The sequence below is a fragment of the Mauremys mutica genome, chromosome 2 (genome assembly GCF_020497125.1).
Source record: "Mauremys mutica isolate MM-2020 ecotype Southern chromosome 2, ASM2049712v1, whole genome shotgun sequence".
In the NCBI taxonomy this organism is placed as follows: domain Eukaryota; kingdom Metazoa; phylum Chordata; order Testudines; family Geoemydidae; genus Mauremys; species Mauremys mutica.
In genome coordinates, this window is record NC_059073.1 from 1,610,604 (window position 1) to 1,744,455 (window position 133,852).

General features: G+C 46.1%; 1 long non-coding RNA gene across 1 annotated transcript; it reads left to right on the plus strand.

The window, feature by feature from the left end:
* The first annotated feature begins 14,201 nt into the window (after nt 1-14,201).
* On the plus strand, nt 14,202-116,824 carry LOC123362689. Its single transcript, XR_006576517.1, has 3 exons — nt 14,202-14,787; nt 104,511-104,645; nt 116,321-116,824. It is a non-coding gene; the product is annotated as an uncharacterized LOC123362689 (long non-coding RNA).
* Nucleotides 116,825-133,852: the final 17,028 nt, after the last annotated feature.

Genomic DNA, 133,852 nt, shown 5'->3' on the forward strand with positions numbered 1-133,852 from the left:
GTGAACTAATATTTTTTCCAGTGTTGTAATTACAAATAGATATAAATACTGGAGAATAAAAAGGATTTGTGGACTGGATGATGATGGTATGACAGAGCAAGCCCTAGTAAAAATTATTAATATTTTTTCCTCTGCTCCCTGACATACCAAGATTTAATACCCGGAGCTATTATTTTTTTTCTGTTTTAAAGGATATCCTAGTTAGGAGTTCCTGATCAGACCTGACCTTCTGCAAACCACTGACCCTCTACACCAGTTCTGTGTGTGTGATGACATGTGGGACTAATGCATGGGGGGGAAGTCACATATGAGGTGAACAAATCTCTAGAGTGTCAGGGCCAACCTCTGAGATTAGGAATCTTTTTTTCTCTCTCTCTCTTTTGTGTTCTCCAGCTGGAGCAGTTCAAAATAAAGATGCTCAGGAAAAAGGAATTTTCAGCTAAAGCAATCCCAGGATTTCTACTTCAGTAAGGCTTATGGCTAAGCGATATAGTCAGAAGGACCATAAAATCCCATTAGTTAAACAGGGAAATGGGGGATTTGATTAAGTGATTGGTGTGCTCCAACAATCCCAAAGAGCTGCACAGTAGCAGTTCATGTGGTAACAGTAGCAAGCCAGTTGATGGTCCAAGAGTCACAGCAGCAATAACATGAACAACTCCAGAGACTAGCTACTGGGGCAACTTTAGGTGGGGCCCACGGGTGCAACTGCACCCACAGAAATCAGGCTGGATCAGCTCAAACTTGAGTTGCTCTGTTTCAGTGGAGACAGTTTTCTAGAAACACACTCGACACAGCTGATCCCAGCACGGACTGCCTGATTTATGGCAATTCCTAATTGGTGGAGAAGAGGAGCTAGCTACTACTGTGAAACTCTGTGCCCCAGAGCAACACCCTGGCACTCCCATATTCAAATGTTTTGTACAACGTATGCTTCCTGAGGTATCATGCTAAAAGTCTTGATCTGTTGGACATTAATATCCCGTTGGATTGTATGTGCTGTCATTGTATGTGAAGTTATGGAGTTCTGTGTGTTACTGAAATATATTCTGAAGTTGGAAACACCCACAAGTGGCCTTTCAGCAATGAAGAAGTTAGACAGTACTAATGGCCCCATTAAAGGGAAGCCACATGCCCAATGACTATCACAGGGACTGTTTGCAATGCAGGCTTCCTAGAGGGAGGACGTAGGCAATGGAGGATGCTTGACCTAGGGGATTGACCCCTATGTCATAAGCAAAGATCTTTCCAGCAAGCTGGAAGAAGCTATAAAAGAAGGGAAGTGACATCATCACTCGGCCTCACTCCCCTTACAATTCAAGACCTGGAAACACCTTAGGAACAAAGACTGAACTGGGGAAAGAGGCACCAAGGGGGAAAGAAAGTGATCCTAACTGTGTATGGAAGATTGGAGGACTGTTTGTACCGTCAGAGTGAAACACTGCTTAATTCATATCCAGTCTAGTTTATAGAACTTAGATTGTGTTTTGTTTTATTTCTTAGGCCTGGTCTACACTAGGACTTTAATTCAAATTTAGCAGCGTTAATTCGAACTAACCGCTCAACCGTCCACACCAGGAAGCCATTTAATTCGAACTAGAGGGCTCTTTAGTTCGAATTTGGTACTCCACCTCGACAGGTGGAGTAGCGCTAAATTCGACATGGCTAGCTCGAATTAGGCTAGGTGTGGATGCTAATCGAACTTAGTAGCTCCGGGAGCTATCCCACAGTGCACCACTCTGTTGACGCTCTGGACAGCAGTCCGAGCTTGGATTCTCTGACCAGCCACACAGGAAATGACCCGGGAAAATTTGAATTCCTTTTCCTGTCTGGGCACTTTGAATCTGACGTCCTGGCTGGACATCGGGGCGAGCTCCGCAGCACCTGCAACGATGCAGAGCTCTCCAGTAGAGGAGTCTGGCCAATCCAAGAATAGAAAGAGGTCCCCAGCATGGACAGACCGGGAAGTCCTGGATCTGATCGGTGTGTGGGGCGAGGAGTCTGTGCTCTCGGAGCTGCGCTCCAACAAGCGGAATGCAAAGACCTTCGAGAAGGTCTCTAAAGCAATGATAGAGAAAGGATACAGCCGGGATGCGATGCAGTGCCGCGTGAAAGTCAAGGACCTGAGACAAGGTTACCAAAAAGTCAGAGCGGCAAACGGACGCTCCGGAGCACAGCCCCAGACATGCCGCTTCTACGAGGCACTGCATGCCATTCTCGGTGGGTCTGCCACCACTGCCCCACCAGTGACTGTGGACTCTGAGGATGGCATAGTGTACCTGGACAGTTCCTCGGCGATGTTCGCCGATGGGGAAGATGAGGAAGGGTTTGTGGAGGACGGCGCAGGCGACAGCGAACACAATACCGCTTGCCCTGACAGCCAGGATCTCTTCATCACCCTCACAGAGATCCCCTACCAACCCTCCCCGCCCGTTAACCCGGACTCAGAATCAGGGGAAGGATCAGGTGGTAAGTGCTATAAACATGGAAACTTTTATTTTTTTAAAAACGGGTATAGAAAAAATAGAAATACTATATACAAAATTTTACATGTCAAACTATATAAATAGTAGGTCCACACATATAGGGATTGAACAATAATCCTCCAGGGACAGTTCAAGAAAGCTCTCAGAGAGCAGCTCGAAAAGCCTCCGCAGGAGGTTCCTGGGGAGAGGTGCCTTATTCTGTGCTCCATGGAAGCACACTCTTCCGCGCCAGGAGATCCTAATGTAGAGAGGAATCATCGCCTCCACCAGCATTGCTGCATATGGTCCTGGTCTGTGCAAGGCTTCCAGTAGCATCCGCTCTCTCTGACTGCGAGTGACCCGCCTCAGGGTGATGTCGGTCTGGACAGGCTGCATCTATGTCGGGCAATTAGTGTATTGTTACTATTGTTAACGGTTTACAATTAGGTTGCATAACAACGACCCTCGCTTAACAGCCACGTGCTGGAGGCCACAGAGAACAAGCAGACATTGATCTTTCCCGTGCACTGGCGGGAGGGGCTGGAAAAGGCTCAGCCTTTCTGCTTTCCAGATTGCCTTTAGCAGGAGAGCACAGCTATCCATTAACTGATAAGCATGATCTACTTTAAGGCTTACCAGGACTGTCTGCAAGACGGATTATGCTGTCTCTCCCCGCTTGTCCGCTCTCCTGTGCAATGGCGCCGCCAATGAGAGCGTATTCCGAAATCTCGAACTTTTCCTGAGATCTCGTGAGACTTGGTGCCCTGTATGGTCTTGTTCAGAGAAACTGACTAGACTGTGTTCACTGTTCGCAAACATGTATCTGTTCAAGGAAATCATTTACTGTTTCCCATCACACAGCTTCTGCTCTTTCCCGGACTGCCCCGGCATCCCCCTCGCAGAGGCTGGCTCAGATTAGGCGGCGAAAGAAAAAGACTCAGGAAGAGATGTTCGCGGAACTGATGGCCTGTTCCAGAGCTGAGGCGGCAGAGCAGAGACAGTGGAGGGAGAGCCTATGTCAACAGCATCGCACACACATCGAACGGGAGGATAGGTGGCGGCAGGAAGACCATCAGGCGACTCAAACGCTGCTTGGGCTAATGAGGGAGCAAACAGACACGCTCCGGCGCCTTGTTGATGTTCTGCAGGACCGCAGGCAGGAGGTGAGAGCCCCCCTGCACTGTATCTGCAACCACCCTCCAACGCCAAGATGTCCTGTCCCCCCATCACCGAAAATTACAAGACGGAGGGGCGGTAGGGGCCGTGAGAACTGTCACTGCACCACAGCTGAGCGCTAATGTTCCACACACCTCTGACGCTATAACTGTTTAGAAGCGCTTCCCTTACAGGATCACCCAGTCCCAAATCCAAGTTTCATCACCCCACTATGTAGTAGATTAATAAAAGCTGTTTGCTGTTGTTCACTCTTTCCGTCACGTCTTTCGTGTCAGAAGACTGTGTATGTGGGGGGGGGCAGGGGATTTATAATTGCACGGGATAGCCTACATTAGCAGGGTACAGACTATCGGGGGCAGGATCAACTGCAGGGCACACACAGACTGCATTCAGTAGTCACCAGGGTCCCTCTGTGTGGTGTATGCTGCCCCGTGTCATTCTGTGATGTGTACGCTTGTCCACAGTCCTAGCGCCTGCCACCCCCTAATGTTAAGGCATGCTGCCCTTACCATGCACTTCCACCGTAGGCGCGATCCTCTCCGCTGCCCTGAGCCCCAACAAGAGCCCTCATCCACGGACAGATACTCACCCTTCCCCCACACCCCTCACCCCTTCCTACGCCCAAACCCACAGCCCAGAGCCTGCATCCAAATCCCTATCCAAAGACGGCACCACTCGCCCCTTCCTGCAAACCCACCCCTACATGCACAACCACTTGAAACCGTCCCCCACCCCTATGTAGGAGCAGGAGGCTGTCCGTACTGTATTGTACAAGCGGTCTGTACATCAGTGCACACCGTACCCAGCACAGTATGCGTCCATGTTTCAAACCCTGAACAGAAATGCAAAGTAAAGGAAAGATTTATTAAAAATAACTGTTCCATTTAATTTGTTTAAAAACATGTTTTGGAAGTGGGGGAAACTTGGAGAACGGGGTATGTAACCGCAGATCTCACTCAACACATAGAGACACAGGCCCAGGATCAGCTTCTCTTAAAATCAAGTGTAGAGTCATAGGTTACCCTGCTCTCCGAGGAAACTTGCTTTCAAAGCCTCCCGGATACACAGCGCTTCCCGCTGGGATAGTTTTTCGGCACGGGTGTCTGGCTGAGCGTAAACAGCAGCCAGGCGATTTGCCTCAACCTCCCATCCGGCCAAAAAGGTCTCGCCCTTGCTCTCACAGACATTGTGGAGCACACAGCAAGCAGCAATAACTACGGGGATATTCTTTTCGCTGATGTCCGAGCGAGTCAGTAAGCTCCACCACCTCCCCTTAAGACGTCTGAAAGCACACTCCACCACCATTCTGCACTTGCTCAGCCGGTAGTTGAAGAGTTCCTTCTCACTGTCCAAGGCGCCTGTATAGGGCTTCATGAGCCAGGGCATTAGCGGGTAGGCTGGGTCCCCGAGGATCACTGTAGGCATCTGCACATCCCCAAATGTTATTTTGTGGTCCGGGAAGAAAGTTCCTGCCTGGAGTCGTCTAAACAGACCAGAGTTCCTGAACACACGCGCATCATGAACCTTGCCCACCCACCCAACGAAGATGTTGGTAAAACGTCCCCTATGGTCCACCAGTGCTTGCAGCACCATTGAAAAGTAGCCCTTTCGGTTAATGTACTCGCTGGCCTGGTGGGCTGGTGCCAGGATAGGGATGTGAGTCCCATCTATAGCCCCACCGCAGTTTGGGAATCCCATCGCGGCGAAGCCATCTATGATGTCCTGGACGTTTCCGAAAGTCACTACCTTTGAGAGAAGTTGCTCAACGATTGGGTGGGCTACTTCAATCACAACAACCCCCACGGTAGATTTGCCCACGCCAAAGTGGTTCGCTACTGACCGGTAGCTGTCTGGCGTTGCAAGTTTCCAGAGGGCTATGGCCACTCGCTTCTGCACACTCAGGGCTGCTCGCATCCGGGTGTCCTGGCGCTTCAGGGCAGGGGACAGCAAGTCACAGAGTTCAAGGAAAGTGCCCTTACGCATCCTGAAGTTTCGCAGCCACTGTGATTCATCCCAGACCTGCAGCACTATGCGGTCCCACCAGTCCGTGCTGGTTTCCCGGGCCCAGAATCGCCGTTCCACACCATGAACTTGACCCATTGCCACCATGATCTCCACGGCGCGGCGTAACCTGCTTTGTGAGAGGTCTGCGCCACTCTGTGAATTCCTGTCCTCACCGTGCTGCCGGAGCCGCCTCCGCCCGATTTCTCAGCAGCTGACTGTGGAAGAGGTGGACGATAAGGTGCGAGGAGTTGACAACGGCCATAAGTGCAGCGATGATCGCAGCGGGCTCCATGCTCGCAGTGCTGTGGCGTACGCGCTGTAACTGACAAGAGAAGGGCGCGAACAGATTTCCCGCCGGCGCTTTCAGGGAGAGAGGGCGGGAGTGACGGTTCAATAATGACAGTTACCCAAAACCACCCTCGGTACATTTTTCCCCCCAGCAGGCATTGGGGGCTCTACCCAGCATTCCAATGGGCAGCGTGGAGTGCGGGAACTGTGGGATAGCTTCCCACAGTGCACCGCTTCCAAAGTCGACGCTGGCCCCGTGAATGTGGACTCAGAAATTCGAATTAGTGTATTTAGTATGGATACACAAATTCGACTTCATAAGGTCGAATCCACAAATTCGAACTAAGTTGATTCGAAATAGTCTTGTAATGTAGACAAGGCCTTAGGTAATCTGCTTTGATCTGTATGCTCATTATTTATAATCACTTAAAATCTGTCTTTCTGTAGTTAACAAATCTGTTTTATATTTTTCACCTAAAACAGTGAAATGCATGGGAAATCTACTCAGTGAACAAAAACCGGTGCATGTCCTCTCCACATTGAGGGAAGGGCCAACTAGGTATTGATTTTATACTGGTCAGGCTTTTGATCAGGGCAGGATGGTACAGTCCAGGGATGAAAGGCTAGGGAGCTGTGAGGAATTGGCTGGAGTCTCTTTATTGTTAGGTTTCAGAGTGGTAGCCATGTTAGTCTGTATCAGCAAAAACAATGAGAAGTCTTTGTGGCACCTTAGAGACTAACACATTTATTTGGGCATAAGCTTTCGTGGGCTAGAACCCACTTCATCAGATGCCATGGAGTGGAAAATACATGAGCAGGTATAAATACATGAAAAGATGTGAGTTGCCTTGCCAAGTGTGAGGTCAGTCTAACAAGACAATTCAATTGACAGCAGGATACCAAGGGAGGGAAAATAACTTTTGAAGTGGTAATCAGAGTGGCCCATTTCAGACAGTTGACAGGAAGATGAGAGTAACATTAGGGGGAAATTAGTATTGGGGAAATTACATTTAGGTTTTGTTAGTTCATGAATGGCTGAGGAGAAGCATTCATGTGACTGCAGCTGGGTGTGTCCCTGCCTGTGTAAATGTTTGTGTGAGTGCAGGACTGGGAGCAGTCTGCAGCTGTCACAGAATTAGAGGGGGCCCAGATTGGTTTACCAGAGGGCTTAGTGGCACCCCAGTTCCAGGTTGCACCCTGCTCATTGTGCTTGCTCCTGCCTCACCTGCTCTTGTGCCTGCTTCAACTCCTGCCTTTCTCCATCCTTGACACCCCTGGGTCTGCTTCTCAACCACGTCTGTGGCTCACTCATTGGCTTGGGCATTCGGCTTCTGATCCCTGGTTCTGATCCTTGGCTCTGCTCTCGACTATGCCCCTGGGTGTTCTGTGGTCCTGATCCTTAACTCAGCTCATTTGGCTTGAGGGGGTGACTCCTAGGCTCAAGGAGAAGAGCGAATTGTCCACATTTTAAGGAGCCAGGCAATCATATGGCATATTTCTAATGTTATAACTTCAAAGACAAATATAAAAAGAGGAAATTCAATGGCACTAGTAATTTTCTGCTGGAAAATGCTGTTTCAAAATCTTAATGTTTTGCAGGAAGGTGTTGATTTTGATGACATTTTCAATGGAAACATTTTTTAAACCGTTTGAATTAAAATAGAGTATTTTGTTTTGCCTTTCTCACTTTGATTTAGCTTAATTTATTTAACATGTAATTAATTTTAGTATAGCTTTATTATATTATTTTTATGGATTTATTTAATATTCAAATTTATTATTGTATAATGTTTAGACATTAAATGTTTCAGAAAGATTGTAGAATGTTTCTGAAATGAAATATTTTGGAATTTCTGTTCTGTGGTAAATGTCAACGTTTTGGCCTGATCGGGTATGAAAGGAAATTTCAGAGTGTTGAAATTTTGTCCCGCAGAACCGAAATTCCATTTTCCCCCCATGTGGCGGTGCGACGACTCACCGGCACGGCGCCTCCTGCTGGCTGTCTAGGGAATTAGCTCTTTTCCAGCTCTGGAGCGCCCTCTGCCAGCTGATGTCTCACCTGCCTCTGGCCCCGTGTCCTTCCCAGACCCCGGTGACCTTTTCCCAAGGGTTCTGCACACTGCAGTACCCCCTCACTCTGGGTCTCCCCTCCCAGGGGAAACCCCACCCTCTATCCCCACCTCATGTCAGTGGCTACTTCCAGTCATCATCTAGCCCAGCCCCTGCTCCCTGAGGCAGACTGCTCTGTAAACCACTCATCATCAGCAAGGGGGGTTGGACCAGATGCCTGTGCTTATTCCTGAGCTGCCCCTCTGCAGCCCCAGTACCCTTTTGTGGGCCCTTAGCTTGGCCTGCAGCTTTGCTAGGCTAGAGCTCCCCAGCTCCCTCTGCCCTTCCCCAGCACTGCTCCACTCTAGGTACCCTTCCCAGGTCCCAGGCAGCCAAGTCCTTCTCTCTCGGTAGCTAGCGTGAGAGAGTATCTCTCTTCAGCTTCTGGCCCCAGCCCTCTTATAAGGGCCAGCTGGGCCCTGATTAAGCTGGCCACAGCTGTGGCTGCTTTCCCAATCAGCCCAGCTTTCAGGGCTGCAGGCCTCTCCAGGGCTGCTTTATCCCCTTCAAGCAGGAGCGGGGTGACCACCCCGCTACACCCCAGCTCTAAAACATAATGATTCGGAGGAAGAGGAGAATCTGGGCAACAAAGCAGCCACCAGCAGAAATAATAAATTCTTTTATTTTCTGGTGCAATGATTTGATCTTCTACACATCTCCTGCATACATGGTGATGCTCAGTCTTAATCCAGAGCTGCAGTCCCAATGCAAATGAGGAATCAAGTACTGAAGACAGTGAGATTGGCAGAAGCGGGGTGTCATGAGGGAAAATACGGTGCTCTGTAACCTATCACCTTTTTCATGAATCCAGTGCTGGCGTTACAAATTTACATTTCACATTTCAGTACTTTGAGCATTTAATAACCCAAAAAGAAAAGTAGCATAAATAAAATAAAATAAAATAAAATGGGAGCGGAGGGAGGAGACAAGATGTGCTCTGAGAAAAAGCCTAAAACTTTAAAAATGAAAAATGCCAAGCAGTACACTGAAAGTGTTGAAATACATTGTGTGTATAATTGATATATCAAGACTCGACTTCAGGGGAAGAAAGTCTTGTGGAGCTTCTTCAAGTTCTCTGTGTCTGTTTTATCTGGGAGTTAAGTTATATAATTAGTGCCCACTTCAAAAACTAAACTTTCTGAATAATTTATATGACATGGCAACATGGGTCAAGGTTAGGGGAGCCTGCAGCTAATCTCTGCATATCAGAAAAAGACAGAGGAATCTATTAAATAAAAAGATGCCATTTTGGAAAAAAACTCCTGAGGGAGAATAAAATACAGAGCGGGAAAAGGATGAAACTACAAGCAACTGGCATCACTCACAAATCGCTATTCTCTCAAGGATTCGACGTTACAGTTACAGGGAAAAAACTAACAAGTACAATTATTTTCAACTGGTCGCACATAATTTTTAATTGGTTGATATGGCTAAATCCTTGACAGAATAATGAATTGAAGCCAAAGGCACTCTTTATCTGTCATTCTGATTGAACAGCTTTAACAGTGAAGTGAGCCTGTTGCCACGGTGTTGGCAATCCATAAAATCTTTGCTCCCAGGACAAGCCCAAACCTTTTTCAAAGTTAAAGCTTAACTGAATGTGAGGTGAATTCAGCTAGGCACATGTGGTGCTTATCCTACCAACATGTAGGCTGATAAGCTACATTTTCAGATAGAGTAGCCTGAGCACAGGTCTGGGAGCCAGGAAATCAATTCTCTTCTCTGCTTCCACACTGACTCACTCTGGCCTTAAACAAATCATTCAGAACCTGATCTTCACTTCAGTTGAAACCAACTATTAACTTCAATGGTGCAGAATCCAGCCCTTAACCGCTCCACATTAATTGTCCTCATCTGCAAAATGGAGATAAAAATATGACCTTACAGGGCTGTTGAGAGGATTCACTAATCAATGCTATATGTTACGTATTATGAAGTGATGATACTGATGCCATTATTAGATGCTGTCAGTCTTTTCTCTTTATCTTACTGTATCATGGTATTGTAAGAAAATTATTTTATCACAAAGTGGGGATATAGTGTAGTATAGCAGAGGTAGCAAAATGGTGATAGAAAATCAGTGAGTTTTGTCATTTCAAGCATATGGCCTCAGTTCAGTGTCATGCTGTATTTTGCTGTGCATGTAACCCTGTTACAACATAGACACACACTGCAGTCAGATAGCCTTAAAACAAAGGTGAACTGTTTTAGTCCCCTCGGAGGAATACAACTGGTCAGAAGAATGCAGTGCTTCCAGACCTGACCACAGTGATCCACATATATATGACATCCAGACATGGGTACTGAAGCTCCTTAGTTTTAGGAATGAAGTCACACACATACAACTTCACCATGTTTTAACTGGTGCAAAACCAGAGCAGCACATCTGGTTAGCAATGCAGGTCACTGTGAGGAGAGCAACTTGGTACTCTGCCCTCTGTGCTGGCTCCCTATGGAATACACAGTCCAGTTTGAGGTTGTCGTCTTGATATTCAAAGCCCTGCATTGCATTGGGCCTGACAGATCACCTCTCCCTCTTCAAAATATGACTTCTCATGACTGCTGTGTTCCAACAGAACCTTGAAATTGTTGACCAATAGCAGGAGACTTGTGCGTGCTGGAGACAGAACTGGGCCTGGACAATGGAACCTTGCAAGACGTAAGTCTCACCACATGCAGAGCTAAGTGAAAAACTAATTTCTTTGATTTGGCTTCCCCTCAATAATCTCTTCTAATAGACACACAACACACCCACTCATCCACTTTAAAAGAATAATCCTAATCAAGCTATATCTCCTACAGGCTGAGAAGGAAGAAAGAGTGATAAGAGATTGCCATTGTTATTTCTACTTTTAAAATCTTTCAAGACACTCAGATATTACATTGGTGGGCTATATAAGTACTTCTAGATTGATAGTTCTCCAGGAGACAGGCTGTTTTTCCATTATTTGTCTGTACAGTGCCTAGTACAATGGGACCCTGATTGGGGTCATTAGGAAGTAGTGTAATAGCTAATAATAATAGATAGATTCAGATTTAAAGATCTTTCACTATGACATTTTAAAAAGGAAGAGAAAGGGAGATATTAGAGATGAGCCTGAGCCCCAGAATTTGGATTGGATTTTGAATGCCTAGTATTTCAGGGATGGTTCAGGTATCATAAAGATAAAAGTTAGCTGTGAGGAGCAGCTCATGCAGATCTGGATTGAAATTCGGACCTTCTCCAGTAACATCTGGCCAGGGAGATTTCTTGGGGCTTTTTTTTTCCAGGGCAAGGCAATTATTTTATCAGCTGAAGAGTGCTGGAAGAAAGTTGATGGCTGTCAGAACCTAGTCATTAGAAAGTCTATTACAGAGTTTATCATTGATACTAATCCAAAATTTTACTTTCCTTCTCTACCATCAGAGAACAGGAGATTCATCTCATGACAGTTTGGAAGATGAAGAAAATGTTAACTATGTCTGGATTCCTAAGGCACTGACAGAACAACTTTGGTCAAGTTTTTAGTAAACATTCTGAAGTCTGAGTTGGTCATATACCAGTATAACAGCTGCATATTTAGAGGGGAAACCAAATCATTAAGACACATTCTTTACCAAGACTTCTCTTTAGCTTCATTTTCATGCTTTGTTGAAACAAGAACATGCAACCAACTGTATGCTGTCCTCATTGATTTTAATTATGTTTTAGCCATAGGAAACAGACAGCAATAGTGTGAGGAGTATGTACCACAGAAGTATATTTGATTGCTGTTGAAGGTCAGATGTAGCAGAGTGACTGTGTTCAATGTTAGGCCGGGGTGGTAGTCTCAGGCGCTAAAATTAAAATGTCCAAGGGAAAATAGTAGACCTGTCCTTTTAAGACTTTAGCCTGTCAATTCTGAGGGGGAAATCCAGGCTTCCCTCAGTTCTCTAAGCCAGGGCAGCAAGACTTCTGCCACAACCCTGGTGGGCTCTTTCAGTTCTTTCCAAAATAAAACAAGAAATAAAGCTGCAAAGAGTTCTGTGTGATTGCTTCTCCAGGCCTTTTTTGGCGGAGTTCAGAGTTTTAGGCAGATGAGCAGCATTGATGCTGCAGGCTCTATGCTAGATATGCTTCCCTTTCTGTTCTTCTTTACACTGAAAATAGATGAGAGAAGATTTGTTCTCCTTTGCTGCTGAGAAACCACTCTCTGCTTCCTATTTCTCCTGGATCCAGGTGAAAGCATCCTCCCCCTAACTGTCAGAGAATCAAGGTGTGGTGGGGCAGGACCACAGCCTGGCTTTTCCAGCTGGGAATTGATTCTTTTGTCTTTCTTATTCCTTGTGTGGTATGTACACTGTAGTGCAGGCTGGTTAGCAGGAAGAAGCTGACTGACACAGTCATTTAGCCATATCCTACTCTTGATCTTTGTATAAACCACCATTGATGTAATGGGAGTCCCATCCGTGGCACATGTTTCTTAAGAGTGACAATGGTATTGGGGTTATGAGGCCTGTCAAGTAATATGGTAAAGGAAGAGTTGCTTTCTCCTCTGCCAGTGAACAAGGAACTTGATTAGACTAAGGAAAGTAGTAGTATCCCCAAAGCTCCATCTCTCTTTGCTTCATGGAAGCACATATCTCTAGTACCTTCCCCAACTTCTCCTCCTGACTGGCTTCCTGTCATAGATATAAACAATTCACCATTTCAGAGAGCCACACAGCCTTATTTCTTCATGCCTTATGGATCTCTGTGCACCAGTGTGTCTCATTTCCAATGTCAGTTTGCCAGCTCACTAGATCTAGATGTTGCAGATCTATCTGTGGCTTCTAGATTTGTACTCCCCCATTCACATAGCTACTGTGATTAGATCATTGTATATCTGAGGTACCATTTTTAATATGGTCTTAGCTGAAGGTCTCTTGTACTGGTTGGTTCACACTGGGGCTAACTCCTTAGTTGATCTTCTAGTGAAGGTCCATATGTATTCCCCCTCTGGTGCAAGATCAGATTCTTCTGGCCAGCGATGTCTGTTGGAGCCAGACCTGTGCCCCAAATGCCTTTGTGCCTTCCCACCCAAAGGCATAAAATGTTGAGTGGGCCAAACCATCCCTTCATTCCTTCATACCTCTTGGGGCTGTGAGAGGGAACCCTTCTTGTGAGTGCTGTGTGATTTAAATTCTGTTTGTGTATAGTTAGTAGTAGTGTAAATAGTATCATTGTAGCTTGTTATTTTCAGTTATTACTACCCATCCACTATTCAAAACCGCCCCCCTCAGAGTTAGGTTCTTCCCTGGTAATAGGTTTTAGCCCCTATGTCTGAAGCGATGTCTCCAGGCTTCAAAACTTTATCCTCTACTGGCTATCCAGCTGACAGATGGGCACTTGAAGTAGGCACTCCCCAGTGAGTATTCAATGTATCATTCACTCTCCAAAAGAACTCAGAAGGCTAGAGAAACCCAACTAAGCGTTTTCTCCTGGAACTTTCAATGAGGGCATCTTCAGCTCCAGAGGAAAAAACCTGTAACAGACCCAAGCAGACTGCATCTCTGAGTGCTCCTATGAGCAGCAATTTATCCCTGAACTCCTGGCCTCATTCATCCAAGAAGGTGTCATCTTCTGAGAGAAGCTAAGTCCTCCTCCACCCAGTCTTCTGAAAGGGGTAGGAAGGAGCAGTGAGCACAGACTGAGGTCATCCTCTGAGGGCTCAAGTAGAGACAGGCATACATAAATGGTCTCAAACTGCTCAGTTAAAGACCTGTTCATGACACAAATCAGGGTTCCTCTGGCACCTTCACAGAAATGGGTAACCTACCACTGTTAGTCTTGAATGGAGATCAATCCATCACCCAGTACCAACTGTTTAGTACCATCATTGGTGCACAAGGTGCTGATGACCTCACTACCCATAACCCTGGTACCGGCTACTACAGAGCAATTGCTTTTGACATTGACCTTCTCAGCACTGTTTTTTCGCAGTCTGTGATTTACAGATGACTGCACAGCCTGAGTCACCACTACTATCCACTTTGAGAGTGCTGTGCACAGTGCTACCTTGGTACAAGAGGCTTTTAGCTGCATTATCCTGTGTAAGAAAAGCAGCAGCACAAAGGAGAGCAATCAGCCACGCAGCTGTAAGCATGAAAAGAGGGCGAAAACATCCTAACTTTCATCTGCCCCAATTAGCATAACAAAAGTTGTGACAGACTCATAATGCTTAACAATGCACAAAAAATGTAGTTAGTTGGCGATTTAAGGCTTTTTATTAATATTAAATAGTGGTAGTTTAAGGTAAGGTTAACTAGAAATCCAAAATGGTGGCTGCAATGATTTTACCTCAGAAAATCAAAATGGAGGACTTAGGCTGAACTGACCAATAGCATACAGGTTAGTGGAGTGAAGTAAAATTCAGCAGGGTGAGATTAAATTCACTCCAAAATATCTGAAGGGAGAGGTCAGTCAAGTGAGAAGGAGGTTCTCAGCGAGGTCTGGCTCAAATGACATGTGAAGCTGATTGGCCAAACAGGTATCACCCCACCAGGAGGGGGCTATGCTAATTGCTAGCATTGAGAGAGCAACCATTCAGAAAGGGTCAAAAATCTTATATAAGGCAGAGAGCTGACAGGCTTCAGTGTGGGTGTTTAGCAGTTGTAGCAGATTGGGTGGAGCAGATCAGAAAGTGGAGCTTGGAGAAGCAGGGAGAAGAATCGATCAAAGAGCTGAAAGCATTTTGACAGAGCAGAAGGACCTAGACAAATCAGAGAGATTTGAAGAAGAGTAGGTGTAAGTATAATTATCTTGAATATAAAAAATGCATGGGTATGGTTGTAAATAAAGCGGGATGTCTACATATGAATGGATTTTACCCCACCCATTCTATGATTGCCTGATCACCACTCATAGAATGCTATTTACTTAGTAATGTTATTTAATGTGTAATATTGTAATGTTGTCTTATACATATGTATAAGGGATTTGTATGTTACATTGTAATAGGTTTTGTATTATATTCCAACATTGCATTGAGGCTTTATTCATACGTATAAGGGGTTATGTGTACTGTATTGTATATGGGATGTGTAGTTCGGTGGTTCAGTGTAGTTCAGTAGTTCTCAACCAGGGGTACATGTACATGTACCCCTGAGGGTACTCAGCAGTCTTCCAACTCATCTACATATATACCTAGTTTTACAACAGGCTACATAAAAAGCACTAGCAAACTCAGTAAAATTTCATAGACTGATTTGTTTATACTGCTCTGAATACTAGACACTGAAATGTAAGTACAATGTTTATATGCAACTGATATATTTTATAATTATACGGTAAAATGAGAAAGTAAGCAATTTTTCAATAATAGTGTGCTGTGACACTTTTGTATTTTTATGTCTGATTTTGTAAGTTTTTAAGTGAGGTAAAACTTGGGGGTACACAAGACAAATCAGACTCTTGAACGGGGTACAGTGGTCTGGAAAGATTGATATCCACTGGTGTAGTTCATTGCATCACCTTACTGCAGCTTGCGTTATTGAATTATCCTGTTGAATATATTGTAATTGATTTATGTGTTTAAATAACCATTAATTTATTTTCAAAGAACTAGTGCTTGAGTGGCAATCCTTGAGCGGAGGGCTGTATCCGTATCCTCCCCAGGGTAAACAGAACTAATCTGTTCTGGGGAGTCCTCTAAGGGTCAGAGACAAACTCCCCGGTAAAGCCTGGGTAATTCCCCAAGGGCAGGCCACCTCCTGTTACCCATTGCAATGGGCCAAATTGACAATCGTCTTACAGTCATAGGCTGGCCATTACTGGGGTGGCTTGGGTCCAAATTTTGGGGTAACAAACTAACCACACTGTGACAGGGCCAAGCACGTCTTCAGTACTGACAATAAAAGAGGACTTTAGCTCACCCTCAAGCCCTTGTTAGAGTAGCCCTGCCACTAGAGGAATACTTTTTTGCACCTCTCCCTCAGAGCACAGCAGAGAGTCACCTCCTACCCACTCATCTCAGCCCCACTCTTTGACTCCTACTGGTCAGACAGACAATCTAGGGACGGACATTATAGACCAAGACCTAAGGGGATCTAGGGAAGAGAATTCACCTTAGTATGCACCCTGAGGCCCTCAACCCCTTACTGCTATAACATTCAGCCCTGGTCCTACTCGGCACCTTGGAGCATGCAATCTACAAGGAAACCAACCCCTACTGCCCCTGCAAGGCTAGAACTGCCTCCCCTACAAAGTTCTCCTCCCCAGGATGCACTTCCTCACACAGCAGCAAGATGAGCAATAAAATGAGGAAGACATTCAGACAGAGGAGCAATTATTTCCAGCAGCCATTTCCTTGTCATCCGTAGATGAGGCGGTAGTGCCCACCACTTCTTGTCACCTGATGAAGCCTTTCTGAGAATTGCTCCATCAAATGGTGTATTCCCATGAGATTCCAGTTGAAACTGCAGGAAAAATCACAGAAGCTACTTGATCTTTTGCATCAGATAATTTCAGGGAGAAATTGTTAATGAGCAGTTATTAGAGCTAGCAAAACATTTTTTGCAAACCTCAGCATCTGCAGAGCCCATCTTAAAAAAGGCAAGGAAGCAATATCAACTGGGTTCCAATACTGTTACACTCACCCAGCCCAAGGATTCGTAGAGATCGTGGCTGATCATGAGCAGTCCAGACAGCAAAGGCCTCTGAAAGCAACTCCAAGGGCTAAAGATCCTCCCAACAATTTTGTTTTGAAGTTTAGAAATGTATATTGCTAATTATCAGTCCCTATTAGCAAAATACAATTACCTACATTGGGACAAAGTATCTAACTTAATTGAAAAATTTCTCCAAGAGCACAGGGAAGCACTAAAATTCATTATCAATGAGGGTTAGTTTATAGCCAGTACTTCTTTTCAGGCAGCACTAGATGCATCAGACACAGCAGCAAGATCTATTGTCACATCCATTGTCATGCCCAGAGCTTCATGGTTACAGGGATACCAAAGGAAGTCCAGACAACTGTGATCTCTTTAACATCAAGACTGATGAAGTCCTGCACTTCTTGAAAGATGTGCATGCTACTCTTTTATCCTTGGGGGTTTATACAACAGCACATAAAAGAAAATAATCCAGACTGCAAGGTTATTGTAGACAGAGGTCCTCAACAAAGATCCTCTGAACAACCTAGGGAAAAGCAGAAATTTCACTGTAGGAATTCCCCAAGGAATTCTATGACTACTCATCTTGCACCCACCTGAAGACAGCAAATTTAATAATAATAATAAGAGATATGCTGATCTCTTAGAACTGGAAGGGACCTTGCAAGGTCATTGAGTCCAGCCCCCTGCCTTTGCTAGGAGGACCAATTTTTGACCCAGGTCCCTAAGTGGCCTCCTCAAGGATTGAACTTACAACCCTGGGTTTTGCAGGGCAATGCTCAAACCACTGAGCTATCCCTTTCCCCCCAATGCTTTGATCAAGAACTGCTTGGAAAATTTTGAGATTCTATTTATTCTCAACCTGCAGGATGCATACTTTAACTTATCAATCCACCCAGTTCACAGAGTATACATGGGATCCCAAATGGGATATTCTCACTACCAGTACATAGTCCTGCCCTTTGGTCTTTCAACAGTGATAAGAATATTCACCAAAAGCTTGGCAGTCATGGTGGCTTACCTGAGAAAGCAAGGGATCCAGATACATCTGTAGCTTGATGATTGGCTAATTTGAGGGAAATCACCACAACAAATGAATGACTCCATTCACATGTTCTTAAAACTTTTCACTATCCTGGGTCTCAGAATCGACAGAGAAAAGTCAATTCTAGTATGACTCTGATAATAGATTTCATAGGGGCCGTGCTAGATTCCACAATGGCAAGAGTTTATCTGCCACAAGACAGATTCAGTGCCACAGTAGGCCTCATCAGCCAGCTTCAAGGTTACCCTCAAATGTCCATATGAGCCTGCTTCAGACTTCTCAGTCACATGCCCTCCTACACTTATGTCACACAGCATGCCAGACTTCACCTACACTGCCTGCAAGGGTGGCTGAAATCTGTGTATCTACCAAAGAGACATCACATGGATGGGCATAAGTGTACAAGTTCCCCCAGAAGATCTCTCATCATTAAATTGGTGGAAAGACTCACTCTGGGTATGCATAGGAGGACTGTTTTCTCTACCTCTTCCCATAAAGACACTGTTGAAGGATGCTTCTGTGCTTGGGTGGGGAGCACATCTGGACTATCTTCAAACCAAAGGCCTATCAACTCGTGAACTGACTTGCCTTCGTGTAAATATACTAGAGCTCAGAGCTGTTTGGCTAGCGTGTATCACGTTTCTCTTCATGCTACATGAACTGACAGTCCAGGTCGTGACAGACAATGCAAAAGCAATGTTTTATGTCAACTGACAGGAAGGAGCATGATCGTCCCTCCCTTTGCCAAAAAACTATTCATCCCTGGAACTGGTGTCACAGTTCAGGGCAATAACACTTCTATTCCCCTTCTATGGTTGTGCAAGGGCACCCACTCTAGGCTTCAGGCTCTTTAGCCATCACCTCTCTTGGGTGAAGAGACACTTCTCTCTCCCTCCTGAATGGGGTATTTCCAGGTTGCACAGTTCCCTTACTATGCTGTGATATGACAAGCAAAAGGCAGATTGCCTAAGCAGGCCTGCTTTGCCTTCTCTTGAGAGACATACACAGTGTAACTGCCACGGTGCTTTTGAAACAAGCTTGTTTACTCTTAAGGTTAAAATCATTACCGAGAAAATGTTTAAAAAAAAAAAAAAAGAACCTTTAGCTCAGTTGATTCATTTGCCAGGTTTCTTTCCCGAATCCCACACCAGCCAGGGGAGAAGCAAAACCATACACCCTTGATGTAGCTGGTATTCTGTCAGTTTACCTGGATAGAACGAAGTCATTCCGTCATGGCTTTTCATAGTGTTTGCAGAGAGTATGAAGGGTCAGGCAATATCTACCCACAGACTGTCTATGTGGGTGTCTAATTTTATTAAATCACGTTATGAGTTATCTAGATTAGATCCACCCATGGTGTTTAGAACCCACTCTACTAGGGCTTGAGCAGCTTCTGCAGCTTCCCTGAGAAGCATACCAGTCTCTGCAATGTGCAAGGCGGCTCCATAGGGTGGGGGGTCAGTCTAAACTTTTACAGAGCATTATTCCCTTGTTGAGGCATCAAGATCTGATGCCTGTGTTGGCAGAGCTGTCCTACAATCATTATTCAAATAGACTCTGCACTTCTCCCTACAAAGTCACTGGTTGTGAGGCACCACATGCAAAATACGTATGGAACACCACTCGAGAAAGGAAAAAATCTTGTTTTACTCTACAGTTACAGTGGTTCTTCAAGATGTGGTGTTCTCCTTCCACACTACCGTGATATCCTGTAACACTTGGATTCTTTATTGGTGAAGTAATTGAGGAACTTTTGGGCCCACTCCTCCATTTAGGTTGGGAGCAGGAGTGTATTTCACAAGACTGGTCACCTACATTGACTGGAGCCCCAGTGTGCCAGGTAATCTTACTCTACCTCAGGGCAGAGGGGAAGCAGAGTTGAGACCTTGGGGCTGACGAGATCAAGACCTAAGAGACGATGACTTCAGAGGACCCAGGAAAATACAGCATTGGCCTGGTCTAACCTGATATCGGCTCCCACTGGTTACACAGTGCACCAGAGGGTCAATGTTATCCTTGAAGAGTACACCATGCACTCTACTTTATGACAGTGCCTCGGTGGATGATTGCAGAATCTGCAGCAACCTTTCTAGGGATTGCCAAGAGGTTGGTAGGCTATAGCAACCTCTGTCCTTCATCACTGAAGGTTGTTGAAAAAGCGTGTATCCTGACTTATGTAATTATATGCTAGGGCCCAACAGATTTCACAGATCAAAGAACTGATATTTTGATGTGTTTTATTTATTAGCAGCCATTTTTTCATCGGTGTGGAACTTGTACAAGGATGTGTCGAAGTGAGTTGGTCACCAAAGATTTGAAAAATGGAGAAATAAATACAGAGGAAAAAAAACACTAGCAGTATTTGGAAACTATGGAAGTTAGCATGGACATCACAAAAGGCAACCGAAGGCAAGATTTATGACTGGACTGTGGGGATATACCCAGCAATTATTTCATTATGGATCTCTCTGAAGGATCTCATGAGGCATTCAAGCAACAATAAAGCAAAGGAAAAAGAAATAAGCACTAAATTAGTTATCAAAAGTTCATTTTCAGAACCTATTTCATGATGTCTGAAAAATCCGAAGTGCCACACTCAGTCATTAGTTTTGCTGTATTGCTGCACTTCACCATGTTTAATACAGAAATACGCTATATGAAATCTTCCTATTTATGAAATCTGGTTTGCTTTGTTTTAGCAAATGGAAGAGGAATAATAAAATAGACTGAGCACAGGAGGCACTTTTTCATTTTCCTGTGGGGTCTCTGATACTCCTGCTAGGTTTCACTTGACACCCTGAACCATAGCCTCTGGCAACCCCTCCATGCATCCACCTGTCTATCTGTCCTTGGAGTCCTCCCAAAACTTTTATATTTTAAGTTGAAAATTACTAGACTTGAATGTTGCGTTCCTGAGCTTTGCATGCTTGTACTTGAAATTTAAACATGGTCTGCCTTGTGATGCCTTCAAGGACTACACCAAATACTCGAGTACAATTGAATTCAGAATAAGGGACTATCCATAGGATTCAGCAATGGAGTGGGTTGCCACATAAAGAGAGCTCCTCTCCGTGCCAAAGTGATAAACATTTTACCAGGAAGAAAACAGACATATATCCACCCTATAAGGAAATATAACAATGGTCATGGGCTGCCCTTCTTGGAAATCTGGGATAAATAAAACACTCCGATGTTTTCTTTCCCTGTAAACTGGCACCTACCAAACTAGGTAGATAAGCTTCTGGAAAAACTGTTAGAGGAGCTAAACACAGGGTTTCTTACAGAATCTAAGTGGTCTATTGGCTGCATTTCCATTTAAGAACCCTTCATGTTTTCACGTGGAAGCCTTGCAGGGTGTTATAAAAAGAACCTTTAAATATGGTTACATTTGCAATCATTATTGGTTCTATAAATCTTTCCCTGCTCTGGGTAACATCACCTTTCCTAAGAATACACCACCCCCTTACATAAGATAGGAGCAGTGAAGCATTGCAGTGAGCAGATGTCCCCATTTCTCTGAGTTACTGAGTATTTCTGTTTTCTCCTCTTAGGTTTTGCTGCCGTTCTGGTTTTGGAGTCATCAGTAAATTTGATCCCAATTACATTTACTTCCACTTTCCTCTTGGTCCATGAGAATAATGTAGATTTGCAAACTGACATCTGCTGTCTTCCGTTTGATACTAGTGCCCAATTGTGGGTCTTTACTCTCAGCATTACTCTATTTTCAATTCTGTTCATTTCTGGCTGGGTCTGAACCCTATTTATGTGGCATTTTATCAAATGAATGCTTTTACTGGTAACTAACTGTACATTCTCCACTGCATTCCATATATCTATTAAATCAGTTACTGCCTGTTTTTAGCAGTGTAACTCTTATTAGTGTTGCTTTTCTGTTATTCGATACCAGTCTCTCCAATATTAATATACCAGCTCCCTTTTTTTATCTCCAAATGTTTCCCAAAGGATTGTTACTTGGCAGATATTCTCTGGTTATTCTTGCCTACATTTTTCTAAAGAGATCTATCCCATTTGCCTTTTCGTGAGCATCAGATTCCTTCCTGACTCCCATCTCGGGGTACAAACAAGGTGCAGATGTCAGAGAGCATTTATTATTGTGCAATAGCCTTGTTACAGCGTGCACCAGAAAAGAATAATAGAATCATAGAATATTAGGGTTGGGAGAGACCTCAGGAGGTCATCTAGTCCAACCCCCTGCTCAAAGCAGGACCAACACCAACTAAATCATCCCAGCCAGGGCTTTGTCAAGACAGGCCTTAAAAACCTCTAAGGATAGAGATTCTACCACCTCCCTAGGTAACCCATTCCAGTGCTTTACCACCCTCTTAGGGAAATAGTGTTTCCTAATATCCAACTAGGGTAACCAGATGTCCCAATTGTATAGAGACAGTCCCGATTTTGGGTCTTTTTCTTATATAGGCTCCTATTACTCCTGCCCCCTGTCTGGTCAGCCTATATCCAACCTAGGCCACCCCCACTGCAACTTGAGACCACTGCTTCATCTTCTGTCATCTGCCACCACTGAGAACAGCCTAGCCCCATCCTCTTGGGAACCCCCCTTCAGATAGGTGAAGGCTGCTATCAAATCCCCCCTCAATCTTCTCTTCTGCAGACTAAATTACCCCAGTTCCCTCAGCCTCTCCCCGTAAGTCATGTGCCCCAGCCCCCTAATCATTTTCATTACCCTCCTCTGGACTCTCTCCAATTTGTCCACATCCCTTCTGTAGTGGGGGATCAAAACTGGACACAATACTCCAGGTGTGGCCTCACCAGTGCCGATTAGATCACTTCCCTTGATCTGTTGGCAATGCCCCTACAAATGCAGCCCAATAGGCCGTTGCCCTTCTTGGCAACAAGAACACACTGCTGACTCATATCCAGCTTCTCGTCCTCTGTAATCCCCAGGTCCTTTTCTGCAGAACTGCTGCTTAGCCAATTGGTCCCTAGCCTGCACTTGTCCTTGTTGAACCTCATTAGATTTATTTTGGGACAATCCTCCAGTTTGTGTAGGACATGCTGGACCCTATTCCTACCCTCCAGCATATCTACCTCTCCCCCAGCTTAGTGTCATCTGCAGACTTGCTGAGGGTGCAATTCATCCCATCATCCAGATCATTAATAAAGATGTTGAACAAAACCGGCCCCAGGACCAACCTCTGAGGCGCTCCGCTTGATAACGGCTGCCAACTAGATATCAAGCCAATGATCACTACCCGTTGAGCCCGACAATCTGGCCAGCTTTCTATCCACCTTATAGTCCATACATCCAATCCATACTTCTTTAACTTCCTGGCAAGAATACTGTGGGAGACCATATCAAAAGCTTTGCTAAAGTCAAGATATATCACATCCACTGCTTTCCCCATATCCACAGAGCTAGTTATCTCATCATAGAAGGCAATCAGGTTGGTCAGGCATGACATGCCCTTGGTGAATCCATGTTGACTGTTCCTGATCACCTTCCTCTCCTACAAGTGCTTCAAAACAGATTCCTTGAGGACCTGCTCCATGATTTTGCCAGGGACTGAAGTAAGGCTGTAGTTCCCCGGGTTCTCTTTCTTCCCTTTTTCAAATATGGGCACTATATTTGCCTTTTTCCAATCATACAGGACCTCCCACGATCACCACAAATTTTCAAAGATAATGGCCAATGGCTCTGCAATCACATTAGCCAAGGGTGCTAAAGGAGTTGGCTGCATTAGATCTGGCCCCATGGACTTGTGCATGTCCAGCTTTTCTAAATAGTCCTTAACCTGTTCTTTCACCACTGAGGGCTGCTCACCTCCTCCCCATACTGTGTTGCCCAGTGCAGCAGTCTAGGAGCTGATCTTGTCTGTGAAGACCAAGGCAAAAAAAGCATTGAGTACTTCAGCTTTTTCCATATCATCTGTCACTAGGTTGCCTTTTCCATTCAGTAAGGGTCCCACACTTTCCCTGTCCTTCTTGTTGCTAACATATCTGTGGAAACCCTTCTTGTTACCCTTCACTTCCCTTGCTAGCTGCAACTCCAGCTGTGCCTTGGCCTTCCTGATTACACCCCTGCATGCTCGAGCAATATTTTTATACTCCTCTCTAGTCATCTATCCAAATTTCCACTTCTTGTAAGCTTCCTTTTTGAGTTTAAGCTCACCAAAGATTTCACTATTAAGCCAAGCTGGTCGCCTGCCCTATTTGCTATTCTGGTACAAGTGCTGGAGGAACCAACTAGGGGCTGTACTTTTCTGTGCCTGAGCTACTTGTTTTGTGGGGCTCTCAGGCAGAGACATTTGGCCTTCTTGAGCCAGCAAGGAGTCCTATCTTTGGGAGCTCTGATGCCTATTACTTTGTCAGCAACTGACAGATTTGGGGGTTCTAAGAAAAAAATGTTACATGGACTCAAGGTACTACAGACCAAAAATGTGGTGATTCCCCCTGAGGTAAAACCTATACACCAAAACTGTATCACTGTAGGAAAAAATAGCATTGAGTGAATTAAAAATAAATAATAACTTTGAGAAACAAAACACCAACTGGAGGGAGAAACTCAGGTGGTAAAGGTACATTTTCACTTATAAAACAATCATAAAGTCCCCCCAAATAATTCATGTTCTCTAAAACATGTTCCCTAATGATATAAGCTAAAACTAAGGATGGGTAGCAAATATTTAGTGGGATCAACTCTGAATGGAAACTAGCAGAATAACTCTGCTCCCTATACCTCAAAAGCAGAGACACAGCCAAAGGAACCCAGCGCACACTTCCTGGTGCTTGGCAAAGTCATTCTCCCAAGAACTGAATTCCCCTTACAACCCCATTGTGTAATAATACCCCCACTCTGTGCTCAGACAACCTTGTGGTCATCCCAGCATTCAGCTATATACAGGCCCTCCCAGCATGAACATTTTATTGCTGTTTGATATCTAATCTCTTACATTCCTAAGTACAAATATGTCAAATCAAACAATGAACTCACAGGTACACCTGTCAGAGATGCCAGACTACTACACCACTAGCCTGATTCCTAATGGGAGTGTCAAGTGTCTGTGTGGGAAATCCATGTTGCTTGGTTTCATTCTAGGTCTCCTTTGAGGTGTTGCATAAACTCCTTTACATTTTTGTCGGTGATCTGGATTTTGATGGCTCTGTGACATGCTGTCTGGCAGAACCTCAGCTGGATTCCATTTCTCTGCGCTCTAATCATTCCCTGGGACTGGTCACTCCGTTTTGCAGATCTCCCCCAGGTTAATAGCAATCCCTGTCTCAGCGATTAGCTACAATATATATGAGAACTGATGCCCAAATAAACAATATTTAATAGGTTTTAGCTTTAATTTAGCAGTAAATAAGTGTTGAAAAACTCACCAGAGCCTATTTAGCACTGCCTGTACACTTTTCCCAAGAACAATAGCATCATCCAAGAATAGCCCTGCTTGGACTCTGTCCAAAAGGTGTTGGAATGTTACCAGGGCATTGCAAAGTCCAAATAGCCTGATATTCCATTCAAGAAAGTCCTTGTGACTATAGGATGTGGCTGCTTTAGATACTCTTGGGGTCCCTATGACCTATCAGTAACCAGATACCAAATTTGGGGTAGAAAACCAGTGACTGTTAATGTGTTGAAGGTATATTCCATTTGTGGTGATGGACAGACATCTTTAACTGTACCATCAATGAGAGCCTGGTTTTCGATATACAAGATGAAGATTTGGTCCTTTTTATCTACTGTTCTAGATAGATTCTTATGCCATCTTCAGCACGGTAGCATCTGAGCATCTTTAACTCCACACCATCACTAAGGCCCTTTGTTTTCAATTTTTATAGATTTTCCCCAAAAATTCCTGGGATTTTTTTAAAAAACACATTATTTTCACCAAATTTGGGATGCTCCAGAACTTCCTGGACTTAGCTCCCCATTCCAGAAGGAAAGATAACAGCTCAGTCTCCTCTCACAGTGTTTCTGCTCAGAGGAGTGTAACTGCTATGCTGCAGTGGGGGAGCGAGATGGCCAAGGTCACCTGACTGCTGCAGCAACAGACCCGCAAGGAGAAAAAGGTTTCTTCAACTGCTACATCACAGTGAATACCAGGCAACCCCTACCAGTCCCACCTGCCTCCCACCATGAGAACTGGGAATCCCTTCACTGGCCGGGCACCTGCCACCTGCTGCTTTCCTTGAGTGCTGATTGAAACTTTCAGCCATCATATGAAGTGCAGAAGAAACGGGAATCCTGTTCTTCAACAGACAGAACGTTCTCTAACAAAAATGTGTGGCATTTTGATCAACAATGTCTCTGTGGAACTTTAGCACAAAGCACATCTGGGGAAAGTCCAGGAAAAAAAACAAATCTTTTCATGTCCTTTTTGCCAGTCAGTGAGCAGGATACGCTCGGAAAGGCTTTCCAAGACCTTAACGCAGAGCTGTCAAGGAAATGGAAAGCTACTGTCACTCATAATATGTCCCCTGAAGCTCTTTAGAGCAAGCTATCATTCTGGAAAGTCATTGTGCTATTTGATCTCCCATTGCAAAAGGGTGTCCTCTACTGATAAATGTCATGATTATTTTTGTATTGGATTCCCCATGGCTCCTAATGAAAAAAGGGCTAAACTGGAAAGTGAATTCCATGTGCACATGGCGATGCTTCCCTCCAGACAACAGTGACATCACTCCATTTGAAATATGGAAAACCCACTGCACCAAATTCCCAAAGCTGAGCCATGCAGTTTCTCACATCCTCACTGTCCTGCCTGGCTCAGCTAACATGGAGAGAATATTTTTCTGAATTCGGCTACCTCCAGGACTGCAGGAGGACGGACCTTGGAAAAGACACTGAAACAACTTGTTGTGAGCCTACACCACACAGGTCTTTTGGAATTCACACTGAAGCCCCTTCTATCAAGAGTAAGAAACAAGAAAATTGTTTTAAAAGGAAGCTTAATTTCTGCAATGGGGATTAGAGAAATGGTTTCATAAACTCTTACTTTTCTCTTTTTGTTGCTTTTTTTCTGACCTTCTGTCCCCCAATATTTATCTATAAAACAGTGAAGTTAATTTTTTGCACTGAATATCACCCATTTTCTATTTGTTGTAATAAACACTGATCAACTCCTAGGAAATTTTAAACAAAATAAAAGCCAGTAACAAAGGGCCTTAACCATCACAAACAGCCCATATGCTGTTGCTTCTCTGATTCTAAACTAAACTCAGTCTGATCAGCTATATCGTTCTGTTTTTGCTTAGCCACAGTTTCACAGGGAGCTCTCCTAGTTTGTAGGCCGTGCTACACTAGTCAAATCTTTAGGTCCTGTGGAAAACACTTCAGCATATATTGTGGAGCACCTGAGTCAATCCCAACTGTTCCCTGCAGCAAAGTTCTGTGGAACGGCTTTCCATCATTGTATTCACCAGTGCTCTGGGATAGCAGAGAGATTATCCTTACCGTGTTGCTGAACAGTGCTGACAACTATTCCTTCATTGCACCTGTCAGTAAAAATACTTTCCACTTGTTCTATCTCCCTAGCCATAGCAACCTTCATTAAAGTTTATGGCATTGGTCACATCTTGTAGATTCTTATAGGAACATTTTTTGCAGTCTATTTGCCAGGGTTCTGGTTTTTAGTACCGTGAAACTCTACATAAAACCTTAAGTAGTGCTGAAAAGAGCCTCATCTTTTACTTGGCCCTGGTAGTAGACATTTCTAGATACTACCTATTCCTCCCACCCCCACCAATAAACCCCAAACTACAGTTCAGACTGTGCAGAGTTGTGGGCTTTTCCTTTGTAGCTAGTGTAAAATAAATATATTCTCTTCCCATAAAGATTTATTCTGTGATCTCCAAAATCTAACCATATTATGGACTATATTGTTCTCTGCAGTAACAGTCACAAGGAAATTTATATTGGCTGTTTGTGTGCCAGTTTGCACTGGCAATTTAATCTTGCCAGCCACCTGAACTGTAGCATGGCTAATACCCCTAAAGAGGTATCTCCAGAGATCTCTAGCTGACATTTTTGGTAAACAGCAGTAATTTTGGAGGGGAAGCACATTTCTCTCTACATCACTATCACCACAGAGCATATTTTTCTATCATGAAGGAAAATACGAACCCAACTGGCTAAGCACTGTCCTCTCCATGTCAGGGCAGCATTATTAATCCAGATTTAGGTTTTCATTCTATTTTATTTTATTTCATCTCACTGAAGTTTTACCATGAGGGTATTTGTCATAATGCCCTACCCCTGAGTTATGTGGCAAATATTCCTAGATCAGCCCTTATTTCAGCTAAGTGGTAATTAACATCCAAATATTTTGAGTTCTCTCTCTGACATTGTATTTACCTAGGAAAGGGTTTTGATTTTGGCCTACACTTAACCAATCTAAAATCAGTGGACACATGTTGAACCTTTGGCTAAAATCAGCAAGACAATTTGTCTCAAGTTTTCTTTCCCTTTGAGGGGATTTTCTGGGCCTCACCACGGGAACTTTATGTTCTGACACACCCTTCCCAGCCACGTGGATAAACCAGCTAATCCTTTTCTCATTTTGCCTAGTAGCTTGAAACTTGTGAAATACTTCACCGGCTTTGGCTAAAGTGCGTATCCTAGTGTGTGTGTTAACTTCTGATCACCTAAAGTTTCCTGCTAATGTTCAGGCATATCTCAATACATAATAGAGGCCTTCTGATAACTATCCCAGGGAAATCGAAGCACTCCATGCAACTGAGGAGCTCTCTAACACAATGCTATTGTTAGGGGCACAGCATGGTTAGAAAGCCAAAATTGGCTTCCCTCTCTGGAACCATCCATTGTAATCCCAAGCATCAGATTGAGAGGTGTAGGGCACACCAGACCCTGCAGCCCCTCACAGACAGTTTTAACTACGTGGCCGTTGTACCAGTAGCTGGTCTTTATGCAGCTTTCAAATCAATAAAGGTGTGATCCTGTGTCAGTGAGGATTCTTTCCTCAAAGGCTGAGTTCTCATCACTGCTATCTGGTGTGGTGTCACTATCATGATTAATCCCATGTCAGTGCTTGATTTGGAACTTTAGTTGGGGATGCTCACAGATCCAGATTAAAGAGGCATGTGCATATTTACAAAACAATTGTGAAGTCTCCCACCAAAAAATACCCATATGCTTCCAAAAATATTTTACTTCAGATCTTTTTACAACTAAAACTAAGGGTGTATGGTTAAGCAACATTTGTCAGGATTAAGTCTGGATTAACTCGACATGCCTCCTCCTTCTAGATCCCTAGCCCTCAACAAGAGAGGGAGAGAAGGGAACCCAGAGCCCACTTCCTGATGTTCAGCAAATACATTCCCTTCCCACCAAAAAGGTGAACTCCCTCTACAGGCCCAATCAGGTAATATGTTGCAGGGTCCAGTCATCATCAGTCTCTGTCCAGGGACCATGCACTCCCGTCTGCCTGGAGACATAGGTGCTGGAACTAAAGGTGCTGGGGGTGCAGCAGCACTCCCTGGTTTGAAGTGGTGTCCATCATATACAGGGTTTACAGTTTGGTTCAACAGTTTTCAGCACCCCCACCATACAAATTGTTCCAGCACCTATGCCTGGAGTAGGGTTGCCAACCCTCCAGGATTGTCCTAGAGTTTCCAGGAATTAAAGATTAATCTTTAATTAAAGATTAATTCATATGATGAAATCTCCAGGAATTTGTCCAACCAAAGTTGGCAACCCTAGTCCTGGAGACCTGCCTGAAGAAGCTCTACCTTGCAACTCTCCACAGCAGTCTTTCTATCTTCACTTGCAGCTGCCAAGCCACTCCAGAACTTAGATGTTTTTGGGTCTGAGGCTTCATTCAGAATTGTCCTCTCCTCTCTCAAGTAAGCTTACTCCCGCACTTGGCAGTTTCTCCCAGCTTCTCTGAAGCGTTCCATTTCCTGCTACTCCTCCATCCCCAGGAACTCCCAGCCATTCTGCAACAAACACCCATCTGTCCATTACTGGGGCTCTGCAGTGGCAGCCTCCCCACCTGTAGTAAAAGCACTGCCTGCTCCATTCCCTGCATCCTACAATTCCTGGGTGTGGTCTTCTTATAATGCTGGCCCTTCAAGCCCGCTCCCTTTTCCCTTCCAACCTCCCACCCCTTTTCTCCACAGCCAGTAGAAGCTTCTGTGAGTGATGTTTTGAGTATACTGTGGCACAGGTCCCTTCCACCCCTCTTCAGATTACAGGCCAACTACCCATCCTCCTCTCACCACCCACATCTCCTCCTTCCCTTTCCTGCCTGTCAACTTCCCTATGCACTATGGAGTTAGATTTAGTGGAGGGCAATCAGGATTAGGACTCATTCCCCCTTAATTTGTACCTTCTGCAGAATCAAGTGCTGAGATGTGCTACCAGTTAGCTCCTGACCTCCCTTGCCACCTAGGTCATTGAGGTCCCTAAGGGTGGATCCACAAAGGGACTTAGGCATTGCTGTGCAGAGTGCTACAGTGCCTAAAATATCACGGGAACATACGATAATCCGCAAAGCCTGAGTTAGGTGCTAGGCTTCTTGTAGCAGGGTGGACCCCTGCTCTGGCCCTGAAGGGGTTAAAAACAGCCCTGGGAAGGGGCTGTAGCAGGAGAAAACAGCCTTTAGGCTGGGCTGATGGGGGAAGTGGCTGCAGCTGGGGCCACACCCCAATCAGGCCACAGCTGGCCCTTATAAGAAGGCCAGGGAAGCCAGAAGCCAAGACAGTCTCTCTCTGCCTTCAGAGAGAGAAGGGCCTAGCTGCAGGGAGCTTGAGATTGGATACCTGAGTGAAGCAGGGCTGGGGAAAGGCTGAGGAGCTGGGGAGCTCCAGCCTGGAAAGCCCCAGGCTGCGGCCTAGCATTGGGCCAACAGGTACTAGGGGTTGCAGAGGGCAGCCCAGAGGTAGGCCAAGGCAGCAGGTCCAAACCCCTTTGCCTGTGATGAGTAGGCTGGGGTAGGCAGGGGGCAGCAACCCCATGTAAGAGGGCACCGGGTCCAGGGAGGGACACGGGGGCCTGAAGACAGGCGGATCACCAGCCTGCAGAGGGCGCTCCAGCACTGGAAAAGAGCTAATTCCCAGAGTCACCAGCAGGAGGTGCCACAGGGGTGAGTCCCAACCCTGTTACACTTCTATATAATGCATGGGGAGACATAAACACCATAGAATTAACTCTGCAAAAACCAGAATGCTGGGTGGGGAGCAGCTAAGATAACCAATGGGAGATACCAAGGAGAGGAACACGTGCTAAGCCTGCCTCTCTCTTGGAAATTGACATTAAATTCTGTTAGTGATCTGTGAATTGGAGGGGAAGAGAGGTGATGAGCTACCTTAAACTGTATGCAGGACCTGAAACAGGACAGCCAGGAAGGAGGTCCTCCCTTATAATCCTTAGCTTTGCAGTTAGGTAGTCACCCAGGATGTGGGAGACCCACCTTCGCCACTGATTCAAATCCCTTCCCTGCCAGAGAAGGAGGAACTTGAACAAGGATCAGCCACCTCTAAGGCACATGCCCTAGCCACTAGGCTATGGAACAGTCTGATGTGTGTCTTCCTCAATCTCTCCACTTGAAGTTCTTCCACTTTAATTAAACAGTGAAACATAGGTGCTGGAACTAGGGGTGCGGTGGGTGCTGCAGCACCCCCTGGCTTGAAGTGGTTTCCATTATATACAGGGTTTACAGTTTGGTCCAATGGCTCTCAGCACCCCCACTATACAAATTTTTCCAGCACCCCTGCAATGGAATACTTAAATATTAATTGGGTCAGAGAAAGAATTAGAATGACACTACTGCCTAGTACTGTCATCTCATGTTAGGGGGGCAGATTCTTATTCAAATCCCTTCTCCCCTTCAGTGGAAGACGGACTTAAACCAGGGGATTCAACTCTGACGGAGGACTTCAGTCCTGGGATCTGATTGGTGGAGCTCCAGGGGTCATGATTCTTTCCCTGTGTAACCCCTTTGGGGTTTAGAAAGCACGGCCCCTTTAAATCTTTGTCCTGAGGGGTGGAGGGAAGTGCTAATTGTTCCAGGAAGAGGAAGTGCTGGTTTTTGAGGGGGTGGGGCAGAAGTGGAGCGAGAGGGAGAGCAACAGGGTATGTGTGTCTGGAGCTCCACGCAGAAGGACTGCAGCAATAGGGTGTCCAGGTGCCCAGTTTTCGACCGGAAAGTCTGGTTGAAAAGTGGACCTGACGAAGTGTCCAGTCAGATTTATTGACTGGACACTTCAAGTCCAGTTACTGCGAGCGGGGGAGGCGGGGAGGAGCAGGGTCATCACCCACTCCAGCCCCTACTCAGCCGAGGCTGCCTCCTACCTTTTGTCGGAGAAAAACGTAGTTCTCACTTTTTGGTTGGGTGCAGCAGAGTCAGATACTTTATTTTCTCTTTACAATTGTATAGAGGGAGGGAGTGCTCTAGGACACAGGGTTGTCCCAGTCCCAGGCAGGTCTCTCTCCAGGTAAACAATTACAGCAAGCATTTATACTTTTTGTTACCTACAATAATGAGCAACAGCTGCAATTTGTTTATACGTAGGCTATTTTATTATCTTCTTTTTCTCACTTCTATTTAGACACCAATTTACATTCCTTATTATCGACACAAGGTCGCAGCGACTTCTCCCACAGTTCTTTCCCACTCGCTTCACACAAACCTCGCGTTATTAGGGTTACAGCTAGCCTGACTCTTGCTAACAGAGACTGTCATGCATTGAAATCCCTGTCAGTTCTTGCTCTACTTCCACACTTTGTTGGGCAGCTGCAGCTCCCATCCCCGGCTCCACAGGTGAGCCCCTCCTGACCCAGGCAGCCGGGGGTGGGAGGGGAAAAGCAATGAGCAACAGGGGGAGGAAGAGGAGTGGACCGGGGCAGGGTCTCAGGGGAAGAGGCAGGGCAGGGGCAAGAGGTTGGGAGAAGGGGTGGGGCAGGGACAGGACTTTGGGGCAATAGGCTGGGCAGGGGTGAGGCCTGGGGGGAAGAGACAAGGCAGGTGATGGTCCAGCACTCCTGCTGGAGTGTCCGGTTTTTAAATATTATTACCAAGTTGGCACCCCTATGCAGCAAGCAGGCCCTCACAACGTAAAGCATCCGAGAACCTGCCCGAAGCCTGGGAGGGACAGAGCGGCTGATTGGGGACACCCCAGGACGGGAGCCAAGAGGAGCTCTGTGCCAGGGAGGAAATTTCCCAAGAAGGACAAACTGGAGTTGGACCCAGTACCACTGCTGCCCAGAGCTGTGAGTACTGGGCCGTGACACCTTGCATTGGGAATAAAAAGGGAGGCTGTTAGCTAGTTAAGTGGGGAGGTTGCCGCTCTGTGCTGGTTTGCAGAAAGTGGCAGAAGATGGCACCAGAGGGGGTTGTTTGTTGGGGAAGGTTTACTGGTGCCCAAGATACCAGGAGCATCCAAGACTCACCACTGGATTGCAACTTTGCCCTGGACTCCTAAACTCAGAGTGCAGATGCATTGCTCAGTGTCTGCCCTTTCAGAGTCCACCACTGGACCTATGTGGGCCTCGTGTTGAATGCAACCCAGTTTTACTGTCTTTCCTCCTGTCTTTCCCCCTGATGTCTTTCTCCATTCATCCTTCTGTAAATACGTATTTCCCTTTCTTATATTCATTGTTCTATTCCGGTGTGTGTGTTCACTCCTGGGTATGCTGGGGGGAACAGGTGCCCTTGGGGTGGAAGCGACTTTCCCTGCTACATTCCTGCACATGCCTTTTCTTGGTCAGAGCTGCCTGCAGGACAGAGACTCTAGCTTGGTCATGCGGGCACTAAAGTTACACCTGCTTCTGTTTAAACCAAGGAGAGGAACAGGAAGTTGTCTGTGCAACTCCTTAGAAGTGCTTCTGTTGTGCTATCTGCTCTTGCTGTCTGCTCTAACCTACTGGTATCCTAGCCCAACCCCCCAGTCTCAGACTTTGATCTTCTGCTACCTGACATCTGAGTCTGCCCTCTGGCACTGCTGCAGACTCTGATCCCCTGGTATCTGACCCGGCCTGGCTCCTGACTACAGCTTCAGCCATTAGGTCAGACTGCCTGCATCCTGGTAGTGACATGACATTTCTGATGCAATTTTAATTACATTAGCTATTCTTGGTGTTCTATCATAAAACCTAACGCCTGACTTCTGTTGTATTGTGCACAAGGCTGGCTGTGTCTCAGTGATGGGAGAAGTGGTTCTCTATATATAATCTGTAGAGCAGTTTAAATTTGTCAAGTGCTTTGTAATCCTCCAGGATGGAAAAATACCATATAAATGTAAAATACTCTGTTATTGTTTATTATTCCATGCATGGTAAGCACCCCTGGGATGTTCTCTTTGCTGTGCATTAGATGTAGTGTGTTATGATGCTGATATGCTACCCAGCATTGCACCTTGCCACAGCAAAAAGAGCTTCACACATGAAGAAATTAGATAAATAAGCCAGCTCTCCACCAGCCAAGCATTTTGCATTTCTTATATCTTGTAGTTTATGCTTCTTAAGGTGTCTGGAACTGACACTCTCATATTCAGTGAATGAAATTCCTCTGCTTTGTCTGTCTTCCTTCAGTCACTGCTGCTCAGTTCGACATGGATGAAAGTAGCCTGTGGTTCTAAATATTTGGGGTGAGCTAGCCTTGAAGCTCTGCTCTGAGAGTGACACTGATGAATTTTTGTTTCTTGCCACAGAAACAATATACATTTCAGTTTTAAAATGAAGTTATATGATGTTTTGGAAAACATCTCTGGAACACTTTGTTCTGTTTTGCCATCCCTGGCCTGTGCACATAGGTGAAGCAGTCAGTCTCTACTTCATACAGGTATGTGTGTCAGATGTGGTCTTGGCACATGACGATCCAGGCTTTCATCACTACTAGCCAAGCCCAGCGAGGTCCACCCAGGGCTCAGAGTGAAGGTGGTATGAAAGCTTCAGCTTGTTCAGCAGGCAGATGGCTACCTTTTAGGTCAAACATCCCATGAGATTAGAGTCTATCACATGCTGTGCTTTACAATGACTCTTTACCTCATTTCTAATCAGTTTCAAGTTCCTCGTTCTTATCTTTAAAGTCCTCAATGAAATATTGTTGAGAGAATCTGAGAGAAACCTGTCCACGGGGTTAAAAGACCATGGGGCAGAGTGTTCTGGGTGGGGTACATAAAAACATAAGAAAGGCCATACTGGGTCAGACCAAAGGTCCATCTAGCCTAGTATCCTATCTTCAACAGTAGCCAATGCCAGGTGCCCCAGAGGGAATGAACAGAACAGGTAATCATCAAGTGATCCATCCCCTGTTGCTCATTCCCGCTTCTGGCAAACAGAGGTTAGGGACACCATCACTGTTCATCCTGGCTAATAGCCATTGATGAACTTATCCTCCATGAACTTATCTAGTTCTTGGTTGAATGTTGGAATGGGTAATGTTGACTATAGAATACCCTGCCAGCAGGGAGCATGATGCACCTAACTCGTGGCACTTTTAGGGAGCAATGTGATAGTCCTCTCTCCAGGCCTGATCCAAAGCCCATTGAAGTAATTGAAAAGATTCCCACTGACTCCAAATGGATCAGGCCTGCTGTGGGGCTCTTCAACCTGCTACTGTGAATGTAGCTGCTTGAAGCATTTATCTGGGAGACAAATAACAAGAGGGCTCCCACTTAATAAATGATTGTAAAACAGGGGAAGGGGTATGGTCCATTTGGATGGAAACTATAATTATGAGAGTGCCTAGGACTAAACGCAAAACTCACCTCTTTGATTCTGCTTTCCCTCAACAAGTTACTTACACACACACACACACACACACACACACACACTTATAAAGGAATACAAAACCCACTGCTATTCAAGTTCTTTCTCCTGAAGGCTGAAAAGGAACACAGCTTATTTCTACCATCAATAATATAATAACCCGTGTTGTATGCAGTGTTGTTGTAGCTGTGTTGGTTACAAGATATTAGAGAGACAAGGTGAGTGAGGTCATATCTTTTATTGGGCCAACTTCTGTTGGTGAGAGAAGTAAGTTTTCAAGCTTACATAGAGGTCTTCAGGTCTGGGAAATGTATTCAGAGTGTCACAGCTGAACACAAAGTGCAACAGATTGTTTAGCATAAGTAGCTAGGACATATTTCAAAGGAACAACAAGGTGAAGTGATCTGTTAACACCTCTCCAATCACAAGGGTGTGGGGAATATGCCAACCTCTTCATGAGCCACCTTGAAGAAGAATTTCTGGACAAATACACCACAAAACCAGTGATGTACTTGAGACACATCTATGATATTTCATCCTCTGGATGGATGACCTAAATTCTGTCTTAGATTTCCACCACAACTTCAACAACCACCACCCATCCATTAAACTCTCTCTGAAACACTCCCACACTAGCATCAACTTCCTGGACACCACAGTCAGCTTCAACCAGGGCCGTCCTTAGCCATAGGCAGAACAGGCAGCCGCCTAGGGCACCACTAGGTCTGGGGGCACCGCTCTGCTGGGAGCCCAGATAGATGGGAAGCAGTGGATCACGTAAGAGCAGGCTGCTGGGTCCTAGAGAGAGCCGAATGCAGCACAGGCTGAGGGAGGGGATTGGCTGCTGGGAAGTCTCTGGGAAGGGGAGGGAGGAGGCAGGGGTGGCTCTAGGATTTGCGCCGCCCCAAGCAGGGCGGCACACTGTGGAGGGCGCTCTGGCGGTCGCCGGTCCCGCAGCTCCGGTGGACCTCCTGCAGACGTGCCTGCGGATGCTCCACCGGAGCCGCGGGACCAGGGGACCCTCTGCAGGCACGTCTGCGGGAGGTCCACCAGAGCCGCCTGCCGCCCTCCCGCAGGACGCCGCCCCAAGCGCGCGCTTGGCGCACTGGGGTCTGGAGCTGGCCCTGGGAGGAGGGGTGGGGGAAGGAACTCACCTGTGAGTGTGACTCTTTCCCCTGGCGTGAGGTGAGGCAGGCTCGGCGGCTCTGGCAGTATCCTTTGTTGTCCCCCATAATATCTGTTCTTCTCCCCCCCCGCCCCATGGAGCCCTCGCCCTTTCTCTCTCCCAGGGCTGGGTTGGGTGAGGTGCTGGGGGCGGGGGGAGGCTGGCTGGCTGGCTGCCTGCTGAGGAATGACAGTGAAAGTAACTCACTTCCTCGCAGGGCAGGCAGCCAGGATTGGAATGGTCGCACTGGCCTGGGCTGGGAATAGCCAGATGGCATGTGCGAAAAATCAGGACACAGGTTGGGGTAGGGTGAGCAGATGTCCCACTTTTATAGGGACAGTCCTAATTTTTGGGTCTTTTTCTTATATAGGCTCCTATTTCCCCCCACCCCCGTCCTGATTTTTCCCACTTGCTGTCTGGTCACCCTAGATGGGGGTAATTGGTGCCTATATAAGATAAAGCTCCAAATATCAGGACTGGCCCTATAAAATCAGGACATCTGGATCTGGTCACCCTAGCTGGGGAGCGAGTCTCTCCCCCGGACTGCCAGTGATCCATCTCATCCAGAGGGAGCTGCACAGGGCAGGATGAGCTGCAGTGGTTCCATGGTGCCCCGTCCCTGAGATCAGATGCTGTGCTAACTTCACCATGGTCCATTGGGCTGGTGGTGGTGCCCGTTGGCGTGTGATCGGACCTGAGAGTGTGCTGCTGCTGTTGCCACTCTGCACCCCAAGAGGTGGATTTTGGGGTCCTGCAGTTTTCCCCCTATCTCCTCCTCTACTGCAGCTGTTGGACCAGCAAGCTGGGGGGTGAACTAAGCATGAAAGCAGTGCTGTGTTGCCATTTAGAGTGTCATTTATCAAATTTGTTTGCCAAAAATGCTTGCTAACAATCCTGAATTCAATTTCAATTTTTTTTAAAATCAATATCTTAGCCAAAACCAGAAAATTAAGTTGTTGACAATTATTTGTGACAAGTTTGGTATGAGGAAGGGAGTGGGCCAGTTTTCATCAGAGAAACAAAAAATGTCGACTGACTTTCCTATAGCCCTGTTATTGCTAAATAGAGCCCTCCAACAACTGTAATATGCTCATCTCCTTACTAGTGTATGGAGCAGGGATCGGCAACCTACGGCACATGTGCCAAAGGTGGCACGTGAGTTGATTTTTAATGGCACACAGTGGCACTCAGCCCGCCACTGCTCTGGGGTTCCGGCTGCTACCCCATTGCCACCCAGGGTCCTGGCCGCCAGCCCCACTCAGCACCCGCTGCTGGCCTTGGGATCCCCAAGGAATCCCAGGCTGGCAGCGGGCTGAGCAGGCTGGCAGCTGAGATCCTGGCTGAGCCACTCAACCCGCTGTTGGCTTGGGGTTCCATTCACTCAGCTGGCAGCGGGCTGAGTGGGACTAAATTTAACGAAATAGAAAAACAAGAGCACCTAATGACAAAGTGCAGGAACCTAGAGAAGTGGTCCCCAACATTTTTCGTCTGGCACCCGCCAGATGAAGGACCGTGGTGGTGCACGAACATCCACCGAAATGCTGCCGAAATTTGGCGGCATTTCGGCGACGACGTCTCTGGATGACGCTGCTTGTTGGCAGCAAGTGGTGTCATCCAGAGGCATCAGTGCCGAAATGCTGCCGAATTTTGGCGGCATTTCGGCAGATGCTCGTCCTCCAGCCAGTATGTGGGTGCACTGAGAGGCACCTCCGGACGCCATGGCGCCCGCGGGCACCGCGTTGGGGACCCCTGACCTAGAGAGCCTTCTGAAGCAAGGTGATCATTTTGATTTAAATGTACTTTAACTGAACAAAGAATTGAGTTGTTGCCACTTGCAAAATCGATGATGGACATTGAACAGTTTATTAATACCAGCAAACTTGTTGATCTCTATCCTAATGTGTACGTTGCCACTCGTATTCTACTGACAATTCTTGTAACAGTAGCATCAGGAGAACGGAGTTTCTCAAAACTAAAGCTCATTAAAAACTATCTCCGCTCTACAAGGAGTCAGGAACACTTGACTGGTCTTGCTATTCTTGCAGTTGAACAAGCCATCACTTTGTCTTTGTCATACGATGACGTTATTACTGATTTTGCAGCCAAAAAAGCCGGAAAGATGCTTTTAATTAAAAACAAATCCTTGTTTCAATACCTCTTCATAGAAATTTCCAATAAAATGTTGACAAATTAAAAAAAATAATTATTTGCATCATTCTGTCCAATCAGAATTTTTTCTATAGGGTTACTTCTTTAGTGCTAGTCCATCAGCATTACAGTGTGCTTCAAGTTAAATTGGCTTTAATAACATGCATGTGGTAAGTTTTCCAATACTGTAAGCTTATGTTTGTGTTGCTAGGAGCAAGACAGGCACAGGGCTTAGGGTGACCAGATGTCCCGATTTTATAGAGACAGTCCCCCACCCCCATCCCGATTTTTCACACTTGCTGTCTGGTCACCCTAACAGGGGCACCAGTTTAATAAGCCTGCCTAGGGCACCATAAATCCTAAGGACGTCCCTGGCTTCAACAGTGGATCCCTACAGACAACTATATACAAGAAACCCACAGATCACCACACCTACCTTCACAGATCCAGTAACACACCAAGAAATCTGTTATCTACAGCCAGTCACTCATACCACAGAATATGCTCTGAGGAGAAAGTCCAGAATATACACCTTAACATTTAAACTGCCTTCACCAAACAAGGACACTCCACCAGAGATGTAGATTGCATTGTGGAACAGACGACCCAAATACCCTAAGAGAACCTGCTTCAATTTAGGAATAAAACCGTCTCCGATCGCACACCCCTAGTTGTCACCTACCATCCAACACTGGAATCCATATGGGGTATCATCAAACAATTACAACCCACACTCAGGGGCGGCTCTAGACCCCAGCGCGCCAAGCAGGCGCGTGGGGCGGCCCTTTCCCGGGGGGGCGGCATTTGGGTCCGGTGGACCTGCCGCAGGCATGGGCAGGTCCACCGGAGCCCGGGACGAGCGGACCTGCCGCAGGCATGACTGTGGCGGGTCCCCTCTTCCCGCGGCTCCGGTTGAGCTCCCGCAGGCATGCCTGTGGCAGGTCCACCGGAGCCGCGGGACCATGGCACCCGCCGCAGTCATGCCTGCGGCAGGTCCGCTCGTCCCGGGCTCTGGTCGACCTGCCGCAGGCATGCCTGCGGGAGCTCAACCGGACCCGCGGGACCGGGGAAGGGTGGCGCGGCGCACCGCGCTGCTTGGGGCAGCCTGATTTCTAGAGCCTGCCCACACTCAATGGGGACCACAGCCTGAAAGAAATCTTTCCTGGCTCCCTCTTCTGGCCTTCAAGCGTCCCCCCAACTGCTCCAAGTTTATCAGCAAAAGCAAGCTTCCCCTAGATCAGGACACAGCAACTCCTAGAAGCACCAGACGATGCCAGAACAACAGATGCAAAACCTATAGACATATCTCCTCAACTAGGATGAAAAACCCACACATAACACACCTTTCAAGATTCATGGGTCACACACATGCCTATCACAACATGTGATGTACCTCATCCAGTGCACTAAATTCCCCAATAAAACTATATGGGTGAAATGTATCACAACACTCTCGTATGAACTCACACAGGAAAATGACAAAAGACAAAAACACCATATCACCTGTGGGTGAACCCTTTTTAACAAGTATCAGAGGGGTAGCCACGTTAGTCTGGATCTGTAAAAGCAGCAAAGAGTCCTGTGGCACCTTATAGACTAACAGACATATTGGAGCATGAGCTTTCATGGGTGAATACTCACTTCATCGGATAAAGCTATCACCCTGTATCTGACTTCTCAGTCCTCATCCTCAAAGGAAACCTGCACAACACCTTCAAAAATGTATAACATTGCTAGCCACTAAAAATCATGGATTGAATAGACAATGAATTTATGGCTTATGACAACAATCTATAACCAGCTACTCTCATACCCCACCTCCCCACTCCCCATGACTGGAAAGCTTGTCTCTCTTGCCAACAGAAGCTGGTCCAATAAAAGATATTTCTTCACCCACCTTGTCTCTCTAATAATATAACAACATAGATATAATCTGTTTTATAATTGGCAGGGAAGGAATATGTGCAAAAATGAGGGAGTACAAAGAAGGGAGTGGTAGTCAAATATTACTCCTTCATGGTAGATTTTAATTCATATAGTCCAGCTTTGCTGTCTCTAAGAAATGTGTTGGATTTGGATTGGGAGGCTGGGAAGAGAGGTAGTCTATAAGAGCAGTCCATTATATGAACATTTTTGCAGATTATTTACTTGGGAAGCAAACTAATTAATAAAGAAATAGAAGCAAGTCGCAGAAAATATAACGTGGAGATGAGTGAATCCCCTCACATAAGCTACTTGTAAACAGAGTTGGAAAGATTTTTACTTAATACGGTTTTAAAAGTTGCAGCCTATTGATCTGCAAAAGCTTACCCCAGATGTAGTAAATAAGTAGGTACATCAGTTTTCACCCCTTCCAGCTGTTGGACCAGAGAGTGGTAATCATGTAGCATCTTAGTAAAATTAGTAGACTATGATAAAGACAATTTTTTCTTTCAGGAAGCTGATACATAGAAGCAGATTTGACCTTCCTTTATTTTTATGCCCAAGTCACTAAAAGTTTGCACGAATAGTAGGGAATGCCATTAATCCTTAGGGCCATGTGGGCTCAGCTGTGACACTTAGGCATAGCCCTGAGTCAATGTGGCACAGCCCTGTATTGGGGTTGTGAGGAGCTGGCCGGCCCCTGGAGCAGCTCATAAAGGAATTCTCCACAGTGAACAAAAAGAAGCATGCCTTTGTGTGGGCTTTGCAAGTGAGGCAGACTCTCTGCACCATCCCCATCCCCATCCGAGCAAAAAACACACTGACTTTTTTGGCATCCAGATGGATTAATTTAGTATCCATAGAGCTAGAAATTGGTATCCAGAAGCGGTGAGGTAGGCCTAGTTTAGGTGTGTGTTTTGAGTCAGCAAATAGGCCCAAGGTGTTTAGGATGCTGAAGGCATCTTGGTCAACCTGAGAAATGTTCTGGATGAGTGCAGTGTTTAACTGACAGGGTTATGAGCACTTTATCCGGATGTAACACATTTATTCCAGGCTATCTATCTAAGGTATTTATATGGAGCCCATTACCTGAGGATCTGAGTGTCTCACTACCTGTGAGGTAGTGATAATCCCCATTTTACAGATGGGGAACTGAGGAACAGAGAGACTAAATGACTTACCCAAGATCACCCAGGAAGTCCAGGGAACAGAATTCAGGTCTCTTAAGGCTAGGCTAGTGCACCTAATCACTAGGCCAGCCTTCCTCTCTAAAGCGTACACCAAACAATTTTTTCCCCTCACTGCCAAAAGCTACATTTACTTTCATAACATTGAATACTCCAGACCTCTTTAAGATATATAAAACTACATGCAAGGTAAATCCCACCAGCCCTTTCCCAGAGTTGATTTTCATTTTGGATCATGCAACAGTGTTCCGGCAGAAACATCCGTAGGGACCTCATTACAATAGTGACAGCAAAATCCTCCCATCAGAGCCAGTCCAGGTATGGCAAATTATCTCAGTCTTAGTGTGAAAATGCTTGTTTTCCAGATGCATCTGTGCTCTAAAATATAGATTTGCAGTGCCTGAGCCCTTTCGTATCTGCATTGATAACACTTCTGAAAGAGGGTGTGCTTTGTCCAAAAAAAGAATGTTTTTACCTCCATTCCACCTCTGTCACAAGTTCTGCTAAAATGAATATCCTGGGAGGTGCAGAATTCACTGTGACTCTTCATAGGTTCTTTTAGGATGTCCATAAAAGATGTACAATAGATAGTCCAGATGTGGTGCTACTAGAGCAACAGAATGATGTGCTAGATAGATAGATAGATAGATATGCATGTACAGCACACATCTGTAATGCAGAGCTCGTAAAGCAAACATAAACCCATATGGTGTATGATAAAAGGTAATTGAGAGGGAGGGGGTGGTGGATTAATGTTTCCTGGGAGTTTCCTCTGCTGCCCAATGAAGCAGAGTCCATTAGTACCCTATACTTTGGCCTGCCACATCTTTGGCCTTCATGTTCCATAGCCTGATGTTTTAGAGTTGGTCTTGATAGGCACTCGGGAATCCAACTGGTTTTGTTGTATCAAAATAATCCATTGACTTCAGCGCCTCCTGGATAAGCCCCATAATGAGTGGAAAATATCAGTGATGAGCAAACCACAGAGGTGACAAAATGTCTCCTTCCAACCTTGAGCTCATTCAAAGCAGTCATTCTGTTACGCAGGAATAAATCACTCTGTTGTATTACTCCATTGCTGCCTGGCTTCTCAGAGCTCGTGGACCAGCAGAAATTGATATTCAGAGCTGAGTGTATTTTGGTCTTACTGTGAACATTACACTTGGGGCTCTTTTCTCCCACTGCAGGACATGTATAACTCCTCCCATTGAAGAATAGAAGTAATGCATGTCCTGCACTGGGAAAATCAGTCCCTCAGGAAATAACCACCACCTGAAACAGAATGAGCCCTGAACTTGAAAGGGAGGGGAGTATAACAGAATGTACACTAGCCCTTTAAAGAAATATATAAGCCAGACATGGCCCCAGGTGGCTGCCGTGCACAACCAAGGCATTGTGGGGGATATAGTCCAAAAGGAATGCTGGGAAATGTAGGCCAGTAACCATATGGCTGGCCTCAGGTGACTGCATGATTACATAATGCCAGCTTTTGACTCTGTTTAGAGAAGTCCAAGATAAAGGGAAGATCCTGAGTAATGCCTCTTCACTGAGGGAGCTAGCCCAGGCAGGACTGTGGTGAAAAGGGCCCATGCTGAGGCCTACAGAGAGGCAGAAGATAAGACAGGAACCCCAAGGAAGGGTAAAACACATAAAGGAAAATTACTGGGGCAACAAGATGAGGTCTGTTGTTAGATCCTGGCTTGTGCTTGTTCAGGGGTCGCAGGCTGGAACTTCCAAGATGGGTGGGATGAGGTCCCTACTCATTCCCTTGCATCAGCTTCACCTGAGGCAGACCAAAGAAGGTTAGCCAAGAATAGATATAGCCAAGAATAGGGTCAAAAGGGGACTCTGGTGGCTCTGGTCAGCACTGCTGACCAGGCCGTTAAAAGTCTGGTCGGTGGTGCACTGGGGGCCCAAGGCTAAGGCAGGCTCCCTGCCTGCCCTAACTCCGCGCAGCTCCCAGAAGCGGCCACCAGGTCCCTGCGGCCCCGAGATGCATGGAACCATGACCAATGGGAGCTGCGTGAGTGGCGCCTGCGGACTCGAGGGCAGCGCGTGGAGCCTCCCTGGCCGCCCATGCATCTAAGGGCTGCAGGGACCTGGTGGCTGCTTCCCGAGAGCCTCAATAAGCGCCACCTGGACCCCGCACCCTGAACCCTCTCCTGCACCCCAACCCCCTGCCCCAGATTGGATTCCCCTCCCGCACCCAAACTCCCTCCCAGAGCCCGCACACACCCCAACACCCTGCCTCATCCCCCTCCTGTACCCCAAACCCCTCATACCCGGTCCCACCCCAGAGCCTACACCCCCAGCCAGAGCCCTCACCCCCTCCCCGCACCCCAACCCTCTGCCCCAGTCAAGAGCCCTCTCCATCGACCCCTCATTTCTGCTCCTACGTGGAGCCTGCACCCCCCTCCCACACCCCAATGCCCTGCTCTAGCCTGGTGAAAGTGAGTGAGGATGGTGGAGAGCTAGCGACGGCGGGAGGGGAGATGGAGCATGTGGGGGCGGGGGCCTCGGAGACGGGGCAGGGCAGGTGGCAGGCAGGGGTGTTCGGTTTTGTGCGATTAGAAAGTTGGCAACCCTAGCCAAGAACTTGTTTATCCCTGCATAACAGGGTAAGAGGCTATTTAGGTTTGGTAAGGCTGAAGGACTACGGCGCTCTGTATCAATGGGATGAAAGACTGTTGAACCCAAGTGATTCAAGGACCATTATGTGTTTATGTTTTGGTTTCCCTGGAAGAGGAAGACTTCTCCTTTTGCTCAAGAGTCAAAAGTACTTAAAAAAATCCAAATCAACCCTACCAGAAGAGGGAGTCAGCATACCAGAGGAGAAACTGAGTCACAGCCACACCTGATGCCAGAAAGGTAAGGAGGCCTACAACAGGGATAGACTCTAAACTGAGTATATTACTGTTATCTGGAAATATTGCTTCCACCTTCTGCACTGGGAGGAAAACTCTCAAGACTACCCCTTCCCTCCCAGGTTTCAAGGCCTGAGCTGCTACATAGCCACAACTATTTCTAGAGCACTAGCGAGAGCCACGCTTGTGTGAGTCTGTGGACCTGAGCTGGGAAGCTCACTCCTTATTGCAGTGTAGATGTGCCCTGTAAGAGAGAGAGAAAGGGATAAAAAGTCACTGTAGAGGCTATATTATCAAACCAAGGGAGTACACAACATTGAATATTCACCAAAAACCTTTTTTTTGCATAGTGTTTTCTCTGATGTTCATGTTCTTCACACAAGCCATCTTGGGCCCAAAACTGAGAACAAAGAGGCCCTGTACACAGGGGCGGCTCTAGAAAATAGGCTGCCCCAAGCAGCCGTGCGCAGCGCCGCCCCTTACCCGGTCCCGCGGCGGGTCCCCTCTTCCCGCGGCTCCGGTTGAGCTCCCGCAGGCATGCCTGCGGCAGGTCAACCGGAGCCCGGGACCAGCGGACCTGCCGCAGGCATGCCTGCGGGAGCTCAACCGGAGCCGCGAGAAGAGGGGACCCGCCGCAGTCATGCCTGCGGCAGGTCCGCTCCTCCCGGGCTCCGGTTGACCTGCCGCAGGCATGCCTGCGGGAGCTCAGCCGGAGCCAAATGCCGCCCCCCAGGGAAAGGGCCGCCCCACGCGCCTGCTTGGCGCGCTGGGGTCTAGAGCCGGCCCTGCCTGTACATCAGAATCATACATGGGACAGAATTGTTTTGAGTGTCCGAGAGTCCATTTATTTCTAGTTACACTTGTGTGAAAAAAAGTCAAGCTCTTTGTTATGCAAATTCAGCTGCCACAGTCTAATCTGCCTTTGTGTTCAAGGGGACTCCTCCACCACCAAATGTAATGAACATCTGTCAGTATACTGTGATTAATAAGCAAAGGTACGGTTGTAGAGGCATCTTTCTTGATTCCTGGCCAAATAGGCTAGTTAAGGCTTTGCCTAATAACCTTAGTTTAATTTGGCCAGTGTGCTTACTGACTGCATTAATTGTTACAGTCCTTCCTATCTGACATCTGTACCAGTTAATGCAAGACATCTGAAGTTGGATCTCTCCAAGGTGCAAACCCTGCAAGTTTGCAACAAATTTATAATCTACCTTTTCATGAGGAGTTCTTGAAAAATGTGGTGTCTTGCAAAACTCTTTTCCTTTAGTAATATATTGTGCAAGTAAAATCTGCTTTTGGAATGACATGGGGTAAAAAGCAAACAGCTTTGATCTTCCTCCACCTCAAACTTCATGAAAGGCAGTTAAACCAGGGCCTCCAGAGTACGAGCAACACACAACAAACCCATGAGAAACTCTCAGAAATATAATCCTTATCTTTTGGCTTCTCATCCTAGACTGATTTCTTTCTTTTCATGCTTCTTGAATTCAGGACTTCCCTTTGTGATAGAAAATAATTTCAGGCAGCATTTGTAGCTGAATTCCCTTTTAAAGAGACAGGCATCTGGCTATCTCCAGTCATTGTGCAAACACTTTTTCATTATTTCGCTGGGAACTCAGCTGCAGAAACATTTAACAGCTAGTATTAGGGGAAAAAATATACTCCTTTACTACTACCTGTACAGAGTGCAGTCACAGTACTGATTTTGGGGGTAGGGGCTGGGGGAGGGGAGGCCTCTAGATATTTCCAAATGCCGTCGAAGGATAATTACTAGGGTGACTGGATAGCAACTGTGAAAAAACATGACAGGAGGTGGGAGGTAATAGGCGCCTATATAAGAAAAAGTCCCAAAAAACGGGACTGTCCCTTTAAAAATGGGACATCTGGTCACCGTAATAACTACCCAATATCTATCTACGTGTGAGTGGGGGTGTGTGTGTGTGAGAGAGAGATGCACATAAAAATCCCCAAAATTACCATAGTAATTAAAAACCCATTGAAGATGCAGTAAATATATCAGAAATTCCAATTCATATTGCAACATGAAACATTTATATACAGCTTATAACTTGGTACACATTAAGAAATATAACAACCCACAGGAGTCTGGTAAGGTTAAAACCTGATAGCAAAACATGACTATTAAGCTAGGTGTATTACGATGTTATGAAAACATTTGAAAACTGAAAATCATCCCTTCCCCCAACTCATGTTAAATCAATCTCCACTACCAGACGGTTGGCTTGTCTTTGTTAAAGCTTGTTTGAAATCTGTTTTAACCACTGAACAAAGCATACAGTACATTCTGTAGATGGTGAGCCAGGCTTTCCTGGGCTTGGAACGTTGTTGCTAGTATACCTGGTTCTGGCTGTTTTTATGACGATACCCAAGTGAGTGTGTAAGTGTTTCCTCTGGATTCTGATGAGACAATATTTTGACTTTCTTCTTGCCTTATTGAGATAGCAGCCGGGTTGACTGTTAACTTTTTGAAGTTGAATGCTAGGGTTTTGGGGGGTTATTTTTTTGTATTTTTGGGGGAGGGGAATTTTCTTTTTGTCATCTTAAATTACTCTTTGGATCCTCTTCTCCACTTCACTGTCAGCTTCAATGAGATCAACTTTATTCTAGTTATAAAAGACAAAGTTAAAATTTTTGTGTTTTCTTTAAAAGGCTATTAGAGAAGCATGTTAATAGCAGCACTAAAGCATACCATATAAGTAACTTTTCTAGTGCTTGCTACTACTGAGGTGACTCTGGGCCATGCTTTTTCTTTTCCATAATAGATCATTATATTTAATGATTTGCTGCGCCTTCTCGTTTCATACATACTGTAAGCGGCACTCACTCATCGTACGTCTACCAGTACTGGTATTCAATCTTGTGCCACCGATATTTGACTGGCCATTCTTCCCATGTGTGGAAGTTTTTGCAACCTCCACCCCTCCTTTAATTATGAAATCATGTATCAATTTCAATCTGAAATAGAATTTTGCCTGACCGGTCTCATCTGATGTAGCATGAGCTGCAGTTTTTGGGTTAGAAATCCTGCAACTGGAAGATGTCACACAGGGACTGTCACAGCGGGATCTGGCTGGTGCATCAGAGGTCTTAATCTGATAAAGTAGCATAATTGCCTAAAAGACAAAGAATCACTGATCTGCACCTTCTGTAAAATTTGACCGTCGAACTTACAGGAGACTGAGCTGTCTCATCACATCATCCATTAAAATGCATGTGTTAATGTATAGATGCCAAGATAAGAGGCAGGATGAGAGTGATCTGTTTGGAGTTCAGGCCTGGTACATCTCTGGTGATCATAGATTATTAGGGTTGGAAGGGACCTCAAGAGATCATCTAGTCCAACTCCCTGCTCAAAGCAGGACCAATCCCCAAATGGCCCCCTCAAGGATTAAACTCATAACCCTGGGTTTAGCAGGCCAATGCTCAAACCACTGAGCTATCATGATGGATAAAAGAAAGCAGAAGTGATATCTGCTCCTTTGATTGAAAGGGTTTGCCTTTCTTTTGTTGCTTAAGTTTACAATGTGATTGGGTTTCTAGGACCTAATAGGAGGCCAGATAATAGGAGAGACCAATAACACTTATTTCTTCCATCTGTAACTGACCACGAGGGTATAACCTCTTCTTTTGGATGCAGGCCTTGCCACAATCATTCATGCTCCAGACAGGATTATTGTGATGTGTTCTATACAAGGATACTACTGAAGACCATTAAAATACTTGAGCTGGAGCAAAATGCAGTAGCTCAACCTATTAACACTATTTTTCTCACTTGTATTAACTGCTTTAGCTTTCAGTCCATTGAAGCATGCAACTCAAGCAGCTGGTTCTAACCTATAAAATCCTTTGAGTCCTGTGTCTCCCGGGCTATGTCTACATTTTCAGCTGGAGGTGTGCATTCAAGCTGGAGGAGAAATCCCCACTCTAGCTCTGATTGAGCTAGCATGCTAGAAATAGAGTGTAGCTGAGGTGGTGCAAGCAGCAGGAGGGCTAGCTGCCCCAAGTATATGCCCTCGTGAAGGAAAAGGGCTGAGAAATTTATTTTAATAACAAAAACTGAAATTCTCCTTAAATTCTAGGATTCCTAAATTAGGGGTCTCTGCTGCTGTATTGGGTGCAATTGTCATATCTGATCTGTGAAGTATGTCTCTAAAATAGAATGTCTAAAGAATGTGCTCTCTAAAAGTGTTATATAGCAGGTGAGCATTAACTAGATCTAATCATGCTTGGATAATTTGGAGATAATTGTAAATTTGGGAGACCAATGGGTGTAGTTTTTGCTCTTGGACAGAGAGGCGTTTGGAAAGAGCATTTTTATATTGTTTCCCTGCTTTGGGTTGCCACAGTTACAGAGCTAGCTGCATCTCAGTCCTTCTGGAGGTTTGAGTGTACCCCCTCAATGCCCAGGCGTCCTGCCTTCATCTCTCCAGGGATGTAATTCTGCAGTTCTCCCACTCTTAGACCAGGCCCCATGCTACAGTGCACTGTGTATCAGCCTGTGCTTACCCAGCAGGTCGGACTGGGTTCAGCACCTGAGATCCTTTGCATTGGGAGTCTGTGATCAGCTGTGTATACAGTGATCAAACATCCTTTTGAAAACAACGGAGTATTATTATTTTTAATGGTAGGAACAAACCATCAAAGGCACAAATGGAGCTAAGATTCAAACTGACATTTGCACCTCTGAAAACCTCCCTCATAATCACTACAACACTCAAGCCTCTTGCTACATAAACATCAGATAACTATAAACTTTTGGTTACTGCTAACCTGGCCTGGATTTGGATCAGCAATCTAGATTTTGGCAATAGCAAATTCCATCTAATTCCCTGAGTGCAAATACAAATGGGTAGAAAATAGAGATCATCAATTAGTAGTTTCATTTGTTTTCCATTGTTCAAAGAGTAGGGTAAGAGCTTCACAGAACAACTAAACTACATATGGACACAGTACGTAATAGAATCCAGTGCAATTATTTGTTATAAAAAGTCAATAAGGAAACAAAGATCAATACGGAAAGACTACGAAGTCTTCAGTTAAATGGATTCAGACTGATGTGTCAATAAGCTGGTCTTACCATGAGGCAACCGTCTCAGGTGTCAGACTGGGTGGGGGGCACCAATAGGACCCAGAGTGTAGAAAGTTGTGTCTGCTTCTGGTGCATGAGTATTCTCTCTGCTCTAGATGCACAGAGATGGTGGAGTGCTGTGCTGGGGGAAGGAGGGCACAAGAGACATAACAGGCAGGCAGGAGAAAAGGTGAGAGGGAATAACAGAAAGCAGCAGGAGCTGCAGGGAGAGAGAGGAGGAGGAGCCTCTTATGTACCTCTCTAGCACTCCCAGGAGCCTAGACTGATTAACACCAGCTTCTCAGGGAGCTTCCTGTTTCCTGCTGCTTCCCTGAACCCACTTGGGGAGAACAGGCAGGCAACTGAAGTAGTAGGAGCCAGTTAGGCTCTTAAGACGCTGATATCTTCCCTCACTCAGGCCCTGCTACCAGCCTGCTTATTTGTTCCCTTCAACTGGGTGTTGAGAGCCACTATATCTGAGAGTTCATTCATTGAACTTGGTGGTCAGTGATGCAGCATCAGCTTCTAGTGAGGCTGCTGAATTTTTTAATGTAATTCAAAGCATCTATGTATTTTTCTCTGCATCAACTCATTGATGACAAATTTTGAAGCAACATCTGGGAACATCCTCTCTGACACTGAAACCACTGAGTGCCACATGATGGGAAAGTCGAGTGGAGGCGATAAAGCCTATCAAACACCAAATTGGGAAGATAGATGATGCCATAGTTGCCATTATGGAGGATAATGCTATGACAGGAACTGTTCATGGGAGAACAGTGGCAGAAGGAAATGGAATCACCAGAAATATACATAACTTCAAATTTCTGTGTGGCTTAGTGTTGTGGCATGACATACTGTTTGAAATAAATGCTGTAAGCAAGAGACTCCAAGGTGTTGACCTTGATATATCTGGAGCAATGGAAGAACTGGACAAAGCAAAGTCACACCTACAGTCTTACTGGTCAGATGAGGGATTTCAAAATGTTCTGAAAAGTGCACAGAAGTTGGAAGAGGAACTTCACACTGAAGATATTTTCCCACTCATTCAAGAATACAAGAGTCACCGAAGAAGACATTTTGATTACGAGGCATGGGATAATCCCATAAGAGACCCCAAACAACAATTCAAAGTTGAATTCTTTAACCGGGTGCTAGATTGTGCAATACAGTCAGTTGAGAACGTTTCATGCAGCTCAGGGAACACAGCAGTATATATGGGATGTTGTATGATATTCCAAAACTCCTCACTATACTTGAAGAAGAGCTACACCAGCAATGCAGGGCACTAGAGACAGTGTTGACATGCGCGATATTGATGCGAGTGATTTAGGTGATGAACTGAAACCCTTTCAAGATACACTTCAGCAGGATCAACTCCAAAGGCTGTTGTGGAATATATGTGCACAAATAAGATGACCGCCCTCTTTCCAAATGTTTTTGTTGCTCTGTGCATGCTTCTAACACTTCCTGTAACAGTTGCCAGTGAAGAATGCAGTTTCTCCAAGCTGAAGTTAATAAAAACACATCTACGCTCCACAATGACACAGGAGAGGCTGGTTGGCCTTGCAACCATCTCAATAGAGCATGAGGTGGACCTTCAGGAAGCAGTTCAAATCTTTGCAACCAAGAAGGCACAGAAAGCACCACTTTGATTATTCAAACAGATAAAAATGCCAGTGTTAACTATGCAGACAAGAAAAGTTACATTTGCTGTTCATGTGTTTGAAAGTTAAGTGTTACTTAAAATTTTTGAACAAGAACATAACATAAGAACATAAGAACATAAGAAAGGCCGTACCGGGTCAGACCAAAGGTCCATCTAGCCCAGTATCTGTCTACCGACAGTGGCCAATGCCAGGTGCCCCTGAGGGAGTGAACCTAAAAGGCAACGATCAAGTGATCTCTCTCCTGCCATCCATCTCCATCCTCTGACGAACAGAGGCTAGGGACACCATTCTTACCCATCCTGGCTAATAGCCATTTATGGACTTAGCCACCATGAATTTATCCAGTCCCCTTTTAAACATTGTTATAGTCCTAGCCTTCACAAACTCCTCAGGTAAGGAGTTCCACAAGTTGACTGTGCGCTGCGTGAAGAAGAACTTCCTTTTATTTGTTTTAAACCTGCTGCCTATTAATTTCATTTGGTGACCCCTAGTTCTTGTATTATGGGAATAAGTAAATAACTTTTCCTTATCCACTTTCTCAACATCACTCATGATTTTATATACCTCTATCATGTCCCCCCTTAGTCTTCTCTTTTCCAAACTGACTTACCGGTCTGTAATTGCCGGGATCACCCCTAGAGCCCTTTTTAAATATTGGCGTTACATTAGCTAACTTCCAGTCATTGGGTACCGAAGCCGATTTAAAGGACAGGTTACAAACCTTAGTTAATAGTTCCGCAACTTCACATTTGAGTTCTTTCAGAACTCTTGGGTGAATGCCATCTGGTCCCGGTGACTTGTTAATGTTGAGTTTATCAATTAATTCCAAAACCTCCTCTAGTGACACTTCAATCTGTGACAGTTCCTCAGATTTGTCACCTACAAAAGCCAGCTCAGGTTTGGGAATCTCCCTAACATCCTCAGCCGTGAAGACTGAAGCAAAGAATCCATTTAGTTTCTCCGCAATGACTTTATCATCTTTAAGCGCTCCTTTTGAATTTTGATCATCAAGGGGCCCCACTGGTTGTTTAGCAGGCTTCCTGCTTCTGATGTACTTAAAAAACATTTTAAGTTGTTAGTTCTCCTTTTATTGGGGTAGGTAGCAGAGTAGTATCATGAGAGGAGTAGAACTGGAAGAAGGCAGAATTGAGACCTTTCAAAGTTTTGGCCCAAGCGAGGGGGAATGGGGGCATCATTTGAGCTTCCCGCAGAGGATTCAGGGGGCCTGCGGCAAAGCGGGGGAGCTGCGGTGCTTGTACTCCGCCGGCAGCGGTCTGGGTCTTCGGTGGCGGGGAGTTCCCTTCAGTCTCTCTGCGTCATCGGCAAACTGAAAGGAACCCTGCCACCGAAATGCCGCCGAAGACCCAGACCACCATCGGGCCAGGGCTCACGGGGCCCGGGGCCTGGGGCAAATTGCCCCACTTGCCCTCCCCCCCGGGCAGCCCTGACCTCAGGTGCCAAAATGTTGTGGGCCGGCCCTGCAATAAGTCTTCCCAATATTTCATGAAATGTATTTTTAAGAGGAAAAATAAACAATATAGTACTGCCTGTAAAAATGGACCTCCTGCACAATAATTAGAACCATCTGTTTCATTAGCTAAGCCTAGGACCAAATTACACAACTGAATTAGGCCCTCTGGAATTAGTTCAATTAAATCCCCGCAAAACTAAGTCCTTGAAGATAGATAATCTGGCAACAGTAAGTCCTTAATTGTTCTACAGCAGTGACTATATTTGGTTCTTCTTTAAGGTAGAAAGAGATATGTTGCAAATAAGGAATCTTTTTTAGCCCAATCATCTTCATTAAAAATTCAGTCCTACACTCAGTTTTGCTGGCTAGGACACCACCTTTTGAGTTCTAATTTGAGAAAATTCTGCTCTGAGGTGATTTAAATGTTTTATCTTCTAATTTAGTTCTGATAGGACAAGTCCTGGAACATGTTCATATGTTGGCCCTAATATAGTTGGGATAGATTGTACCTTAGGCAAAGTTCTGAACAAAATGTGGTGTGTAAGCTGCACATCGTGTCAGCGGCTGCTCTGGGAGGCATTGGGTACCAGAAGAGTGTCTGAAGTACAAATTCTTTCCTCTTTTTCCCCCGCATTGTTCTTGGGCAAGGAGGGTGGGAGGCTAAGTGGGGCTCTCACTTCCTCTTCCTTCTCTGCATGATTATTAAAGGCTAGACTGTGACTTACTGATGGCTCTTTCACAATGCTAGGTATTTTCAAATCTGTATGACCTTTTTTTAATAAGTGGTTCATTCAGTCATAGAATTGTAGAATATCAGGGTTGGAAGGGACCTCAGGCGGTCATCTAGTCCAACCCACTGCTCAAAGCAGGACCAATCCCCAAAGACTACTTAGGTCAATAGAAGTCCTTCTGTTAATTCAGTGGGTTATAGATTGGACACAAACTAATGAAAACTATCTACAAATATTACTAGGAAGTTTCATTTGGTCTCATCTGCTTTAGAGGCACCTGCTGTCTTGCCAGCGATGATATATTTTCCCACTTAAAAGGATAGTTCAGTGTCAGGCAGAGTCTTCAATTGCTGTCTGCAACTTAAGGCTTTTAGTTCTTGCCTTGTTTTCCATGAAGTCTCTCTACATGCCAAATAGAAAAACAACAACCATCTTACAGTAAGATGAAGCTAAGGTTAAAAGTACATAATTGAAAGATAAAAAGGCATTACAGAGATGTTGGAACTATCCCAAAACATTAGCAACTCAGGAAATTCTAAATTAAGGTTACACTTAAAAGACCCAAATATGTTAGGATATGAAAATGCACAAATAGGGAACTCAAACTACCTTAACTCTGCTCTTTCATGACATTTTAGACCTGTAAGACTAGGGGATTTTAGTGTGTTTGATGCAACTGACTTTTAAAGACACATTAAGCTTTTTATATTTCCCCACTCCATGGTGAGCTAAGGTGGTTTAAGTGCCTTCACTGTGTATTTTCATAGCTTAATGTGTTTAGACTTCTTTAAATTGTAACCTGCTCTCTGAATTTATGTTTAACATCCCTGTCTGGCAATGAGATCTGCTTCTGTGCTTAGCCCCATTGACTTCAGGCAGACACAGGGATCCCTCCTAACAAAGAATATTGTAGGATGTGGCCTTTGTCTGAAGGCTCTCCAGAGAAGTGGCTTTCAGATGGGGTAAATGTCAATGAAGCCATGACCACTTTCATTGGGGTAGCACTTTAGCTGGTCCATGTTCTTAGTAGTAATGAGAGAGAACAATGTGTCTGCTGTGAGGTAGGCTGCTTATGAATGTGAAATGGCAGTTGCCAACATAGCAGAGAATAGGGCCTATTTAATTTTAATGGTACAGCAGACGGGAAACCAATCAAACAGGTGCAAGGCACAAACACCACACTTACCTTTTGTTTGCGACCGAGTACACTACATAGTGGTTGTCTCTAACTAGAAAGTTAAGCAAACGTGATTCAAGACCCAGTATCAGAGCTGCATCTTGGAGACTTTGATTTTCAGCACCTCAGTGACATGCAAAACTGTGTTCAGTGAAACTTTTGATGAAAACTGAACTGCAGCACTCAAGGGCGAGGCGGGGCAGGGGCTGCGAGGCCTTGTCAGACAGACAATGGTACCCTTGAAGTGCGAGAAGCAGGATTCTGAAATGTGTCAAGAGGGCTCTGCAGATGCTTTCAAATATTTCCTAGTCTGTAGGTGATAGGAAAGTTCAAACTTCTCCTAGTAAAAACAGCAAAATACCAAGGATCCTGAAAGACAAAGCAAGCTAATATGAAGGGAGACCGGTGGCCTTAGGGCAGAGCTTACACCTTTGAGGCTGCTGGGGGTTTTAACATGAGATTCATTAGGAGCAGAATTGTGTCCATAGTGCTTGCTCAGGCTGACCCCACCATAGCACTGCTGAGATACTTGGGTGGCCCCTGGTAACTCAGATGTATTGATCTAATTGAGTAAAATGTATATGGCTGTGAATCTTTTAATATCCTTCTGATCAGAACCTCTAGCACAGAATAACTGTTACCTCGAGCTATATTTCCTCTTTGAACAAGGAGTGTTAATGGCTTTATAAAGATGAAATAAAACAATTCATTTAGTGTTTTGATGTTATTCAGCATTTGCTCAAACTCCTTGATGCAGAAATAAAAGATTTACATAATTATGAACCCCCCCCCAAAGGGTTAAGACAGCAAAAAGAAAAAAAAAAGAGAACATTAAAGATTCTCTTCCTTAATCAGTATTCTTTTATCTGCCACCACACTGGATTATATGTATCTGTGGAGAATTACAGGAATGTATAGTGATTCTTGCATATTACTGGGTCTACTTCTGAATTCCTCAGGCACACCAGGAATTAAAGCAGGCGGCAGTTCTTTTTAACTCTCTGCTTTTCATTCTGACCACGAAGAGAACAGAAATAGGTTAATGGTGGGGAAAGGTTCTCTAATTTTCCACTGACCCTTTGTGTATCTGTTTTAAAAGATTTGCCAGTGGGAGATCACTGAAGTTAAATAAATAGTTTAAAAGCCATTTCTTGTAAGCTACCCATTTTAAACAAAACATCATTAATGTGCTGACCCAAGCCAATTACTGCATTTTACTCTTTCACGGCTAATATGGCAGGCTTTTAATGCCAACTGAAAATGAGCATTAATATTGGATTATCAAAGTATTTGTAACACAACTTCAGGAGTCTTTCAAATATGGCATCATTATAATTTATATAAAACAGATACGTGCATTAAGGGCCAGACTGTGATACCTTTACTCAGATTAGGTATGGAAGAGATGACCTCTTGAGGTCCCTTCCAGCTCTACATTTCTATGACTATTTTCCTCTATAAATAGCTCCCATGGAAGTCAAATTGTGACGTAAGTAAGGGGCCCTAATGTAATATATTAATAATATGTTTAGTATTTAGGATACACTTCTCAAGAGTGGCAAACCATGATCTCAAATGAGTGCTGATAAAAACTAACACCATGTTACCCCACCATAAATTCTGTAGTTGTCATGTTACAGAAACTGTTTTAGCAACATTAACTCTTCTGTAAAGATTTTGTTAAAAATGTTATTGGGATTTGCATCCGTTGGCTTCTAAAGTCAGGTGTATTCGTTATCATCACTATTCAGGGCATGCCCGTGAATCTGAATCATTCTTTTATCCAGTTTGGGCCTCTGGTTTGTTGCTCATGTAATAAGTGATCAGCAGACAAAGGCTTTCTTCACAGGGCACAGCTTCAAAAGGATGGGTCCGGAGGTGAGAAGTTTGCTTCCTCCCAAGTATTTCCCGGGAATCCCACTTAATTTCTTTTGTCTGGCACATTAGTTCAAAGAGGACTCTGAAGCTCCTAACATTTCCCAAGGTTTACGTTAGTCAGATCTCCTCCCTAGAGACACTATATATAATCCCACCAGTAATAAAAAAAATGCATTTTTAATACAATGAGCTCCTAAGATACTTAAACTTAATTCAATAAGATTTGCCCAGAGTATTGCTGGAAATTGCCATATCTGTCTCAACCAGTACTAAACTTTCAACATTGCATTCTTAAAATTTGAAAAGCTTGGCCTAGGTGTCCAAAGTGACCACTGATTTTTGGGGTGCCTCAACTTATCGTCCCTCCTGCCCTACATGTATCTTCTCCCATCTCCCCTACTTGTTGCCCCCCCGCCTTCTCCCCCTGCCTCCTCCCCCACTTCTAATGCCCTGTTCACCCACTCCACAGCACCCCTTCTACCCACCACTCCCCTTACACTTCCTTCTGCCTTCTGCCCTTGCCCCCACCTACAGTTCCTACATCCCTGCCTCTCCCTAGTCCTCTGAATCCACCTAACACCCTCTAGACCCCTCCTACACTCCTGCCTCCCCCTGCATCTAACACTTCCTCTGCCTGCCTAGCTCTGCCTCTGCCCCCGTCTCTGTCCCTCCTTTCACTCTGACTCCCCCCACCCGACCCACAGACTCCTCGTCCCCTGGGTCTACTGTGGTGACAGCTCCTGTTCTCTGCCTCTTTCCCCCCTTGTATGTTGTTCCCCAGACCCCAACCCTCCAGCTTGCCCTGGATCCCCCAATCCCTGACCCATTTTCCCATCTCTTTCCCCAGCATGCTGCTAGAGGAGGAGCAGGCAGGATGGGACCGAGCAGGCTTGAGCTAATCTCTGCAGAGTACAGGCGCCGATTTTCTATTTTCCTCTGGGATGCTCAATCCCCGCTCCACCCCAGGCCCCACTCTTACCGCCCTGCCTCTTCCAGGCTCCTGCTCCACCTGTGCTCCATTTATTCCCACCCCCGTCCCGCCTCTTCCCGCCCTGTTATGCCCCTCCCTGGGTAGGAGGCACTGAGGGGAGAGGGAGGAGCTGATCAGTGTGGCCACTGATGGGTGCTGAACACCCACTATTTTTTTCCCTTGGGTGCTCCAGCCACCGAGTCGGTGCCTATGCTGCAGAGCAACTGGCCAGGGCACTGGGCAGAGTCTCTTGCTTCCTGCCGTGATGAATGGGCTTCTTCACACTGGGGCGTCGGAGCTTGGTTTCTGCCAGTGAAGCACCAAACCCAGACAGGAGGACCTGGTGTGGACCTCACCCCAACAGAGCAGTAGCACTAGGGCTCTGATCGCTTTGGTGGCCTCCCCCTCTCTCCAAGGCCCATCCCTTCACTGCAACCTGATTATCCCTCCACCCCCATAGGGTGGTGGCACCTGCCTCTGCTGCTGGCCATGCAGGGAGAAGTAAGGGATCCAAAACCGGGCCCCCCAGTGCCTTTGAATGTCAAAAATGGTATAGCCCCTAAAAATAGTATGGATCCTCTCCTGCTTCTCCTGTAATTTGAGCACTGATCTCAAGTTGAGCACTAGTCCCTTTTGAAAATCTTGGTCTTAAATATAGATTTATCCTGATTTGTTCCCCGAGGTGATAAGCATACAAAACTGAGCTGCTTAGTAGCTCTGAAAATCAGGCTACTTCTAGTTTGAAAATTTTGGCCTTTGACTTCAATTGGCTAACTTCTTTAAAGAACCTAAAATAGCTTTCCTAGACTTAAAAATGTCACAGCTCTAATTTGCAATGGTATAAATGACTCCTGCAGAGCCATGAGCTACTGGACTTTGAAGCTGTAAGACTTTAATTTATAGAAAGTCTGTTATTGGTAGAGGAGCTGAATCTTATCTGATGTGAGCCTCTGGGTAGGGTAATTTGGAAGCAAGTTCTGTATTTGTGGGGAGAAGGAGACAACATTTTAGTAGCAGGCTGGCTACATGAAGTTGCCCAAATTTTGAAATATTTGCAGAGAGAGAGCAGAAAATGGTACATCTTATTCATCACAAGGCTCTTCTATTTATTACATGCTTTCTCTATCAAATAGATACTATCTCAATTTACTCGATATATTTACTACATATAGTCTCACACGTTTATATTTAAAATAACTTGTTGAAAATGCTAGTATACATTTCTGTTTGCAGTGGCGTTGTAGCTGTGTTGGTCCCAGGGTATTAGAGAGACAAGGTGGGTGAGGTAATGTCTTTTATTGGACCAATTCCCGTTGATGAATGAGACAAGTTTTTGAGCTACACAGAGTTGGGCCAATGAAAGATATTACCTCACCCACTTGTCTCTCTAGTACATCTGTCTATGATTGTTCTACATGTAGAACAGACACTTGGCCAGTACATTTACAGACAATAAACCTGTGTAGTTCTTTTTTTAAAAGATGTGGGGAATTAATACAGGGTATACTGTAAGATTTGCATAATATAGCGTCACAGTTTCAGGGTAACTAACATGTATCCCCTCCGTTCTGTGGTCCACTCCAGGAATATCCAGTCAGGTCTTAGGCCTACAGTCATCACAAGAGTGAGCAAGGACCCTTGTCTCTCTGGGCGGTTTAAGGCTGCACGGCTGCCTGCTTTACACTGTGATATTCCCATGGTGGCGGATGAAGGTTTCCCTGGGGGAGACTAGTTCCCTGTCCTGCCTCTTCCACCCTCAGCCCTACCCACACTCGACCCCTGCCCCACCTTAGGCCCCGACACTGGTCAGGCCCCCACTCCTGCCACTGCATCCGTCCTCACCCCGCCCAGGGTGAGACCCTCCCACCTGCCACTCGCTGCATCCCTCCTCATCCCCCTGCCATGAGCCCCCCCACCTGCTGTTCACCGCATTCCTCCTCACTACCCTGCCAGCCCCCACCTGCCTGCCATGAGACCCGTGCGCGCCATTCTCCTCCTCACTCCCCTGCCAGATCCACCCCTCCCTGCCCACAGCAAGACCCCCGCCAGCCCCCGCATCCCTCCTCACACACACCTCGCCCACCGCTGGCCTCCTCACTCCCCTGCCAGACTCCCCGACCTGCAGCAAGACCCCCGCGCCCGCCCGCCACTTTCCTCCTACCCAGCCACCAAACTCCTCCTACCCACAGCAAGAACCCCGCACACCTGCCGCTCGCCTCCTCACTTCCCCGCCTGCCATGGGACCCCCTCTGCTGGCTCGCTGCTCGCTACTTGCCTCAGCACCCCCGCGCCTGCTTGCTACTTGCCGCCTCACTCCACCAGACCCCCCCTGCACACCGCGAGCCTCCCCCCTGCTGGCTTGCCACTCCCTTCCTCACCCCCATGCCTGCCCGCCACTCACCTCCTCACTCCCTCATCAGACCCCCTACCCACAAAGGAGGGCCACAGTGAGCAGCAGGACCTCCGGATTGTGGGGGGGGTGGAGTGGAGGAAAACTTACCAGGCAGGTAGCAGCAGCAGCAGCAGGTGGTGGGGGCCTCGGGGAACGGGTGGAGCAAGGAGGGGAAGAGGCAGGGCCCCCATGGCCCAGGTGTCTGGAGCTGGGCCTATTATACCCCCTGCCCATGGATATTCCTGACAAGCCACTCTGCCTAAAGGACAGTGACTGTGCTTTGCTTTCTCACAGAGGGCTATGAAGCAGTTGCAAGTTACCACACAGCTCTTTCTAAGCATGCACCTATATTCTTAAAGTACAAGCATTACAGAGAAAACATAACAATAAAAGTTCCTATATCATGCTAATAGCTTCCCATTGGTGTTATGGTGCCCTTGTAAGCCAATGTCTTTCCAACTTGTTTGCAGGGGTTGGTGCCCTTGGACAGAAGGTCCTGTCTATTTTCTGGATCGGAAAGGAGGCCCCAAGTCAATTTAAACACAGAATTTTTATATCAAAACCTGTGTCTGTTGGTCTCTGGAAATCCCAGTTTGAATCAGTATGTGCAAGCAATTCTCTGGAGGTGTGACTGTCCGATCCACCTTAAACACACACACACACACACACTCTCTCTCTCTCTCTCTCTCGCTCGCTCTTGAGGAGCCGTGGTCACCCTCTGCCCTGGAGATGTATGCAATCCCTGGCCCACAGCGTTACATAGACTTAATACAATCAGGTTCCCCAAAGATATTGCATGGGGTTGAAATATTTCTCACACCCAGTTATTTAAATGCTTTGTATCAATAGTGTATAAGCTCTGCATTCCATTTTTCCTTGTCTTTCCCCTAGAAGTGTGTATGGTGTGGTTCTGCTGTTGGTTCAGCAAAGACGGAACACATTACTGAACAAGATCTCTAATTCACAGTCAACGTACAATTAAAAAGCTTTAGCAGAAATGAGTGGTTCAGAGGACTGGTATTTCATTTCACCGTAGGTCACTGATTTGATCTATCCAGCTGGGTAGTGAATTGGAGTCATTGCTGTCTGAAGCCTGTCCAGTGCTCCTCCTGAAGTGAGCTAGGGTACATCAACACAGCAAGTGGCATCCTGTGGCAGGAAGTCTCCAAGCCCAGGTTGACAGGCTCAGACTTGCAGGGCTCATGGTATTGTACTGAAAATTGTTGTGTAGACATTGTGGCTCGGACTCTGAGGTCCAGCGAGGAGAGGTCACCCAGTGGTGACTATTGTGGAAATCAAACAGGACTTTTTTGTCCAAGGTCAGACTAGCCAGTGTGTCTATACAACCAACCAATACTATTCTCTCGGCACCAGTCTGCTCAACTGAAATTAACATGATGCTCTGAAGAGTATTAACCTTATCAAGCTTCAGAGTTTGCAACTTGCACTCCTACCCACTCTGCTCACTCCCCCACTCTGAGCTTGCAGAGGTGAAAGGAATTAAATGAACCAGGGCTAATATGCTTCTGGTTCTCTTCACTTTGCTGCTGGAGCAGAGCAGTGTGTAGAGGAAAGTGCGGGGAGGGGTAGAACAGCGCTATGGGAAACGGGATAACAGAGGAGATGTGGCTAGAGGGAACAAAGACAGGGAAATGTAGAAAGGAAAGGGAAGGGTCCAAGGGGGAGGGAAGTATGGAGGTGGTCAGTGATCACGCACCGACTTCAGTGGGAGTTAGGCACCTTTGTGAATTCCACCCTCCGTGCATAAGGTACTTGCAAGAGCTCTTTGTTCTGTCTGAATTCTAATTGATCAGCATTGCATAACCCAGACCTCTGCATAACATAACAACTGGTTCCAACTGGCTCATGCAGACTCTTACAGATACAGTTTTCCCGTAGGAGGTGAAGGGGCACTGAAGGAGGAGCCAGAAAACAGAAGAGAAGAAGAGGGCAAAGACAGATGACCAAGAGGGCAAAGACAGATGACCAGATGACATTGTCATTAGAACAACGCTTCCTCAGCTCTCGTCCCCTTACGCCCCTACTCCACTTGCACTACACTGATGACATCTTCATCATCTGGACCCATGGGAAGGAGGCCCTTGAGGAATTCCACCAAGATTTCAACAATTTCCACCCCACCATCAACCTCAGCCTGGACCAGTCCACACCAGAGATCCACTTCCTAGACACTACAGTGCTAATAAGCGATGGTCACATAAACACCACCCTATACCGGAAACCTACTGACTGCTATACTTACCTACATGCCTCCAGCTTTCATCCAGACCACACCACTCGATCCATTGTCTACAGCTAAGCTCTAAGATACAACTGCATTTGCTCTGATCCCTCAGACAGAGACAAACACCTACAGGATCTCTATTAAGCGTTCTTAAAACTACAGTACCCACCTGGTAAAGTGAAGAAACAGATTGACAGAGCCAGAAGAGTACCCAGAAGTCACCTATTACAAGACAGACCCAACAAAGGAAGTAACAGAATGCCACTAGCCGTCACCTGCAACCCCCAACTAAAACTTCTCCAGTGCATCATCAGGGCTCTAAAACCTATCCTGAAGAACAATCCCTCACTCTCACAGACCTTGGGGGACAGGCCAGTCCTTGCTTACAGACAGCCCCCCAACCTGAAGTAAATACTCACTAGCAACTACACACCACACAACAAAAACACCAACCCAGGAATCAAACCCTGCAACAAAGCCTGTTGCCAACTCTGTCCACATATCTATTCAAGGGACACCATCATAGGACCTAACCACACCATCAGGGGCTCATTTACCTGCACATCTACCAATGTGATATATGCCATCATGTGCCAGCAATGCCCCTCTGCCATGTACATTGGCCAAACCGGACAGTCTCTACGCAAAAGAATAAATGGACACAAATCTGACATCAGGAATCATAACATTCAAAAACCAGTAGGAGAGCACTTCAGTCTCCCTGGTCATTCAGTAACAGACCTAAAAGTGGCAATTCTTCAACAACAAAACTTCAAAATCAGACTCCAACGTGAAACTGCAGAACTGGAATTAATTTGCAAACTGGACACCATCAGATTAGGCCCGAATAAAGACTGGGAGTAGTTGGGTCATTACAAAACCTAAACCTAATTTCCACAATACTAATTTGCCCCTACTATTACTCACACCTTCTTGTCAACTGTCTGAAATGGGCCATTCTCATTACCACTTCAAAAGCTATTTTTCCTCCTTTGGTAGCCTGCTGTTAATTGAATTGTCTCGTTAGACTGACCTCACACTTGGTAAGGCAACTCCCATCTTTTCATGTGCTGTGTATTTATACCTGCTCGTGTATTTTCCACTGCATTTGTCTGATGAAGTGGGTTCTAGCCCACGAAAGCTTATGCCCAAATAAATGTGTTAGTCTTTAAGGTGCCACAAGGACTCCTCATTGTTATTGCATACACTGTTATGTCTTCCCCAGAAGTCTTCTCTCATCCACCCACCTTTGCTTACCAATAAAATAACAGTGCAGTAAAATCAATAAGGCAATAGAGGGCAGCACAGTCCAGGAAACAAAGCATGGGACGTGAAGTCAGGAGGCCTAGGTTATATTCCTGGCTCTGATGCTGACTTGCTTTGGGGACACTAAACTTCTTTGTGCCTCAGTTTCCCCATCTGTAAAAAAGGTAATGATTATACCTCTACTTGTAGAGGAGTTGGGATCTATGGATGAGAGTTATTTAAGAGTTGGCGCTGTACAAAGTAAACTGCCAGCAGTTTCTATGCTAACAAAACTTTAGATGAGCCAAATGGGGGAGACTTTTTTTGTTTTTTAATCCAAAGGTCAGCTACCAGTATATGCCATTCAAGTCTTACTATGATAAGGAAAAAGAAGAAGAGCAGGCTATGAAACCACCTTGGAAGGCATCTATACAAATGAGCAACAATAAAGGGACAGATTTTTTCACAATTATTTTTTAACTCCACTGCCTTTAAAGGAGTCACTCCTGATTTACACTGATGTAAATTAGATTAGAATCAGGCCCAAATGATCTATAAAGAAAATCTCATGAAGCCAAAAATGCTCTACATCCTCTTTTGCTGGGAAGATAGAGAATGTAAGAAGGGAAGGGCAGTTTGGGTAAATGTCCATCATGGTAGAGAAGAAAGAGGTGGCAATTAATGATAATCAGATGATTTGCTTGGGGCTGCTGGGCACGGATAGGAATCTGTAGTTCTCTCTTGCTCTCTAGTTCCCACAGTAACACTCTGCTGTCTAGATTCATCACAACTAGTATCATTCCTATATCTTGCATGGACTAAGCACTCATGAAGAAGGCTGCTGATTACACTACACGTTAGTGCAGGGGTTCCCAAACTTTTGTCCCTGAAGCCCACCTATGTAGCAGCAATAGCCACTGTGGTCCACTATTAGCATGCGTGTGGCTGGGAGAGGGGGCCCATGGGGCGTGCCCAGCCCTTCACCTCAGAAGGGACCAGGATCAGCGAGAGGGCGAAGGGGCCAGGCAAGTGCTGTAGCCAGTCCCTGCCAATACTCTCTGCCTCAGCAGCACACTGAGTGCCTTGAGTTGGTCACCCGGCAGACTTGCCGACCAACCCAGCACCCTGGCGTGCCTCACAGATACCCCCTACCTGGGAACAAGGGAGGGGTTCAGGGCCGGGAAGAGGCAGGTGCTGGAGCCTGGGCCAGGCGTTACCTTGACAGTCCCAATCACGGCATAGTCCAGGCAGAAACGGAGCAGCACCACTGAGCCCCAGTCCCTGGGGCGAGAGGAGGCAGGGCCGATACTCCAGGGGACCCAACAGCCCCAGATTCCGGGATACGGTGGCTCAGAGTGGGAATGGCCGTGAGCAGCTGCCTTCTCCTCACCCAGCAGCTCCTCACCCAGCAGCTCCGCTTCACCCTCTGCTGCCCACTAGGGGTGCTGAGCTCCTCCGGCGCTGGACAGGGGCTATTGCAAGACACCACTCTGCCAACATACACAGTTTGGGGGGGCAACACCCGACATGGCCCCTCAACTCCACCCGTGGCGGCCCAGCTGGGACTGTCTTGTGGCCCACCTTTGGGCCGTGGCCCACAGTTTGGTGTGCTTTAGTGGATATGAAAATTCACTGTTTTGTTTAAAGGGACCCTGCTTAGTTCAAATTTTACCTTAAAATTTAGCTTTAAAAACATAGACAAAAGCTAATATTAATATCAACTTTTTCTTTAATTTCAATGAAAACTTAAAGCAAAAAAAAATTACCTTGGCTATCCAGCTAGTACCTAAGACAAAGAGTGAAAATAATTAGCAACTGAGTACAAACAACAGAGAAAACAACTAGTACATTTTCATTGTCTGAAGAAATGCAATGAACGGTAAAGATACGACCCACTAAAATCTCTGATGTGAACCCCTCTCCTCCCAGACTTTGGAGAAGATTTAGCATCTCAGTCCAGATCTAAATCTCACAGCTGGCCCCTACATCTATTTAAAGAAGAATCTAAGCTCCATTGCCCTGCTTCAAAGTTAAGTGGTTTGAAATTCAAGTCAGATGCCATTTTTGCAGCTTGGGCACATCACTAAAAAAAGTGCAAAGTAAATTCATTTTTAAATGTCTATCTGTTATTATACCCTAAATTATTAATTGTAACAAAATAAATATGTTTTTTTTAAATATCTTTATCCTGAAATCTCTTCAATATATAAGCAACAACAACCGTAACCTCTAGGGCAACCCATATTTGTGAAACTGACCTCCCTTAAAGAATCTGAAATCTTTTCTCAAATACTGCAGCGAGTCTCCCTGCCGTGTCATCATTAGAGTCACTCATCAGCAAGTGTCCCCATGATTGAGGCTACGTCCTTTTTACTGAGATGTTCAGAACTTTTTTACGCTAATATAGTATCTAGCGTAACAGCCACAGAACAATCTTATTTCTTAGATGAAGTTGGTCCTTATTAAAAGTATGTGTTTTGGACTTTGTTAAATTCCACTCCCAGGAAGGGAAACTGGAGTTCTTCATTTATCCAGGAAACAGCTAAAGCCCAGGCAATGGCAGTTCCAGCTTCCACATACCACACCACAAAGTGCTTAATTCTAGAGCAGGGTTGGATGGTTTTGGTGATGACAGTAAAGATTCTGCTGTTGCAGTGGCTGGGACCTTAGCCCACTCAGGGAAAGGAGAAAGTGAAGTAAACGTGTCATTATCCCAATTCTCTGTGCCATTAGCAGACGTTCTGTGTAAAGCAGCTGCCTCGGAGCCCCGGGATGTGCATGCTCCAGTAGGAGGCTCCAAAGCAGCAGCAGCTTAATTGAACAACTTGGCAGCCACAGCAGGGCACAGATGGGCATTTAAAAAACTGCCCTTTAATTAACGAACACGTGTGCAGCTATGGGAAATTACAGCTAAATTGGTGACTTAGAGCCACCACTGGGCAGGAAGCTGAACCCACCCAAGCCAGCCGCATATGTCCCTGCTAAACAGCGTCAGAGTTTGGATTTGGCATTTGTAGGCAGAACGTGGTAGAGGGTGGAAGCACTGATGGAAAGGGGACACTGAAGTTTGTGCAGCCTCAGTGGAGGTGTGTGTGTGGGGGGGTGTCTGTTCTGTTCTAAATAGTTTTTTATAATGTGTTCATCACCGTAGTATCTGAGCATCTTCCTGCAGTGCATTAAGCAATGCAGACTCAGCATAGGCTTGAAGCAATTTATGTTTCATCCTGTTTGTATCAGCCTTCATTTTCTGCCATCGGTGCTTGAGCCTCTGCCCCCTCTTCATCTGTCACTGGGTGTGAGAAAACCAAGGAGATTTGTGTGGACAATGGGGAAGAAGGGCCCATTGGAGGGCAGGATGTGATGACCAAGATTACCATATAATGATGATTCACCAGATCCTCAAGTCCTCATTCTGTGGATGAAGTGGTGCTGCCCATTAGCAGGCTCTGGAATTTGATGGAGTCCATGAGTCTTCACAGTTGAATCAGGATCATGGGGCTGTCTTGTTGCCTGGAGCTGGAAAAGGCCTGACTGCTGCCTTAAGTAAGGTGGTGGAATGCCAAACACCGTGGCTGGGTTTTGATGTCCTTGATATAGACACTTAGGCCAAAAATGAGGTCCAGGGTGTAACCAGCCATTTGGATTGGACCAGAGATGACCTGTGAAAGTCTTAGGGAGGCAGATAAAGAGATGAGTTTTTTGACATTTGCACATGTGACCTTTTTGACATGAATGTTGAAGTCCCACCGGAAGAGCAAGCCCTTTGGAACTGTAACATAGTTGAGTCCTGGTAGTGGGTGGAGCTGAAGCAGTGTGTTCCTAGAGTAGTGGTGGGTGTGCTGGAAGCATGGTGGCACCGCATAACAACACTGGAAATAATAATAATGACAATAATAATAGGTAGTGACGGGCCCAGCAAAAAGGAGAGATGTCAATGGCATCAGACATCCACTTACTTAAAATACGCTGTCCATGTTGTCATGACATATTTGTTGCTCTTACCTGCTTTGGGAGAGAGATGGATAGAAAATGGGAAGGGAGACTTCTCTTATCTTTAGTAATGTCTGTTACAGGTGTAAAGTGATCCCTATGTCACTGCTGGTTGTGGGGAGGTGGGTGAGAGATGGCCAGGGAGTTGGAGGACTCAGTCATAGGTGATTTAAATCTCACCTAGGTGTAGTGACTTTTCAAGGAAGCTTCAGGCAAGTGCTTTGAGCTTTAGCTTTGGAGAGACAAGTTTGTGAAACTCTCCTCAATGTTTTAGATTGACATGGAGCCAGGTTCAGAGGTCCCCGTGACAGAGGTGGTGTGGAGGGAAGGTAAATGCCGCATTGTTTCCCCACCATTGAATTTTTCACAAATCCCTGTGTTGGGAGAGCAGGGTTTGTACCTCTGTTTTCTGGGAATCTATCAGAGGCACAAGGCCTTTCGTATTGGAGCTCTGCCTCCGCACCTGCCCCAGAGTTCCCTTTCTCTCAGTCTGCCTCCAGGCAGCTTGGCTCCCAGGGCTTCTCCTGCCAACAGACACCCCTAAAACACCCTGTAGTGGGGGCGTTTGTACAGTGCAGAGGGGGATCCATGGAAAAATTAATGTTGTCTCAGTGCCAAGCATGTGTTGCACTGACCTAAAGGGGGATTTGTAACAATGGGCACACGCAGTGGGCAAACCATGATGCATGTCTAAAGCTGCCAGCTCCCTGTAGCTGTGGCAATGCTAGTCCCATTAACACAAACAATTCATCCACCCATGCATTCCTCTGAGATGCACAATAAGCGATCATTGGAAATTATATTCACCTTAGGACAGAATTCATCTTTTTGTGGCTCCCTAGCCTGACATCTTGAGTACTAAAAATGTATGAGAATAACTCAGAGAACAGATCTCACCTGGCTGGACAAAGAAGAACAGCTTTACTATCTAAGCTATTAAAAAACCCACATCCCTATGCACGCATCATGGTTTTGACCAATGCTGAGACCCACTTCACTCTACTGTTATACATGAAAACTATATTGAAAATTAGAGGGTGGATGGGGATGGTGTTTCACATGTAATCACTTGATTGCATTGAACAAGAAAATTAAATATCTTTTAGATTATATTATTCAAAATAAAGCAATGCTTCACCATTACACAGCATTACAACAAAATAGTGCCTTATAAAACGTACAAATCCTTGAGGCATCCTGTTCTGCCTCAATCTTCTGTGTCAAACTGCCCCCCAGAAAAACCGCCCCTAGAGATCCCCGCTGTATTAAAATGATTGTTGTCCTGAGTGTGACATAAATGAACATCTATATATTTTTTTTTAGCCCTATATTGCAAGCTATCATGACATAGCATGTAGCAGCTCTCATCATGGTTTGAATTTTCAGTATCCCATATTAAACCAAATCAATCATACTGTCAGTAATGATCACCTGTAAATAGGGATTTAGAAGTAGCATCACAATTTTTTTAAATTACAATTTTAGGTTCTGATGGTAATGTGAAGTAGTGTAATGATTAAAAAATATAGGCATCATTTTGAATGCAATAATCCAAAAGGTATAATTTCGTTGATCAATGTGTCTGTGACCATATGTGACAAATTTTCCCTCCATGCACCTATTATTCACCCATTTACTTTTCATGACAGCCCTTTCAACTTGCATCAGCTGTTTTGTTTCAGAATTCCAAATGTCTGAGGTCATTTTGCTAATTGTCGAAGGGACTAAATAAGAGGTGGAATCTTGGGATATGGCCAAATTTCTACCCTGACTATAGGGTCATACTCTTCAGTGCTGCTGTAGGCCAAACTGATTGCACACAGCAGGGGGCTTCTGCCATCCTTCCATTCCTCCCCACCACCCACAAGCTCTCTGTGTGTCACCCCCACAAGCCCCTCCATTTCAGGGACTCCCTATCACTTCCCATTCTCCTTCCACCCCCTTCCAGGTCTCCCATGCCCCCTACATTCCTCCCTCCATCACATACCATGGGTACTGTGTGCCCCCACATCTCCCTTCTATCTCATACCATTGCTCCCCATTTCCCTCTATGACTTTCTCCCTTCCAGGGTCTGTGTGCCTTCCATTACCTCTGTCCCCCTCTACTATTGCAAACTATTGCATGCTGAAACTTGCAAAGAATTATGGGCATTTCACACATCAGCCTAGGACATTGCAGTGTCTCAGGCCTACCACCGGCTGCATAAAAAGTGCACATTCTCTACAATGTTTCTCTACAGATGGGTTCCCACCCCCCGTGTGCACCTGGAAGAATCACAAAGGGCAATGACGGGGACTGTGAGGCATTAAACATTTTATTATTGTCTAAAGCAGAGAAAATCTCACTCCCTGACTCTGCACACACCCTGGCTCTTCAAGATCCTGTATTCTCTGTCAGCCTCTCAAATCTTACACAAATAAGTTATAGAGGCTTTTATCATTGTTACCACTGATATTTTTTTACTTATTTATAGAAAATGTAAAGGAGTCGTGGACATTTTTTACTTTGCGAAGTAGTCACCAACCTGAAAAGGTTTAGAAACACTGCTCTGCAGGTGAGTGTGTAATCCAAAGGGACACAGAGTTTGAAAAGATTGAATAGGTTTTGCGTCAATTCCCCTCACAAGATAGGCGATTGTCCCCCAAGAAGAGGGACACATCATATGCTACAGCAATACCATACTTGACCTTAACCAAAAGATAATATTACCCTACTGTCTGGAGCGCCAGGGGTTCCTCTTAACATTTGCAAATACTCTGACTTGACCCCCAGAAACCAGAGCAAACAAAATACCTTCCCTTGGGCCTCCTTATCAGGCAGTACTTCCCCTCCTGCAACCACTGAGTCTGTGTATATAACAAGGAAAATTATATTAAGGTGGAAAGGAACCAGCATTAATATGGGCAAAAACAACAATAATAAATCAACAGTACATGTAAACAAATAATGAAAACACCCCCCCTCATCTTTAGCAGTAAACATTTGCCTTAGTTTCCCCTATCTGCTGATGTGAGTGTCTGATAGACAAAAGTTCCCTTTAACACACCACTTCCCTCCACTGCACCTCACTCATGGTTTGTTGTCAGTGTTTAGGGGAGCCCTAGAATTGCTGATTGTCCTCAGGCAGGTTCACCTCTAGGCCCTAGATGTGCTGTCTGACTTCCATGACAAGATGCCGTGATGCCTCCTCTGTGTTCGCTTATGGTGGATGTTGCATCTACACCATCTCTTACCACGATGTTGGCTCTACCGTCAGTTCAGTCTAGGGACTCTAACACCTCATCTAGCTATAGCAGCTGAATGTCTTTAGCCACCTCTATATTACCTCTTATAGTAACACCCCCTTAATATTATCTCCTGCCATAATATCAATTGTAGATTTGCACATACCATCTAACCTTGTCATAAAAACTTCTTTTCCGGTAGCATAAGATAGGAGAATTGTTTCCAGAATTTGCTCAACTCTACTATTATTCTGTGAAAGAAGAAAGTTCACAAGTGTATAAAACTCTCAAATAAGCTCCCTAGTATGAGGCAGGCAGCACCATTGATAAATATGCATACATTCACTCTTTCTTCTCTCTGGCTTGTGTCCAAGTTCCTTTACCAAGCCATGCAAGACTGAGACTTTAGTTATAGTGACTTCTCACTCAGGACCTATTCAGTACATTTCTGCTGCCCTTTTGTCATGCAATAAGATAACATTTCACTACCCCTACACCCAAAATTTAAATGATTTTTTTAAAGGGACCATAATGTTCACACTGGGATAATAGGTAACAATCTTGCAATAAGGTGTGACTCATTCTCTGACTCTTTGTCCAGTTCATCAAGAGATGACAGCAGAAATCTCCTCCCCGCTAGAGATTTAGACCACATAGTGTTACGGTAAAATGAAAATGATTCTTTTAAAAATACTCCCCCCACCCATTTTCAGAAACACAAGTATGGACAGAGAGCATATCCAGGTTCTTATATGTCCCCCATCACCACTGTAATATCTGAGTCTCTGTTCGCAGCTGGGGTTTAATCTTTAATAGACTCATAAGCATCACAAATGGCATTCTCTTAGGGTGGACTCCCTTGATTGTTTTTGCTAGTTCTCAAAGAGACGTTCTCATCCTCACTGTAACTCATACAAAAGGAAAGAAAAAAGGATCCTCCTAATTAGCACTTAAACTTGCTTTTGTCCCATATGGAACAGCCATAATTAAAGCTGAGCTGTGACAATTAGTGCAATGCAAAACTTTTACAAGTAGATATCAGAAGTCATACTTCATGATTCTCCTCAGCAAAGTTTGGTGAAATTTGCTTGTTCCCTTGGGGTGGCTAATATGTATCCTTTCACAGAGATGTCTAGCCTCCTCCAATTTTATTTCAATAGCATTGTACCTAAGTCTTTAGGCATATGATACTATTGTGACTTTAGCATAACTTTTACTTTTTTCCTTCCTCAGTAATTTAGAAAAATGCTATACTATTTTCTGCTTTTATTAAATTGAATCCCTCCAGCCTGACTGTTGGAGAATATCTACAGGCTCTCTTAACCATGTCCCGTATTGCTATGCCAATAAATAATTCAGGAATCTTAGTTTTTGAAGTGGGCACTAATTATAGAGCTTAGCTTTCATCTGAAAAAGTACATAGGGAAATTTGAATAGAACGCCTTTCTTTTACTTGAGTTGAAATCTTGGGGATGAACTTTTAGAAGAGGAAAATGTGACTGAAGCCAAAGAACAGCTGTAAATGCTGATTTCAGAATATAAGCCTGATTTTTCAGTGCCTTCCCCTGTGTTTCATCATTTACTCCTGGGCAAATGCAGGGTAAAATGCTATCACTGATGTAAGCCAGGGTCTAAATGAACTCTCCCCTAACATCTAGTGACAAACTGGGGGAAATGAGGGGGGACTTCAGGAGCTGACTGTACAGGATAGAGCTGCTTTGCCAAACTGATCAATTTTGGCTGTTTTGGGTTAAAATTCACTTTAGTGCTGAATGCAGGGGTAATGACATGTGATTATCCTGATTGTATGAGTAAATGGCAGCAGACTATTTAGCAAGCACTAATTGAGGGGGTCACCCTAATTTTAAACTCACTCACTAAGTAGAGGGTAGTGATGCCAAATCCAAGTAAAAGTCAAGATGTAGAGATTTCATCTGATGGTGTGGCCTTGTTGAAAACGTTCTGTAAGATATTTAATGCTTCCCCCATCCAATGTGTAAAAACAGAGCTATTTAAATTCTTTGAAAGTCTTGGTTCTTTCTCAGTGATAATCTAATCTAATGTGACTAAGCTTTAGACAGTGGCTGTGAAAGACAGTGCAGAAGAGGTAACCACAGAGATTATTAAAGAGCTGGTATCACTGAGAACATGATTAAGTGATAGAATCTCTGAACTCAGCAATGTAGCAAGAGGCAGCAGTGATAGTAGCACCCCTGAGAAGCTGCAGACACACTAATAAGCACAAGTAGAGGCATCACTCAACTGCCTGCTCCCCTCAAGAATGGAAGGTGAACCCTCCAAAATGCATCCCCTGATTCTGGAGATGTTGCTGACCTTGGATAACAAACTCTGAGTGGGGTGCAGCAGAGGGAAAAGAGGAGTCATGTCCCTTTTTTAGACTTTCACACCACAAGGTGGGTAACTGAGTCAAAGGACACTGCCCTACGCACGGTAGGGTGGATGTTTACTTGCGGTTTACATGCTTTTGAATCACTGTTCCAGTATTTTCCCAAATTAATGCTGAGTTCCCTCTCCCTTTTAATCAATGTTTTATTTTGTTATACAGAGGCTCAGGGCAAGTCTACACTAGAGTGTTACAGCACTCAGCTGTACCGATGCAGTTGCGCTTCTGTAGTGCGCCTGGTTAAGATGTGCTATGCTGATGGGAGAGTGCTCTCCTGTCAGCAGAATTAATCCACCTCCACAAGAGGCGGAAGTTATATCAGTGGGAGAATGTCTTCCACGGACACAGCACCATTGTGGCCAGCGCTTAGGTCACTCTAACTTGCATTACTCGGGTGGGTGTCTTTTTCACACCCGTAAGGGATGTAAATTACATCGACTTTAGCGGTATTGTGGATCAGCCCTCGGTGCTTGTGAGTGGGGAAGAATTGCCTTTTAGAGGTGCTCAGTGGCGGTGTTAAGTTTTCTCAGATTATGGGGCCAGTTCTGTTTTGTATTGTTGAGAGGAACCCCTAGACAGTGAACTCAGCCCTTGTTGCTGTCGACTTCACCTGGCAGAAGGGTTACACTTAAATTTACAGAGTTTTTTCCCCACCTTCCACAGGTATAAATGACAACACAAGGCACTGAAGAATGAAATATTGTATGTCTGCATGAGTCACAAGTTCATCTTCAAAGTAGTTGCCAGTCAGCCTTAGAGAGGCTCCTCTAACCTTTTGCATTTTTCCTTAGTCCATTGGTGTCTCTCTATATTCCATACGTAGTGCTTTGGAATGGAAAACTTTGACCTTCTCTGACTGTAGTGCTTTATGAAGCCATAGGACAAATATCTTCAAACTCTGAGGGAAACTCAGAATTGAAACCTTGATCCAAGACCAGTTCTTGCAAATAGCCTCTCTTTTTACACTGTGCCAAACCAAAACCTCAGATCCAAATATTCCTTTAAAGCTCTGAGGTGTTCAAATTAGGACATTAATTTTGCAGCTTGGGTTTGTCACTAAATGTACAGTTTAATGGGCATTTGGTTTTATGTTAGCATTCAGCAACTGCTTACTCTCCAGAATTATTAGCACTTTCAGTGTTCAGCTATTGGCCTGTGCTTTTTATTTATAGAACATGCCAACATGCAGACTTTTATTCATTAGAAACTAGATTAGAACACATACTGCACTGCATTACTAAGTAGGGTTATCTAAACTTAACTTGTGCTATAGGTGGGTGGAATTGTTATGCATAATTTCAATAAAAATGTGGGTAAATTAGATTAGCCCTAAAAGTCTCCTTTTCCATTACTGCCGTTAAGACGTGAGTAACAGTGCATCACATAGTGTATGCTGGTCATTTTCTATTACACCAAAGCACTTTCGTCCCTCTCCCTGGCTTTCAGTCACGTTTGCTTCACTGTTAGTAACTCCCTAGTTTCTCTTGATGCATCTCAATTGCCTAAGGACTCAATGAACCCTGCATTGTGGGCAGTTTGTAGCTGCACAGTCACCATCGGATTCATAATCAGAATCCATAAGATGCATCTGAATTCATTAGCTACCAATCTTCCCCTGTACTGTGTGAGCAGGATCTGAAATGGCAGATGTAGCCAAGTTCAGGAGTGGGTTCTACTCGAGTCAGCTTTTCCAGTGCTCCCACTCATTCATGTCTGTTAACTGAGCCTGTGAGAAACTACTGGCACCAGAAGAGCCCCTTCAGCCTTGAGCCACAATGTCTATCGAAGGGGTGTCTGCTACAGAAACATTGTCTCAAGAAGCCCAGTGTGGAGCAGTGATTGCATGGGGTGGTTGTAGGTCAGCCCAGAGTCTGGGCCTCTGGCCCTACCCTGTACTGCGTTGGGTGATGTTAACAACAATTTCTCCGTTTGTTTGTGCTGAGATCTGGGGATTTGCTTTGAACCCCTCTCAAGTAAGAAAGTGGCTCAGAAAAGATACATGTGCTCACAGGCAAATTAATCTTCTCTCATTGCTGAAGATTGTGTATCAATTGACACCCCTTGGCAAGCCCCACAACCAAAGAGTATGTGTTTTGGGACCTTCTTTTCAAATGGCAAAGTGGCAGACTGCCGAGCCAGCTCTTCTCTTGGAAAAATTCGTTAAAGGGAGCGTGCTGTCTGGAACCTGCACATATAAAAATATCAGTGTCCTTAGGCAAGGAAATACCACCTGACTAAAGCATGACAAAGAAGCAAATCAACTTTGTAATCACACAGCAATGCTGGAGATCAAGTGTCCGATGGACAAAAACTTTCCCGAGTGCAGATTATGGGTCAGACCATCAGCTTTCAGCCTCAGACATCAAAGTAAAACTTAAAAAGATACAGTGTTGGATGGGTCCATTATGTTTGGACTTGTCAAGAATCAGCAAAAATTATGGAACTTCTCTCAAGAATGGATTTGAGGCAGCATCAGCACAGGTGACAGAGGAGAATAACCTCAAGCACACATTCTGAAAAGTCAGTATCGGACCACACCATGATTAACGGGGAAGGTGTTTGAGCTGGCAGAAAAATGACACAGTGGATGAGAACAGCGTAGAGACAGAAGAACGTAAGAGAGATTATAAAATGAGCAGACAGATTCAAAGGCAGACTAGACAAGACAAGAGCAGATATATAAGGGCAAAATGTATGGAACTTGAGAATTATAAAGGGAGTAATAATACAAAATGTATGTTCAAATGGTTGGACTTCTTACAAAAGATTTTCCCTGTGATCAAACATAATAAAAGAACATGATGGCAGACTGCCCACTGAGAATGATGATATTAGATGCAGATGGCGAGCTTAGTATGACAATATGTATGCCTCACCAGAGCCACTCGTACTACAGGACAACAGAAAAGAGAGCATGGAGCCAGAGCCATCAATCCTGCGACAGGAAGCAGGGCATGCTATTATGAAACTGAAGCATCAGGGTAGATAATGTGCCAGCAATATTATCAAAAGCAGTTGGTAAAGCAGTACTGATCTTATGTGGAAAATTTGTAATGATGTATAGATGACTAGATATTGGCCAGAGGACTGGACAAAGGGAATTTTTCTACCCTTACTAAAGAAAGGAGACAGAGTGTAGGAACTATCGTGCCATCTCCATATGTCACACAGATGAAGTTCTGCTCTACATAATCCAGAATCCCATGAAATTAAGGGTAGAAGCAGAACTAGCACCACAACAAGCTAGTGTCAGGGAGGGCCCAGGCACATGTGACAAAATCACAAATATCTGTCACATCATTGAAAAATGCAGAGAGTACAATCACCCACTGATTATGTGCTTCATCGACTGCTCAAAAGCATTTGATACCGTCTGACACAACCTTCTTTGGAGGACACTGGCAGACGTGAGAATTCCAAAGCATCCCACTGAACTCGTCGCAAGCCTCTACCACCAACAAACCACAATGCGAACAGTAGTAGGCAACAAGTAGTTTTCACTGGGCAGGGTGTGAGAAAAGGGCGTATTTTGTCCCCAAGGCTCTTTAACAGAATTTATTACAAGACAAGCCTTGGAAGGTTTAGACAAGTGGAAGGAGCTGGGATTTCCATTGGTGGTCACCTCTTAACCAGCCTCAGACATGCTGATGACATAATGCTCATGCTACAATGACCAATGCATTGCAACAAATGTTGGTGTCATAGGTTTCACCCCCACTCTGAACTTTAGGGTAAAGATGTGGGGACCTGCTTGAGAACCCCTAAGCTTAATTAGCAGCTTAGATCTGGTTGCTGCCACTACCCAAATCGTTTAAAACAGCTGTTTATGAGTCATTTGGGAAACTTTGTTTTCCCCCCAAAAATCTCTCCCTCCCAAATACTGTAACCCTTCCCTGGGTAACCTTGAAAGTCTTCTCCACCAATTTCCTGGTGAACACCGATCCAAACACTTTGGATCTTAAAACAAGGAAAAAATCAATCAGGTTCTTAAAAAGAAAGCTTTTAATTAAAGAAAAAGGAAGGTGAAATTAAAACCTCTGTGAGATTAACATGCAAGGAAATCTCACAGACAACAGATTCAAAACACAGAGGATGCTCCCCTGGGCAAAACCTTAGTTACACAAAAGAAAACCCAATTTAATTATCCCTCTAATGTAAAAAGACAAAGTCACAAAAGGAAATAAACATAAGCTAATTCATTCTTTCTCTCATACTCACTACCCTGGGTGATTCCTTGATCTTTTTCACTCCAGCACAGAACTTAATGGACTGAACAAAGGAATATATATATATATATATATATATATATATATATATATAATATATAAATTCCTTCCTCTTGAAAAATCTTGTCCCCCCCTTGGTTCCTCTGGTCAGGTGTCAGCTAGGCTAGGTGAACTTCTTAACCCTTTACTGTTTGTTTATGGCAGTTGGAGTCTGTAAAAACAGTTAGTGAGGAATATGGTCTATTCCAGAATCTAATGAAAACAAAATGAATATACGTTGACACAACTAACGAAAACAGGATGCAAGTGAACATCACAATTAATGGACAAGCTGTAAAGTCAATATATAAATTTAATTATCTGGGATCATATATGACTGACCAATGTGACTATTCCAAAAAAATTGGAAGAAGACTAGGGATGGCTCACTCAGCTCTGGCCTCCCCTCAGAAACTGGAAAAAACATGGCATCTCCCAAAGAATGAAGGTGTAATTGATGAAATGCCTAATTTTTTCCATAGCCATTTATGGATGTGAATAGTGGGAAGTTAATGCTGCTGACAAGAAGAAAATTGAAGCTTTTGAAGTGTGGTGCTGGCATACACCCTAGCATATCTCCTGGGTGGAAAAAAAGGATGAATGCCTATGTGAGAAATATGACTGGAGAGAAACAGACCTGGAAAGTGGAAATCAACAGATGCAAAACTATGTACTTTGGTCACATTAGGCATAGAGATGGAAATAACCTCAGAAATAACTTTGAGAAAGTTATCGTGGAAGGAATGGTGGAGGGTCATCATAGTACAGGGCAACCAGCAAGGAGATGGATGTGTGGATGGATGGATGGATGGTGTGCAGCAGAACACTGAAAGATCACTGCTGAATGCTTGAAGCTAGCCATGGAGGCTGAAGGCTTCTGAAAATTCTGCTATGATGTCACTGACTTTCAGACATGAATACATTGAGTTACACTTACTAAAGCGGTGCCTAGGAACATCCCCTCCATGTTCCTAACCAGGCCTTTGAACAACTGAGGACCAGGTGGACTTATCTAAATGAGCAATTTAAATCATGATTTGAATCACCAAGTGGAAAGCCTAGATTTAAATTATCGACTTTAATCAATTTTTTCATTTGTACTTCAGTTATTTTCTTAAGAAAGGTGCATTCTCATAGGTTGATATAACCATTAAAACATTTATTTACAACTAAATAGAGCTTCTACTCTATATTTGGTACATCTTTTTGCTACTTAGGAGGGTACACTATAACTATATAGATTTATTTAAGCAATTATATAGCTTAATATTATCAGATTCTTACTAATTGTAAATTTTAATATGTTAATACATGGTGAATGATATATTGTTTATTTACTAGATAATTAACTTTTTGCTCATGATTTGTGTCAAGCAGCATTAGGATGGTAATTGGAATTTAATTAAACCCACAAAACAGCATATAAATTTTTATTTAAAAAATGACCTTACATTTTATGGATATATAAACTTCTCTTCTCAAAACATATTTCAAATTTACAGCTAGATGATTTATTATAGGAACAGAAGGACTAACTGTAGTCAGTGAATTAAATATGCCTAAGTGAAAGTGACCAGAACTCAAGTTCCTAGTCACCAAAGTCACTTGAAAATGAGACAACTACTAAGTTTACATACGTAGGGTCGGCCTGGGTGCCCCCTGGCAGGGCCGACTCCAGTGTTTTTGCTGCCTCAAGCAGAAAAAAAAAAAAGCCACAATCAGCAGCAATTCAGGGGCAGGTCCTTCCCTCCGAGAGGGACTGAGGGACCTGCCGCCGAATTGCCGGTGAAGAGCCGGATGTGCTGCCCCTTTCCATTGGCCGCCCCAAGCACCTGCTTGCTGCGCTGGTGCCTGGAGCTGGCCCTGGCCCCTGGAGTGGCACCTCCATGGCACCCTATATAGGGTCCTGCCGACCCTCCACCCCCTCAGTTCCTTCTTACCACCAGTGATGGCTAGCTGGAACTTTGCTCGCCCTCACAGCAAGCCTAGCAGTGTCTCTATTCGTGTATTTAGTTCTGTTTCTCATAATCTTAGAGTTAGTGTTAGTTGTAAGTTAGTTAGTGGCTGTTGGGGGTTCCCCCCCCCGCAACTTAATCTTTGTGCCCCCCTGAGGCATGCCTGGGTACCCAGGATTTAAACTCTGTGCAGACTGCAGGAAGGTTATGTCAAAGAGTGACTCACACTCTTCCTGCTTGAGGTGCCTCGGAGAGAGCCACCAAAGAGACAACCTACCAGTTAGAACTTTGGCTCCTACCAACCTTACCTTTTCGTCCCGTCTCTCCCCCTTCTACTATTCCTGGTCCCGAATCACGTTGGACCGCTGGGTGCTCCGCACGGTAGAGAGGGGATATTCTATCCCGTCGCACCAGCCCCCCTCCCCATCCCTCTTCAGGGACCCCTCTCACGAGCAACTTCTAATTCAGGAAGTGCAGTCCCTCCTCGCTGTAGGGGCCATGGAGGAAGTTCTGCAGGAACTCAGGGGCAGGGGGTTCTACTCCTGGTGTTTCCTAATACCGAAGGTGACTTGTGGCGTCTGAACAAGTTTGTAAAGAAACACAAGTTCCGCATGGTCTCACTGTCCTCGATCATTCCCTCCATGGATCCAGGAGACTGGTACGCCGCCCTCGACTTGAAGGATGCGTATTTTCATATTGCGATAATGCCTCAACAGAGACATTACCTCAGATCTGTGGTGGGCAACGCCCACCTACAGTTTGCAGTCCTGCCATTTTGCCTGTCAGCGGCCCCGAGAGTCTTCACAAAGTGCATGGCAGTCATAGCAGCTTTCCTGCACAAGCACCAGATTCAGGTGTTTCCCTACCTGGACAATTGGCTGATCCAGGGCCACTCCAAGGTACATGTGGAGGCTCAGATGGTCTTTATCAGACAAACCTTCTTAGAGCTCAACCTCCTGCTAAACGAGGGCAAGTCTACCCTGTCCCCCATCCAGTGGATAGAGTTCATAGGGGCAGTCCTGGACTCGACTCAAGCCAGAGCGTACCTCCCAGAGTCCAGGTTTCGGCACATATCCAATATCATTCTCGGTCTCCGGCGTTTTCCTACCACTACAGCAAGGAACTGCCTCAAGTTGCTGGGGCATATGGCCGAGTGCACCTATGTGGTGAATCATTCCAGGCTCAGACTGCACCCTCTCCAGTCCTGGTTAATGACTGTGTACCTACCAGCCAGGGACACGCTGGACTCTGTGGTGATGCTTCCCTGAGTGGTGCTAGACTCCCTACAGCGGTGGCTCAACCCGAGGGAGGTCTGTGAAGAAGTACCCTTTGCCAGACCTCAGCCATCTCTATCCTTGGTAACAGATGTGTTTTATCTGGGGTGGGGGTGCATCTGGGGAACCTCAGGACCCAGGACCTTTGGTCCTCAGAGGACTTCTCCTTGCACATCAACATCAGGGAACTGCGGGCGGTGCGTCTTGCCTGCCAGACTTTCAAATCTCACTTGGCGGGCAGGTGTGTTGAGGTCCTCATGGACAATACCTCTGCGATGTTCTATATCAACAAACAGGGGAGTGCACGCTCCTCTCCCCTGTGCCGGGAAGCCCTCACGTTATGGGACTTTTGCGTGCATAATGCAATTCACCTGATGGCATCCTACCTCCCGGGGGTGCAGAATGGCCTAATAGACACCCTCAGGCACTCGTTCCGTGGTCACGAGTGGTCCCTCCACTGGGATGTGGTACGTTCAATCTTCTGTCTCTGGGGCTATTCCCAGATAGACCCGTTTGTCTTGCAGGACAACAGGAAGTGTCAACAGTTTTGCTCCCTCATGAGGCGCAGTCCAGGGATGCTTGCAGATGCCTTCCTCCTCTCATGGGAAGGTGGCCTGCTCTATGCCTTCCCTCCGATTCCGTTGGTCCACAGGGTACTCCTCAAGATTCGCAGGGATTGCGCTTGAGACATTCTGATAGTGCTGGCATGGCCGCACCAGCATTGGTTCATGTCGTTGCTTCAGGTGTCAGTACAGGTGCCCCTCACGTTGTCCCTGCTCCCGGACCTGATCACACAGGATCAAGCCCGCCTCTAGCACCTGAACCTGGAGTCACTCAACCTCACAGCTTGGATGCTCCATGGCTGAACCCGGTAGAAATGCGATGCTCACAACGGGTTAGGCAAGTCCTCCTTGGTAGCAGGAAACCCTCCACCAGGTCCACCTACATGGCCAAGTGGAAACGGTTTTCCATCTGGGCAGAACAGCAGGGACAGGCTCCGTTGCTCACCGCGATCCCACTCATACTAGACTACCTACTTCATCTGAAACAGCAGGGACTCTCCCTCTCCTCGGTTCAGGTCCACCTGGCTGCCATCTCTGTGTTCCACCCAGGAGCTGACGGTGTTTCAGTCTTTGCAAACCCATTGGTTAGTCGCTTCCTCAAGGGCCTGGATAGACTCTTCCCACATAAGCGACAACCTGTCCTGGCCTGGGACCTTAATTTGGTCCTCTCTGCCCTCACGGGGCCCCCCTTTAAGCCCCTGGCTATCTGCTCACTTCTGTATCTCTCTTATAAGGTTGCATTCCTCATAGCTATCACCTCGGCTAGGAGGATATCACAGCTCAGAGCCCTGATGTCCAAGCCTCCCTTCACTGTCTTTCACAAGGACAAGGTCCAACTCAGGACACACCTGGCGTTCCTTTCTTAGGTGGTCTCCCAATTCCACTTGGGACAGGATATTTTTCTCCCTGTGTTCTATCCTAAGCCACATTCCTCCAGCATGGAGCATAGGCAGCATTCCCTGGACGTTCGCAGGGCCCTGGCATTCTATATTGAAAGAACCAAACCATTCAGGAAGCCAGTCCTACTCTTCATAGCTGTGGCCAACGGGATGAAGGGGCTCCCCATCTCATCACAGCATATCTCCTCATGGATCACGGCCTGCATCCGTGAATGCTACAATCAGGCTAAGGTGCCTGCCCCGCCGACTACAGCCCACTCCACAAGGGCACAGGCCTCTTCTGCAGCGTTCCTGGCTCAGGTCCCAACACAGGAAATATGCAGAGCTGCCACGTGGTCTTCAGTCCATACATTCACGTTGCACTATGCCATCACACATCAGGCCAGAGACGATTCAGCCTTTGGCCGCGCAGTGCTTCAAGCTGCAGTGAACTCCGACCCCACCGCATAAACTCAGGCTTGTGAGTCACCTGCTTGGAATGGACATGAACAATCACTCAAAGAAGAAAAAACAGTTACTTACCTTCTCGTAACTGAGGTGTGTTGTTCATGTCCATTCCAATACCCACCCTCCTGCCCCTCTGTTGGAGTGCTGGCAAGAAGGAACTGAGGGGGTGGAGGGTCGGCAGAGCCCTATATAGGGCACCTTGGAGGCACACTCCTGGGGGTGCCCAGGCCAACCCGACAGATACTGCTAAGGGAAAATCTTCCAGCTGGCATGCACACGGCGCGCACACACCTGCTTGGAATGGACATGAACAACACATCTCAAAGAACAACAGTTACAAGAAGGTGAGTAACTGGTTTTTTTCCTGGTTTTTCAATTCCCAATCAATTTCTCAACTTTGAATTAATTCATCCAAATGAAGAAAATATTTTTTCTGTGCCTGCAGATGAGGCTACTGCTGTCAAAAGCTTGGTTAGCTAGTGATTTCCAACAGTTCAGTAGTGTGACTTTCTGTAAAACATCAGCAAACGTATACTGCTTACATGGTTTGTCTCCAGCCCTGAAATGTATTATGGTTGGCATGTTTGATGGGTGATTATTAAATGCCATGTCATAGAAGCATCTTCTTCTACAGCAGTAAGGCATCTCCCGTGGTACTTTGGGTTGAGAATATTGGCAAGAAAATGAAGTGGCGTAAGTGCTTGATCAATCTGCTTCTTTACAGCCTGCAATTTAACTTTGTTGTTGGGTATTTCTTTCTTCAATGTCTCTTGAAATTCTTTCCTAATTTCAATGGCATCAGCAATACAGAAGTCATCTTCTTGTCTGTCCAAGGCTACGGAAATATGTTTGAGTATATTCAGCATATCTTCTTTAATTCTCTTTAGCTAGATGTTGACGACTTTGGCTGTGATAGTTCCATCTATTTTCACGGGTGCCAGGTTCATATCATTTTTGGTGGTGCCCAGAATGGGTCCAAGCAGAGCTGTTCTGTCCATAGGAAGGAACAGGACAACCACCCTGGGCCCCACACTTTGGGGGGGCCCTGTGCTTAAGGGGGACATGGGGCCTAGGGTGGCCTGGGGAGTTAGTGGGAGGCCTGGTGCTGGCAGCAGCAAGTGACCCGGCCCCAGCCCACCCTGCTCCACTGGCTCCCGGCATCGCTCATGGGAGGGAGCGGAAGCAGAAAAGAGGTGAGGAAATGGGTGGAGTGGAGGCAGGGTGGAAGCAGAGCAGGGGTGGGAAGAGACGGGGGTTTGGGGGAAGGGATGGAGTGGGGGTGGGGGCAGATCAGGGTGGCTGGGGCCAGGTCACTCACTGCTGCCAGCCCCAGGCCCCCCGCTAACTCCACAGGCCACCCTGGACCCTGCGTTCCCCTGAATCGCAGGGCCCCCTCAAAGCACAGGGCACAGGGTGGTTCCCCCGGTCCATCCTATGGATGGGACAGCTCTGAAAATATAAGCCCAAACATTGGTGGAGCCGGGCCCATGTTCCTGAATATTGGTGGAGCATGGGTACCATGGGCTCATATAACTCGCCACCTATGTCTATTTTGTCACAATTTTCTTCACAAATTATCATCAGAATAGGTCAGTTCTTAATGAATAGCACAAAACACTCAACCACTAAATTTCATTGTACGTCCTGGGGGAGAATTAGTTGGGATCCTCCTGCTCTCTTCAGTCAAGCTGAAGTAAAGTGATTGTTACAGAAGTATTTTGCCATTTCAGCAACATTTTCCTTTATTCCTGGAGCATCAGATGAACACTGTATCCATATGTTATAAGTTTCAAGTTCCCTTCCTTATGCTTCTCAATATTTCTTCTCATCTTTGCTACATTTGCAGCATTGTCTATGACAAAGCTATGCACTTGACACTTGAATTTTTGTTCACAGTTTGTCATAGCTTTTACTGCTACTTCTTTAAAGTATTCTGCTGTAAAGGCATTTCCTGATGTATCAGTTGTTTCTGTAAGATAGAGAGCCCCATTTTCTGTTGTCACACAAGCGCATACTCTGGGTCATTGTGTACATTGCACCAGCCATCAAGACTCAGATTAAAGAATTTCCCACCAATTTTTTTTTCACGCACTGTTCAATTTCCTTCTCACACACTGTATCCAATAGCCTTCCAGCAAAGAGTGTGGCCTGGTCATAATGACAGAACCACGTAAACGAAATGTTTGTTCTGAACAAGACAAAAAGGAGAATTCGTTGCATAAATGAACTGAGCAATCTTTTCATCTGCTGAGTTTTGCTGGCATTTGCTGGTCCTGATTATGAACTATCCATGGTTGATGAAGAAAGTTTATTTTTATACAGATAATTTACTGTACAGTGAGGTGGCAAAATTTGGAGATGATACAAAATTACTCAGGATAGTTAAGTCCAAAGAAGTCTGCGAAGAGTTACAAGGGGACCTCACAAAACTGGGTGACTGGGCAACAAAATGGCAGATGAAATTCAATGTTGATAAATGCAAAGTAATGCACACTGGAAAACATAATCCCAACTATACATATAAAATGATGAGTTCTAAATTAGCTGTTATCACTCAAGAAAGAGCTCTTGGAGTCTTTGTGGATAATTCTCTGAAAACATCCACTCAATGTGCAGTGGCAGTCTAAAAAGCTAACAGAATGTTGAGAATCATTAGGAAAGGGATAGATAATAAGACAGAAAATATTGTATTGTCTGTATATAAATCCATGGTACGCCCACATCTTGAATACTGCGTGCACATCTGGTGCATATCTCACAAAAGATATATTGGAATTGGAAAAGGGCAACAAAAATTATTAGGGGTATGGAACAGCTTCCATATCAGGAGAGATTAATAAGACTGGACTTTTCAGCTTTGAAAAGAGATGACTAAGGGGGAGATATGATAGAGGTCTATAAAATAATGACTGGTGTGGAGAAAGTAAATAAGGAAGTGTTATTTACTCCTTCCCATAACACAAGAACTAGGGGTCACCAAATGAAATTAATAAGCACCAGGCTTAAAATTAACAAAAGGTAGCATTTCTTCACACAGAGTACCGTCAACCTGTGGAACTCTTTGCCAGAGGATGTTATGAAACCAAGACTATAACAGGTTTCAAAAAAAGAACTAGATAAGTTCATGGAGGATAGGTCCATAAATGGCTATTAGCCAGAATGGGCAGGGATGGTATCCATAGCCTGTTTGCCAGAAGCTGGGAATGGGCAACAGGGGATGGATCACTGGATGATTACCTGTTCTGTTCATTCCCTCTGAAGCATTGGCCACTGTTGGAAGACAGGATCCCGGGATACTGGGATACTTTGGTCTGACCCTGTAAGGCCATTCTTATGTTCTTATGGACTGTCTGATGTATGCTGAGTGGCAGTACTGCTGGTGGTACCAGCAGATGACTCTGAAGTAGTAGAATTGTGATGATGGATGTTCATAACCCCTTATGTCTAAGCTAAACAGTGAAACTAAATGGTTTTTAAAAAGTCACTCTGACTCACTATTACTCAAAAAAAAAGAGTTTGTAAATGAAAGATTCCTCCTACTGCAGCTGTTTGTACTACTGATTAAATTATATCATTTATTCTAAGCACAATTTTATAGAAAAAATAATTAATAAATCATAAGGATTATCTAAATCTATTTCAACCTTGGCTCTAGCAACATACCAAACAGCTTGAAAAAAAATTAAATGTTAAAATTCATACATCCCTAATAAAACTTTACTATTAAACAGGAGATCTTCACCTAGGATGTTTGATTATATTGAGCAAGCAAAAAATCATTTCAGAAGTCCAGCAGTAACAGCAAAAATGTAATTGATAAATACTCTCACAACTAACTAAGATACCAATTATATTTTGAGCACAAACATTTTGAAATTCATTAATAAGTAAAAGCAGCAAAGAATCCTGTGGCACCTTATAGACTAACAGAAGTTTTGCAGCATGAGCTTTCGTGGGTGAATACCCACTTCTTCGGATGCAAGCAGTGGAAATTTCCAGGGACAGGTGTGTATATATAAGCAAGCAAGAAGCAAGCTAGAGATAACGAGGTTAGATCAATCAGGGAGGATGGGGCCCTGTTCCAGCAGCTGAGGTGTGAAAACCAAGGGAGGAGAAACTGGTTCTGTAATTGGCAAGCCATTCACAGTCTTTGTTTAGTCCTAAACTGATGGTGTTAAATTTGCAGATGAACTGGAGCTCAGCAGTTTCTCTTTGAAGTCTGGTCCTAAAGTTTTTTTGTTGTAGGATGGCCACCTTAAAATCTGCTATTGTGTGGCCAGGGAGGTTGAAGTGTTCTCCTACAGGTTTTTGTATATTGCCATTCCTAATGTCTGATTTGTGTCCATTTATCCTTTTCCTTAGAGACTGTCCAGTTTGGCCGATGTACATAGCAGAGGGGCATTGCTGGCATATGATGGCATATATTACATTGGTGGACGTGCAGGTGAATGAACCGGTGATGGTGTGGCTGATCTGGTTAGGTCCTGTGATGGTGTTGCTGGTGTAGATATGTGGGCAGAGTTGGCATCGAGGTTTGTTGCATGGGTTGGTTCCTGAACTAGAGTTACTATGGTGCGGTGTGCAGTTGTTGGTGAGAATATGCTTCAGGTTGGCAGGTTGTCTGTGGGCGAGGACTGGCCTGCCACCCAAGGCCTGTGAAAGTGTGGGATCATTGTCCAGGATGGGTTGTAGATCCCTGATGATGCGTTGGAGGGGTTTGAGCTGGGGACTGTATGTGATGGCCAGTGGAGTCCTGTTGGTTTCTTTCTTGGGTTTGTCTTGCAGAAGGAGGTTTCTGGGTACACATCTGGCTCTGTTGATCTGTTTCCTTATTTCCTCGTGTGGGTACTGTAGTCTTGAGAATGCTTGGTGGAGATTTTCTAGGTGTTGGTCTCTGTCTGCGGGGTTAGAGCAGATACGGTTGTACCTCAGTGCTTGGCTGTAGACAATGGATCTTGTGGTGTGCCCGGGATGGAAGCTGGAGGCATGAAGGTAGGCATAGCGGTCGGTAGGTTTTCGGTATAGGGTGGTGTTAATGTGACCACCACTTATTTGCACCGTGGTGTCTAGGAAGTGGACCTCCCGTGTAGATAGGTCCAGGCTGAGGTTGATGGAGGGGTGGAAGCTGTTGAAATCATGGTGGAATTTTTCCAGAGTCTCCTTCCCATGGGTCCAGATGATGAAGATGTCATCAATGTAGCGTAGGTAGAGAAGGGGCGTGAGTGGACAGGAGCTGAGGAAGCGTTGTTCCAGGTCGGCCATAAAAATATTGGCATATTGTGGGGCCATGCGGGTGCCCATAGCGGTGCCACTGATCTGGAGATATATATTGTCATTAAATTTGAAATAGTTGTGTGTGAGGATAAAGGCACAGAGCTCAGCAACCAGTTGTGCTGTGGCATCATCAGGGATACTGTTCCTGATAGCTTGTATTCCATCATTGTGTGGGATGTTTGTGTAGAGAGCCTCTACATCCATGGTGGCTAGGATGGTGTTTTCTGGAAGGTCACCAATGCATTGTAGTTTCCTTAGGAAATCAGTGGTGTCACGGAGATAGCTGGGAGTGCTGGTAACATAGGGTCTGAGTAGAGAGTCCACATATCCAGACAGTCCTTCAGTGAGAGTTCCAATGCCAGAGATGATGGGGCGTCCAGGATTTCCGGGTTTGTGGATCTTGGGTAGTAGATAGAATAACCCTGGTCGGGGTTCTAAGGGTACGTTGATTTGTTCCGGTGCTAGTGTAGGGAGTGTCCTGAGTAGATGGTGCAGTTTCTTAGTGTATTCCTCAGTGGGATCTGAGGGAAGTAGCCTGTAAAATTTGGTATTGGAGAGTTGTCTGGCGGCCTCCTTTTGGTAGTCAGACCTGTTCATGATGACAACAGCACCTCCTTTATCAGCCTCTTTGATTATAATGTCAGGATGGTTTCTGAGGCTGTGGATGGCATTGCGTTCTGCACGACTTAGGTTGTGAGGCAAGCGATGTTGTTTTTCCACAATTTCTGCCTGTGCACGTCGGCGGAAGCATTCAATGTATAGGTCCAGACTGTCATTTCGACCCTCAGGAGGAGTCCATGTGGAGTTCTTCTTCCTGTGCTGTTGGTGGGAGGGTAACTGTGTATCAGTGCGCTGTTCAGTGTTGTCCTGGAAGTATTCTTTGAGTCGGAGACGGCGAAAGTAGGCTTCCAGATTGCCGCAGAACTGTATCATGTTGGTGGGGGTGGCAGGGCAGAAAGAGAGTCCCCGAGATAGGACAGACTGTTCTTCTGGGCTGAGTGTGTGGCTGGATAGATTGACGATATTGCTGGGTGGGTTAGGGGTATCACGGTTGTGGCCCCATGTGGCAGGTAGGAGTTTAGACAGCTTACAGTCCTTTTTCCTTTTTAGAGAGGTGAAGTGGGTAATGTAGATCTCCTGTCTTATTTTAGTGAAGTCCGTTTGTATGGAAGTTTGGTTATTGATGAGAGTCTCTAGGTTGGAGAGCTCTTTTTTGATGTTTTCCTGTTTGCTGTATAGGATGCTGATCAGGTGGTTCCTCAGTTTCTTAGATAGAGTACGGCATAAACTCTCACTGTGGTCTGTGTAGTATGTAGATAGCAGTGGGTTTTTTACCTTTAGTCCATTAGGTATGATGTCCATCCGTTTACATTTGGAAAGGAAGATGATATCCGTCTGTATTTGTGCAAGTTTCTTCATGAGATTGATGGCTTTCCACTCCATACGGCTAAATGCAGTGCCTTGCATGGTGTCAAGTATCAGAGGGGTAGCCGTGTTAGTCTGGTTCTGTAGAAGCAGCAAAGAATCCTGTGGCACCTTATAGACTAACAGAAGTTTTGCAGCATGAGCTTTCGTGGGTGAATACCCACTTCTTCGGATGCAAGCAGTGGAAATTTCCAGGGACAGGTGTGTATATATAAGCAAGCAAGAAGCAAGCTAGAGATAACGAGGTTAGATCAATCAGGGAGGATGGGGCCCTGTTCCAGCAGCTGAGGTGTGAAAACCAAGGGAGGAGAAACTGGTTCTGTAATTGGCAAGCCATTCACAGTCTTTGTTTAGTCCTAAACTGATGGTGTTAAATTTGCAGATGAACTGGAGCTCAGCAGTTTCTCTTTGAAGTCTGGTCCTAAAGTTTTTTTGTTGTAGGATGGCCACCTTAAAATCTGCTATTGTGTGGCCAGGGAGGTTGAAGTGTTCTCCTACAGGTTTTTGTATATTGCCATTCCTAATGTCTGATTTGTGTCCATTTATCCTTTTCCTTAGAGACTGTCCAGTTTGGCCGATGTACATAGCAGAGGGGCATTGCTGGCATATGATGGCATATATTACATTGGTGGACGTGCAGGTGAATGAACCGGTGATGGTGTGGCTGATCTGGTTAGGTCCTGTGATGGTGTTGCTGGTGTAGATATGTGGGCAGAGTTGGCATCGAGGTTTGTTGCATGGGTTGGTTCCTGAACTAGAGTTACTATGGTGCGGTGTGCAGTTGTTGGTGAGAATATGCTTCAGGTTGGCAGGTTGTCTGTGGGCGAGGACTGGCCTGCCACCCAAGGCCTGTGAAAGTGTGGGATCATTGTCCAGGATGGGTTGTAGATCCCTGATGATGCGTTGGAGGGGTTTGAGCTGGGGACTGTATGTGATGGCCAGTGGAGTCCTGTTGGTTTCTTTCTTGGGTTTGTCTTGCAGAAGGAGGTTTCTGGGTACACATCTGGCTCTGTTGATCTGTTTCCTTATTTCCTCGTGTGGGTACTGTAGTCTTGAGAATGCTTGGTGGAGATTTTCTAGGTGTTGGTCTCTGTCTGCGGGGTTAGAGCAGATACGGTTGTACCTCAGTGCTTGGCTGTAGACAATGGATCTTGTGGTGTGCCCGGGATGGAAGCTGGAGGCATGAAGGTAGGCATAGCGGTCGGTAGGTTTTCGGTATAGGGTGGTGTTAATGTGACCACCACTTATTTGCACCGTGGTGTCTAGGAAGTGGACCTCCCGTGTAGATAGGTCCAGGCTGAGGTTGATGGAGGGGTGGAAGCTGTTGAAATCATGGTGGAATTTTTCCAGAGTCTCCTTCCCATGGGTCCAGATGATGAAGATGTCATCAATGTAGCGTAGGTAGAGAAGGGGCGTGAGTGGACAGGAGCTGAGGAAGCGTTGTTCCAGGTCGGCCATAAAAATATTGGCATATTGTGGGGCCATGCGGGTGCCCATAGCGGTGCCACTGATCTGGAGATATATATTGTCATTAAATTTGAAATAGTTGTGTGTGAGGATAAAGGCACAGAGCTCAGCAACCAGTTGTGCTGTGGCATCATCAGGGATACTGTTCCTGATAGCTTGTATTCCATCATTGTGTGGGATGTTTGTGTAGAGAGCCTCTACATCCATGGTGGCTAGGATGGTGTTTTCTGGAAGGTCACCAATGCATTGTAGTTTCCTTAGGAAATCAGTGGTGTCACGGAGATAGCTGGGAGTGCTGGTAACATAGTCTATAAGGTGCCACAGGATTCTTTGCTGCTTCTACAGAACCAGACTAACACGGCTACCCCTCTGATAATTAATAAGTAATCCACCCAAAACACAAATGTAGGACAATAATCTAAAACAATCTCCCCCCTGCTAAACCAGTTTCTGTGAGCAGGGACGAGTCTTTTGCCTAGAGCAGTGGTTCCCAAACTTGGTTCGCGGCTTGTTCAGGGTAAGCCTCTGGCGGGCCACAAGACGCTTTGTTTACCTGAGCGTCCGCAGCTATGGCCACTCACAGCTCCCAGTGGCTGCAGTCCGCCGTTCCTGGCCAATAGGAGCTGCGGGAAGCAACGTGGGCCTAGAGTGAACAGATTTCTAATGATTGGGTACTTAAGAGTCATCTCTCCTCTACTGCTGTTCTTTTGTCACCAGCCTTTTGAATTTTTAACACAACATGGAGGCAAACAGACCACAGGGAACTGAAAGCAACAGGCTACTCCTTCACAATGGAGTTTGCAGCCTGTGACAGGGTATACAAATCCTGCACCAGTAAAGAAGGGGTTAAGCAGCTGCTCTGGGCCCAGGCAACCCCACCACATGTGCAACTCATGCATGGCTTGGAGGAGGAGCTCAAAAGGAGAGCAGCCCATTCAGGGGGGCAGCAGACAGAAGGTGGAGGTGAAGTCACCTGCACTCTGAGCTCCTGCTGCCTGAGTCCTGGCTATTGGGACCATGCCAAACTCAAGGGGAAGAGATCTGTGAGTCTCAGAAGATCTGAGACTTTCTCTTTGATTCCAGGTACTTTATCTGTTGGGAAAGAGGGATCTGGTATGAAATAATCCAGTGAGGCAGCAGTAGAACACTTTGTTGGTGAAAGACTTAGCTGCTTACACAGGGCCCTGGATCATAGCCCAGAGGAGAGGGTGCGGCCTGGGTTCCCCAGCTAGCCTGGAGGGGTTGCTGAAGGCAGAAGCTGACCATGATATGGGGAGTCTAGGGGCGGTCGAGATCCCAAGGCCTCATTTAAGGGGGGAGACCCAGAGCCCCCTTGTGACGGTCTGTACTATTATCTTCACCAGTTTTACAAGACTATTATATGTTTTGTACAAATTATACTTTGTGATGTATCATGCAAATTGTCATAATCTGCTGAATATCATTATCGTTATGGAATATGTGTAGCAACACTATATGTGAAGTTACAAGATTCTACTGTATGACTGTTACTGAAATGTGCTGTAATTCTGGGTAACACCCACAATCCAGTTTTTCAGAGACAGACATATTGGCCCCAGCCATGTGTTAAAGGACTATCACTTGTTTAAGTAGCCATTTTCCAGCTGAGGGAAGATATGAATAAGAAATTTACATTTCATCACAGGGCCAGTTCAACTCTCACATGCACAAGCTGGGGTTAATCCTCAAAGTGGAGAGAGGTATATAAGAATGAGACACATTCACTTCTCTCTCTCCTCCCATCTCCACTCACAGCAGCTACAACCCTCAAAAGACAAAAAAAAGCATCATTGACATGGGGGATGGGTGGTTCTAATTGGAAGGCTCTCCTGCTAGTACAGACTGCAGTATGCTTATGGTGAGACAAACCTTTTTCCTTTTAAATTCACTTAGTTTGTTAAGTATTAACTTGCATTTTACTTTATTTTCTTTTATAACCAATCCTGACTGTTATGCATCATCTCTTGTAATCACTTAAAATCTATCATTCTGTAGTTAACAAACTTACCTTATTGTTTTATCTTAAGCAGTGTATTTGGATAAAAGTGTGCGGGGAAACTCCATTTTGGATAGCAAGGCTTGTGCATTATCATTTTTCTTTGACGAAATGACGGACTTCCTATGAGTTTGTACTGTTCAGAAGTACTGTACTGTGCAGTACAAGATGCACATTTCTGCTGGGACAAGGCTGGGACTAGGAATTTGCGGGTGTTACCCTGTATGTAATTCATGAGTGACTGGTCAGAGTGCTCATGTGTTTAGCTGGGAGTGAATTTGCATGCTGAAGGCTGTGTGAGCAGGCCAGGAGTGGATGTTCTGACAGCATAGCAGTGTAAAAGGCAGCCCCAGATTAGAGAATTAAGGGGACACAGCTGTTCAACAGTCTAGATTGTACCCTGGGGAATGTCACATTTCTCACCTAAGCCAGGGGCCAATCCCCTTGCTGGACTCTTTATATATGCTGAAAGGAGTGGGGATAAAACACATGACCTTGGAGGGGTGCTTAGTATCAGAAGGGGACCCACTGCAGGGCCAGAGTGGCTGTCAGGAAAGAAAAGATCTGCTACACCCTGCCTGACCACTCTGCAGTGAGCGACCCCCTTCACACAGCTTGCCACAGACCCATCTAGTTCATAATCTCACACAGTTATTAACTGTCTAGACATAGTCCCAATTCATTGCAAAAGAACAAGCTGCTCAACCTCCAGAAGTATTATCCTACTCCCAGGCCTTCCCTTACATAATATTTCAGAACATGTTTTTTACTGTTGAGAGCTTTACATAGAGACATATATCGGGGTAAGATTTCCCCTCCTCCATCATACCAAGAATGGCCACATTTTTCTCTTTCTGGATTGACAGATCACTGCATTGATATTTAGTTATATTGCAGCAGTGCCTAGTTGCCCCAGTCAATATCAGAGCCCCACTGTTTTAGGTTCTGTACAAACATATTAAAACACAATCTCTTTCCCAAAAAGCTTTCAGCTTAAATAGAAAGGATTTACTAAGGGAGTAGTAGTATCTCCATTTTACAGATGAGGAACTGAGTCACAGAGAGATTAAATGCTGGGAGCAAAGTCACACAGAAATTTTATCAGAGAGCCAGGAACTGAACCCAAGTTCCCTGAGTATCAGTTCAGTGGTTTAATCACAGGATCGTCCTCTTCCTCTGACCAGTTTTGATTTATTGCCCAAGCAGGACAGGGTGCAGAAAGTAAAGAAAATGTACCAAGAGTGAAAAGCTGGTTATGTCTGAATAAGGATTTCAGTTTTGTGGTCTAAACTGTTGTTAGTAACAGAGGCAGAACATTTGGTTGTATTTGTAGAATAAGGTTTTGAGCCTCATATTCTCACTGGACTAAATTGACTTCCATTTTGATAGGTTTTTTTTTCCCATTAGGTTAATGTTGAAGTTGTATTTTATGTAGTGTAGTATATGTAGTATAGTGTACCGTATGTAGTGTATGTACATTCACAGCAATGGAGCTGCCTGGGGTATCCTACATGATAGAGACACATATCAACTGACAGAGTTATTAGATATAGCGTAGTCACTCAGAAAGCTTGACAAAAGCATGTCAGCCCTGGTACCTGAATCTCAAGAACAATCACTTTGAAAGGATTCATGCACTTTGGCATTGAGCTACAAGAGACCATGCTTGATGCTGCTGACTCTTTAGGTGCAATGTCATTATCACCTGATGACTTCTGATCTCTCACAGCCCATACACGGTATATGTTGACTTGGTTGAAGATTTCCATCCAAGTTCTCTGACTCTTCTGTGGGTGTTTTTTTATCACGCATGGTGTTTTTGGCTCAATTCAGGGAGGTGCAAGTCTTTTCTTTCTTCTTCCTTGTGATCAGCCAGTATCTCTCTATCAGGTGAGGCAGACTGTAGTATGCAGCCTATAGTATGCAGCAGGTGCTAAGGGTGCAAGTAAACCCACCCAAAACAACATATAGCAGAGATGAGTGAGGTTAGGTAGGAAGAATGAAATGATCCAGAGCAGTCTAACGTGCCTTTGTCCAGTTTTTCTCTCTGGCTCTCACCCACAGCGCTGCTAAAAAGAAATTATCCAAGTGACAGCAAGAGCCAGAAGAATACGACCGCACACGCTGCACACTGCTCCACTGGTCTTTCAGCAATTCTGTTAAATATCAGCATTGTTTTATTTCCTTTGGCAAAAAGCCATTTAAGAAAACAAGCCAAAGCCACTCAAATAGCACAGCAGCTGGCTCTCTGTAGGTCAGCACAAACAGCAGGAGCAATCTGGGCTTTGACAGCTCCCTCACAATCCCTGGCTTGTTTCTCTTTCCCGTGGAGATGGCAGTTTTGTCTCCAGTGTTTGGGTCTCATGTCCTCAAGTGTCTAACTCCTCCCCGTTGCTTCTCCTCCCTCTAGTTAGAGACATTATCCTGATTTCTCCCTTCGCAACATAGGCTTTGTAACTCTCAGGAGATATATTTGCCCAGTTACCGCTGTGGAACCTGAGTCCAAGTTCCTCCACAGCGCTTAAAGTCCCTCATTTGGGGACTCTGCTGGACACACAGCAGCCATGCAGGGGTGGCTTTGTGCCCTGTGTGATGCGGAAAGGGTCTCACTGCACAGGCCAACATGGAGGACAGTGATGGGGGTCTGGGGAAGGATCCATATTTACACAGATTCTGTGGCCCACACACTATGCCACTGCTGCACACCAGCTCCAATTGCTACTCCAGCACATAGACAGCCACATACTCCACCCCTGAATTTGGGAGGATTTCATGAGGGATAGATTTCATCTTCCCCACTGCTTCTCCTGCAGTTTAAATCTTCCTTCTTATGCTCAGCGACTTACATTGTTATACAGACTGATATGGAAAGGGGAACAATTCATTCCCTGTAAGCACAAGGTTAATAATGCCCCACCCCACCCTGCGGCATGGTAGGAGCAGCAGAATCACTGTTGTTACCAAAATATCACTCTTTGCTTAGGTTTGCCAGGAATCTGTTTTCGACTGGAACATCAGGTCGAAAAGGGACCTTGGCAGCTCCGGTCAGCACAGCTGACCAGGCCGCAAAAAGTCTGACTGGATGCAGCGGCCAGCTCCGCACAACTCCCGGAAGCAGCCAGCCTGTCCCTTTGGCTCCTAGGCACAGGAACAACCAGGGGTCTCTGCACACTCTCCCTGGCCGCAGGCACCGCTCCTGTAGCTCCCACTGGCCACAGTTCCCAGCCAATGGGAGCTGCAGAGCTGGCGCTCACGGCAGCGCCTGCAACATGGACAGGGGCAGCGTGTGGAGCCCCCTGTACCTAGGAGCCAAAGGGACATGCTGGCTGCTTCCAGGATCCTCCTGAGGTAAGCACACCCCGAACCTCTTCCTGTGCCCCAATCCCCTGTCCCAGCCCTGAGCCCCACCCCGCACCCAACTCCCTCCCAGAGCCCTCACCCTGCACCCCCTCCCGCACTCCAGATCCCCTGCCCAGCCCTGAGCCCGCTCCCACACCCAAACTGCCTCCTGGAGCCCACACCCTGCACCCCCTCCTGTACTCCAAATCCCCTGCCCAGCTCTGAGCATGCTCCTACACCCAAAGTCCCTCCTGGAGCCCGCACCCCCTCCCATACCCCAGCCCCCTGCCCCAGTCCTGAGTCTCCTCCCACACTCTGAACCCCTTGGCCCCACCCCCCAGCCCAGAGCCCCCTCCTGCTCCCCAAACCTCTCATCCCCAGCACCACTCCAGAGCCTGCACTCCCAGCCAGAGCCTTCACCCCCACACCTGAACCCCCTATGCCAGCCTGGAACCCTCTCCTGCACCCTGAACATCTCATTTCTGCCCCCTCCCCGGAGCCCACGCCCCCAGCCAAAGCCCTCACCCCCTCCCGCACCCCACCCCCTGCCGCAGCCGGCGGTGAATATGAGCGAGTGAGCAAGGGTGAGGGAGAGCAAGCAACTGAGGGAGGGGGGATGGAGTGAGTGAAGGCAGGGTGGGGCGGGGCCTCAGGGAAGGGGCAGGGAAGGAGGTGGGACAAAGGTGTTCCGTTTTCTGCGATCAGAAAGTTAGCAACCCTATCTCGGTTCCTTAGTGTGTAATTGCTACACTAAGGCTATTCCTCCATTGCAGGCAGGGGTGAGGAGTGCTGCTCATGTAGATGTACCTGCACTAGCTTTAATCTGACTAGCATGCTAAAACTAGCAGCAAGGACATGGTGGTGCAGGCTGCAGCGCATGCTAGCAATGTAAGTATGTACCCTGGGGGCTGGGCCTCCTTGCTGTTATTTTTTAAAGCTAGCCCAGGTTTGTCAAACAAGCTGCAAATTTACATGAGTTTTGCAGGATTGCAAAATAGGTTGCAGGATAGGGGTAGTCTAAGATGAGGACAAGGGAATCAATCAAGAGCTAGCTGCATAAACTCCTCAAAACAGACCACTCTGAGCAAGCCATACCAATAAGATAGGATGGTGTGCTTTGCAGGCAGTCTGCCTTTGGCCTCGTGTCTCTACAGGTATGTCTACACTACAAAAAAAGATCTGTTCTTAACCCAGGTTACCTAACATGCCAAAACTGCATTGAAGACACAGCAACTTTGCTTTTAACTCAGGTTAGCAGCTCAAGTTAACACCTATATGGGAGGCTGGGGTTGAATTTGCACTGCTAATCCAAGTTAAACTCAGTGTCTTTACTGCTATTTTAATATGGGTTAGCTAACCTGAGTTAAGATCACACTTTTTCTTTGTATTTAATCCATTAATTAATTTATTTATTTGCTGTATAGACATACTTTACAAGACACCCAAGACCTACCAGAACACATAATCTTCTGACTGATTATGATGTTTACTCTCTGACTTCTTTTGCAGGAAAATATGTGTAAGACTCCTTTGGGAGCTGTCTCTGGACAGAATGCATTTACTGCAATACTCGTTATTTTCAAATAAAAATACCATTTACAGCAGAACGCCTATTTTAGAAACGAACGAGGGATTGAGAAGCTCATAAAATCAAAAGTCTCAGAATGACGATAGATATGGTGCATAAGCGGAAGTATGGAGGCCTGCAAGGCTTTCTTCTTGTTCTTCAAATCACTGCAAAGTGATTTCCAGTGCACTGAAGGCATCAGAATGTGACAGGATGTTGATTTGTTCTCCATCAACATCACTTTTGGTATGTGATCTCTCTCCTCTCTTCCCCGCATCCCCTGGGCAGGAAATTGGTTTGTACAACTGGCCATTTGTAAGACTGGTGTTCAGAAAATCAAAGCTGTACTGTATCTCTATTCGTGGTATAATAATTAGAGGGGCTTCACTGTCAGACACCTGGATTTGGTCACTGACTTGCTGTATGATCCCGGGAAAATCACTTAGGCCGCATTTCAGCATTGACTTTAAACACTTCATTGACTTCTGAGTAGTCTCATTGCAGTCAGTGGACTGCCCCTGAGCTTAAAGTTAAGCAGGTGCTTAAGTGTTTCGCTGAATGCGAGCCTTAACCTCTCCATGTTTTAGTTTTCTCGTTTGTAAAATGGGAACAATGATATTTCTGAATCTTTTCAAGGAGTGAGGAGATCCTCAGATGAAAAAGTGCTACGTTAGCATATTTTTATAATAAACAGGCCTCGCAAATTCCAGCAAGTAGGATGGTAATGGATAACCAGAGCTGTACAATTATGGCAGATCTATCACCGGGGTTAACACCACCAGCCCACGTATCCAAACACAGAGTTTGAAGTCATTTGAAATGTCTCGGCCTCTTGTTTTTAATCTCTTTACAATATAGTTTATTCTTTGAATACTGTCAGCGCTCTGGGATGTGCATCCTCCCATAATCCAATTTCTCGGGTGGTTGAAGGTTTGTATCCCAGTGTACCAATACAGCACAACACAGCAGTGCCTTACTGCTCAGTCATGCCATTTGGACCTCCTGATGCTACGTACTGAGAACCTGTGGGAAACCCAGCGGCTATCAGTGTGGTGCTCAGAATGGTTCCAGAGGCAAGGAACTGATCGTTCTGGAATGACAAGCATATGCTCTTCTGGCACATGGCTGCTGGGACTCTATAGTTGAAGCTTGCTATGTTGGTTCTGTAGCCCTCTATCTCTGATAACAGCTGCTCAAGATTAAGGAAATAACATTAAATGTCTGGCTGGCACTTTTTACTCAACCCTCTTATATGTAGGTATAATTGCACATATGGCGTCTATCACAGGATTCCACAATGCTGGGAATTATGCGCTGCAATAATTTGCTTTTAGACAATTGTACAGGAAGGACCAGAATGTTAGAGAGATAAATTTGGATAGATCCTACATCAGAGGCTTCTGGCAACACCAGCCAATGTGCTATTCCTAGAGAATTATTTTAAGTGTAAATATTTTTGAGCTATAAGACCCATGGAAGAGACTTTGTTCTCTGCTAATTATAATTTAAGTCAATGTGCCCGATTCTGATCTCAGACAGGCTTTGCAGCAATGAAACTTCATTGATGTAAGTGCATTTACTCCTGATTTACACCAGTTACTTCTTATTTGCACCAGTCTTACAGAGCTCAGAATCTCTTCCAGTTCTTTTATCACTTGGAGTTTGAATTGGTGTGAGTGAATGGTTGTAAACTAATCAAAATGCTCTGTTGTGTGTTTATATATATTTGAGGTGAATTTTTTTTTGAACTGTCACTCAAGACACTGCTATTCCTGCCATCAGATGAACAATGCAAGTGAGATCAGAATTAAGCCCCAGTTTTTTTAGGCACAGTCATAATGAAATTATCCATTGCCTGCCTAGCACACAAATACTATAGCTGTCCCCATCTGGTGGTCTGATGTGCTCGCCCCATCTCAAAAAAGATATATCGGAGTTGGAAAAGGTTCAGAAAAGGGCAACAAAAATGATTAGGGGTATGGAATGGCTGCCGTATGAGGAGAGATTAATAAGACTGGGGCTTTTCAGCTTGGAAAAGAGATGACTAAAGGGGGAGATGATAGAGGTCTATAAAATCATGCCTGGTGTGGAGAAAGTGAATAAGGAAGTGTTATTTACTCCTTCTCATAACACAAGAACTAGGGATCACCAAATGAAATTAATAGGCAGCAGATTTAAAACAAACAAAAGGAAATATTTTTTCACACAACACACAGTCAACCTGTGGAACTCTTTGCCAGAGGATGTTGTGAAGGCCAAGAATATAACAGGGTTCAAAAAAGAACTAGATAAGCTCATGGAGGATAGGTCCATCAATGGCTATTAGCCAAGATGGGCAGGAGTGGTGTCCCTAGCCTCTGTTTGCCAGAAGCTGAGAATGGGCGACAGGGGATGGATCACTTTATGATTACCTGTTCTGTACATTCTCTCTGGGGCACCTGGCATTGGTGACTGTCGGAAGACAGGATAGACCTAGATGGATCTTTAGTCTGACCCAGTATGGCCTTTCGTTATGTTCCCATCAATGTATCTGTGTGCCTTATCCACACAACACTCGTATGAAGCAGGAAAGTATTATCCCCATTTCACAGATGAGGAACTGAGGTATGAAGTTTATCAAGGTACTTTTGAATCATATCACATCTAAAAGTTAAAGATAACTTTAGATCTTTTCAAAATTCTTTTAAAAGCCACATATCAAGAGAAAGAACATAATTGCTGTTAATGGGTCAGATGAATACTGGATATACAAACCATAACTTTTTATCAGTGTCAGTTACAGCACACACAGGTCCATCTGTGCACCATTAGAACGGTAGCTCTCAACCTTTCCAGACTACTGTACCCCTTGCAGGAATCTGATTTGTCTTGTATACCACAAGTTTCACCTCACTTAAAATCTACTTGCTTACAAAATCAGACATAAAAATACAAAATTGTCACAGCACACTATTGCTGAAGAATTGCTTGCTTTCTAATTTTACCATATAATTATAAAATAAATCAATTAGAATATAAATATTGTACTTATATTTCAGTGCATAATATCGAGAGCAGTATGAACAAGTCATTGTCTGTATGAAATTTTAGCTTGTACTGGCTGTGCTAGTGCTTTTTTTGTAGACTGTTGTAAAACTAGGCAAACATCTAGATGAGTTGATGTCCCCGCTGGAAAACCTCTGCATACCCCTTGGGGTACGCGTACTGGTAGTTGAGAACCACTGCATTAGAAGACTCCCCACTCCCACCCAAGCTGGAATTGCCTGTGAAATTGACCACAACAGGGTTTGCAGTTGGGTTACCGAGCTTTTTGCTGTACTTGGGGAGCCCCATGGCAAAATTATTCCACATCAAAGAGAATTGTTTAGATTTCAAACAGCTACTTGACTTCAAATACTGACTATGTGCCATGTATAAGCAACTCTCAGTGAAGTTTCTTGGTCTCTTTTTTGAATTCCTAGTTAAAAACACAGAGTCCAGGTAATCTTGAATGTACCTGAAAAAAAGATAACAGTGATCTTATAGATGTCATTAGGGTACTAAACAGATGCCCTCTAGAGAGCTTCCCCTCCACTGTCTGAAGACTACACTGAACTCGCTTTGGAGCCTGTAAATGCAATAGGCCAGATACTCAGCTAGTGTCAATCAGCATTACTCCATTGAAGTCAATGAAGCACCCTATGGTTACAAGACCAAGTCTGAGGATCTGGCCAATGTCTTAATTAGGTCAAGGGATCAATGCTGAGTCCTGTCAAGCACTCCCAGGGGCTGTTTGTACAGAGGTGTCCTAACTTTTGCAGGATTAGGAAGAGACTGGAAGTAAGAATCCAAGTCTCATCTCCTCTCACAGTACATGGGAGAACACGGCCATAGAGGAGAAATTCAGGAGTGGATTGACAGGTCAGATGACAGGTTCATGCTTGTTCACAAGCCTTGATGATTTTATCATACAGCATAAAGGAATCATTTCCATACAAGAGAATGGCTGGCTGTTTTGGACATGGCCCCAACCTTTCCACATACCCGGTGTGAAACTTAGGGTACATCCATACTTACGGCTGGGTCGACGGGTAGCGTTCGACTTCTCGGAGTTCGAACTATCGCGTCTAATCTAGACGCGATAGTTCGAACTCCGAACGCGCTCCCGTCGACTCTGGAACTCCACCACCGCAAACGGCGGTGGCGGAGTCGACGGGGGAGCCGCGGACTTCGATCCTGCGGCGTCTGGACAGGTAAGAAGTTCGAACTAAGGTAGTTCGACTTCAGCTACGCTATTCGCGTAGCTGAAGTCGTGTACCTTAGTTCGACCCCCCACCCTAGTGTAGACCAGGCCTTAATCAGAAGTGCCTAATAGCAGGTGTCCAGGGCCACAGATTGCTATTTAGGAGGCAGATTCTGGATGGGATGTAGGGGCCTACGCACTTCTGATCATCTTTAGGTGCCTAAATACCTTTAAAAAACGGGCTGTGGATGACTAAGTGCACACTTGAGAACTCAGGGACAGATTCCAAGCTGGAATAAGTCACCATTGCTCCACTGGACCCACCAGAGCCCATTTTCAGTGGATCTGACCCTCTGTGTGGAACTGGGTAACCTGATTTGCAGCTGGTGTCTAAGTTTGACAGTTGAGCTCACTGTGTTGAACTTCACCAGGGTTAACTCAAGTAACAGCATGTACTTTCCATCTTCACACTGAAATGTTCTCAAACTCCAGGGCCAAATGATTTTATGATACCGGAAACTCATCCCAGTCTCATCACTGGTGGTAATAGGGGTAGCAGTCATCCCTCTAGTCTCAGATATTGCCAGTCAATAACCCACTATTAACAGTTGGAGGCAATGATCTAGGCCTTCTGATTTTTCACTTCTGAATACAGCTAATTAGTCATGATAATTAGCAGAATTATAGCTCTCTATTCCCCATTTGGGCGTATAATAGTCATAATCTTATCACTGCCTACTTTACACTGTATCCCCACATCCTCGGAAACAGAAACCAACACCTCGATTAGAAATGAAAACCCAGGAGATCTCCAAAGGCAGAACAAAATAGTAATTTAGCGAGGCAGTTTTAACACAATTGCTGCGTCTGGATTATAAATTGGTTAGAATGTTAAATAGGACGGGCTTGGAAGACGTGGGCCCACTCCTGAAAATACTCGGGGTAGTAAGCACTCCGCTGGGTGTATTTTCAGGATCAGACCCATAGACAGCATCCTGCCATCATTAAAGTCAAGGGCAAAACTCCCCGTGACATCAGTGGCACTGGAATCGGGCCCTTTCAGAGATGAGAAAGTACCATTAAATCTCTAAGCACAGCCAGAACGATATTTTGTTTTGATGGATTTTGACTGCTGAGATGTAGGGTTGCCAACTTTCTAATCACACAAAACCGAACACCCTTGCCCTGCCCCCTGTCCTGCCCCTCCCCCGAGGCCCTGTCCCTGCCCACCCCTTCTGAGGCCCTGCACCCTGCTCACTCCATCCCCCCTCCCTCCGTCAGTCGCTCTCCCCCACCCTCACTTTCACCAGGCTGGGGCCGGAGTGTGGGAAGGGGTGAGGGATCCAGCTGGGGGTGAGGGCTCTGGGGTGGGGCCAGGGAGGAGGGGTTGTGGTGCAGGAGGTGGCTTAGGACTGGGGCAGGGGGTTGGGGTGTGGGCTCTGGGAGGGAGTTAGGGTGTAAGAGGGAGTTCTGACCTGGGGCAGGGGGTTGGGGTGCTGGAGGGAGTTTGGGGTGTGGGCTCCGGCCAGGTGGCACTTACCTCAGGTAGTTCCCGGTCCATGGCACAGCAGGGCTAAGGCAGGCTCCCTGCCTGCCCTGGCTCCACGCTGCTCCCGGAAGCATCTGGCTGTGCGGAGCCAAGTGGACAAGCCAGGGGGCTCTGCACACTGCTCGCGCCCGCAGGCACCACCCCCGCAGCTGCCATTCACTATGGTGCCCAGCCAATGGGAGCTGCGGAGACAGCGCTTGGGGCAGGGGCAACGCGTGGAGCCCCCTGATCGCCCCTATGCCTAGTGGCCCCAGGGACATGCCAGATGCTCCCGAGAGCCAAGCGGTGCCAGTGCAGGCAAGGAGCCTGCCTTAGTCCTGCTGTGCCGCTGACCGGACTTTTAACGGCTCAGCACCGCTGACCAGAGCCACCGGGGTCCCTTTTCGACCGGGTGTTCCGGTCGAAAACTGGATACCTGGCAACCCTACTGAGGTGCGTTCCATACTATGAAGGCTTTGATTTCAAAGACTATTTTCCCCTATGTTATTTAGCACCACTGTAGGGTGAAGATGCATTAGCCCCATAATGCAGACACAACATAGACTAGCTCACTTTAAAACAGCATGAAGGTCCTGGAGTCCATTTCACAGGTAATCCACATTTCCAACAGTGTTTTGTTCTTTATAGCATCCCTCTCCCCCCAACAAATTGGCATATAGTTTCCCCCCCCCCCCCCCCCCAACATGAGATTCAGGCACAATCCACCATTGATGACAAAATATTAGTGTTAGTTGGGTTTTGCTTTTCCCAACCCTGCTGGGTATTCCTCCACCAGCCCAAATGTTTCTTTGCTATTATGCACTGCGGGGGGTGAAGTGAACTTTTCAGTGTCTGAATTTTTACAAGTTCCACCGGGGCCTCATAGAAAACTTAACATTATTTTAGAAGCAATTTATCATGCTTCATAAATGTGCTGTATTTCTTTTCCCTCTCTGTTTACCAAAAAGTAAGGAAGTGTCTATTATCAACAGGATTGCTGATTCTTTGTAGCTTGTTTGCTTCTGCCTCTGATGCTTCCCCGGATGGCATGCTATATCTCTCTCTGCTTGTGACATCATTGTTTCCACAGCGACCAGTGCTGATGTTACAGAGGATTATTATAAATGCAGATGCAAAATGAGGGGCAGGAGAAATTAAGAAATAAAAGAGGGCCAAATCCTGAAGGCCTGACTCAAGCAAAGCTCATACTGAGGTCCATGTGCAAGTAAGGATTGAGTGATAACTTGGGTTCAGAGCACACCTCCCCTGTGGGACCTTCTGTACATAAATGTTGCCTGTCCCAGATTGGACAGACAGCCTGTGCTGTATGGTCCTCCCACCCCTTTCTTGGACCACTATAGAAGACTCTCTGCAGGGTGGAGATCAACTTCAGGGCAAGGTTTGAGGGGGTCTGGGTTGGAAAGGTCGGTGTTCAAGTGAGAGCTGTACACACCACCTCCCTACTAACCCCACAGAGAAGATCTGGGTAATTAATACAATCCTCACCAGGGAGCCCCTGCTTGCAACCATAACCAGTGGAAGCTCCATTACTGGGAGTTACTCCATTGGTGCAGAGTAAATGGGCCAGTATGGCGGCTCATGTGGATCTGCAGGAAACCAATTCGGTCTGAGAGGAGGCCCCCTTAACTCAGCCCATGGGTGGGAGGGCAGGCAGGGCATGCGGGAACTCCTGTGAGATTTATATGGAAGGTTATCCCCTCCCCTGATCTCTCTGCCCTCCAGTATTTCTTGGCAATAGGGGTGAAGGGTAGGGAGTGTGACTTACCCTGAGTAGGGCGGCAGGATTTGGCCAGTGCTTCTAGGGAATTCGGCTGTGCTCAGGCTGAATAGAAATGTGAACCACACAAAGTTTAATAATGCGGTTCATGTTCCCCAAAGAGTCCGTTAAGGAAAACTCACACACTGCAAAGCATGTAAGCTTTAAATAATAATAGGTATTCCTCAGATAGGCACCTCCTAAAAACCAGTCACTCACCCACAAACTGCAATCAAATGGCAGCTGAAGCTACAAAATGAGTTACATTATTTAGCACCAACCATTCCATATAATTATGGAAGCACAATTACTTAAACATGTTTGTGATGTAAACAACTGTGCAAATTGCATTTCTAACTGCTATGACTGTACCCACAGCATAATTAGAAGTAGTAATTTATTACCCAGTGTAATAATTAGAAGTAATTAACTACTATAAGTAATTAGAAATAGTAATTCATTACTTAAAGTAATGAGCTGCTTTTCCTATGTGTGTTGTGTGTGAATATTTAATAGCTGATCGTTACTTCAAAAAGGCAACCGTAATTTATTCAGGACTTCCAAAGCTGTCTTGCAAATGTACTGCATCCCTCTCATGGAGGGGAGAGATTTGTCATAGCACTGAACATAGCAATTTCCATACTGAATCTCGCAGAATGGTGTTTGTTCAGGAGCCAGGAATTCTCCTCTTGCAGTTGGTTTTCCCTTGTAGGCTCGAGGAGTGGTTCGGCAGCCCCCACTGGATGGATGGTGACAATGAAGCTATCCCACGTGTTAGCGCTGAATTGTCGATTTTAGCTACGGCCCTGAATTGGGTGTGAAGCAACAAGGGGAGTGTGATGGAACAGAAGCTGCTGTGTATTAATCTGTGGATACCTATACATAAAAATGGTCTGAATATTGAAAGTGACCTGGTCAGTGAGCTAAGCATCCCAGTGGTAGGATATGATTAGAGGAAATTCTAACTTACAAGGGGCTCTGGGAAGGGCAAATAGAAAGCAGCACAGTGGATCTAGTTAAGGACACTGCAGCACACACTTGAAAGACAAAGGGAAAAGCTGTTTCCTTGAAGGATCCTGGCTCCAATAAGTTGCAAGACTTGTTTTGCCCCAGCAAGGAGCTTGAAGATCCAAAGGACACTACATAGTTATGAAGCCTTTCTCAAGGGAAGAAGTCGGGGGGGGTGTCACTTTTTCAGCAGCTATCTAGGGAAGACAGGCTGGCATAAGGTATGCCTGCACTGCAGCTTGGAGCATGCTCCCTAGGTTAGGTAGACCGACACGTGCAAACTTTGCTCAAGCTAGGATGCCAAAGCAGCAGTGTAGCTGGGATAGCATGAGCAGAGGCTCAGCCTAACTGCCCAAGTACATATCCCAGGGGTCCAGATGGGTTTGTACACTGCTGTGTTTAGTGCGCTAGCTCAAGCAGTACTAGCATGCATAGGCGCCATCTTTATGAGTTGCCGGGGAGTGCTTGACAACCTGCTCCGCCCCAGGCCCCACCCCCACTCCACCCCATCCCCAAGCCCCCACTCCAGCCCATCTCCAAGCCCCCACGCCACCCTGCCTTTTCCCACCCCATCCCACTCCATCCCGCCCCCACCAGCCTCTTCCCACCCCCACTCCACCCCGTTCCGCCCCCTCCCCCAAGCATACTCCACCCTCGCTCCTTCCCCCCCCAGCGCCTCCTGCACACCACTAAACATACAGAAGGCGCTGGAAGGAGGGGGAGGAGCTGATTGGCGGGGCTGCCAGCAGGCGGGAGGTGCTGGGGGGTAGGGAGAGGCACTGATCTTCGGGGCTGCCACTATTTTTTTTCCATGGATGCTCCAACCCTGGAGCACCCATGAAGTCGGCACCTATGCTAGCATATGTCTGTCTGCCCATGCTGGGAAGCATGCCCTCCAGCTCACTGTCAACATACCCAGAGAGAGCCTAGTGGTCTATAGCAGACGCCCACCACAACATCACCCTTGTTGCTCTTGCCTCTAAACTTAACCCAAGGACTCTCAACAGGCTTTTCTCCAGTTTCATACTGGAGTTCTGAGCAATCATACCTCTCTCTTACATACAGTGAAACTCCTCCACCTTTTCTCCCCTGCCTGTCCTTCCTGAACAATTTATACCCATCCATGACAGTGCTCCAATCATGTGAGTTATCCCACCAAGTCTCTGTTATTCCAATCACATCAAAGATCCTTGACTGTACCAGTTCTTCTTGCTTGTTTCCCAGGCTTCTTGCATTCATGTACAGGCACCTAAGAAAACTAGCTGATTGCCCTACTTTCTCAGTATGAATCAGGAGGCCTCCCCCATTTCACCCTCCTCCTCCTTGTGTTTCCTCCCAGTATCCCACTTCCCCACTTACCTCAGGGCTTAGGTCTCCATCCCCCAGCGAACCTAGTTTAAAGCCCTCCTCACCCCTACCTGCGAAGATGCTCTTCCCTCTCTTCGTTAGGTGGATCCCATCTCTTCCTAGCAATCCTTCTTCCTGGAACAACATCCCAGGGTCGAAGAATAAGCCCTTTCTCTGATACCACCTGCGCAACCACACATTTACTTCCACAATTTGATGGTCCCTACCTGGGCCTTTTCCTTCAACAGGAAGGATGGACGAGAACACGACTTGCACCTCAGACTCCTTTATCCTTCTTCCCAGTGCCATATAGTCTGCAGTGACCTGCTCAAGGTCATTCTTGGCATATCACTGGTGCCCACATGGAGAAGTAGGAAGGGGTAGCGGTCCGAGGGCTTGCTCAGTCTTGGCAGGCACTCTGTCACATCCTGAATTCTAGCTCCAGGCAAGCAGCACACTTCACGAGTTTTCCGGTCTGGATGGCAGATGGATGACTCCATCCCCCTTAGGAGGGAGTCCCCGACCACCACTACCCGTCTTGGCTCTATATTTGATTACCCAGACCTAGCACTTCTCCATGCAATACCTCCCATCCCCAGACAGACCTCCTCTGTTACACTTTCTCCCCCTTTGTTTCTCATTGGATAGGGCATGCTGACATGGGTAAAGTCACCCCTGGGAACAGAAAAGATGAAGCCCGGAAGGACACTGCCAGTGACCCTAGCTTTCTATTGGTGTGGTGAGGGGTGTCTAGAGAGAGATAATGAAAACTGTCCCCTTTCCTCCAGCACCACAGCTCTGAAACCATGCCGCATTTGTGTTAAGTGGCCAGTAAGATGTTTTGAAACTGTGCTAAATTGTAGGCTGTCACTTTAAATTTCAGGGCAGGGGGGTTTCCTGGTCCTGTATGCAGGCTAAGCAGTGCTATGGGGAAGTATGTGTTCTGGGCCTAACAGAAATCAGTTTGCAGAGAGACAGCCTAGGGTAGAGTGGTGGGAGATGTGCCTCTTTGTTTTAGGTGACAGCCTGCTTTGTCTGTCTGTCTCTGTCTGTGTCTTTGTTGTTGTGGTTGTGGTAAAGTTCTGGCTTTTAAGAAATAAAGTCATGTTATGTTGCAACCTTCCAGCAAGAGTATTTTATAGTTTTACATGTCTGGTTGTAGGCTAAACATAGGGTTGCCAATTTTCTAATTTCTGAAAACTGGACATTACAACAGCAGATCTGGAACCTCCCTGCCCCTACTATGCCTCTTCCCCCAAAGCCCCGCCCCATCCCACCTCTTCCCCCAAGGCTCCGCCCCTTCCCTGCATATTTCCCCAAGGCCCCACCCCCTGTACCGCCTCTTCCCCCAAGAGCCTCCCACTTACTTCTCAGCCTCCCTTCCCTGCTGCTCTCCCCCCTTTCTCTTCCTTGTCACTTGATCCTCTCCACCTCCCCCCTCCCACCCAGCTGGTCTCCCTCTGCTCTGGGGCTAGGACAGGAGCTGCAGCTCCTGATGCGGAGCCTGCCTGCTCAGGAAATGCAAATAGGAGGCGGCTCCAGCTGAGCTGGTGCTGGCACGGTAACTGGACGTTTGGTGTCCAGTCAGTACATCTGACCGGACACTGTATAGGTCCCCTTTTGACTGGACTTCCCAGGAAAAAAACAGGACACCTGGCAACCCTAGCCGGGCACATAACAATCAGGGAGGAAGATTGGAAGCTGTCACAGACCATAAACAGGAATCTAGCTCTGAGGATGCAGGAACTTGAAATGCCACATCTATTAACCAGGGGAATCCTAGGGATGAGAAGGAAGACTGTAGCACGGCATGCTTCCTTTGTTTGCAGCCTCTTGCTGTCTGGCTAGGTATGATGCAATATTCTCCCTTCGGCCCCCAAGAACTAGTTGCTCACATTCCACTCTCCACACAACCTTTTTTGCATGACTGGCTGCTCATTCCACCAGTGACAATGAATACAGCTCAACAGGTTGTGATGTTAGGGAATGAGCCATTGTGGGAGGCGGGAGGGCATATGGTTAAGGGAAATCTATTAGATTAAAAAAAACAGTTACCTTGACATTTAAAAAAAAAATCAAAGCCCTTCTAATGCTGAGAATCCTTTGGCAGCAGCTGGAGGATTGGGAGTTTGAAACAGAGCAACAATCTTGCTTGGAAGCATTGAAAGGAGAAACTAAGGAAGCTGGTTGGCAGAAGAGATTTCTGTATCCCTTTATAGGTCCTTCTTTTAGTTTAAGTAAAAGAAATCACGTTTAAAGGCTTAGAAGGTAAAGAGAACATCAGGAGGGAGGTAAAAGCATCCACCATGATGCTTATCTTTTCTTTTTAATTTCATTTTTACTCATTTTTGGATAACTGCAGAAAATTGGCATCTTTGCTAAAGATGCACTGGGATCTGGGAACGCTTACAATCAGAAAAAGAGCACGTGTCATTTAATGGTTATTCCTGATGCTCGGAACTGCAGCTGTGTTTATGTGGTTGGCTGACATTGAAACAGAACTGGAATTATTGCCAGGTAACAGGAGGGCAAGCATATAGATGAGTCAATATTTGTCTTATAGGAACACCCATAGTCTCCAGTTAGGATCACAGGTGCTGTGTAATCAGTCAGTCCCTGCTTCATCAGTGCAGACACTCCTGAGCTAGCTGTGCTGCTCCTTACCTCTACCCTTATCTGTCTTTTACTGGCAAAGGGAAGCACTTTTATAGCTCCATCTCCTTTCCCAGTGTGCATTGTTTCCAAGCCTACATTTTCCAAACCACTTGGTTCTGTGCTGGGTCAGTAGCCTGGCTTACAAGGAACATAATTTCCTGTATACCTTACTTCTGCTGGTCTTGCAGACTACTTAACGGAGACCTGGTATATACTTCAAAGTGAGGTTGTGCTGGACGGCGGCACATGGCACACTTGAATACCTACCCAGGGTGCACCACAGTCTGCAGCCACACAAGCACTCCTGGTGAGCATGCACAGTGCTGACGCAAGCAGCCAAGTATGCACGCACATGAGCAACATACAAACTCCGCTAGCTATCTGCTGATGTAACTGGTGAAGACTCAAGTTTGTAGTTTGGACAAAGCCAAAGTGTCACTGTGATTAGCCACCTCCTCCAGGCTTTTAAAGGAATAAATCAAAGATCATCAACGTAGTTTTTACTTTGATGGAACTAGGCTCTTTCCCCTCCTGCCACTGGCCTTGAGAGGGAATGAATATGGCTGGATAAATAACAACCATTAGCTCCTGTGGTGCCCGCTAGAGCTTATATTGCTTCTATTGCACCTGCTGCTTAGTTCTAACCAGACGTCCTGCAAGAGGCACAGCACAGAAGGTACAGCATAAGAGAAGGGGAGGCTATGTGCCCTTCTCATCCTGGGATGCTCTGGGCACCCAAGGGTGCCCCTGTGTAGCTTAAGCAACCCTGGAGGCCTGTCTAAATTACAGCAGCCTCCCAGGTCTGCCTTATAGGAAGCCGTACTGAATGGAATCTTTACCTCCAGCCTCGTGCCCCCAGCCCATTTTCTAAGCCAGCCTTTGTGAGGGGGTCTCAGAAGGCAACTTTAAAGCTGTCTTCCATGGTACCTATACTAGGGGAATCTTCTTCAGCTGAATACAGGGCTCTTAGGGCCCCTCTACACAACTCTGGTCTTTTTAACAGGCATGGAGAGGCTGACACAGGGGGGAGGAGCTCACCCTCAGACTGCTTTTTTTCCCCAACCTTCAGGCAAACGTGGGTTGTCATTCACCCAGCTTCACTCTTCTAGGTGGCAAAGCACTTTCCCCACCTCCACACCTGGGTAGGTATCTGACTGGCAAATGTTGTGCCTGTACTGAAATGTTGACAGTAGCTTCTCTTGATGTCAGTAAGGCTGTCAGAAGCTGACAGCATATTTTTTCTTCTTTTCTTAAATAATGTGGTGTGAAGAGGTATGCTCACGACCAGCACCGCCTCGTGGTCGGACAGGGAGGTGGCAGATTGTCTTCCTCCCAGGCATCCCCATTTCTGACTCCATATCACCCTGTGGTGGTCTGTCTTTCCAGAGACTCTGTCCTCCAGCCAGGTCACATATTCAGGGAACATATAAAGAGTCCAGCAATGCAGGAGCTTTTGGGATTAAGTGGAAGGCCTCAGAGCTCCCCGTCTTGGGTTACGATCTTGCAGCCCAAACCCTTTTATCTTCAGGGTCTTCTACCTCAAACTGAGTTCTCCACATCAGGAATACGCCTTTGTAGTTGTTCCTCTTTAGAAGTTGGTACGGGAGCCAGGGCCCACCTTCTCCACTGGGCTTTGATTCAGGACACAATGGTAGGCAGCACCTTAGGGTGCTATGCAGCTGTCTCCCAGGATCACTCCTTACCAACCCCGTCTCCTCTCCCAGAGTAAAGAACTAAAACACAAAAATAAAGTTGTAACCTTCTGAGAGTCACATGTCCCTTCTTTGTAGGCTTGGTCAGGTCATGACAGCCAGGCCTCAGGCAGCAAGTGCTCTTGGGGTGCTCCTTCTCAGGAACTCAGAGTGCCGGCTGCCACTGGGCTACTCTGCTCTCCTTTTTAAGATCCTCCTCCAGCCTGTTCAGGCTTTGCAGGTGAGTTGGGGGCAGGGCCATCTGGGCCCCAGAGCAGCTCTTTAACCCTTTCCTTTCCAGTGTGGGGTTTGTCCACCCTGTCGCATGTGATCAGGGGAAAATGGTTGTAAAAGGGGAGGTGGAATAATGGTTGGCTAATGGTTTTAGTCAGATTAGTTGTGAAATTGCCTTTTCTACCACTGATGCCAGTCAACAGAACTATGAACTCCAAAACAAAAAACCAGCCAACTCTTGTCTTCTTGGGGGTACAGTAGAAGACTGAAATTTAGACTGTGCAGAGGACTAACACAGGGTCCACACACCAAACAAGTCCTACTCAAATCCTGCTCAGAAGGATCAAAGAGTTCTTCTGTGTGGGAAGATTTTCAAAGGACAAATGGGAGTTAAATACCCATCTCCCACTGAAAGTCTATGGAAGTGTGACAAGGTAGACTCACCCCACACTGGAACAGAAGGGGTTAAAGCAGCGCTCTCAGCAGCCGAAGCCACACCCCCTTGACCCTGCTGGGCATGCGCCAACTGCTGCTGCAGTATAAAAGGGAGCAGCATAGCTCAGTCTGGGCGGTCTGCTGAGGAAGAAGGACATTTGGTAGGGGCTTCAGCCCAGGAGCCGTTACAGCCCTTACCTACGGGAGCCGAAGAGCTTGAGACCTGGACCAGAGTCCTGCCGCTATCAGAACCCCAGGGAGCATCCGGGGCTGAGGAGCCTGGAGGCCCAAATACCCTATGGACCGCTGCTGCAGGAAAGCCAGTAGGGAGTGAGCCATGGAGGGTGAGGGAGTGGTAGCTCCCACCCTCATGAGGTCAGCATGTTTCGCTGGGATTCTCCCCTGACCTACTGGCGGGCCACTCCGCTGCTGTTAGGGCACTGGGTCAGGGCCTCCCTACCAATGCCGCCACCCCTCCCCCGGTGATGGCCCCAGGCACCAGCCACTAGGCCACCCTACCCTACCTCCAAGGGTGGCTGTATTGACTCTGGCTACTAGGCCACCCTACCCTGCCACCAACGGTGATTATATTGACTCCGGCCACTAGGCCATGCTACCCTATAGTCAAGGGTGGTTGTCTTGACTCTGGCCATTGGGCCACACTTCCCTGCAGTTAAGGGGACTCTTATTGACTCTGGCCACGGGGCCATGCTTCCCTGCAGACAAGGGGAGTCCTGTTGACTCTGGCCATTGGACTATACAGCCCAGGGACTGAGCACAACCATACTGACTTAACCGCAAGGCTACCATGCACATACTCCACCCCAGGGTGACGGTGGGGTACTAGCCCCGTGACAGGAAATTAAGCAATTAACTCTCACTCACTTCTCTGAAACTCCCCCTCAGGGTGCAAATGTCTTGGGCTGTCCCTCTGCACAAGGCTGAATTTCACCGTAAGTACATTGGAGAATGGTTTTATGATCTGTAGTATTAAAATTTATGCAGCTACTGTGTTTAGAATTAGATTGAATCATTTTCAGTCTACACTATCGCCTTCCACTTGAGATCTCTGCTTGTCAGCTAGATGGAGCTAAATTACTATTGTTATATGACATTTGGCCCATATTTTATGATTTTTTTGATTTATGTTCTTTGCCTGCGTTCTGCTTGGAAAATTAATTTTAAAAATAATGTATAACCTACCCACACATGCACAGAGATTATTCCAGGCAAGGTCAGTGAATACAAGTAATTTTATTTCAAAAACATATCTGAGAAGAATTAAAGTGTACACATGTATTAATGGTTTATAACAAAAGTCTAATATATTCCTTCATTTATTCAAATCAGAGTTTACATTCTGGAATTATAATATAATTAGGGACTCCAATGTTTGGTGTACATTTTTTTGGTACTTCAATACAAGTTGCCTATTAAGGGTTTAAATATTTCTTGCTCTTAAATAAACAACAGAATCTATTTAACCAGTCAGTTCTTGTACCACAAAGGACAATAGGGTTTGAAATTAATATTACAAGATGAGTCAGCTAGATACAGTAGGCCCAAGTCTTGCCTCATTATATTCATGCAAGTCTTTACCCGGTGACTGTTTTGTTCATAACAGCGCCATCTGTTGGGGAGTTGAAGTCAATGGAATACCACAGCTGGTGTAAAGAAGAATTGGGCTCTCTGTTTTTCTGAGAAGACTTTGGGTTATATTTTTTGTAAACAAAGGAACAAATCCTTGTTCAGGCAACACTCTTTAGGTCCCAGTCCTGCTGCCGCTGAAGTCACTGGCAAGACTCCCATTGACTTCAGTGACTGCAGGATTAGGCCCTCATTGAAGTCCCATTAGATCAGTAATTCAAAGCAATGGGCCTGATTCTGAAGTCACACTAGCATAAGGAAAAACGATCTCCATTACAGTCACTATAGTGTAAAACCAGCATAAGCAAGAGGAGAATCAGACACATTGGGGTTTTTTTAGTTTTAATTATGAATTAGATTATGAGTTTAATTACACCAGTGTAAATTTGGATTAATTCCATTAAAACTATAAACTCAGTGGACTCACTACATATTTATGCCGGTGTTACTGAAATTAGCATTGAATGTGTGTCTTCACTAGTCATAAAGCAATCAGCTCATAACGAACAGTAATGGGATTTGTAGCCATTGTAATGCACCAGAGTGTGAAACATATATGTCTCAAAGACTCAATGAGTAATGTTACAAAAAGAGACCACATTCTGTTCTAGCCCTTAATAAGGCCCCAATCTTGCCAAGACATAGGGTTTGTCTACACTTACGGTGCTGCACTGATGCAATTGCGCCACTGTAGCACTGAGTGAAGATGCTACCTATGCCACCAGGAGAGCTTCTCTCATCGGTATAGTTACTCCACTTCCCTGAGAAGTGGTAGCTATGTTGATGGAAGAAGCCCTCTCGTTCTGAAAACATCTACTCAGTCTGCAGTAGCAGTCAAAAAAGCTAACAGAACATTCGGCACCATTAGGACAGGGATAGATAATAAAACACAAAATATCGTAATGCCTCTATATACATTCATAGTGCATCCACACCTTGAATACTGTGCAGTGCTGGTCGCCCAATCGCAAAGAAAACAAATTAGAATCGGAAAAGGGGCAGAGAAGGGCAACAAAAATGATTAGGGCTCTGGAACTGCTCCCAGATGAGGAGAGATTGAAAAGGCCGGGACTGTTCCATTTAGAAAAAAAGAGAATTAAGGGGAGGGATATGATAGAGGTGTGGGAATAGGGAAGTGTTATTTACCACTTCGCATAACACAGGAACTAGAGGTCACAGTGATATCAAGCCCACAGTACAGCCCTTTGGGGCCGCTGCGCATAAATTAGAATGTCTTTCAGACACCTCCAACTTTGTTCTTCAATTAGCTCCAGGACCAGGGTATTGCAAAGCCAGCATAAAACCACCTTTGCCCCCAAGCTGCTTCAGGAAAAGAGTAACATCAACTTTGCCATTGATTTCCGGAGGAATAGGGTCAGACCCTAAATCAGTGGTCCCCAGACTGTGGGGCATGCCTCTGAGGGGGGTGTGGAGGAACATTCAGGAGGGCATGCACCACCCAGCCCCACTCTGCCCCCAGCCCAGCTCCACTCCGCCCCCTGCTCTGCCCCCAGACCAGCCCTGCCTCTAGCCCCAGCTCCTCCCCATCCCCATCCCCAGTTCTGCCCCCAGCTCCGCCTTCAGCCCAAGCTCCTCTGCTAGGCCAACTATGTAGTTATGGGGGAGGGGCAGACAGATTCCATTACTGGTGGGGGGGGGTGACAGGAAAAGTTTGGGCACCATTGCTGGAGGGCATTTTGTGTGTCCATTTTTAATTTCCAATTTATTTCCAATTCAAGTGGAATATTCCAAAATTGTCACATTTTCTAATCTGCCTAATTTCAGTAAATTAAGACCCCCACATCACACACACATAAATGTTAATGCACTGGAGGTTGCATCAGGAAACGGTGACTCGTAGTGCCAGGCTTAAAAGCTGTATAACAGAGAATCTGAGAGCTGAGCGTACACAGGTTTTTCCTAGTCCTCAAATAAGATCTAATTTATCTCAGTATTTACATAAACACACGAGACAGAAGGGCTACAAATATCCCACATCACAGCAGCTGCTGAATATGCAGCACAGTCCCATTGCTGAGCATTTATGTTCAGCAGTCTCTTCTGATTTAAATATTTTAGCTGTTACTTTGCTTTTGCTTGTTACAGTCATAAAAAGGTTGCCGTGCAGTGTGAACCTAAGAGCCAGTTTGCAGGGACGACTGGCAACATGGAATCCAGAAGTGAGAACATCTCAAGCTGTTCAAGTTCTTCTCTCTCTGAAGCCTACAGCTGCTTCTGTTAAGGACAGCAGAGCTTTCTGCGAGCATTACAGCTGGAGTAGAGATGTTTCCATCTGCACAACCGCAGGTGGCTGTACAATTAACCGAGTGCATTTCCAGAGCTGTGAAGAGCCATCTAATAAGATCTCCAGCATTGCTACTGTACATCTGTTCAGGCTACAATTAACTAGAAACAAATCTGTTTTCTTTAAACTAAGTATTTCAACTTGCAGACACGCCTGTTTCAACAAAATTAATGTCATGCATATATTAACAGTAAATTATTTGAGAGTGTGAACAAAATGCTGCATTGAACTACAGACCAATATCATTTCAGTGATACTATGGTTGAAGTGTTTCTTTTATAACTCCCTACTTTCAGTGCTTTGCAAAAGGGAAAGGGAAAATGGTTGTGATTAAATAAGAATAAACACAAATGTTTGCCCAAGATGCAAACTGACCCAAATCAGAACTTTCTTATTTTGAGGTTCAGAACAGCGAAGAACAAGCTACAGAACTCATGGTCTCTGTGACTAAGTATATGCTCCATTTTCTGGAGTGCCATATAGCCATCTAATACTGGACTCTATAGTTACACAAGAGCAAATCTCACAACAGACCAGCATATCCTCAAGAGGACAGGACATGATAACATGAAGATTTATTTTTAGAGGGGCTATCATAGGGGCCAGTTTATTAATCCATTGGCTTCAGTGGGCTTGTAAAGAGGATGACTACTCCACTGGTTAGAATGTTAACCTAGGCCTTGATAAATACAAGTTAAATTCCCTCCAGCACCAGATTTCCCATGTACCTTTGAGCAAGTCACATAGTCTCTCTGTGCCTTAATTCCCCATCTGTGAAATGGGTATAATGGTATGGGGGGTGGGCTTGGAAGGATTAATACATTAATGATTGTGAGATGCTCAGTTACTACGGTAATAAGGGCCTTCTAAGGAATTTGATCCAATAAGCTTCACTTCCTGCCCTCAAGTGTCATTGCCACCTGCATTTCCTTTTGTTTTACCGATCAGTACCTCACTGAGGAACTAGAACTTGTGAGGCCTAACCATCACAGTGGGCTGCATAAACTGGCTGCCAACCAGGATGGAAGGGAGGCAAGTGGGAAATGCACCTACACCACTAGGCGAAGTTGAAAAGCCAGCAATCTCAGCTTGTGCACTGCCCACCTGCAAGGACCTGGAGAGACAGCTGAGCCCTCTTTCCTTGCAGGAGGAGGAAGCCTCTGAACAGACGGTTGCCTCTGAGAGTCCCCCTCAGAGCCAAGATTGATAAATTACTCTGTGAAATCTGAATGAGCTTTTGGGAACCGTTCGAAATTCCTTTGAAACTAATCTCAATCCAAGAGTGCCGGAGGTATGTTCAGAGTGGAATTTTTTTTTTTTAAAAGCTGTCACTCAGAACCCTCTCTTCTCTACCCAGGGCCGGCTCCAGGCACCAGCCCAGCAAGCAGGTGCTTGGGATGGCCAATGGAGAGGGGCGGCATGTCCGACTCTTCGGCGGCAATTCGGCAGCGGGTCCCTCACTCCCTCTCAGAACGAAGGACCTGCCGCTGAATTGCCGCCGAAGACTGAAGGCGGTGGTAGTGCCGCAGATCGTGATCACGGCTTTTTTTTTTTTCTTTTTGCTACTTGGGGCGGCAAAAACCCTGGAGCCGGCCCTGTCTCTACCATTCATTTGACATCAGATGAAGGATGCAAACGTCTGAAAGACAACTTTAAAGATGGAATGTTAAAATATTTACTTTTACATTATGTAACCATTGAAACATTTCGCGCTCCTACTGACAAGTGGCAGCAACATGCGCTGTATTTGTCAGTAGCCTACATGGTAATTTTGCACCGAATATTGTTGGGCATCTGTATCTTAGAGTGGCTCAGAGGTGTAAGACACATGCAAATTCAGCTCATGTGCTGAAGCTTCCCCATTGCACTCTGCTGCTGAAAACAGAAGGCCAAATTCAACCCTGCAGCAAGCACTCCTGTAATTAGCGGGAGATATACTCCTTCCTCCAGGCCTTATAGCAGATTCCAAGAGGTATGCACGAGACTTGCATGCTATATTATATAACTGAGAATGATCAGTATCAATTGTCTCTGCCCCATTTCTATAAAGGCTGCTCTGTCTTCATGAGCGCTCCTGTGTGTGAGAGCAGAAGTGACAAGGCCAGGGAGGAAGGCAAAGCACCATTTGCCATCTGTCAGCACAGGCACTTCCCTAGCAGACTGGGGGTGAAAGGCAGTGAAGAATCCCCAGCAAGGAAATGGTACTTCTTGTCTTTTCTCAAAACACCTGGATGGAGTTGTATCAACTAAATCAGAGAAGAGCCCTGTTTTCATCACTGTGTTTCTTCTATAGAAATTAATGTCCCTGGCGCTTAACTGTGCGGGTAGGACAGGAGCCAAAACTGCAAAGAGAAACAAGATGGTTCTAGCCTCAGACATATGCTCCTTTTCCTTTAACAAGGGACTTCTACCTAAACACCCCTCCCTTTTACGGTCCAATTGTGCCATGGCATTGAGCACTCTTGACTCAGCACCTTGCGTGTTCGGTCCATTCGTCTGTGCCAAACCTCAGAGATGCCCGTTTATGGAGAGGAAAGGCAGTGAAGAATCTATTCATTTGTTTTCCCACTGGAAGAAAATACATTCTCTCCAAAACCAGAACCAAAGAGGGAAGCAGCACCATGTGATAAAGGTAGATTAAATGTGCGCCCGCTGGGAACGCTGGGAGTGTTTATTCTTTGTTGCTGAGAAAAGGTACAATGTATAATGAGTAATAATGCGTAATCAGAGTGTGAGATAGCACAGGACTGACCTGTGTACTTGGAAGTGAATGAATGTGCATGCATGCACACACACGCCTTGGAGAGCAGGTTAAGAGGCATCCGTCCCCAGGAATATGTTTTGCAGCTACTTGACGCTTGCTGCAATCTGCTGCATTCCAAACAAATTGCTCTTTATAAGGTTTTATTTTCCCGATCCTGCGTGGCAGTATCCAGAGGGAGGCGATGGACTCCATCAGAGAGAGGGAAAAGCTCATTCTTTCCCTGAGAATGCTGGGGGGATTTTTAACAAGCCCCTGAGAGCTCCCTCCAGTAGATCACTGCCAGGGCTGCCTAGGTCGCTGTCTAGGTCGGAGTGGGGCAATTTGTCCCAGACCCCAGGCCCCGCAGAGGCCCCCACGAGAATATAGTATTCTATAATATTGCAACTTTTTTTTATGGAAGAGGCCCCCAAAATTGCTTTGCCCCAGGCCCCCTGAATCCTCTGGGCGGCCCTGATCACTGCCCTGCCCAAATTCTGAGGACGAGATGCTCCTTGGGTCCAATCCTGCAAGGTCTCGAGGTTGCTCTCATGGACACTAGCTAATTCAATGGGCGCTGAAGCTGCTCAGCACCTTGCAGAGTGACTTAAAGCCTGGCAGGATCAGTGCCTTAGACGCAACCCAAAATCGTGATGCAATTTCCTAGTTTTTCGACAGTTTCATGGGATTTATTTGTTCTGAAGTTGTGAATGCCCCCTCATAGAGTTCAAGCCGTGGTTCACTGAACTGGAATTGCAGTTTAACACTACAATGCAAAACAACAATTGGGAGCTTTCATGCTACTTCGCTGTCTAGGTCGGAGTTCATTAAAGTGGATCCGCTGTATTTGAAAACACTTCAGCCGTGCTCTATATTTAACCGGTATATTTTATAGATCTGGGGGCATAAAAATAACACCAAATCTACTACCTTATGTACAACATAAACTTACACATGAATTCATGCTTTAAATACAAATGAAAGCTTCCGCTATCACTATCAGTATTTGCAGGGCCGGATTAAGGCAGGGGCTTTGGGGGCTGCAGTCCAAGGGGGCTCCTGCAAAAATAATTCACAGGCAGCGATCTCCAACTCCGGGCAGCTAAAAGTCCTGCAGCGCAGCAGGGCGCTCAGGCAGGCTGACTGGCTGCCACAGCCCCGCACCACTCCCGGAAGCGGCCAGCTGCTAGCACGTCTCTGCAGTCTCTGGCGGGGGTGGGGGAGAGAAGTGGGTTTGCACGCTGCCCCCGCCCCCAGCACCGTCCCCTACAGGGGGGTGGTGCTTGCGGGCGCAGGCAGCGCACTGAGACATGTTGTCCCCCTCTCCTCAGGGGCTGCAGAGACATGCTAGCAGCTGGCCACTTCCAGGCACGGCGTGGGGCCAGGCCAGGCCGGCAGCCTGCTGAGCCCTGCTGCACCACCAGCGGGGAGCTACCTGTGGTAAGTGCCTCCCAGCCAGAGCCTGCACCTCGCACCCTCTCCTGGCACCCTAACCCCCTGCCCCAGATCAGAATCCCCCTCCTGCACCCAAACTGTCTCCCAGACCCCACACCCCTGTTGCCGGCCCAAAAGGCCTGAGGCAGCAAACAGTGATTCGTTGCCCGGAGTGCCTCGCTCCAATTAGACACACCAGGGTGGAGAAGCAAAAAAAGTTTATTTGAGATCTCAAAGCGCGTGCTCGGAGACACAGTCAGGTCTCAGATCAAGCACACCCCAGAAAAGCAGCTCTCTGTCTTTATACATGATCTTAGCTAAGCATGTCTATTACCCCCAATGCCCAGCTTCCCCCTCCGCCCCCCTCTTCTCCCTCCTTTTTAGTTCCCATACAGCAAATACATTATGAAGCAGCAATTACTCTAAACAGGTTAGATCATTCTTGGCAAAAAACATATTATCTCGTTAGTAACTTTTCTTGACCGGTCATTCTGTTTCACTCCCTTTAGCCAGGTGCAAGCAGGCTGTATAATTGCCTCCTGGTACTGATAACTAGTTGCCACACATTCCATTCTTTCCATCTAGCCTGTGGGGTTAATTAAAGTCTAAACATGGACGCGGTTCGGACAAGCAGAGGCCTAATACAGGGAGCCTTCATTGGCACTGTCATTTTCCACCCCTCTGTCAACACTGGGTCATGCCTGGTGCCACCAACAATTCCCTCCTTTGAGAATACTCAACAAACCTTTGGCTGAGTGTTCTCATATACTGTGGACAAAACGTAATTGAGTTCTATGGAGCTGGGGCTGTCAATGAGAGGGTACATAGGGACCTTCGGGGCATGGGGGGTACAAAGTTTACGGAGGAGCAGTTAGAGAGATTAAACTCTTGGGCAAAGCAAATCTTCAGGTTCTCATACGTATTTGACTCTAATTTGTTAGGGATTTCCCTCCATCCCGCATGTGCCTGGGGAGAAACGGGAGTTAATGAGAGGAGTGTTCCCATAGCAAAGAGTAACATTGTGGCAAGCCCTAGGCCTGGATCCATACTGGGCAAGTGATCCTAAGGCCTAACAATTACAATTCCCCAAATACCCACAAAATTACTACTACTAACAACAAGCAGATTAAAAACAAAAGGGACCAAGCCCACAGGTTAGGCTGGCCCTGTGAAAATAAACACAGCCAACGCTCAGAGTGTTCACGGGGAGTGCGCTGTAACTGTCCAAAGGGGTCACAGGGCATTCCCAGCAGGCCTTACTGTTGCCTGAATAACAGTTTAAGTCCCAGATCGTCGTTGGCAGTCTTCTCCGCAGGTTGGACGGTCCACCGTTCAGGAGCTGGCACTGCTTTCAGACGGGAGTAGTGGATCCAGTTCTTGTATCCCTCGACCTTTGCTGCTGTGTGGGTGATCAGCAGGACGGTGTGAGGTCCCTTCCACTTCTCTTGGAGAGGCTCGTCCTTCCAGGTACGAACGAGAACGGAGTCACCAGGCTGCAGGGAGTGGACAGGGGCATCCAGCGGGAGAGGCTGCAAATCTTTGGTATACCTGTGGAGAGAACAGAGAACAGCAGACAGAGAGCACATGTACTGAGATAAGAAACCGCAGCCTACCTCCCACTCCCCTAACAGAACCGGTGTACCATTCATAGGCCATGCCCTCCCAAACATAATCTCGAAGGGACTAAGCCCTAACCTGCCCTTTGGGAGAGCACGAACTCGGAGCAAAACAAGGGGTAAGGCATCAGGCCACCGAAGAGAAGCCTCTTGGCAGACCTTTGAGAGATGCCGCTTGAGTGTCTGATTAGTACGTTCCACTACTCCACTGGCCTGTGGTCGCCATGGAGTGTGGAGCTTCCAGGTGATTTGTAGAACATCCGAAATCCCCTGAATGACTTGCGATGTGAAGTGTGTTCCATTGTCAGATTCCATCCACTGGGGGAGTCCAAAGCGAGGAATGATCTCCTTGACAAACTTGAGAGCCACAGTTCTGGCAGTGTTGTTTCGGCATGGGAAGGCTTCAGGCCATCCGCTGAATCGATCCACCATGACAAGGAGGTACCTGAACCCTTGGGTCCGGGGGAATTCAGTGAAGTCTACTTGCCACACCAATCCTGGCCCTGGGGTAGGTTCCAGAGTGGCTGGTGGCACTGACACTCCTGGTCGAGGGTTGTTCTTTTGACAGACTAAACAATCAGCCTGTACCTGGGAAGCCAGGGGTCTTAATCCAGAGGTTAGAAAATACTTATTCATAAGCTGGGTGAGAGCCTCCCTTCCAGCGTGAGTGGTCTGATGTAGTTTCTGTAGTACTGGCCGTATTAGGCTTTTAGGTAGGAGGATTTTTCCTTCTGTGGAGTGGAGCCATCCCTCCTTTTCCTGGAGCCCAAGGGAGTCGGCCAGATTCCTTTCTTCACGAGAGTACTGAGGGGCTGGGAGCTCACCCACTGATGGGATGAGGGCATGCACATGGGCCTCCTCAGCTTCCAATGGTTCCAAGGTGGCAGCCCGCTTGGCTTCCCTGTCGGCCCTGGCGTTGCCCTTGGCTACGTCCTGGTCTTCTCGTTGATGAGCTTTGCAGTGCACCACTGCTACCTCTGAGGGGAGCTGCACCGCTTCCAGAAGCCGGAGAATCTGTGTCCCATGCTTGACCGGGGACCCCTGAGCTGTAAGCATTCCCCTTTGTTTCCACAGACCAGCGTGAGCATGCAATACCCCAAAAGCATATTTTGAGTCAGTAAAAATATTAACCCGTTTGTCTTTTGCCAGTTCAAGTGCACGGGTTAATGCTACAAGTTCAGCAAGCTGGGCAGATGTTCCAGCAGGTAAACTCTCTGCTTCCACTGTATCGTAGAGGGTCACAACAGCATAGCCAGCCCTCCTTTGCCCATCTATGACAGCACTGCTCCCATCAGTATACCACTCACAGTCTGCATTTGAGAGCGGTTGATCTTTTAAATCTGGACGGCTGGAGTACTGGGCATCTATGATTTCTAAACAGTCATGTTCCTGCTCCTCTGTTTCTGGTAACATAGTGGCTGGGTTGAGGGAGGGGCAGGTCTGCAGGGTAACTTCAGGATTTTCTAGGAGTTTAGCCTGGGTACCGAGCTACCCGAGCCTGCGTGAGCCAGAGACCACCCTTAGTGTCCAGCAGGGCTTGAACCATATGAGGGGTATACACCTGCACAGTCCCCCCCAAAGTCAGTTTCTCTGCTTCACCAAGCACTAGGGCAGTTGCCGCGACAGCTCGCAAGCAAGCTGGCCACCCCTTGGCAACTTGATCCAGTTGTTTAGAGAAATATGCCACAGGACGTTTCCAAGTGCCTAATAATTGAGTAAGCACCCCAAGAGCCACTCCCTTCCTTTCATGCACATACAGTTGAAACGGCTTAAAGATGTCTGGGAGACCGAGTGCTGGAGCTTCCATTAGCTTTCTCTTTAACACTTTAAATGCCTTGTCAGCTTCTGAGGACCAGTGAAAGGGATCATGATCCATTCCCTTAACACATTCATACAAGGGCTTAGCCCACAGTCCGAACTCTGGGATCCATATTCTGCAAAAGCCTGCCATGCCCAGAAAAGCCCTGAGCTGTTTACGATTGCTTGGGATAGGAATTTGACAGATGGCTTCCTTCCTCTCGTTTTAAAACTGTCTCTCCCCCTGTCTTATGTGAAATCCTAAGTACTGTACTTCTGAGAGGGCAATTTGAGCCTTGCTCTGAGCTACCCGGTATCCTCTGAGTCCAACAAAGTTCAGGAGGCTCACAGTGGCGTGGAGGCAAGGGGTTAATCCCACCGCCCCTATTAACAGGTCGTCCACATACTGCAGGAGGAGAATCCCGTCCGGAGTATTCCACTCCTCCAGGTCTTTGGCCAGAGCCTGGCCGAACAGCGTGGGGGAGTTCTTAAATCCCTGTGCTAACACAGTTCAGCAGAGTCTTAACCCGTTCATTAACTGCCCTCAGGTCCTGGACCAGCCGATAGGTGCCATTGGGCTTTCGAACAGGCAGGATGGGGGTGTTCCAGGCTGACTGGCATTCTCGCAGTACCCCGTACTTCAGAAACTGATTTATAGTTTCCTGCAGCCCTTCTCTGGCCTCCCTCTTTATCGGATACTGCTTGATCCGCACCGGACTTTTTCCTGGCAGGAGCTGAACTTTAATGGGGGTGTGATGTGCTGCCTTTCCTGGGACCCCCGATGCCCATACTAGAGGAAAAACCTGGTCCTCCCACTGGCTCCACTCTGGGGCTTGCATGGCTGAGGGCTCAACTGCAAGAGTCATTATCCAGGCATTCTCTGGGGGCAAGGTGAGGGTGATTTCATCTTGGGTGAAGTGCAGGGTGGCACCTAAGCGACAAAGCAGATCCCGTCCCAGTAGAGGCGTTGGGCAGTCGGGGAGGTAAACCAGCTTGTGGGAGAGAGTTCTGTCTCCCAAAGCACATTCTGCTGGGGCATACACTGGACATTTGATTCCTTTTCCTGTAGCGCCGACCACAGTGAGGGAATCTGCCACAGGCAGCTGGAGGGGTTGATTTACAGCGGTTCGAGCTGCTCCAGAGTCTACTAAAAAGTCTATTTCAGAATTTCCCACCCGCATTTTTACTCGGGGTTCCGGGGGCAGGATAGTCCGTCTCCCCTGACACCCCTAGTCTTGATTCTCTGCTGCCATCATAGGGGTATCTTCCCTCTCGGGGCACTCATTTTTCCAGTGTCCCTCCTTCCGGCATATGGCACACTGATTGCGACCCAAACGCCTTTCCTGTGAGCCAGGGCGCCCACGTCCACGACCTCTCATTCCCCCGGCCCCTTCCACCTCCTTCCTGAAACTTTCTCTTGTCACTGGCCTGTACTGCTGCAACCATCATCTTCACTTGCCTTTGCTATAACCTGATTCCTCTCCACTTCAGATAACAGGGTCCTCATAAGGATATTACAGTCATCCCAGTCAGGCTTGTGACTGGCAAAACATCCCTCAAAAACCGAAATAAACTTGCTGGGATTCGTGGAGAATTCCCCTGCCTGTGCCTTAAAGGCTGCTAAGTCCACTGGGTTAAAAGGCACATGTGAGTAAACTAGCATAGTAGTGGCCCGGCGCCCCTCTGCTCCCGGGCGAGCCACCACAGTCTCAGTAATCAACGGATAAAATCCCACTGAAGGAGCAATCTCTGAAACCTGAGGCACCTGGTCTTTATACGGTGGGGGTGTAGGAGCCAAAGGGGACACCGACTCTGCCATTACAACCGGGGAGGGGTTCGGGGAACTAACAGTGACTGCCGAGCCTGTCGGAGTCAGATTACACTCTTGCAACAGATCTGACCTATCTCTCAACAACATAAACAACTGTGCATACATAAATTCATTCCACTTATTCATTCGCTGACAAAACAAAGCTAATTGAAGGATCATGTTGTAATTAAGTGATCCCTCCGGTGGCCACCTTTCCTGGCCCTCTAGCTGATACTGAGGCCAGTTTACTGTACAGAATCTTTTCAGTTTACTTTTAGTCAATAGATCTTTTTCAAACACTTTCCAATTCATCAGAATGCATTCTAAGGGTGTACACCGTACCCTGCCTGTACTCTGTCCCTGCCCCATACCTATGGGAAGACACTGGGCGTCCCCAGGTCTTAACAGGCAAACAAAAGGTTAACAGCACTGGACTGTTCCTACCTTATTCACGAGACCGGTTCCCCACCGTCGCCCGTAGCTGCTTCTCCACTATCTGAGCGCATTGCACCGTAGTGCCCTCCGGGGTCGACCACACCGCGTCTCCGCCGAGGCCCCCGATGAAGTCACCGGAGCGCGCTAGGCATCGGTCGTCGCCGCAATCCGTCGACCTCCAGGAGGGGTCCGGGCAAGGCTAAATTTAGCCTCAAGCCCACCCAGGGACGCCAAAACTGTTGCCGGCCCAAAAGGCCTGAGGCAGCAAACAGTGATTCGTTGCCCGGAGTGCCTCGCTCCAATTAGACACACCAGGGTGGAGAAGCAAAAAAAGTTTATTTGAGATCTCAAAGCGCGTGCTCGGAGACACAGTCAGGTCTCAGATCAAGCACACCCCAGAAAAGCAGCTCTCTGTCTTTATACATGATCTTAGCTAAGCATGTCTATTACCCCCAATGCCCAGCTTCCCCCTCCGCCCCCCTCTTCTCCCTCCTTTTTAGTTCCCATACAGCAAATACATTATGAAGCAGCAATTACTCTAAACAGGTTAGATCATTCTTGGCAAAAAACATATTATCTCGTTAGTAACTTTTCTTGACCGGTCATTCTGTTTCACTCCCTTTAGCCAGGTGAAAGCAGGCTGTATAATTGCCTCCTGGTACTGATAACTAGTTGCCACACATTCCATTCTTTCCATCTAGCCTGTGGGGTTAATTAAAGTCTAAACATGGACGCGGTTCGGACAAGCAGAGGCCTAATACAGGGAGCCTTCATTGGCACTGTCATTTTCCACCCCTCTGTCAACACTGGGTCATGCCTGGTGCCACCAACACCCCCTCCTGCACCCCAATCCCCAGGGCCACTCTAATTTTTTTGCCGCCCCAAGCAAAAAAAAAAAAGCGCCGCTCCCCCGTAACAACCCCTCCGAGCACCACGCTACCCCGCCGAAACAACCCCCTCCGAGTGCCACCCCGCTGCGCTGTAACAACCCCCCTAGCGCTGCGCAGCCCCGCCGAAACAACCCCCCCAAGCGCCGCGCCGCCGAAACACCTCCCTCCCTCCAGCACCGCTCCGCCCCGCCAAAACAACCCCCCAGCGCCGTGCTGCCCTGCCAAAACAAGCCCCCCCGAGTGCCCCGCTGTAACAACCCCCCCCAAACGCTGCGCCACCCCACTGTAACAACCCCCCGAGCGCCACCCTGCCCCGCCGAAACAACCTCCCCCGAGCACTGCCATGCCCTGCCAAAACACCCCCCTGAGTGCTGCCCCGCCGTGCTGTAACAACCCCCCCAGAGCTGCCCCGCCCCACCGAAACAACCCCCCCGAGCATCGCACCACCCTGCCGTAACAACTCCCCCGAGCACCACCCTGCCCCGCCGAAAAAACCCCCCCGAGTGCCACGCTACTGTAACAACCCCCCCGAGTGCCGCGCTGTCCTGCTGTAACAACCCCCCCCCCGAGCACCGCCCTGCCCCACCGAAACAACCCCCCCCGAGCACCGTGCCGCCAAAACACCCTCCCCCCCCAGCACCGCCCCACCCCACCCCACCAAAACAAACAACCCCTGAGCGCCGCCCGGCCGAAACAAACAAAAAAAAACCCTCGAGTGCCACCCCGCTGAACCAAAAACAAACAAACAAAAAACCCGAGTGCCGCCCCGCCACCCGAAGATTGGCCGCCCCTTACAAGGTTCCGCCCCAAGCACGTGCTTGGTCGGCTGGTGCCTGGAGCCGGCCCTGCCAATCCCCTGCCCCATCCCCTTCCTGCACCCAACTCCCTCCCAGGAAAAAGACCTGTATACAGGGGCCCCACAAAATCTAATAGCCCTGGGCCTACAAGAGAGTTAATCTGGCCCTGGGTGTTTCCCTAGTTTATACACTATGCCGCTCTGCTTTTTCCTTCTGATTCAGCTGTAATCATGAAAACAAAGCTACCATGTGCACGATACCATTGTGTTCTGACACAACAGACTATCAGACTATGATCAGACTATGATCATTTATCCTGACACATTTCCTTTTTTGTACTTTTTTTTCCCCTCCCATCTCACTTTGTATTCTCAAAGTTGCAAGAAAGGCCTGGTGTTTCCCAGCCGCATGAGTGGGTTTATCCTGACATAATGATACCGGATACCGTGACCCTGGGGGAAGGCAAGCCCAACCTTTGAGATGTTTTGCCTTGTTTGGAGCCTACAACAATTGCTCAAACAGTGTAGCGGTTCATTAAGCAACTAGTACAGAGAGGTGAGAATATAACAAGTCCATCTTCATGCTGATTCTGGCTGTTTTAATCTCTTCCCATGGGATTGGGTGGGGCTCCCTGGGTCATTAAAACTGACTCTTCAGATCCTGTCTAATCAGAGTCCTTAGCATGAGATAAAAAGTAGTAAAACAGATTGCTTTGAACCAATGGGGAAATAGCTCTTGGAAAGGCTTCAGTACTATTTCCTAAAGACAACTTAATACATTAAAAATACACTATGTAGCAATGTAAAGGATTTAGTTATGTACCAGGAAAGTACCATACCGCAGCTGCTGTTTACTTAGGAATGGCCTTGAAGTAAGCACACCGTGCTCATCGGGGTGTATTTTTCTCATCTGAATCCATGTATAAAGTGACATGTTTTGCTTTTAAGTTCTGTGTTAGCCCACTAAAGTGCCAAAATCACCTCCAGTCACATGACAAACATGTCACCGAAAACATAGTCCAAACCCCCATTTGTTCTTGTCTCGATTTATTGGTTCATAAATTTTAACCTGCAGCACAGGGCAACGCTTCACACTAGTTCAGGGTAAAATGAATCCCAGGGCCAACCAAAGGACTACGCACGGCCTAAATTCTACATAAGCCGTATTATGAGTTGGTTTGCAGTTGTGCATAGGCCTTTTTGCTGGCTGAATTCCACCCAAGAGAGGAGAGAGAAAAAAGACAGCGATGAGCAGAACACAATCCTTGTGCCCTGTTCCTGCAATTGGCTCTATGTAGGCAGGCCCCTGTGCCCATACACAGAGCCTTACAGAAGCCATTGGAGTGCCATGCAGTGGATCACCTGCATGGAGCTGAATGATCAGGGCCCTGATGAACTGCAGAAGTAAAGGTGGTTTAATACTAATCGGGTACATTAAATTAATGGCTGTTAACGTTAATTTTACAGCTTTGTTTTGTTTTTAAATTGACGATTGTATTAAATTGTTTTTAAATTGACACTGGGGAAAATGGAATTATTCCACGACGAAAGAGTTTGTCCACTTTATTTTAGAGAACACACTAAGGGCTTGTCCACACTTACAGCGCTGCTACCTACTCCAACGGGAGAGCTTCTCCCATCAGGGTAGGTTCTCCACCTCCCTGACAGGCAGTAAATATGTCAACGGCAGAAGCTCTCCCATCCACATAGCATGTCTAAATTGGGAGTTTTGTCAATATAACTGCATCGCTCAGAGGTGTGGAAAATCCATACCCCTGAGCAACTTACTTCTACCAACATAGGTTGTAGTGTAAACCAGGGATAAGTAAACACCAGGTTTCCTTTAGTGGATGCCACAAAACATGAGCTTGATCCAGGAATTACTGAGTAAAATCTCATGCCCTGTGTGATGCAGGAGGTCAGTCTAGATCAGAGGTCTGCAACTTTTCAGAAGTGGTGTGCCGAGTCTTCATTTATTCACTCTAATTTAAGGTTTCGCATGCCAGTAATACATTTTAACGTTTTTAGAAGGTCTCTTTCTATAAGTCCATAATATATAACTAAACTATTGTTGTATGTAAAGTAAATAAGATGTTTAAAATGCTTCATTTAAAATTAAAATGCAGAGCCCCCCTGGACCAGTGGCCAGGACCTGGGCAGTGTGAGTGCCACGGAAAATCAGCTCGCGTGCCGCCTTTGGCACGTGTGCCATAGGTTGCCTACCCCTGGTCTAGGTAATCAGAAGGGTCCCCCTGGCTTTGAAATCTATGATGGCGTTGTTCTTAGTTTGACCAAACCGCACCAGGATTTGGCATATGCCAGAAGAGCTTGACAGCTAATCAGAATACATGATTATCAAATAAGCTGCAGAATTGTTACGAACAAGTGGAGGATGGCTCATTCATTCTCTATAATTGATGGCTTAGCTTTTATGACCTCAGATAATTAAAGCATTAGCCATTTGTCTTTTATGGCCAATATAGTACAGTTTATTTTTCAAATGCTCAAAGCTATTAAAGATGATGAATGGAAGAAAGAAAGAAAATAAAGAAGTTAAGCAGTGAGATAATTTTCTTGAGACAAGACACTGTACCTGGCACTGGCGTTCAGTTCACTACCAATGGACAAACTTTGCTTGGGTTACTGACACGAATAGTCCCATTGATTTTAGTGTGATTACTGTCTTCAGGAAGTTCAACCCCCCGCAGCGAGTCATTTGTATAGAGACCGGAGCATAGGCTGGCAGAGGAATGGATCTTTTCTTGCTCTCATTTTTATTTATACAGTAACAGCAATTGAGATGTACGGCCCTTGTGCTAGGTGCGTTACATGCACAGAGGAAGAGACAGTCCTGTCCCAAAGAGCTTTCAAATTAAATAGACAAGACAGAGACAAGTAATATTATCCCCATTTTACAGATGAGGAACTGAGGCACAGAGAGATTGCCCAGGGTCACACAAGTTCATGTCAGTGCTGGGAATTGAACCCAAAACTCCTGGGTCCCCATCAAGAGCTTTAATCACAGGATCATCCTTCCTGTCTAACATCTATGATTTATGCCATGAATACCAAATTATGAGTGATATCACTTGTGATCCCAAACACCCTGCATTTGAAAAGCCAGGGTTACACATTTGGTCCCCTGGTAGGTTGAGAGCTATGCTGAAGCACAATCTAGGGGCTGGAACTTATGGGCCTTAATTAATTAATAGACATTAATAATTAATAACTTCACAGTTAATAACTTTGCCCTCCACAGTTCTAAATTAAGTTATAAATAACAGCAATAAAATGAGCTATAATATGTTCATACTTGAAGGTGCCTTCCAGAAAAAGTATAGGCCATGGCCTTTGTGTGTGTAATAACACCGCCATTTTACACTCCTGTACTGTTTTTTTACCCTATAATCCCATAAAAATATACAGATACAAACAAATACAACTACAAATGCAAATAAATACCCCTTGCCCCTCACCCCTCCAGTACCTAACGGGGGTGCGTAAGTGATCTTGGATGCATTTGGCAGGTAGGTGAAGTGAGACCAGGTGACCAACTTTTCCAAACCTGGGTTCCTAAATTTAGGCACCTAAACGAGAGTGGCATGTTGCTGAGAAATGCCCGAGCACTTGCGATTCCCACTGACTTCATTGGGAGTTTACCTAACTAATAGATCAGAATCAGAAACCGAAAACCCAGGTCAGCAACTGGTGCTCTGAACGGGACTGCTTTCAGGATAAGGCACTTTTTGCATTTGTACAGCACCTAGCACAGTGGGGTGCTGGTCTGTGAATAGGCCTCCGAGGTGTTACAGTAACACAAATAATAAATAACAACAACAACAGAGAGGGGCATTGAGTCAGACCCTCAGGATATGTCCCAATTTTATTTACTGGTAACTATTTCTGTAGCACCGTAAGCCTGCCCGGCAATTTACAGACAGAGCGGGAATTCCTCCTCAAAGGGTACATGTACATTGCATGTGGCAGCAAGTCTCAGAGCCAAGGTCTGCAGACTCAGGCTCACATTACAGCGCTAATAATAGCTGTGTAGACACTTGAGCTCAGGAGGAAACTCGGCCTCTGAAGCTCCCCCGCTTCCCTAGGATTCAGGGCCCAAGCTCCATGGTGCATCGCACTGTACAGTGACACAACTCCTCCTGGTGAGTACACCCTGCGCCAATGCAAAGAGCCAAGGATGCATGCACACAAGCGATATACAGACTGCGGCTGCTGTATGCCAGTGTAACTTGTGGCGGCAAAACCTTCTAGTGTAGACATGGCCTTAGGAGTCAAAGCTGTACCTCTTTAACAATACCCATATGGGTAAACTGGTACAACCCCTCTAGTGTGTATGAAGTTGTACTGATATACATAATTATTAATAATTATGATTTATATTACTGTAGCACCTAGGAGCCCTAGTCATAGACCAGGACCTACGTGGTTATGTCTGTATAGCTTATTCCTGTGTGAACTGTCTGGCTCACTTTGCATTAGTATTGTTCAAATAGGTATTAGAATTATAAGACTGTGTTTAGACTTTATGAAATGCTTGTAAATTGCTGTATGCATTAATCTCACTTGTAATATCTGTATCCTGTGTTAGAAGGCAATATTTAAGGGTTTGACCTTTAACCCGTAAATCACCAGACAAGAGAGAAGCATTAACACGTGTGAAATTCTACTTTCCAACAGGAAATGGTATCTCCTGCACAATAAAAAAGTCCCATCAACACCAGGTGAACTGTTGTGGAACATCAGGGGGGAAAAGACTTTGTTGATTGCTCCCCCAACCCGCCCATGAAGAGAGGTGCAAGTGAATTGCTCCCAACAGCTGAATTTGCAGCTTGAAACAGAATGGGGGAAGGAATAAAAAGCCCTAATGAGGAACTGTATCTTTTATGCTGCATAGACTCTGAGGGGCAAAGATTACTAAGGGCTTGTCTTCACTATCAAGGTAAGTCGACCTAAGTTATGCTACTCCAGCTATGTGAATAACTTGACTGGGACTGACTATTGCTGTGATCATTGGTGTATGTCACCATCTGTCACAAAGGTAAGCTTACCTGGGTGGTGAGACAGATCGGAGTACCCAAGGGGATTGTGTATGACTCCATGTTAAGGCTGGTGTAGTGCCTGAGGAGGTTACACTTGATAACTGATTGGTGAAATCTAAGTACAGAACTCACAGCTAATTTGGAGTTTGTGCCCTGCTTCTTAACAGTTTGCCCTGAGGCTGATACTCACTGTCTTAAACCACTGTAAGACGCTTTGACAGATGTAACCATTGTACTCCAGGGCATAAACCAACCACTGACTCACAGGAGTTAGGAGGAAATTTCTTCTCAGGGAAGGTTATGCATTATGGTACCCTACAGGGTCTTGTACCTTCCTCTGAAGTATGTGGTACTGACCACTGTCAGAGACAAGGTACTGGACACACTGGACCAGTTATCTGATCCAGCATGACAATTTCTGTCAAAACTATTTTACGAATGCTGAAAACTTTAAGGGATATTAGCTATTTATTCAGACATATGAGTTGGCCATGTTCTGTTCTCACTTGCACTGGCAAATGCCAGCAAAAAAAATCAACAGACTAAATATTAACAATCCCTTATTTTTGTACAAGTTATAACAATGTTTTTTTTAAAATGAATTCATCCCATTTGGCCCATCTTTCTTCCAGCAGTTCAGATGTTAATCCAAGCGGCAGAAAACAGTGTAAACTGAAGTCAGTGGAGCTAGGTCCAATCACCAGCTGATGATTTGTCCCGCTATGGTATACATAGCGTAACTCACAATCTATGCTGGC